General features: G+C 31.3%; 11 protein-coding genes across 16 annotated transcripts; 3 read left to right on the forward strand and 8 right to left on the reverse strand.

Moving 5' to 3' along the window:
- Positions 1–1322: 1322 nt before the first annotated feature.
- On the reverse strand, positions 1323–2633 carry LOC130810121 (abscisic stress-ripening protein 2-like). The gene is made up of 2 exons (XM_057676074.1): positions 2271–2633; positions 1323–1685 (listed from the first exon to the last, which is right to left on the reverse strand). Exons 1-2 carry the CDS (start codon positions 2523–2525, stop codon positions 1503–1505), a joined length of 438 nt encoding a protein of 145 aa, XP_057532057.1. The 5' UTR covers positions 2526–2633; the 3' UTR covers positions 1323–1502.
- A 1823-nt stretch (positions 2634–4456) lies between these two features.
- Positions 4457–5896, reverse strand: LOC130810122 (abscisic stress-ripening protein 2-like). The gene is made up of 2 exons (XM_057676075.1): positions 5568–5896; positions 4457–4746 (listed from the first exon to the last, which is right to left on the reverse strand). Exons 1-2 carry the CDS (start codon positions 5730–5732, stop codon positions 4570–4572), a joined length of 342 nt encoding a protein of 113 aa, XP_057532058.1. The 5' UTR covers positions 5733–5896; the 3' UTR covers positions 4457–4569.
- Positions 5897–14754: 8858 nt separating this feature from the next.
- On the reverse strand, positions 14755–16058 carry LOC130810123 (abscisic stress-ripening protein 1-like). Its single transcript, XM_057676076.1, has 2 exons — positions 15824–16058; positions 14755–15098 (listed from the first exon to the last, which is right to left on the reverse strand). The coding sequence occupies exons 1-2, from the start codon at positions 15941–15943 to the stop codon at positions 14922–14924; spliced, it is 297 nt and encodes a 98-aa protein (XP_057532059.1). The 5' UTR covers positions 15944–16058; the 3' UTR covers positions 14755–14921.
- A 6229-nt stretch (positions 16059–22287) lies between these two features.
- LOC130810124 (abscisic stress-ripening protein 1-like) lies at positions 22288–23421 on the forward strand. The gene is made up of 2 exons (XM_057676077.1): positions 22288–22510; positions 23045–23421. Exons 1-2 carry the CDS (start codon positions 22379–22381, stop codon positions 23210–23212), a joined length of 300 nt encoding a protein of 99 aa, XP_057532060.1. The 5' UTR covers positions 22288–22378; the 3' UTR covers positions 23213–23421.
- Positions 23422–24668: 1247 nt separating this feature from the next.
- Positions 24669–28252, reverse strand: LOC130810126 (abscisic stress-ripening protein 5-like). The gene is made up of 2 exons (XM_057676078.1): positions 27416–28252; positions 24669–25206 (listed from the first exon to the last, which is right to left on the reverse strand). The coding sequence occupies exons 1-2, from the start codon at positions 27899–27901 to the stop codon at positions 25006–25008; spliced, it is 687 nt and encodes a 228-aa protein (XP_057532061.1). The 5' UTR covers positions 27902–28252; the 3' UTR covers positions 24669–25005.
- Positions 28253–43267: 15015 nt separating this feature from the next.
- On the forward strand, positions 43268–48787 carry LOC130810128 (uncharacterized). Its single transcript, XM_057676080.1, has 4 exons — positions 43268–43598; positions 45999–46087; positions 47428–47605; positions 48347–48787. Exons 1-4 carry the CDS (start codon positions 43371–43373, stop codon positions 48410–48412), a joined length of 561 nt encoding a protein of 186 aa, XP_057532063.1. The 5' UTR covers positions 43268–43370; the 3' UTR covers positions 48413–48787.
- Positions 48788–48942: 155 nt separating this feature from the next.
- LOC130810127 (protein PHLOEM UNLOADING MODULATOR) lies at positions 48943–52562 on the reverse strand. Its single transcript, XM_057676079.1, has 4 exons — positions 52198–52562; positions 50224–50618; positions 49885–50078; positions 48943–49623 (listed from the first exon to the last, which is right to left on the reverse strand). The coding sequence occupies exons 1-4, from the start codon at positions 52497–52499 to the stop codon at positions 49225–49227; spliced, it is 1290 nt and encodes a 429-aa protein (XP_057532062.1). The 5' UTR covers positions 52500–52562; the 3' UTR covers positions 48943–49224.
- A 1246-nt stretch (positions 52563–53808) lies between these two features.
- LOC130810129 (sterol 3-beta-glucosyltransferase UGT80B1-like) lies at positions 53809–68157 on the reverse strand. 2 transcript variants are annotated; one of them, XM_057676083.1, is made up of 14 exons: positions 65018–65155; positions 63488–64078; positions 62836–63078; positions 61218–61329; positions 60201–60371; positions 59705–59768; positions 58261–58318; positions 57995–58172; positions 57698–57828; positions 55995–56097; positions 55713–55789; positions 55395–55442; positions 54790–54939; positions 53809–54501 (listed from the first exon to the last, which is right to left on the reverse strand). In XM_057676083.1, the coding sequence occupies exons 3-14, from the start codon at positions 63058–63060 to the stop codon at positions 54289–54291; spliced, it is 1530 nt and encodes a 509-aa protein (XP_057532066.1). In that variant the 5' UTR covers positions 63061–63078; positions 63488–64078; positions 65018–65155; the 3' UTR covers positions 53809–54288. The 2 variants fall into 2 exon arrangements, with proteins under 2 accessions (XP_057532066.1, XP_057532065.1); XM_057676082.1 differs by lacking the exon at positions 63488–64078 and adding an exon at positions 67462–68157 and having other exon boundaries at positions 53817–54501; positions 65018–65172.
- A 1266-nt stretch (positions 68158–69423) lies between these two features.
- Positions 69424–86390, reverse strand: LOC130810130 (sister-chromatid cohesion protein 3). Of its 3 annotated transcripts, none has more exons than XM_057676085.1 (22): positions 86122–86390; positions 85857–86025; positions 83807–83919; positions 83555–83647; positions 83256–83419; positions 82933–83169; positions 79500–79644; positions 79191–79369; positions 78960–79105; positions 78754–78875; positions 78332–78505; positions 78033–78194; positions 77743–77943; positions 75731–75868; positions 75445–75645; positions 75205–75349; positions 74043–74149; positions 73707–73844; positions 72987–73252; positions 72773–72897; positions 71035–71346; positions 69424–69817 (listed from the first exon to the last, which is right to left on the reverse strand). In XM_057676085.1, the coding sequence occupies exons 1-21, from the start codon at positions 86167–86169 to the stop codon at positions 71081–71083; spliced, it is 3339 nt and encodes a 1112-aa protein (XP_057532068.1). In that variant the 5' UTR covers positions 86170–86390; the 3' UTR covers positions 69424–69817; positions 71035–71080. The 3 variants fall into 3 exon arrangements, with proteins under 3 accessions (XP_057532068.1, XP_057532067.1, XP_057532069.1); XM_057676084.1 differs by having other exon boundaries at positions 78754–78878; positions 86122–86371; XM_057676086.1 differs by lacking the exon at positions 75731–75868 and having other exon boundaries at positions 78754–78878; positions 86122–86372.
- A 3863-nt stretch (positions 86391–90253) lies between these two features.
- On the forward strand, positions 90254–111778 carry LOC130810131 (mannosyltransferase APTG1). 3 transcript variants are annotated; one of them, XM_057676087.1, is made up of 15 exons: positions 90254–90595; positions 90710–90802; positions 91432–91502; positions 98887–99117; positions 99210–99327; positions 99443–99547; positions 100159–100445; positions 101193–101474; positions 101564–101765; positions 103777–103928; positions 104018–104180; positions 104257–104286; positions 106777–106848; positions 108928–108957; positions 111154–111778. In XM_057676087.1, exons 4-15 carry the CDS (start codon positions 98891–98893, stop codon positions 111232–111234), a joined length of 1749 nt encoding a protein of 582 aa, XP_057532070.1. In that variant the 5' UTR covers positions 90254–90595; positions 90710–90802; positions 91432–91502; positions 98887–98890; the 3' UTR covers positions 111235–111778. The 3 variants fall into 3 exon arrangements, with proteins under 3 accessions (XP_057532070.1, XP_057532072.1, XP_057532071.1); XM_057676089.1 differs by having other exon boundaries at positions 101660–101765; XM_057676088.1 differs by lacking the exon at positions 111154–111778 and adding an exon at positions 110004–111138.
- An 11232-nt stretch (positions 111779–123010) lies between these two features.
- On the reverse strand, positions 123011–126679 carry LOC130810132 (trihelix transcription factor DF1-like). The gene is made up of 2 exons (XM_057676090.1): positions 126032–126679; positions 123011–125579 (listed from the first exon to the last, which is right to left on the reverse strand). The coding sequence occupies exons 1-2, from the start codon at positions 126322–126324 to the stop codon at positions 123827–123829; spliced, it is 2046 nt and encodes a 681-aa protein (XP_057532073.1). The 5' UTR covers positions 126325–126679; the 3' UTR covers positions 123011–123826.
- Positions 126680–134925: the final 8246 nt, after the last annotated feature.

Genomic DNA, 134925 nt, shown 5'->3' on the forward strand with positions numbered 1-134925 from the left:
TGGGCTTTGTGAAAATGGAATAGGGTCAAACAGGCCGGACTCATTCAACCCCTCCAATTTATGAAAATAATTTTACTAGACAAAACACACAACAAAAGTCATCTATATCAGAAGTCTCAACTAAAGGAATTCGAAATATTCGTATAGGTTCGACTGAATAATCATCTCTATATGTGTCATCTTTATATGCGTACGTAGTCAATTTAGCTGTTTTTTTTGTATTATATGTTAATCAAATGGTTCGAGTCATAACCTAAACAGATATGAGAAGGCTTGTCTTGTGATGGGCTTATGCACATCACCTGTAATTAGTTACAGGCTTGCAGCTAGATGTTGTGTGCTAAAATTGCCATCATATTGAAATATAAAAAATTTAAAAGGGAAGGTTTTTGGAACCTCAAATGGCAATAAAAGATGTAAAATATCGTAGAAAACAAAGAATGAACATGAAGCAATAACAAAATTGAAGTTTTGATGAACACAGCTCACACCAACATATAAACGGTGTCTGAGACACATTCTCCTTAAATGGGTTAATATTTCATTAACTATCAACATTATATCAATTAAATACCACTCACAATATAACACACTATCAAGTTTAAAGCTTGCACCTTTAATAATGGTGCTCACTCTCTAATGCAAGAAAAACCCTCTAGGTTAACCAACCTCTTGTTTCCTTTGTATTGGCCTTCTCTTATCATTCTAAATTGATTTAGAGTCCTTATATAGCCCCTAAAGCAGCAAAATTAATCCTAGCCCAAAGGCCAAACATGCGCACCAAGTTTAAGTCAATACAGAAACTCACAAATGGGCCAGAGTGCTTGAACGAGCAACTGATGCATAATGACATCCTCGTGCACTTGTGTATCATTCAAGGCACCTTGCATGCATTCCATACCTCATTTAAGACATCCTTTGTGCATTTTCTAATTGCCTTATTCAGGGCATCTCTTGCCTTATTTATAATTATTGATTTCTTGGCGTATGATTCTAATTAAGCCAAAAATAAGTAAATTTTTCTCACATGTGCCGTTAAAGTTGATAAAATCGAGGTTCGACTGAATAAATATTGTATTCAATTTGGAGAATGGAGTTGGAACATATTAGATGGATGGAGTTGGAACATTTGATTGAGGGGTTGATTTTTAATGTGAAATAAATCAACTTTATTGCTAGACCTGGTGCATGCTTAGACGTGCACATAAGTGCTCAACCAAGCAAAATATAACGATAAACTTATTTAGTTTCAATTTGAAAGTGATTAAGCACATTTTTGTTTCTGGGAGTAGTACGCTGTTAGAGCGAGCATAAAGAGAGAATTCATGTAAAATGTTAGTTTGATTAAGCACAACTCATGAGTCATGCCTTTACTCACAATTCACATTTTACAAAGCCATTAGGAAAGAAATCAAACACACACACAAAGAGACTTTAATTAAAAGATCATAATGTAGAACATACATAAAACAACTCATAGTTACATATAATAAGTTGCTCATTTAGAAGAGGTGGTGGTGGTGTTTTCCTTCATGGTCTTTAAGATCCTCCTTAGCTTCTTTCTTTTCATGGTGTTCATGCAAAGTATAGCCAGTTGCTCCAACTGCTGCAGCTGCTGCTAAGCCTTCTCCTATTTTGTGACTGTGAGCATGTTCTGGGTCTTTCTTTGCCTTGTGCTTCTCATGCTACATTTTCACATTTACAACATTTTGTTCAACAAGTCACGTATAAAGCCGTTTCACAGTAAGACAAGTTTAAATATAGTCACTTTTTTAAACAATTAAAATGGTGTTTTAATATTTAAAGTGTCAATTTTAATATTCTTAATGACGTGCTAGGCATTAGGCAACTAAAAGTGAGTATTTTTAAAGTACAAAAGTTAATGCTTTAATTAGTAGCGCAATTTAAAAATGACTCATTGTAAGGACATCTTAAATGAGAATCTGTTTATATTATTACTTCAATAATCAATACTATTAAGTGGCTCCCATCTAAGCGGGTATTAATAGTCAGATGTAAATGCAACATTACCCTTGTTAGTAAAAATAAAAAAATTGTTTTCATTTGAACCTTAGCAATACGTAAGTATATAATCAAAGATACAAAACAAATTAAAAGAAATAGAGAAAGTAATAGAAACTAATAGTGAAGTATGAAAGGTCATAAATTTGATTCTCATATAGACTATAATCTACTCTTTTTCTCAGCCTACCTTATAATAAAAAGAAAATAAGAGTACAAAATAAGAAGTCTAAGATAATAGAATATACCAAAGCAAAGGCACCAGCCGCAAGAGCACCAAGCTCACCCATATGCTCCTTATGTTTATGTTCCCTCACTTCCTTCTCATAGTTTTTCTCGGGTTCCTGTGACGCGATCACCGCGGTCGTTGTCTCGGTGTAGCCACCACCATATCCGGTGTCTGAATAGGTGGTGGTTTCCGAGTAGACCACGGCTTCCACGGGCTTTTCTTCATCTTTTTTGTGGTGGAAAAGCCCGTGGTGATGGTGATGATGCTCAGACATTTTGTTTCTAGCTAGGCAAGTAGGTAAAATTACTATAAGAGAGAACTTATAATTGGTGATTATACGTGTATTTTTTGTGAATTTTGATGATGTGATCTAAGTGTTGCATAGGATTCTATTTATAATGAATAAAGATTTAAGAACAAAAAAAAAAAAAAATTAGGTTTCGATCTGTCTAAGTTATAGTTTTAATTTCATCCAATTATTTTAGTTGCAGTTGTAGGAAGTTCACTTTCTGAGGATCTTAACTCGAGTCAAAGGACTCTTTGGTCGCATCTCTTTTATAGATATGGGTTGTCGTCTTCCTTCCCTCCTCAGATTTTGATCATAATTTTCCATGGGTAGGATGCATTGGGTACGATGATGATGGTCTGCCTAGGTTATGGTTTCATATTGCTTTCGAAAATCATATTAATTAACTGTATAACATATAAAATATAAAAATAATTGTCAAGTTAATTTGAAATACACGCAAAAATAAGTGTTCAAATCACCTTATTATACTAATATTGTGGATTTGCCGTAAAAAAATAAAGTGGTTTTTTAAAACAATAAATAAAAAAAGTCGGTAGGAATTGCGCTAATTTCGCATTATGATCATAATCTTTGTCCCACACGGTATGTTCATCCACTCAATTTTTTTTGTTGCTTGTCTAAGATATTTTTGCTTATGCTACAATCTGTGTTCTGAATTCATTTGCAAAGATTATGATATGATATTTCTATTTTATTGTTATCTTCTCATTTTAGAGTATTAAAAATTATTATTTTCATTTTTTATGAGGTCTAAGATATTTTTCAATTTCAGATAATAATGAAAATTATGTGTATTTTTTAATTTATTAAAGTTGTAGAGGATGTTTAATATACTAAACGTCAATTAGAAACAATCTTTTTATTATCGCTAATATATAAGGTTGTGTATACCAATCCCAAACTCATCTTAAGTTGTCACGTGATGATATTGAGTTAATAAAATATTAATTTTATGATATACTTTAGCAACAAAAATTAATAATACTGATATTATGTGCATGTGAGATAAGCATTAAAAAAGGATTAAAATGATTAAAATTTCTTAATTTATACTCATCAATTGCAATAAGAAATCACCCATAAAAGCTAACTCTCTGGAGCTCCTTAAAACTCCAATGGACTTCCATAGTTCCATTCAAAACCAAATATGTCCTTTTCATAAATGTATTAGGCCGTGACAATTCGTCACATAATTTTCACCGTGGCCCACTCGTGTGGACACGAGAGACCCAACCCACTATTTTATTGATGTGGAATCTTGTCTCACATGTGAAGTATTTCCAACAAAATCTCACCTTTCTTGACGACCCATGTTGTTCATTATCCACATTGTGACCTTAGCCTAACCACTAACAACTTGTAGCATATACAAGTTGTTCTTACTTGATGATTCTTCTCTCACTCGTGAGCACCATGCTTCCCCTTATGACCTTCAGAGACATTATAATAGCCTTGAAAAACCACTCTTTCTTTCCAAACCTATCAATTGATAGTGTTCTCTTGATATCATCATATATCTCAATAACAACTTCACCGACACCTTTAACCTTTACCAAAACTAAATCAATACTTACGATTTCAGATTAGACCAAATAAAATTCATGTATTATAAATTTATCTTTAATTTATTTAATCATTTTTAGGGTGTTCAAAATTAATTTGAACTTAAGATCACACATATCACAATTAATGAAATAAGAGTAACAAAATAGTAAATTTTTTATTATTACAAATCCATACAAATAATAATACATGAATTATGTGACTGTATTACATACTATAAAGTACAAATACATACTAGCAAACATTTTCTTAATAAAAGAAGATTCAATACAAATCAAGCATATGAAAGTAGCAATATTCACTAATTACATGGATAAATATACACAAACACACTCTTTTTTCCCAAATAAAATACTACTAGTAAATATTACAACATATATAATTAATAAAACACCAATATTAAATATTAAAGGCATATATCAATTATCATAAAGAGCCAAAATAATTAAAAAAGGTGATGTTTTCCATCATGCTCTTTCTCTTCTTTCTTAGCATCTTTTTTCTCATGATGTTCATGGAAGGCAAATCCACCTGAAGCAACTGCTGCAGCTGCTGCTATTTCCTCCTCTATTTTGTGTTTGTGAGCATGTTCTGGGTCTTTCTTTGCCTTGTGCTTCTCATGCTATTATATCATATATATTCAAATAATAATAAAATTCAATATAATCAAATTGATCGCTGAACAATTAATTAACAAATTATTAAAAGTTTGTTAATCACTCAGTAATACGTTAAAAAAATGATGTTTATAGTCCTTACTACTATTAATAAATAGCTAAATATTTTGGGTTGTTTTCTAACGATTCAACCTTTGTTCTTAGTTCGCCGTGAATAATACAATGTTTGTCTTACTTTATTGGTAGTATATCTTATTATTAATAACAGGGTATGTTATAGGTAAATGCATCAGTTGAATTATCAAAAAATAATTCAAAAATGAGATTTGTTATTCATATCAAACGGGCAAAGGATTGAATTATTAATATCAATTTTACATAAAAATTTAAATTATTATCTTTAAAATAATCCAAAGTTTTTGGTTGCATTTGTTATTTTACATGGTATCAGAAGTCAGCTTGATAGAAAGATTACAGGTTTAAACCTCATGATCCACTAATCATATCAAATGGAGCATCAAGTACCATGTATGAAAAAGACTTATGCCGTTGCATCCACACTTCTAATCCAAAAGGATATATATTGTGTAAGGGGACGTGACAAAAATCATAAAAATGCAACAAATATGTTCGTCAAGTAATACTTTTGATTTTGTTGATTATTTGACATGGTATCAGAGCTTTAATTTAACTGGCAGCTGAAGTTTTTAATTGAGTGGGTTAATCCCTTCACAATATCATAAGTAAGATTTAAAAAATCATAATTAAGATTTAAAAATTGTTATTAGTATATGATTAAGACAAAGAAATATAGAAAGTAGCTTACAAGAGCAAAAGCACCAGCAGCAACAGCACCAAGCTCACCAAGGTGTTCTTTGTGTTTGTGATCCTTCACTTCCTTCTCATAGTCAATTGGTTTATCTTCCTCATCTTTGTGGTTGTGGTGGTGGAAAAGACTATGGTGGTGATTCTTATGTTCTTCCTCAGACATGATCTTATTAATTATTTTTATTATTTGTTATTCTTTGATCTAATTAAGTGCCTGATAAAATTTGATCTTGATAATTTATTGTTAGGATATGGAATGGGGCTAGCTAGGTATCTTACATTTATAATGAGATCATGTTTAAGACTCAAAATACTGAATTTTGGATGTGATAATGGACAAAGTAATGGTGGGTCATGTTGTTCTCATGATATATTAATATTAAATTATCTAAAGGAATAATGTGTATTAAATATAATTAATTATGAAATCATCAAAGGTATTATGTAATAGAAGTACTTCAATAATATCTCCTCAAAATAAACCTCATTCTATAATTTTTTATCATGAGATAATTAACATTAATTAGTACATATTATTTTGTTCTTCATTTCACATTTTTGAGAAAAATAATTCTATTATTCAATAAATTTATATTTTTTATTCACGAATCGATTTTTGTTAAGGAAAAACCTTAACAAAAAGTTTAAGCTTATGGTTGAATCCCCAAAATATATTATATACTCTAATTTTTTTTTTCTAAAATCATACAATTCCTATATTTTTTTAAAAATTAATTAAGATTACAAATCTTACATCAAATGAACTATACCAAAATCAAGTTTTAGGAGCATATATTAATTTTTAGGACGAGTAAATAATGTTGGTATTATTCAGATAATTTCTTTTTATAATTTACTGTTTGAAATTAATACTATCTCTTATTCATTGGTTTAAGGACATTTCCCTTTTGCACCAAAAAATAGGAATGGTGGGGGATCACTTAAAAGTGAATGGAAAACTTATTTTTTTCATTAAGGGCATTGACATTTATGTGTTGTTGTGTTGTCATAAGAGTAAAAAGGTAAAAAAAAAAAACAAATATAGAAATCGGACATAATCAATAAATTAACCCAATAAAAAAATATCCCTAAATCAATGAATAGGAAGACGTATATTCTTATTAAGAAACGTCTCTGAAAGATTTTCGTTAGCAAGACCGTAATTATCAATGGTAAAGAAAAATGAAAAACCTTTGAGTATTTAATGTCAACCTACAGGATTATAAATATATAATACATAAATTGTTGTATGAGGTGGTTCATTATGAGCTGCGTCTCATACATTAGTTAAATAGTCCAACTCATACAAATTAACTTGAAAGTTTAAACATAAAATCTTTATTTTAAAGTTGTCTACTTGAAAAAGCGTTTGTGGCAAGTGTAGATATTTATATATAAAGGGTCCAAAATGACATAGAAAGAAAAATGAAAGAAAACAAACTAGCTATACTCATAATTGTCTCTAGAACATTTATGAACGACGGGTTTGAAAAGGATTGAAAAAAAAATAAACCATATCCATAACTGTCTCTAGAACATTTATAAAAAATCATATGAATTGCATTTACGTTAAACAAGCGTAAGCTTTTTTTTTTTTTTAAAGGATGGGCAAAATAAAAAATCATAATCATAAATCATAAATAAATACTAATAAAAGAAGTGGAAAATAACACATAGCGGTTTCTTAAAGTTTTCTTAAATGAATTTAAAGTTAAATTAGGTAAGCATTTTTATTAAGGCCATAATTATTGATTGCATGAAAATTTATTCTCCTCAATAAATTTATAACTAAATAAGACAAGTATTAAAAGAGTTCATCACATTAATTCTTTATACCAACATAAAAATCTTTAAGAAATTAATTGTTTAAGAAAAAAAAATTACATGTAAGTGAAGAAATACTTTTAAAAAATATACTCCCTCCGTTCCTTTTTGATCTTTCACATTACTATAACGGGTAGTTTCAAAAGTTCTTCCATTTTAGAATACTTTTTATTTTTAGAAAGTTTTTATCTCACTTTTACCCCTTAAAATCCCCCTTTTCTTTTAATGTACCCATTTTCTTTTATTTATAATTATTTTCTCTCTCATACTTCCAATACAATCATTACTTCACACTACTATTTAATTAAAATAATACCCACTACAACCTCATACTTCCAATACAATCATTACTTCCCACTATTATATAATTAAAATAGTACCCACTACCACCAAAGATTCTCTTTTTCTTAATCTTTGTGAAATACCTAAATAGGAAGAACAAATAGGAACGGAGGGAGTATTTATTTAAATTATAAAATGTTGTTTGAATTAGTTCAAAAATAAAACCTTATAAATCAGTTTAAATCGCTCAAAATAAGCTCAATTCATTTATAAATAATTTATTTTATTTAATTGAATTAAAAAAGACCATCAAAAATATCTTTTAGTCAAATTTACGAAATAAATTAGATTAAATATTTTAGCAAGTTATATTGTAATTTAAAGTAATTATTTTATTAAAATATGTAATATTGACATGCTTTTCTTAAACAAAGTTTTTTCTTGCATTATTCATTGAAAATTTTATTTATTTGTATATTTAACTTCTTATATTACATGGGTTTCTAAACTAATTTTATATAAAAAAGTAGCGACACATAAAAAGTGGGTACAACTTTTGTATATTGACCTTGCGTTTAAAGTCAGAATTCATAAAGAAAGATAACACATACTATATCCATAGGAAGAAAGCGTTCGATCAAATAAAACTTTTCATACTCCTCCGGTTACTATGTTCAAGAATATTAAATTACAATATTAAGTAAATTTATATAAACTTTCTAAAAGTAAATGTTAGTATTTCAGTAAGACGATAATGTTATAACTTTTCATTAAATGCAAATTAAAAGTAATGGGGAGATTGATGGAGACGTTACTAATCGTATACAAGTGGGTTGGTTTAAGTGACGAGCAACAATCGGGATGCTTTGTGATACAAAATTCCCGAGGAGATTAAAAGGTAAAATTTACCGCGTTGCAATTAGGCTGGCGTTGTTGTATGGGATAGAATGTTGGTTCGTAAAGAAGGTTTTCGAACAAAGGATGAAAGTAACAGAGATGCGTATACTGAGGTGGATGTGTAGTAATATTATGATGGATAGGATAAGAAACCGGGAGTTCCGGGAGAAGTTACGAGTTGCACCTCTCTCCGCAAATATACGGGAGAACAAGTTGAGAGACGATAGTTTGGGCATGTGCAGAGAAAGACACATGACGCCCCAGTAAGAAGGATCGAATGCATCATAGAGGGGGGCAAGAAAGTTGAGGAAGACATAGGAGAACGTGGGAGGAACAGATAAAAAGTGACATGCATGAACTTTACCTCTTCAAGGACCTGACCAGGAATAGGAGCAGTTGGCGGCGCCTTATCTACGTCTTAGATTACTAAACCCATCCCTTTTACCCATCGTTTGTTATTGTTTATTGCCTTTATTTTCGCTCTGTACCTCCTTCTTTACTTTTATCTTTATTTTTAGTTATTTGTACGTATTCTATTTATTTTATTTGTAAGTTGCATGTTTCTCTCTCTTTGAAGACCTTTCTCGAGCTGAAGGACTCTTTGACCTCACTCTCCTCTATGGGTATGAGCTGTCGTCGTTTTTCCCTCCCTAAATCTTGACCATAATTTTCTATGAGCGGAATACACTGAATATGATGATGATGTCTATTAAGAGCTTGAATAAAAATGGCAAAAAACATACTACTCCACCATAAACTAAGTGCCTATGGAAAAGTTTAAGAGGATTAAGATGCACATGAAATTCACACTAAATTGTCAGCATGAATGTGAAATTTACAAAATGCCACACAATCTATTACCAAAGCACTCCGAATTTGGACAATTATAAGTCTAAACAATGATCTTACACGTTAATACAATGGGATTCAGTAAATTTAATGATAGTAAGTTTGGACTATTATGAAATAATTGTCCAATGAGTTTGATCATTAGTTTCTGAGATAACATAAATATTACTTAACATCAATTAAATTAACGACTCACTAAATACATACTACATAATTACATTAAGAAAAAATTACTTAAAATAATCCAACTTATTTATGATTTTTCTACAATAATCCCACCTATTGATTAACCATAAATAATCCTAACTTTGAGAGTATTTTCCAAAAATAAAACCAATGATCGAATGACTTGTTATAGCAAGTTTTATTTTTTAAAGAAAAAGATAAATTAAAATAAATTGTCAAGAAAAATGTAAAAAAAATGTTAAAAAAAATTTATGATTATTTTATTATTTATAATTTTTTATGTAAATTTTCAAAATTTTTCTCTAATTTTAAATTAATTTTTAATTTACTTTTTTGGTAAATTAGCTACTATAGCAGATTATCGGATTACCCAAACTTACTCTAGACAAATACCCCTAAAGTTGAGATTATTCATGATAAATCAATAGATGGGATTATTGTAAGAAAACCATAAAAAAAATTAGATTATTTTAAGTAAATTTTCCTTACATTAATATAAAACACATAAAATATTTACTTAATTATTAAACATTAGTATGAAAATGGAGTAAATTAAAGTTGATCGAACATTAATGAGAGTTCTTGTTTGTTTGATAAAAAAAACAATATTAGTGGATCCATCCCAATTCCATGCAGCCCCAATACTTGAACTTTGCCAAAACATAATGTACTTTTATAAGATTTCCCCCACAATAATACATCCTCTCTTTAAACTAATAACTATGGTGGACAATTGTTAGTTGAGAACCAAATACATATCCCATTATCTAATCTTTAAATTAGTGGGTTGAAGCCACTTGAGAGCCTTAATTTATATATATATTTTAGTTTATTTTCTAAAATGACACAAAGATACAATTTATTCAAGATATTTAAAGGCAATATCAGAAAATATAGATTAAAATAAAAGTTCACATAATCTTTATAAAAAGTATGTATGTCATGAGAATTTTTCTAATACTGCTTAATAATCTTGATAATTCTAATATATAATTATTTTTCTTTGATTAACTGAAATCAAATATGACTTCAGTTAACTCAAAATAATCCATTTGATTATAAAAATTAAATCAGATTAGTAATATATTTTCATAGACGTAAAAATCGAATCAAACCCAAGAATGTTTGAACCTTCTAAATATAAATGTTAGAGTTATTTAAAACAGTCCTGATGATCCATATTTATCCAATTTTGTAATGAAATCCGATTTGATCTGATCTAAAAAGGATTATATAATTATGTAAAAATCAACATGAACACAAAATCTAACTCTAACTCTGAATTGACTCGAATTATCTGACACGAAATCGACTCGATGACCCGAATAATCTCTTCTGATAGACGTGTATACTTAACGGTTAACAGCTGTTAGAGTATAAAACATATCATGGGGCCTCAACCATTAACTTAAGCTTTTGTTGAGTTGGTTCCTTAACATGGTATCAGAAGCCAACGTGACAAGAAGTCACGGGTATAAATCTCAACCACCCCTCATTTAAGTGGATTATTTAGCACTTGTGCACATCCACACTTCTAGTCCAATGGGCTCTCGTTTGAGAGGACGTGTTAGAATATAATATATATCATAGAGCTTTAACCATTGCTAACTTTTATAATTGTCGTATCTGACACAGATCACAGATGATAACCCGCCTATCACTATCCACCGACGAAATAGCATATGTAGACAAATTCAGGTTCAGGAGACTATTCGTGGAGATGTTATCTTTTAATTTCCTGTATTTCCGTTCAATGCATCATTGATGAACACTTGTCCCAACTAATTTTAAAGTTGTCAACAATAATACCGTTCAAAATTAGTAATTAGAAATAGTATTCATTTATCACTTTTAATTTATGATTAATTTTTTTTATCTATAAACAATCAAGTGAAATCTAATTTGATTCGTTTCATTGCAAATATTATTAATTTTAAATTTTTATAATTTTTTATTATACATAATTAGAGATATTAAAAATTAAATTAGTACATTAGCCTGCGTGAAAATGCTAACGCTTCATGAAACGGAAGAAGTAATACTTTTTCAAAAAGAAAGTCGTATTTAAGAAAAATGTAAATATTTAATACTACCTTCTATTCATTTTACTGGTTCTATCTATTTTTTCATACTTGTTGGAGTAGTATTTTAAACTTTAATATCTTTAACTATGCATAATTAAAAATTATGAAAAATTAATATTAATAATCCTTGTAATAAGATGAATTAAAAGAAGATCTTATATTTTAATTTATAGATTAATAATAAAATATAAATTAAAAGTGATTAGAGAATAGTAATGAAAAGTTTATAGGACAAGTAAATTAAATAGAAGAGAGTAATAAATACTCGTAAATTAAGTAACTGAAATCCTAAGAACTAAAATGAATAAATGCGATTTAACGAAAGTGATGAACTATTGTTTAAAAATAAAAATAACAAATGATGTTAAATAACCGAAGAACAAAATGCTTGATTAAAAAGTAAATCATTCATTATTGCTTTTGAATCAAATGGTCGGTTTACATGCCAACTTTTTTTGTAAACCATAACTTTGTGATTTTGGTGGTTGAAAGCAACTAATATTTGGCCTAAACAAAGAAATATCATGTGACTTGTCTTTCTTTGACACATGGTGAAGAATGATGGTGTTAATAAGACTTTATAATAATAATAATAATAATAATAATAATAATAATATATCTTGAACCCTCTAAAATGAAGATGGTATGGGTTACTCATGGGTGAATATTTTAAAAATAATGTGAATGATAATAAAAAATAATTGTGAATCAACTTATGTAAGAGGGTGTGCATTAACAAGGGAAACATAGAACCTAAAGGATTGGATTGCATATTTTAATTCATAGGAGTATATATTAAGACTTAATTAAATAAGTTTTAAAATCACGTATAAATAATACATAACACGAAAAACAAATGCATAAATAACGCAAAACCAAGACAAAACTCTATTAACCCCTTCAAAATTCAACAAGAGATCATTTTGATTCTTAACTTTTAAATAAATAAAATAAATATATTTTAAAAAATAAGTAGTCGTGATAATATTTAATATTTAATGAGATTAAATATACAACCCTATGTTTCCAATTATAATTCGCTGGATGGTCACAATTGAAACGATATGGTTGTTTTTTTGAAAAAATAAAATATTTTCCTATATAATATAAAGAGATAAAAAGAATTAGTTCTAAAAAATAAAATGATAAATTAAATGAAAAGTTTAACAAACTAACTTTATTTAAAGATAAATAAAGATTAACACAAATTCTTATAAGAGACGGTCTCTTTGAGAGATCATATTTAATTAGACTGATCTATTATATATTTTTTAATTCTATAAGTAGACATTAAAAACGATGTAAGTAGACATTTAAGATACTGAAAGTAGACATTAAGGATACGGGTAATTAAGTATTTAAGATAGTGTAAGTAGGCATTAAGAATACGATAAATAGGCATTAATCTTTAATGGGCTGGACTTGAGATATGTCTCAAAGAGACGGTATCTCAAGAGACTAGTCGTACATAGTTTGCATTGTTTGGGTCAAGGGCCAAACGTAGCAAGAAATCATTTAGGCCTAGTTGTTTGCATTGGGATCATGACGACCCAAGAAAATAATACTACTTTTGCGTTTTGCCTTTGGCAAGATAAATAGATTGTTTAGTTTTTTTTTTTAATTTCTTTCTTTTTCGATTAATAGTTTCATCCAATAGTCATTTATGAAATAAATTTATTTGTCAAACAAATTCATTATGTAATTTCTTGCTGATATTACCATTGCTATAAATTTTCAATTAATAATTTTATTTTATGTACTTTGATTAAGACCGAGAATAAATCGTTTTGAAATGATACGTAATATTATGGTAAATTTGTGAGCATGTGCTAAGCACACAATAAAAATATAAGTTAAAAATATTTATCTAACACATGATAGTATAGTATATATATGTAACTTGTATCTGGATTTTGGAAATCAATTTAAAAAATATCTTTTTCATCTGCCACTCTTCTCTCTCTCTCTCTCCAAATTTCCCCTTTGTATAGACTACGGCACAAGACCCTTAGGCATTCCTTGTCTAATTTTTATGTAGGATAATCCAATCTCACCTTGTTGCATTAGTAGTGTAATTACCTAGAAGTTAGCCTCCACTAGATATATCATGTTCTATTAAAAAGGTGCTTTAACCGTGTTATTAATTAATCTCGATATTTTATCTATGATTTTATGATTTTATGATTTAAAAATAGGCGATTGATTCGAATTGTAGGTAGGATCTTAAATTGGTAGAATCATGCGATCTTACTTAGCTTAAGAATTTAGGTAGTAGGATCATAATACGATTCTACGATCCAACAATCCGACCTACAAGGATATTTCAATCGTAAATATTTTCATATAATCTAGATTTCACACACACTAATATATATATATATATATATATATATATATATATATATATATATATATATATATATATATATATATATATATATATATATTACTTAAACTAATTATATCAATACCACTATAAAATTTAAGTTTTTCTTTATTTGCAGTTAAAAAATAATTGTTCAAGTATTTTTTTAAAAAAATTAATAGATGAAGTCAAATAAATTTTTATTTACACCTTAAAATTTTAGAAAAGAACAAATATAATTGATGATCAGTGATTCAAAACACATAAATACATATTTATAGGATCACACGATCCTACGATCTGATTCAACCAATTTCGATCTCATCCCTTCAATAATCCTAAGTAGAATTCCAATCTTAATATCCATACTAGCTTGATTCTCCTTTTTACTTCAATTGAATGTGAGTTATTTTATTTGACTTGATGGGCAATAAAAGAATTTAAGGCTGAGAAATTCACGATGCTAGTTAAAGATAAATAATAATTGTCATTGACCCAACTAATGTTGGAACCTTGCTAAAATAAAATGTAACATGTACTTAGAGACAAATCCTGGTCAATGTTAATTGCTAAAATTTTACCATAAAATGACTTAAAATCCAAAAATAAATAAATAAACAAAATAATTATACTAGCTAACTTTAGAAGTGACAATACTATATTATGCAATTTTTTTTAAAATAAAACACAATAAAAAATATATACTTTCCACAAACGTGTAATGTAATACTTCATAATATAAATAGTACTCTAAAAAATAAGGATATATATTATACATTATTTATAATTTTATATACTCGCAACAGAAAAAAATAAATCATATATATTTTACAAATAAAAATTGAGTTAAAAAATAAAAAATAAATTAGTGATGATGATGATGTTTTTTGTGTTGTTTGAGTTGATGCTTGGCTTCATTCTTCTTATGATGTTCATGAAATGTGAATCCAGCAGCCCCAACTGCAACTGCCGCTGCTATCCCTTCTTTTACCTTATGTTTGTGGGCATGCTCCGGGTCCTTTTTCACCTCATGCTTCTCATGCTACAAATTTATTATAGTCCGCCCATTAGATCAGTCATAGTGAACTAAAGCTAAATAACTTATTAAATTATCTATTTTTTTTATTTATGTGAAGTTGCATATAAGTATATGACGTTTCCTATTAATTGTCAATCAAAAATAATCTTTTTTTTGATTTTATCATTAACAAGGATAAAATTAGCGTCTAAATCATCCAATTAATTAACTCATAAATAATTAATTACATTGCATGACATATAATATGTATGTCAAAACATATTATATTAACTTATCAATAAACAAATAATTATGTATAAATTTATGTGTGTTGGCAAAATGGTTGATTCTTGAAGTGTTTGGTTAATTATTTTATTGACTTTTGGGTAAAGCAGATCACATTTTTCTAGTACTCCTTGTGAATCAGAGAGTATGGGTATAGAAAATTCGTTACCATTTCTTATCTAAATCCTGCTTTCAAGTGGTATATTGAGTATGATGATAACTAAATCAATTGTTTAGATAGATATTTAGTAAAATTAAACATTGACTATTCATCGTTTATCAAGGAAAAAGCAGACTAACAAGCCAAAAATAAATGAAAATAATTGAAATAGTTTTTTCATTTTGACTTAAAAATAAAAATTCAATTCGACATAAAAAAATAACTTAAAAACCAATTACTAAAACACCCAAACTTAAATTGTATTGAAATAAGAAAATAGTAAAAATAAAAAAAATTAAAATACCAATGCATAAGCAGTAGCAGCAACAGTAGCAGCTTTCCCAAGATGTTGAAGGTGTTTGTGATGCTTCATTTCCTTCTTCAGATCTTTGTGTACTTCGTTGTTGTGATGATGTCCAGTCATAATGTTGCTAATCAATTAACACCAACAATTAGTATATGTATTATCTTTTTTATAAGTTTACTGCTTATAATTAATATATCAAAGATGGAAATGAAGAATATAATAGCCACGTATAAATATATATATATATATAGGAAATTAATACAAATATATTAGTTTCACTTCTTAGCTAAGTTGTTATTTGCGTGTAATTCTAAGGGGTCGTTTGCTTGTCCGCGTTGAATATAATAATAATATTCAGGTGTGTCGCTATCTTATTGTACTGATAATTTGATGAATTCTAGTGTTGGTTTTTTGTGGAAAAAATATTCTGATATATTATTTCATTCCTTAGAAGCATATCATATATATACATGAGCATTTGTCCAAAATGTAGTAACTTCTAAGAACATGGGTAACTGCCTAATATGTAACTACCTAAAACAAATTAACTGTAATGAATAAACAAAGTAACTGTAAATAAACTGCTTTCCAATACTCCCCCTCAAGTTAGGTCGTGGGATCACCGATGCCTAACTTGCATAAAGTGCTATTGAAGATCTGTGATGAGACTGCTTTTGTGAGAATATCAGCTAGTTGGTCTGTAGATCTAACAAATGGAAGGCAGATGACCTTGCTTTCTAGTTTCTCCTTGATAAAGTGTCGATCAATCTCTACGTGTTTCGTTCGGTCATGTTGGACTGAATTTTCGGAAATGCTTATTGCTGCTTTGTTATCACAATATAAAGGGCTTGCCTGTGCCTGGAGGAAGCCCAGCTCTCCTAGGAGTTTCCTAATCCATAGGACCTCTGTAATTCCTTTTGCTATCCCCCTGAATTCTGCTTCAGCACTGGACAAAGCAACCACCTTCTGTTTCTTACTTCTCCAGGTGACTAGATTACCCCTACAAGGGTGAAGTATCCCGAAGTTGACTTCATGTCGTCCCGATCACCAGCCCAATCAGCATCTGTGTAACCAATAAGGTCAAGGTTATCATTCTTTGCGTAGAAGACTCCTTTATTACTAGTTCCCTTTAAGTATCTCAGGATCCTCAGAACTGCTACCATGTGTTCCACTTGAGGTCGATGCATAAACTTGTTTACAATTCCTACTGCGTAGGCAATATCTGGTCTTGTGTGGGATAGGTAGATCAGTTTTCCCACTGTCCGTCTATAGCGATCTTGATCTGTTGCTTCTGCCCCTTCAACAATTCGTAGACCATGATTAGCTACCATAGGAGTATCTGCTGGCTTGCAATCTAACATGCCTGCTTCTGCTAAGAGATCTAAGATGTATTTCCTCTGATTGATGAAAATCCCCTTCCTTGATCTTAGGACTTCTATTCTTAGGAAGTATTTTAGTTGTCCCAAATCCTTTATCTCAAACTCTTGGAATAATTTGCTCCTAAGACGATCAATTTCCTTGGAATCGTTTCCGGTAATCACCATATCATCTACGTAAATCACGAGGCATGTAATTTGTTTTCCACTTCGCCTGAGAAATAGAGTATGATCTGAGTTGCTCTGTTTGTAGCCAAATTTCTTCATTGCTGTAGTGAATCTCCCAAACCATGCTCTAGGGGATTGTTTTAAGCCGTACAGAGCTTTTTTAAGTCGACACCCTTCTCCTTGGCTATACTCATTTGAATACCCTGGTGGTGGCTTCATGTATACCTCTTCTTCAATCTCTCCATGTAAGAAGGCGTTCTTCACATCAAATTGAAACAGAGGCCAATCTTTATTTGCTGCTACTGAGAAGAGGACTCGAATGGTATCAATTTTAGCCACAGGTGAGAATGTTTCCGAGTAGTCTACCCCGTAAGTTTGTGTGTACCCTTTAGCAACAAGCCTAGCTTTATACCGCTCAATGGATCCATCAGCATGATACTTGACTGAAAAAACCCATTTACAATCAACCGTCTTCTTGTCACCTGGTAATCTGCACTTTTCCCACGTTCGATTTTTCTGGAGAGCCATGATCTCTTCATCCATAGCTTGCTTCCACTTTGGTTCTTGGAGGGCTTCTTCAATGCTTTTCGGAATGGCACTGGAGTAGAGAGATGGATTGAAGGCAACAGCTGTTTGTGATAGTTGTTCATCATCCGGTCTACCGATAGGATATCGGGATCTCTAGGATTCATACTCAGGATCATATCTCTTTGGGGGTATTCCTCTTGTACTTCGAGGGGGCAAATTAGATTTCCTGGGAAAAACAACCCTACTTGGCACAATAGAGTCAGTGGATACATCAATGAAAGGAGAAGTAGAACTCGGTGTTACCTCTCGTTCGGCTGGATGCTCGGGGCCAGGATGCTCAGGGACTGGAGTAGTAGTCTGAGGAGATGATTCAGTAACAATGTCAGTAGCAATATCGGTGGTAGTGCCTACTTGCTCCTTGGGATCTCGACTGTCAGCCAAGGGATGAGTCAACCAACTGAGATCCTCACTCATACTCTCCCCCTGAGATCGAGGTTGGGTGTAGTAGGGGGAGTGTTCAAGGAAGTCACAGTCCATGGTGGTATAAAGCTTGTGATGTATAGGATCATAATAGCGATAGCCCTTTTTCGTAGTGCCATACCCAAGAAATACACATCTTACTGCCCGGGGGTCGAACTTAGTGCGGGCGCGTGATGGAAGATGGACATACACAGCACACCCAAAGACGCGAGGAGGAAGGGAGTGAGAAGAGGGAACAGGAGTATACGAATGGAGTGTGGCAAGAGGGGTCTGGAATTGAAGGGTTTTGTGGGGAGCCGGTTGGTAAGATAGGTAGCAGTAGCAATGGCCTCAGGCCAAAAGTGTACAGGCACATGAGTGTCAAACATTAGGGCCCGTGCTACCTCAAGGAGGGTACGGTTTTTGCGTTCAGCCACCCCATTTTGTTGTGGGGTGTCGGGGCAGGAAGTTTGGTGGATAAGGCCATGGTCAAGAAAAAATTGTTTCATTGCCATTGAGATATATTCACCACCATTATCCGAGCGAAGAATTTTTGGTTTTGCATGGAACTGAGTGAGAATCATGTTATAGAATTGGACAAAGACATCAAAAACCTCAGATTTGTGCTTCAAAAAATAAACCCAACACATTCGAGAATAATCATCAATAAATAACACAAAATATGAAAAACCATGATTGTCAGTATGTGGGGCTGGGCCCCATACATCAGAATGTACTACATCAAAGGGTTTGGGAGCACGAGTATTTCTAGGAAAATAGGACTGCTTATGACTCTTCGCTAAGATACAAGTTTCACAATCTAGGGATGCAATACAGTTCTTGAGAGAAGGAAAGAGTTGTTTTAGATAACCTAAGGATGGGTGACCCAAACGCCGATGCCAAGTACGCAATTGGTGAGCAGGAGATCCATGAGCAAGCATTGCACCACCTTTTTGAATTACCTCATCAACATAGTATAGGCCACCTCGTTCAGTACCACGCCCAATGATCGTCCCCGTTCGAGCATCCTGTACAACACAATGATCAGAGGTTAAAAAAACAGTACAGCTTAAGTCCTTTGTTAACTGACTGACCGACAATAATTTATGAGACAAATTGGGAATGAGCAAGCAATTTTTGAGATGAAGGGAGGGAGAGATATTGACAGCTCCAGCCTTGGCAACCGGTACACATGCCCCATTAGCAGTTTGGATGTGGGTTCGGTTAGTAGGATGGGTGTATACAAAATCACTGGGGTCGAATGTCATCGTATCTGTTGCCCCACAATCAAAGATCCATTGAGAGTCATTGTTATGTCCAAGAAGACATTTGGGATTGTTAGTTTGTGGGTTGGAAGTGAAACTGGGCTTGGGTTTTGATTCTGGGCCGGATGTTAAAGAGTTGGAGGGGTGTAAGGGGGGTGTTAGGGTTTGAGGGCTATAAAAGGGAGGTGGAGGGGTATTTTGGCATTTGACCTTCCCTTTCCCTTCCCTTTGGCTGACGGCTCTTCTTTCTCTTTCTTCCCACTTCTGATTCTCACCATTTTTAGATCTATCCTCTGAGATTACTGTTGCTTCTCCTTCCTCTGTGCGCCATTCTCCTAGTTCACCTGAGTTTTGACATGATGTCGGCTGATCTGTGGTACTGAGGTTAGCCTTGCCGCCGGTCCGGCTAGCCGGTGCCTTGGTGGCAGCTCTCCTCTTCTGTAGATCGTCCCACCACTCGGGGTATCCCACAAGTTTGAAGCACCCCTCCTTGGTATGCCTGGAACCGCCACAGTGAGTGCATCGGAGTTTTCTCCGGTCATCATCTTCTCGGGTTCTTTGGAAGGGTTTGTTTCTCGTCGATAAACCCGAGCCAATCTCTGAGGGACTCGTTCCCGGTGATGAGACGCCGGTCATGATTTGCTGGCGTGTGATCTCTCGTCTGATTGATGCGTATGCCGTTTCCACCATCGGTAAAGGTTCACTATTGAGAATGTCCCTTTTTTCTTTGTCAAGACTATCATTAATCCCTGTAAGAAATTGATAGAGCCTCTGTCTTTGGATGTATTTGTTGAATTCTGTTATATCCTGTGGGCAATTCATCGGATTTGGCATTCTTCTATCTATTTCTTTCCATAACATGTTGAGCTTACCGTAGTAAACCTCGATAGTGTCGTTGTTCTGCTTTAAGGTTGTTGCCTTTGAACTCAAATCGAAGATTTGTAGTTCATCCCTACCACATCCTAAGAGGCCTTCGATCCCTTGCCATAGACTGTGTGCTGTTGTGTAGTCCAGGAATTGATTGACGATGTCTCCATCTATGTTCTCGATTATCCACGCGATGTCCATGGCATCTTTTTGTGCCCATTGGTTATAATTGGGGTCTGATAATGGTGGGGGTCTGGCAGTGATGTGACTGAGCCGCCCCCGGCCTCCAATTGCAACGTGCATTAATTTGCACCATTTTGTATAATTGTGGTAAGTGAGTTTTTCTGAGATTTTGAATGATGTTGGGTTTTCGGTTTGGTTGGTTGAGTTGTTCATTTTCTGGAACATCTGAAACATTTGTTCCATTTGTTCCATGGACATTAAGGTTTGCTGTGTTTGTTTTTCTGATGAATCAGCCATTTACAAGGTAAGAACAGGTAAATGATGATGCCTTTCCGGATTTGAACCCTAAGGCTCTGATACCATGATAATTTGATGAATTCTGGTGTTGGTTTTTTGTGGAAAAAATATTCTGATATATTATTTCATTCCTTAGAAGCATACCATATATATACATGAGCATTTGTCCAAAATGTAGTAACTTCTAAGAACATGGGTAACTGCTAATATGTAACTACCTAAAACAAATTAACTGTAATGAATAAACAAAGTAACTGTAAATAAACTGCTTTCCAATATGTACATCGATTCATCTACATATTTTTTCACATTTATGCATGAAATTTCTTTGGACTTTAAACATATACTTGTCTTATGTTGTTAGTGTTATGAAATTTAGATAAACAGAACAATAATAATGCTCCAAATATGTCGTGTGTGAGGAAAATTTTACTCATTATTAAAATGGTAAGTTGTAAACTTGTATATAATATAATGTATCGATTATGTGACGAAAATAATATCAATGCTGCAAACAGTAAGTTGTAAACTTGTATATTTCATGTAGGTAATTTTCCTATATCTTGATACCATATACAAGTGGCCCCACAAAGTAATTATGTGACAAATTATCACGTCCTAACAAATAAAGATCACACATTTATTTAAAGTGGTTCAATATTAACAATGTATGTGTTAGCTAGATGAAAATGTATTTTGTGAAGAATAAAATGATGATTAGAGTAGGAAAAGTATGGTCTATAAATTTTGTTATAAGGGTATTTTTAATCATCTTGTCTAGTATGAGATTGTGTCATCATGAAGCGAACTCAAAATTAGTTTATTTTTCTAATTGATCACTTTAAAATTATAAATGATCACTTTAGCACTTAAATGTGCATGAATCAACCCAATATATCGAGAGCTCTTTCTACTAGAATTGTAAAACGCAATTTATAATATCAACTTTTTTATACATAATGCTAAATATGCCACTTGAGATAATGGCCTTTACGACATGTTGAGTACTTCTAATATCATATAAGTCAAACCAACTCAAAATCATAAGCTTTCCATATGTTAAGTATTCTAACTATTAAGAATAAGAAGTAAAAAAGATATGGTATTTAATTCCTTAATGAATACTTCAATAGAAGTAGATAGGAAATAGGAGTATCATATATTCAACACGCAGAGTACTAAAAAACCATATTGATAATAATAATTATAAATTCCGTGTTTTTATTCCATCACACGGTAATATTTACTTAGCTAAGAAGCTAATAATGAACATCATCACTTGCCTATATATACCTCTTACCATTGATTATTTTTTCTCATAAACGATAAATAATAATCAACAATTATTATAAATACAAAAATATTCAAGCAAGAATAAATTAAATTAATTAAATAGATTAATTAGAAACATGACTGGTCCTCACCATCACAAAGAAAAAGATGAGAAAGCTAAGAAAGATCCAAAGAAGGAAATGAAACACCATAAACACCTTCAACATCTTGGTCAGGCTACTACTATTGCTGCTGGTGTTTATGCTTTGGTAATTACTCTATCTTAATTAATTAGCTATTATTTATATTAAATTGGATTGGACTTATTATCATTGTTGGTCAACATATATATATAATCGTAGAAAGATGAGGTGTCCACATTTCATAAGCCATGCAAGTAGATACCATCAGCTGATGGTTGAGGGCCTTGAGTCTCCATAATATGTTATATACTTTATATATCATGTCCCTTCACACGATAGCCCATTGACCTAAAAGTGTGGATGCAATATATGCTCTCTTCATACATGCAGATGCAGGTACTATAAACTAATTAAACTGCATTCTGCACCATAAAACACTAATTAAACTGCTATTTAATTGAATAATAACATTTTTTAAATTAGCATTTTAGTGTCACTATTTAAACTACTAGACTAAACAAGTCCTATATGAGTGATCACTAGTAATTGATCATTGTATAGAAGTTAATTAATTGTTGATCTTCTTTAGATAATTTGTCAAGTATAAATAAATTAATTACTAAATAAAATAATTTTGATTTGAATTTATATTATTTATAGCATGAAAAGCATAAAGCAAAAAAGGATCCGGAGCATGCCCACAAACACAGGATAAAAGAAGAAATTGCAGCCACTGTTGCAGTTGGGGCTGCTGGATTTGCTTACCATGAACATCACAAGAAGAAGGAAACTAAGAATAATGTAAAGCAACACAAAACCAAGGGTTGATTATTATTTTTACTTAAATTACTTTTGTAATATGATTATTTCTTTGATTATATTTAGGTTACTTTTGTTTTCATATTATTATCCGGTTTATATTTTTGTAATATAATTTTTATGTATTCTTATACTAAAATTAAATAACCGTATTTTTATGTACAATGTAATTTGATCTAGTTCATTTCATGCAACTATGCAAGTATATACTTTTATTATACATGTGAAATAAATAGTTTTTAATACCTTACTCAAAGTTGTTCTCATAATCAGTGCTGACAAAAAATTTTAAAAAATAGAATAGTTTAGATAATTTATATAAATTTAATAAATAAAAAGTCGGAACAATAAATTGAATTAAATTTAATAAAATAAAGTTAATATAATTAAAAAAATATTTAAATAAAATTAGTGAAAACATAAAAAAACAGTAAGTAATATAAAATATTAGAATAAAGTTAATAAAAAATATTTTGAAGCCATTCTGACCATTTAAATATTGTCAGTCCTCCTCTTATCGATAGGATCTCTAGCCTATCTCGAACCAAAGAAAATATAATTCAGTCTTTAATATTCATTATTTTGTGAGAGTTGTTATTGTAGATTTTCTTGTTTAACATGTTTTGTTAGAATAATTTTCTTAGTCCTCCGTTTTAGAAGTGTAGTTTATGTTTTGTTTGAATTTTCAAACACGGTACAAATTAGATATTTAAATAGTAATTTTTTAAATTAACAATCTAACGTATATTTTACAATTCAACACAATCACCCAATTAACATCATACCATTCTATTTTTCATATATCCAACTACATAATTATAACTTGCTTTTAAGTAATTATTTTGTTGGTGTATCGATTATTATTGAATTTACAATTTCGCCCTCTAGTTAAATTTTTTTGCATTAACTATGGTTATTATTATTATTATTATTATTATTATTATTATTATTAGGAAAAATTACCTAAAATAATCCAACTTATTTATGATTATCCTACAATAATCTCACCTATTGATTAACTATAAATAATTTCAATTTTGAGGGCTATTTTCCTAGAGTAAATTTCGGTAACCGGATGACTTGTTATAGTAATTTTTTTTTTTAAAAAAAAGATAAATTAAAATAAAATATCGAAAAAAATATTAGAATAATGTTCTAAAAAATTTTATGATTTTTTAATTATTCAGAATTTTTTATGTAAATTTTCAAAATTTTTCTTTAATTTTAAATTAATTTCAGTTTACTATTTTGTTGAATTTCCTATTATAGCAGGTCATCGGATTACCCAAGTTTACTCTAGGCAAATACTCCTAAAGTAAAGATTATTCATGGTTGATCAATTAGTGGGATTATTATAGGAAAATCACGAAAAGATTGAATTATTCTAGATAATTTTTCATTATTATTATTATTATTATTATTATTATTATTATTATTATTATTATTATACATAAAAGACAATAAATTCTAGTTATAGTGAAACATATATATGTAGAATTTATAAGTAACAACCGAATTAAATTACAATAGTAATTAGTAATTATTATAAGTAACACACTAATAAGTAATAAGTAATTACAACAATGATGCAACCAGATGGAACCGGTTTGCTTAGGTGAAAACAAATACACAACCCAAACACATGAACCTGTCACACTCTCACTTTACATATGACACTCAAATAACATCCAACTTGTATTTAGTTTCCCACAACAAAACATTTTTAAACACCGTAAAGAAAATAATTTTTTTTTTAAAAGTAATATAACAGATCGAATCAGACCAGATCAAATCATAGATTTTTAGCCGAAGAAATGATGCTTCTTCTCGGACTTTCCCTCGGCCTCTTCAGCCTCTTCTCTGTCTTCCTTCACGTCTTTCTTCTGATGATGCTCGTGGAAGGCGAAACCACCGGCGGCAACTGCGCCCACGGCTGCTATTTCTTCAGCTATTTTGTGCTTGTGCGCATTTTCTGGGTCCTTCTTTGCTTGGTGCTTCTCATACTTTATTTTTACATGTCCATTAACAAAAATATGGTATTTAGTCTTTTGAGAATATATTTTTTCTCGTAATAATTAATTCAAATGCAATTATAACCAGATTGAACCAAAAATTTACAATTAAAATTCAAGATGGTTACAACTCATAATACTTTGAAATGAAATTTGTTACTTTTATATGAGATGCTTATTTTGGTGTTGGTATTATAGTTTATTGAGTAATCCCTCTGTTTTTTTTGTTCTTTATATTTATTTTTTGCATAGTTTTCAATGCAAATTTTAAACTTTAATATCTCTAAGAAAAATATAAAAAATACATAATAAAAAAGTATCCATTAAGACGAATCTAACGAGATCTCACATGGATATATTTTATCATCTAAAAATGTGTTAAAAACATTAATTAAATTTCTCTCTCCTTAAGGTAGATTATTCCAAACGGAAAAAACATTAAATAACGGAGGAAGTAATGTACTAATATCTAGTTAAATTTGATATAAATAGATTGTAAGGTGGTCAAACTATTTACTGCAAATGTTTGGTAGATAAGTTGACCGGTGAAAACAATAAATTATTGTGAATAAAGATTTTTATACATGTTGATCCTTGCAGTGTGTTCAAAATAAATAGGTCAAATTAATTGATGAAATCAGTTAGTTAAATCAATTACTCTAATTAGCTATCAGTTATTATTAATCAGTCGTTTACCAAAAAAATCCCTTAATGTCTAAGTTAATTATTTTGGAAAAAAAATATAAAAGGTAATATTGTTAAGATTTTGCTTAATTATTTTAAACCTATGATTTTTTTGAAAAAGACGTTCAACTAATACAAAACTCAAATTTCAATTGTTAGGGACTTGAAATAATAGTTGGATAGAAATTGATCATTAGAGAAGGGCCATTCACGCGGACCAATATAATAATGCATCGTCTACACCAGGACTATTATCGTCTACACTAGGATAATCTAGCTTGGGAGAAAAAGGTTACCATTGACCATACGTGATATAGATATTCTCGTGATAAATTTTTTTCCCCGAGACGATATGAATTGGAAAAAATTATTCTGAATAATTCAATTTTTTTATGATTTTTCTACAATAATTTTATCTAGTGATTAATCATGAATAATTTTAACTTTAGGGGTATTTGCCAGAATAAATTTGGATAACCCATGACCTGCTATAATAAGTAATTCACCAAAATGATAAACTGAAAATTAATTTAAAATTAGAGAAAGATTTTAAAAATAAACATAAAAAATTCTAAATTATAAAAAAATCATATAATATTTTAAAAATTTTTTTAAAACATTTTTTAAACATATTTTTCGACATTTTATTTTAATTTATATTTTTTTAAAAAAATAAAATTGATATAGTAAGTCATACGGTTACCGAATTTACTCTAGAAAACTATCCCTCAAAGTTGAGATTATTCATGGTTAATCAATAGATGGAATTATTTTAGGAAAATCATAAATAATTTGGATTATTTTAGGTAATTTTTCCTATAAATTAAGGAGTTTATGTTCTCATGTATGAAATAGATTATTTTAAGTGTTGATTATTTTAAAAATAAAATTTAATTATATTAAATGTTGATTATTTTAAAAATAAAATTTGAGTCATTATTTGTTTTTGAATTAAAAATTATTAAATTCCAATTAAATATTTGAAAATAGTAAATGAACTCTAACAAATTTTATTTTTGACATAAATTAATAAATATTTAAAGTTATCCTCATCAATTTCACTTTTAAAATTAATATTTTATTAATTTTTTTTGTTAAATTTATTATAATGGTTAGTTTAAAGCCAAAAACATATCCAACGCATAGTACAGGTAGTTGTGTTAGATATGACTTGAGAGTTGTAATTGTGGATAACTGTAGCTTGATTAGTAGTATAATAAGTTGTGTAAATTAATATTGTTCCGTAATAATTTTTAATTTTATTAGATATATTTTGGAATATAATTAGGAAAGAAAACCTTAAAACTTTTACTATTATTCTACGATGAGTTGTAATATTTTGAAAACAACTATATATGCAATACTACCAAACGTTGATCAAATTGCTACTGATATCACCAAAACATTAACATTTCGCTGTTCAAACTGTTACGATGAACACACTACTTTAACTAATCATAAGACTCATCAAATTTAGAAAGAAAATTAAATAAAATATAAAGAATAATTATATTACCAAAGCATAAGCACCCGAAGCAACAGCACCAAGACCACCCAATTGTTCAAGATGCTTATGGTGCTTTTCTTCCTTCTCATAATCCCTTGGTGGTTCTTCACTTTCACTGCTCTTATTATATCCCCCTTCTTCCCCATACTTATTTTCAATCTCCTCACTTTTATTATAACCCGACCCGTATCTCTCACCTTCAGTATCTCCATACCCACCCGAAATTTTCTCCCCGGACCCGTAACTGTCTCCATACCCACCCGTTGTTTTATCCCCAGACCCGTAACTATCACCATACCCACCCGTGGTTTTATCCCCAGACCCGTAACTGTCTCCATACCCACCCGTGGTTTTATCCCCAGACCCGTAACTGTCACCATACCCACCTGAGGGTTTGTTCTCATACCCGCCGTACCCGGTGGTTTCCGAGTAGTTGGAGGGTCGATCTTCATCGTCGTTCTTACGGTGGTGGCTAAAAAGTCCTCTTTCTGCCATTTTTGTGTAACGTTTTAAGGGTTTTGTGTAAGCTAATTTTAGTAAGAAATGAGTGTATTAGATTTGGATGATGGTGTAATATGGTAGAGGAAGTTTCTATTTATAGTAGTTGATGTCATGATATGGTATGTAGAATACTACGGGATGACCACGTATTTTACGTATTTTTGGTATTTTTAATTTAAATAAAATAAATAAAAGAAAAAACAAACATAGACAGCTTTTATTTGTGGATCCTTATATTTGAGATTTTTTGGGAAGCCATACGTGAGATTTGTTTTTAAGTACACTTCTAGATAGTGATATCAATGCTTATTCGTTGGCTCTTATATAATTCACTTCTAACCTATTTTAATATGAGTAATATATATTTGAAAAATATTAATAAAAAATAAGTTACGAAAATAGAGTTTGAAAGTGTTAAGGTTGTAGGGTTCATTTTCCATCGACTTTTAATGTGGCTTCGCCATTAAATTAATTTTATTTTACATATTTTTCTTTATACGTTAGAAAATTAATAAGTGAAAGTTTATTTGATTTATTTATTTTAATGTCTATATTTAAGTATTAATTTTTTATAATTTTTTGTTATGTATGGTGTAGTGTTTTAAATAAAAAGACATATATTTAATAATAAATAAAAAGAGAGAATAAAATATATAGATGAAACTAAAAGATATTGAAAATGAATTGATGAGATACGACTATCAACAAGAATTTGTAGAATATTAATTATAGAGGGTGTGGAGGATCATGAAATAATTTAATTAGTGGTTAAAATTTTTTACTTTTATTTTTGTAATAGATTTCAATACTCCGGATATACATATGGATTACCTGGTATTTAAAAAAAATTTCCTTACTCTAAAATATAAGAAATGTGGCACGGGTTTCCCTTACTTTAGAAACAAGAATTTAGAGCCACATTCTAGTGATGATGAGATATTTTAGAGTAAAGATGAGCATATAACATAATATTCCTATTTTCTACTTATTTTTTTTATTTTCTTATTCTTGTCTTAATGGATTTACTTCAAATTATTTTTAGAAATAACCTTATCACTTTTTAGCTGTATATGTTATCTTATTTCTAAATATTTCATTAATTTAATCTATTATATTCAATTTTTTAATCTTCGTGTCAAAAGTAAATTAGACTAATAACTAGGACAAAAGAGTATAAGTGAACACTCTTTTTGTCCTATTTAATTTGCACTTAATTTTTATTTTGACTAGTTCTATTTACTTTGCATCATTTCATATTTTGGTAATGATCATCACAACGTAAATTTTTTATTTTCATTTACAAATTCATCTACTCTTAATTCATACACTCATTAATCATTACGTATATTAATTATTACAAATTAATATTTATACCTCTTTAAAAGATATACAAATTAAAATTAAATTGAAGGACGGCATTATATCCTATCCCTTTTGGTAAAGACATTACAAATTAAAATTAAATTGAAGGAAGGGATTATATCCAATCCGTTTTGGTAAAGACATTATTGGACGGTGGAATTACTCATCCAATCTCATGACTCATGGAACTTTGGAGTGATTTGTGAAAATGACTGTGTCGGCAAGATCCTTCTAAACTATTCTCGTATAGTTTTTTCACAATTTTCAATGTAAATTTTGAGCTATAATATCTTTAAATACGTATCATAAAAATTTATAATAAATATATTATAAAAAAGTATACATTAATACGAATCTAACGAGATCTCACATAAATATAATTTATTGTCAATAGATATCTTAAAATCTTAGTTAAATTTTTCTCTTAAAAATAAATTCTTCTAATCGAAAAGAACATTAGAAGAGGGAAGCGTCACTAAATAATATCAATACTATCTTGCCACTTGCAATTCTTCTTATTCTTTGTGAATTTTGGATTTACAAATGGATATTCCAATATTTTCAAATCTTTTCACATGATAAGGACAATTTTATCTTGTAATTTTGACTTCTAATTTCTAAAAATATTATATAGCATTAGGTCAAGCATATTATAAAATTATAATTGTGTTTTGTTACAAAAAAATTAATTTTAATTATATATTACTTTTATAAAAATTTGTAATCACCTTAGACTCTCAAATTATTTTTTAATTTTTTAAAGTTTTCTGTAGGTTTTTGAGAGACCATCTCTTTGAAAGACGGCTCCCAAAGCCAATCCAATTTATTAAAACATCTACTACGCTCACGCAATTGACAAAACACATATTACAATTTTTAATAGGTATTTTGTATATTGAAATAGACATATAAACGCCTACAACACATAACATAAACTCCTACACCAATTAACCTAAATACCTATAGCACATGACATAAACTCTTATAACACATAACATAAATACATACAACAAATAACCAAAAACAAATCCTTAGAGCACTTAACCTAAACCCTTACAACACAATACAAATCACCAACAACAAATAACCTAAATACCAACAACATATAACCTAAAGCTTTGCAGCAAATAACCTAAACACCTACAACACTAAACACCTATTTGACAACTTCAGCATGTTTAAAACACCTACTTGACATATTTTGAACCTCTACTTAACGTATCCTAAATGCCTACTTGAGGTATCTTAGAACCTTACTGAGTAAGCGTGCAGTTACATAGCATTTTCCGTTTTAATTCGTATTTTTAAAAAATCTAATAGGTGTGGGCATGCTCATTTGAGACTGACTCTTTAAAAGAGGTTTCTCACAATAATTTGTGTTTTCTAATTATTATTTTTCAAACTAATCTCATATTAGATTTTGATCGCCTTGGGACTATTTGAGTGGGCACTAGCCGTTGATGAAAGACTTATCATTTTGTTGTTGTTTTCGATCATCTAAAAATTCCTAATCAATCACCGTAATTTGTAAATAACCACAAAAAGACAATAAATAATAATAAAGTAAACAAAATAAAAAATGATAAATTAAAATTCTAAAAGCCCTATCCTATTAAATACTTCCACATAAAGGTGATTTGCCAATACTAAAAATCAGCGTTATTGTAACAGACTCAAAATTCTTAATCATAATCTTTCGATTAATTATTCCGAATTTTCAATTCAAATCTCTAATCATTTGGTTATCTATTTCAAACGATCTTTAATTCCTAAATCTTTTCCGATTTTGTAATTTCTTTCAAATACTAAACTTAAAAAAAGTATTATTTGTTTAATATCTTTTTATAAGCACTAAAATATTATTTAATTATTTTATAATACGAAAAGTAAAATTTTATTATTATATTCACGGTTTTGTAAAACGTTACGTTTTAACTTTTTTCCTTAAACTAACATTACGACTTATTATTTTAACCTGATAACTTTGATTTAATTATTTTATATATAAAACTGAGTCGTATTTTTATTATTAACTTTAAGGATAGTTTAAGGAAAAATTTCTAAGTAAACTACATATTTTCATTATCAAATTGACCCATTATTTTACAGTATATTTACTTGTACATACTAGAACAAAAATTTAATGAACCAAAATCCTTTCTATAGTAACCCATGATGTTCATCACTTACACAAATTATCATTGTTTCCTTACACAAGCTAACCTTCTTCTACACTCCAAACTCTTACACATTCACTTACACACTCTAACTCTTACACATTCACTTACACAATCTAAATTACTTACACAAATTTACCTTCTTCGATACTCCTAAAATACTTTTTCATACAATCTAATGAACTACAAAGTTGTCCAAACCCATTATAAATACCCCCTTAGCCATGAGATCACTTACACCACCATCGTCAAATCTTTCTAACATTCTTTCTTATATTTTCACATCATTTAAATCTTACTACCTTAATACCTCTATTATTAGTTGAAGAAATTCGAGAAGATGGAGCTTAGAACACTCTTTATTTAGCTAAATCATCATCATTATGGAGCATTATTGAGTTATTACTTTAAGTACTTAATGTATTATTATTTTTGGAGTTTGGATTTAATTATTTTGGGAGTTTAAAAGATCATCATTATTTTGGGAGTTTGAATTAATTATCTTTGAAGCATTATTATCTATCTTGGAGGGTCTTATTTCTTATTATTTTCCTAATTAGTACTTAGTACTAATCCTTGGTGTTAGTATGGTATAACTTCATATCCTACCCTTTTTGTGGAATTTTACATTATATTTACTTTATAATATGCTAAGTATGAAATATGTTGATATGTTTTAGTAGGAAGTTAATTTAATGAAATTATGATCAAGATTATATTAAGTATGTGTATGCTAAAAGTATTTTTAGTATGTTAATTTAATAATCTTTGAACAAGTTTAGGAAGTTGGGTGCAAAATTATATTCTAGTGATATTAAGTATGATTTATGTTATAAACTAGTGCTAGTATGTTTATAAGTTAAGTGTTACATTACGAATGTTATTATTTTTTTATGTTAGACTTTATTAATATATTTATGTTAGCCTTCAAACTAGTTTACAAAGTAGTAAGTTATTTTATGAACGTATTTTACTAAGTATGATTATATTAAGAGTATTGTTATTATACTTTATTTTGAGATTTAAGTTTATGCTTAAAGTTATAGTAAATTTCTATGTCATTGCGTAAAATTTTAATTTTTGTAAGTGATTATGTTAATTATTTAAATGTAGGATTTAGTATGATAAATTAAATTAAGTCGTTCTTTTTATGTGAAAAGGGCCCCAAACACTCATAGGTCATTCGACCACTGTCATATAATAAAAAAAAAGAGTTTGATTTACTATTTTAAATTATTACAACTATTTTTGTGATAATAATAAGATAACAATTTAAAAAAATATTTTTGAGAAATTTTTGTAAGTTATTAAAAATTGAAGTGTTTTTCTTGAATACATGAGATTTCATAATAAAAGTAACTTTTAATCACTAATCACTATTTAGTACAAAATATTTTATTTGCTAACTATTTGACCAAAATTTATGTAAAATAATGTAAAAGTATTTTTAGTAAACTTACCGCTCAAACTATGTGTGATATATTGATTTTGTGAAATTACAAGTTTTACTTGTTTTATAATTAGAGATATTGACTTTTGTAAAAATTATAAGTTTGACTTGTTTTTTAAACTAGAAATATTGATTTTTGTGAAATTATAAGTTTTATTTGTTTTACAACTAGAATGTTGATTTTTACAAACCTAATAAGTTTACTTATTTTTCTAAACTTGAAATATTGATTTTTGGTGAACTTGTAGAGTTTTAGAAACTTATCCAAATGATGCAATTTTAACTTGAATTTTAATTAGAATATTTGATTTTTTTTAAGAGAATAAAGTTTTATTTATTGTAAAGTTGAAAATGTTGATTTTGGGAACTTATTTAAAGACAGATAGATTTTAGTAGCTACTTGTGGAAAATATTAATTTGGAGATTATTGATAAAATATTAAGTTATTAGTGTGAATTTAGCGAGCTATTAAAAATAAAGTTATAAATAAAATTTAATGTGTAAAAATTTAATAATGAATGTATAAAGACATAAAGGTTAATTTTACGTTATGATTTAGAATTTTATTAAATAAAAGAGGTTATCACCTAAGTTGATCAAAGTCAAAGTCAATGTCAAATTGTAGTAATTAAAATGTGATGTACTCGTGTGAATGAATATTGATTGAATGACCCTGATAGTAAAGTAATGTTGAACCATGGATCGGCATATAAAATCCCGGCGCCCGTGTTGGCCGGCACATAAAATGCGGTGTAAGACAGGGGGTTAGCTACCTATCCTGTAGAGCTCAAGCATAAATTGTATTGGAGGGGTGACGACTCCCACCACAGTTAGGGTTTAGGAATACGGTCCTCACCTAACCAGACCCTTACATATATTAGGTGTCATATTGATGTGCTTGTTAATCTGTGATAAACTTGATTAGTGTTGATGCTATGATGCATGGTGCGGTTATGAGTATTAACCAAATGAACTTTCATAAGTGTTAAGATTACCGAATTGTATAAGTGGCAGTAACGTACTTTTGTCAGGATTGAGAATAGTACTTTAATGACTTAAAAGTATGGAACAGAAAAAGAATATGGTAAAAGTATACGGTGATGTTAATTAATTATAAATTCGTACTTAAATTATTATTTTGTAAATGTAGCGTATAATTTTCGTATTTTGAGCTGGATAGGAAGTTATGCTCAGCGTTAACCGCTGACCGATTCAAGATTTAGTTCCGGTTCCGATCCAGGCCGTAGCAATTACTATTTATCGAGCACTTAGCTGCCTTTTGTATCTTTATTGATGATGATGTATTTTTTTCCATTTTTAGCAAACAATATTTCTTATCAGATGTAATATTTACTTTTGTTTTAAATAGTTTTGGTTTTATGATTTAAAGTTTTTAAAAGTTCGGCATTTTGAGACTTCCGCAATATTCTTGTATTAAACATTATTATTAAATGTTAATTATGTATCGAGATAGCCGCTTCTGTTACAGTTTTTTACCTAGACTAACACTTTTTCTATCAAACCATTTAAAAAATAATCGCAATTTTCGATTACGACACAAACCATAGCATTATGCGACCATTTGGGTGGTCCCAGATCAACCACATTGTTTTAGGATTCAATATTTGAAAAAGGAAAATTCCACATGGTAGCATCGAACTTTCATGAAATGCCAGTGGTAACACATTTATAAGATTTTTCTATATGGTAGCATCCAGTTTAAAACTTATCTAACTGCCGTAGCATTTTCCGTTAAATTCTTGTCAATTTCCGATTAATTCACGATTTTGACGTTTCTACCCTTGTTTAGTGTTTGTTGTTGTCTTTATAATTTGCCCTAAACCATTTTTATGCTCTCAAATGTTTAATTCATCGTTTAATTCATCAACGTTCTCAAATGTTTAGAGCAAATTATAAAGACAACAACAAACACTTAATAAGGATGGAAGCGTCAAAATCTTGAATTAACCGGAAATTGACAAGAATTTAACGGAAAATGCAACGGCAATTAGATAGGTATAAACTAAATGCTATCATATAGAAAAATCTTTATAAATGTGTTACCATGTAGAAAAATCTTACAAGAGTACTGCCACTAGCATTTCATAAAAGTTCGATGCTATCATGTAGGTTTGTCAAACAAATCACAACCTTGACCCGACCTGCAACAGTTCAGGTTGACCTGATTTCGACCCACTTAACCCGTTTATAATTTTTTGTTTTCGTTTTAAGGTTTTTAACGTTGATTAAATCTAATTATTTAGGCTTTGATTTTAACTTTATGTTTTTTTATTGTTTATTTTGCATTTACTATGAAAAATAAGAAAATATTAAATGAACTAAGTTTAGCTTATACTTATTGATTAAACTCGAAATTAACACATTTGATTAAATGGTTTATACAGGTTTTTTTTTCAGGTTTAAAATTTTAACCTGAACCGAATCCATTTAATAAACAGATCAGGTCGGGTCGACCTATTTAATTAATTGGGTCAAAAGTCTCAACCCAAACCCATTTATTTCGGGTTAGATTCAGATCAGATTAAATTACCAGCCCTCCCATCATGTGAAATTTCCCATTAAAAAAAATAATTCCTAAAAGTACCCTAATTAGTGATAATTTGATCAAGAAACTTAATTCACAGAATTGATCATGACTTGAGACACTTGATTTGGGATACTTTTGATTTGTATTATCGTTATTTGTAACCGTTACGTAGTTATACTGGCTATACAGGTGGAAATCAATTAATCCAAGGATGTGGACAATGGACTACGAAATCAATATTAACCCTCTATTTTATACTTATGTGGCATCACATTACAATTTGTCTATGCAAATACTCCACTTGGATGTTTTGATCCTTTTGTGGGCACATTGATTTGCTATTACTATTTATCCAATTTCTTAATTTATGGGTTAATCTAACATATGTATATAATAATCCATTCTTAAAGTTAAAAGTCAACTATAAAGTCATAAATTAAAAATTCTTAAATATATAACTTTTGGTACATTACAAGATAAATTAAGGGAATGAGCTGAGAATTAACTCATGACTCATGACCTTATCTGAAAAAATAATACTTATTCTCAATATAAAACAAGGATTTGATTCTCCTCAATATATATATATATATATATATATATATTAAAAGTGAAGTGGTGCTTCTATAATCATTAAATGAATTATGAAGTATAAATTTGTGAGTTATGAGTATTGAAGGTTAATACAAATGATATTTAGTACTCCCTGTGTTTGTAATATTTTGCGACATTGATTTTTTTACAATATTTATAAGGCATAAGCGATTTTAATTTTTATTTTATTTATAATCTATAAGTTAAAACATAATTTAGTGGAATTTTGTTTACTTTGTTTCAATGTAAGAATTATTAATATCAACTTTATTTTTATTATGAATAATCAAATATATTAACAATTAAATTAGGACATTAAATAGTGTGAAAAAATGAATTAGCTCTGATATCATGGGCAACCCAAATAGAGAGGAGATGAGATAACCCACTTACAACTTATAAGTTATAAAGTGATATATATATATATATATATATATATATATATATATATATATATATATATATATATATATATATATATATATATATATATATATATATATATATATATATATATATATATATATATTTTTTTTCTTATATGAAACAATTCACTTGTAATTATTACTTTAACAAGTGGTGAAGGTAAGGGTTCAAATTTTTAGTTTTGTGATAATATTGGACCAAAGATTTAATCCATGACCTAGCTAAGCTAATTGACTAGGACTATCTCCATTGAACACATAAAAGTATAAAATCACTAATGTTTGTTGGTTAACGTAAACCCACTTAATTAGTCGGGTCGTTATGTCTGGAATGTACCCATGCCCCATGTCTAAATATAAGGCCAAGGTTTAAAGCAACCTTATCTATGACGTGTTTGGTATATGGCTTTTGTCTTTTAATTTGTTGGTGTAAGAAAATAAAAATAGTGCTAGAATATCTTGTAGGAAAATAAAATATATTAGAATATTTTTTCTAATATAAAAGATATTACGGTTATTCTGTTTTCTATTATTTTTGTTTAGGTTAATATTCTATTATTGATATTTCCTTATTTAAGTTTCAAATATTTTTATAAATAGAGGTAGTACTCATTATTATTTAATACAAACCAAATATTCAAAACCCAAATCAATCTTTATTTTTGCATTATGATTTTCTATATGGTACCAGAGCCGTAAGGTTTTTTTGGACGGAAAACTCTATCGGTATATTATCATTGATCATAATTGACTAAAATCGATCAAAAAAAAAACCAAATCCAAACAAAAAAACCAAATCAAAACAAACCGGGTGGCCGCCACCAAGGTGTCGGTGAACCACACCGGCGGCATGGCCAACCCATTTGGGTAGAGTCAAGTAAAAAAGAAGGGGTTTATGAGGAGAGAGAAAAGAAGAAATCAGAAATGGATGGAAAATATGCATTTGTTTCCAAAAATAATCACCCTTTTATGAGGGAAAAAAATTAAAACCTAAACCTAAACCTACCCAATTTCTCTACCCGTATACCCGCATGCCCTATTTTTCCAATCCAGCACGTTTTCGTACAGAAATCCAAAAATAAGACCCATCAAATATCTTTATCCATTTTCTTACCCTTTAAAAATGTAGCTTTTTATCTAAACTCCAAAAATTGAAAATTAGTTATGACAAATTTGGTGAAGAGATTATCAAAATTTCCTTCGTAAAATCAAAATATCAACTAGCGGACTTTCTGTTAAAGGCGATTGGATTCGAAGAATTGAAATTTATTGTGCAAGTTCGGTCTCAGTGATTCCGGAACCTAACTTGAAGGGGAGTGTAGGAAAATAAAGATAGTACTAGAATATCTTGTAGAAAAATAAAATATATTAGAAGATCTTTTCTAATATTTAGGATATTAAGGTTATTATGTTTTTTATTATTTAGGTTTAGGTTAATATTCTATTATTGTTATTTCCTTATTTAAGTTTTAAATACTTGTATAAATAGAGATAGTACCTCTCATTATTATTTAATAGAAACCAAGTATTCAAAACCTAAATCAATCTTTATTTATGATTTTCTACAGTTGGTTGGTCAAACATGCCAAAAAAGCGTTTGGTAAATGGCTTTTAAAACAGCTGAAAAGATGACTTTTAAGGCAAAATGAAAACCTGCTCCAACTAGTTTTTTAAATTGGCTTTTGGCTTGTCGGCCCACTTTTTCTCTAATAAATAACCAACAACCAACGCTCAAATTTACCAAACATCTTTACAAACAATTGGCTTTTTCAGTTAGCTTAAAAGCCAACAAAAATAGCCAACATTTTCAGCTAGTCAAACAAAGTAAAAAAGCCAACCGTGAATAGCTAATTGCCAAATACCTCTATGTCCCCAATAAACTGCAATAAGAGCATATGACACAAAGATTAAAGTTGAATGAGATAATTTTAATTGAGGAAAATTTATAAAAGTAACATGACATTTTCATAAATTAAAATTTATTACAAAGTAAAGAAATTAAATAAAATTTATAAACAGTGTGTCAATTCTAAAGGGATAAATAGAGTAATGAATCATAATGGATTGTTTCCAATAGAGGAGAAGTTATTATTTGTTCTATTTTTTTTTTGTTTAAGGTGAAATGATGAATCGCTAACGGGTAAGAGAGAAAAAAATAATCATTAACATTATATAAATAAATAAACAATTATTTTTTGTTATAATCATGCATTATGGGTGCATATAAATAAGAATGATTATATTTTTCAGAGACAATATTATGAAATATTCTTATCAAAATTGTGGTCATTATTATCCAAGCAAGGTCCATCAACACGAGAGGGCCAACATAAGAAATTTATTCTTACTAATAAAAAATTAAACATAAAAGTCATGAAAAAAAATATCATCAAATGATTCGGATCGAATTTTATTTCAGTTACGGATTAAATATCACATTTTGAAAGATATATTGCATTTAATTTTCAGTTTGTATCTGATCTCTCTTTTTTTTTTCCATCAGCTTATCTCGTAGTCAATAAAAAAATAAAGATTAAACTATATAGACTCGTTATTTTATCTAATTGATTGATGACAAGGTAGCATCAAATCAATATATGTTCCCACAAGTGAATCAAAACTTATGCTATCAAAGTATATTTGTATGGATAGGAGAAGTATTATTATTATGGAGTTGTATAATATGATGCCACTTGTATAATATAAATGATGAATTTTGAGTTGCCTCTCCAATGTCCACATCCTTTCATTAATTCAACAATTGAGGAACATACTAAGGAAGTTCAAACCCGTTTCTGAGATATAAATGAATTAACGATAAACTTAATATGAAACTTCAAAGAAAAAATATAATATTAATATTATTAAAGTGTCTTTCACGTTTCACCTATTTAGAATTTCTTGATAATAAATAAAAATAAATTTTTATAATAGGATATTTAGAGTATGCAAAATGAAAACATATGTTCAACGGCAAAAAGTTGTTTATTGATTGTTATTAAGCTCAAACGCAAAATCCATAATGATTATGCATACATAATATTCGAAATTTGTTATAGTGCACATTGTAATTTATAAAATATACTAATAAAGAAATAACTTGAGACACGTGTCATATTGTTATTAAAAAATTTTTGCCTTTTTCTTATCATTGACAGGAAAACTTTTGATATGACTTGATATTTAAGGAAACACGTAATATTTGTTGATTGACTAAAACTATATGTGATAATCTATTTCCTTATATAAACCAAAAAAAGAACATACATGAAAATTTTTATTTTAACATAAATAAAAAATCATTATCACTTAATAAATAAGCTAACTAATTTGACTATTTTTTCAACTAAATCCCCCCTCCTATCTATCATGGTTGAAGACTTTTAAATTTTATTTGTCTTAATTATCAATAATAACTATGAGTATATATTTTAATATTGTTGTATAATAAATTATTTATTCGCTATTATAATGATAATATCATAACAGATACAAAGATCTAATAATTATGTTAATGTTGTAAATAAATTAAATTTATAAAATAATATCATTATTCATATCAGTAAATATTTATAACATTCGTGTTTTACACAAGAATCTATCTAGTTTGTTTAGAAGGAAAGTGAAGAAATATGAGTGTTTTCACTTTAAATCTTTTCAGTTTAAAAGAGATTCATCATCATCATCATCATCATCATCATCCTACCCAATGTATCCCAATCATAGAAAAACTATGGACAGGGTCTGGGGAGGGAAGGACCAACTCATACCCATAAAGGAGAGCGCGACCAAAGAAATCTCCCGGCTCGAGCCTTATACAAGTGATTTCAGTTTAAAAGAGATTGTACTCATAATAAAAATTGTCCATGTTTTCCTCTAAAGTCCTCCTCTCTAAATCTCTTTCCCTTTTTTTAGTTATCCAAACAAGAGATTTTTCATTTCTCTATATTTCTCTGTATCCAAACATAATATTAAGCTTTTTCATGAATACTCCTATAATGCATACATAAATATACTAAACTTAAGCTTCTTCTTGTTAGAGTGGTCAACTCATCTTATAGAAGACCGTTTTACCATAAGATGAGTCTATATAATTAGTCAATTTCTCTATTTGAGCAATTCAAAACTATTACTAATCATTTTAACACATTAAATGTACATAGACTAAGCAAATAGAGATGGTCGACCATGAGAACGTTTCATTTTAAAATTTGTGTAATACTTGTATAATAATTCTCTTGATTTTTAGGTTGGGCTTATGACGCACGCTATGTGGCCTTACCTAAAATACGACCCTGAAGAAATCATGGATTCATGTTGGAGCAACGTGTTTCCACGTAAATGGGTATGAATTGTGAATTAAGGTGGTTGATCATAATATAAGTTGGTACCGACAAAAAAAAAGTAAAGGCAATGCAGTGTAACCACTCCTTTTCTTAACAAATAACTACCCAACTGTCAATCAATGCATCATTGATCATCCCATACATTTATATCTTTTGACTCGTTTATTTGCTAATACTATTCCAACTTTGTTTCTTTATGAATTCCATTAGGCTTCTTAATAAGTGGTTCAAAAACTTTTACTTTTACTATTTTCTTTTCTTTTCTTGAGTGGTTTAACAACTTTAGGGATGAAATCCATTTCATCTAAAGCATGAATATCAAATTAAATGAAATCAATATAGTAAGAAATTTGGTTTTTATATTAATATGATTTAAATTTGAATTTTGCTTTTTTTTTTTAATTTAGAATCTGGTTATAAAATCAAAATCAAATATTTAGATGAATGAAATATTATGACTGATTCAAAAAAGGTATGGTATGAGGGGATCCTTGTATTAGCAATGGATAAGGGTGTCCATTGTCAACAATACTTGTCTTCAAGGACAGAGACACATATGTCTATTCCACTTTACTTTTTCGACTCTTGAAAATATATGTATATTAGCATTGAAACTTATGCAATACAAGAAATTTTTTAGTATGAAACTATATTTATATGTAAATTTAAAATAAAGATGCTATTACATATTATCATTATTAATTTATAATAAATTAAATAAATGTAATAATAATCAATAAATATAGGAAAATTGACATTAATAATTCAACCTTCTGCTCGTCCACTATGATAATCTCACCTTTAAATTATTTTCTAAAAATCAAACATTTGCTCTTAGTTTATTGTGAATAGTTCAATCTTTATTTTAGTTTGATGGCAGCATACCCTATTATTACCTATTGTTAGTTATATGGTAAGTTGTGTACAAAAATATGGCAAAGGTTAGATTATTAGATAACAATCCAAAAGTGGGACTATTTATAGCAAATGTGTGAAATATTGGATTATTAATGTCAATTTTTCCATAAATGTAATATTAAATCATCATTATTAAACAAGTCTTGTATAATACCGTCCCACCATAAGATGTAAAAAGTGACAACTTTAAACTATAAGTGATTACTTTAAAGTTAAAGTTATAAATAATTACATTAAGACAATAAATGTTAGAGATGATCTCATTATGAGATTATTTCATTTGAGAATTTGTGCTATTATAAACCTTTTCATCAGCTAATATAAGATGAATTGCATTGATAAAATCCTTCATCCTTGAATTCCTTCATGTGTTAAAAGAAGAAATGTTTTGGGCCTCTTTCATTAAAAGGTTGGAGAAGAGGATTTGAAATGGTCCACGGGCCAAAAACACTTGAACATGCCTTCCGACAGAACAATTTAATTGAAACAAGAATCAAAGGAGATGATGAAGCCTCAGCAGAGATCCTTTATGTTGGCCCTTCTCGAAAAAAAAAACCTAAAAATAAGCTTTTTATAAAAAATTTCCAAATGTAAGCCCCGAAATAAAATAATTCTCAAAATAAATGTCATTCATCCGAAATCTTAGTAAAGAATGACACACTGTTACTAAAATTGGACGATTATTAAACTGAGTCGAACTCAGATAAACAATCGTCCGTTGCGCTAGTTAAGCTGATAACCTAGTTTAATAATCATCTGATATTATTAACATTAGACCATTACTGAACTGAGTTAAAAGTCAACTCAATAATCGCACCCTATTGGTAACAACGGGCGATTGTTGAGGTGCCTTTTGAATCAGTGAAGTAATCGTCCGCTGTTGGTAACAGCTCTAATAGGAGACAATGTCTTACCTTATACTCATATAAAAGATGCTTATGGAAATTATTTTATTCCGGCGCTTATTTTAAAAAAAATAATTAAAAAAAGCCTTTTTTTTTTTTTCTTTTGTCCTTCTCCATAGATAACCCACAACCTAATCACTCATGCCCAAGTCACTATTCTACCTTTCTTGTATCACAAATTCTCAAAATAGGTCTTATAATATGATAGACTATCTTATATACATTTGTATAAAGCGTTCATTAATAATATTAAATTAATTACTTACAATTTTAAAATGATCACTTTTTATATTTTTAAATTGATCACTTATAACCTTAAAAATGATTATATATAATCTTAATTAAAGTGATCACTTAAAAAAACAAACTAATTATATGAGTCTGTTTTATACTCTCATGATGAGACAGTTTCGGTTTTCTTTAGGGCTTGGATTAGGGTCTATTATAGATGGTTATTGTTCATACAAGACAAGCAGATTTAATTTTGATTCTCCCTTTAGGTTTGTACTAATAAACTTGTTATTTGGTAATAAAATTTTTAATTTAAAAAAAATAAAAAATTGGGATAGTAGAGAAACAAAATAGAGTTGCGAATGTTAAGAACCGGAAAAATAAACAAAATAGATAAAGAGTAAAGTAGGATAAAACTTGAAAGAAACAGAATTAAACACAATTCTTCGTCTCAGTTTCCAGATAATTCTATATCTTCCTCTTCCTCTTCCTCATCCTGCTCCTACAATGGCAATTTCCTTGCCATCGGCCACCATTTCATCCCTAACCTCCGATAATTCTTGCAGTTTCATCTGTTCAACTACTTCTTCAACTTCAAGAAAGTCTTGTCCAGTCCCTAAATCTTGTTCTTCCTTGTCTTCTCTTCAACAGCATTTTCCATGGAAGCTTCGTCGTCAGATTCGTATTGGAAATGCTCGCTCGTCTTCTCAACAACGTGATCGAATTCTTCCTCTGGTAATTTTCTTTTATCTGTTTGCCTGTTTTCAATTTTTTTAATCGTTTTGTCTAATTATTGTTGTTTTTTAATCTTAATATCGATTTAATATCTCAATCTGTAAGTTAGGGTTTGAATAGCTAAAGTTGTTATTAATTTATGGTATTTGAAATCGCCGATATATTATTGAAGATTGGAAGTTATATGCTGTTTGAAATTATGATATAAAATTTGTAGTTTAGTCCGAATAAAGTTACTGTTAATTGCAAAGAAAGAAGAGACTCCTGAAAGATTCTGGATGTTGTTCTACACTTCCGATTCTTTGTTACTAAAACCTGCTATGATATTAGTATGTGTTAGGAGTGAATGGGCATAAGCGGAAACGTAGGTTATCGAGAAATTTTGAAGGGCAAGATAAGTATTATAAGAAACACGCAATGTATAAATTTACTATATACTATTAAATAATGAGAGTATTACAAGTATCCCAGGTGATAGGGTTGATAAGAATAACAAACTCTCTATATTAAATTTACAAAGAGGAATACAAAATGGTGGATTGAAATACAAGGTAAAATGTGTGTAAATCATGGCAAATAAAGGATACTTGAGGATATAGGAATGCAGGAAGGATTTATGGCTTCTGTATGACTTTATATTTCTTGTATATGCCGAAGTGAAGCTTCGTACCCTATCTAAAGGTGTTGATGACGGCAATACTTGCTGATATTACTATGTCGGTGTAAACTTGCTCATTGAAACGTATGCTCTTTCTAGTAACATCATTAATTGATATCTTCATGATTATTCTAGAATCATGGAGTAAGTTTCATTAATTATTAGTTACTTTGGGCCATAAAGTTGGGTCACACCCAACAGAATGATTCTTGGACACTTCATTTTGGCCCAACATTAGAACTTTCATTATGTTGATTTTGAAGAAGTTGAGTGCAAGGTTTTGCCAAGGTTTTATGTGAAATTCAATTGTGCACAACATGGTAAAGTAATGTTGTTGTGTTATAGTTGTTGTCATGCGTGAAAATAGAGAGCGATGAGTAGAGAGTAGTGAGTTTACTTTCCTTGCTAGCTTCATGCAAGGTAATGCTTGTGACTTGCGAGAAACAAAAATTAGAATGAACAAAGAAACCCTTGGCTTTTGAATTTTGCTGACCTTTTTAGGGAAACTGTTTTAAGTTTATGGGTTTAAGTTCCCTTTTTTCATATTATTTTGTGCCTATGGGTTGCCTTTTAGGTTTATGTCCCTTTTGATATGGGTTATTCTTATAGGACTTTGTAGGTATTTTTCTATGAAATTCTTTTTAGTAGTTTTCAATCTTGTTTAGCAGACTAACCAATACTTCTTTTCAAGGCTGTTAAAACTGAGATTATATTTTAAATTGGCAAGGGCTTTCAGAGTCTGATTATAAGTCCGAATTATGATTCTATGAACATGTATAATTAAATATCAGTCATATTATAAGTTATAAATAATTGTTAATAAAAGAATAGGAGTGTAGCTATTAAATAAGCAATAATTGAACATATATGTCCCTTTTTGCTTTGTTAAGGTTTTGTAAGATTCTGATTTTCACTAGTTCTGATAAATTTATATAATCTTGAATTGTGATTTAAATCTTATGATCATATTTTGAATTGTAGTATCATAAGATTTTGCAATTTAAATAAGATTTAGCAACTTTGCGAGTTGTTTGTTAACATTTCCATTTAAACTTCTAATTGCTTTTAACTTGTTCCAAATGGTGAGCAATTTCATTCAGAGAGCTTGTAGGCCTGAAAAACTTCGTGTTTTAGCTGTTAACCATCTAGTTTTGGATAGTAGATATGTATCACTGATTGCCGGTGAAATTTAGTTGAAAATACAATTCTTGAGTATGGCTTTTGTTGAAGCTGCAGGCTTTCTGTAGAATTGTAAATGCATGTTCTTTTCTATCTTTTTTTGCTAAAGCACTTGATTTGGGTTGAGATGGTTTCCATATGGGAAGAATTTTCATATCCTTGATTTCATTAATTTTATGTACATGAAACATAGTCCAAAATGTTCATATTTAGAATTATTTTTTAGTCGTAAAAAACTTCTTCATCCTTGTGTTGCTGATCCTGTTCACTGCCTGTAATTTTATATCTGTAACCATTTTCTAGAGATGTCTAAAATTCTTCTTGAACGCCACTGCTGATGATCATTGGTAATCATGAACTCTCCTTATTATTGAGAACCTATTTATTTTTGTAAGAGGAGGGTGCTATGGCAAGGCTCCTTAGTATGATGCATATTGCATATTGGATTAGTTCTTGTGTTAGGATTTAGGAAATTGATTATTGATTCTATGTCTCCTTTTTTTTCAACAAATAATAATATATATTTTTAATTTTCTCAAGAAATGTAATTGTTCAAATTTCAGGTTCAAGCAAAGAAGCAGACATTTTCCTCATTTGATGAATTGATTACCAATGCTGACAAACCAGTTCTAGTTGACTTTTATGCAACATGGTAGCTCCTTCGCTTTCTATAACTATTATTTGACTCAGTTTTGTTGAAACTTTGATTGTATATCGAACTTAACATTAACTAATTTCATGTCCAACCTGTATTTGCTCTTTGTAAGAAGAATATGTTCTTGTTGAGAGAAAAATCAACCATTTACCAAATCCCAAACATTTTGGTCTATGTTAGTTTTTTTGTACTTTTAGGATGAATTTTGAATAACCACCTTATGTTACATTTTTATTATGAACCATCACCTTAAATCACATTTTTTTTTTTTACAAATCACCACTAGAATGGGTCTATATCATTTATTTGCTGACGCCACCTAGTATTGTTTAATTTTCTTCTAACTTAATGGATAATACGAGCTTTTTAGTTGAATTGTGTTGGTTTGCAACTTTGCATATGAAACATGATAAAAGATGCTTATGTAAAATAATTATATGATGTGAGGCATTACAAATTTGGCTACATATAATATGAATATTTGTAATTTATCCTTATTTTTAATTATGTTACCTCTTTGTTTTGTAATTTCACAATACTGTAGCAGACAACAATGTTGGTTATGTTAAGCATGATGTTACCCTTACATCACATGTGTGTAAATGGTTAATTAGAGGAGAGAAATGGTTAATTTAGTTTAAAGCATAGCAAGATGTGGTGTAATTGAGAAGAGCGGAACCCAAAAGTGAAAAAATAAGGTTATGATGGTGAAATTCTGGACCAAAATAGAAAGATTCCGAAGTGGACAAACAGAATACATGGTTTTAAACAAACCAAAAAGAACATAGGTATTACAAAATAATCTCATACGTCCTATTTTCCTTATATTTTGCTACACTACTCTAAAAATTTCACTTTGATTTGCAACATGTTGCAAAATGAAAGGGATATAGGGAGTATCACTTAAAAACATGAAATTCCTATGAATTGAAAATTCAGCTAAAATTTGGTGCGGTTTTGTTTGAACTGCTTCATTCTCAGTAGACTTTTCATTTCGGACTTTTTTGTATTGCATTTGGTATTGTTTTATCTATTCAAGATAATTATCTAATTGAGAAATTGATCCTTTAATTTCTTGTACAATAGAATAATAGTGTTAATCAAGAAATACCTTGATGCATAATATCAACACCAATGGAAGCTTGAAATATCACTCATGTATTGTCACTGTGTTTTACCAGTCTTAAGTGAACCATTAAAGTTAATTATCCAGATATATATATACATCTGTTTTGTGACTTTGCTTAGGAAATTTTAATTTATATTGTAACCATGTAGAAAAGTTATAATTTTTTCTTGGCAGCTTATAGTAAGTTGATGTGGTGGTTCTAATGCAGGTGTGGTCCTTGTCAGTTTATGGTTCCTATTCTTGAACAAGTGTTAACCTCTTTGAAGGACAAGATTCAGGTGGTTAAAATTGATACAGAGAAATATCCAGAAATCGCTGGCAAGTACAAGATTGAGGCATTGCCTACATTCATCTTATTCAAGGATGGGAAGCCTTTTGACCGCTTTGTAAGTTCACTCTGGTTCTTATTTTTGCATAACAAGGCTTAAGAAGCTCACTCTTCAACGGTAATCAAATAGATGTAATATATGTATCATTTCTTGGACACCCAACCTTGTTTGCTGTCACTATGTTGTCGTGAGTCGTGAGTCTCGAGTAGTCAGCAACTGTTGGTGCCCCTCTCAGCTTGAGATGCACTGTGGTGCTGTTGACCAAAATTTTAGACCTTCTTTGCACCATTGTGACCAACCTGAAATTGACCGACCAAAAGTCACCCAACTCGCAACCGGATCTACCGACTGTTTTGACTGGTCTAGTAGTAGTCAATGAGAATTTACTATTCCCAACTTAGGTTATGTGGTAGTTTTACTGTCATATTGCTTGGTTGTAAAATTTACAGATATAAGTTGTTTCTTGCATCTTGGTAACCTGCTATAGTGCTATGCACCTTTCTGGTTGTAGTTTCTGGATTTTGGAATATTGTAACTGATGTGAGTTCTTTCTATGTTCTGTCCCATTTTATTTGTCAAATTATATAATTTTTCAATTGTTATTCCTTTGATCTTTTTTTCATTCTCAAAAACATGACAATTTCTCTAAAATAGGAGTATTACCTTTTTTTTTAACATTTTATGTCCTTTGGGCCTATGTTTCAATTTTTTTATATTGAAAGCTTCAGTTCCTAATTTTCATTCCATTTCTCGTATGCTTGAAGATAACACTCCGCATTTGTTCTGTTGACAAACCAGGAAGGTGCGCTGCCTGCAGATAAGCTAATTCAACGCATTGAGTCTTCTTTGGCTGTGAAATCATAACATTGACATTTGCCTGATGGCCATCATATGGAAGCTTTTGTATGTTCATTGAAATGTTACCTTTGATTTGGATAAGCAATCACACAGGAATACTGCATTTGACATCCGAAGATAAAGATTGTTCTATTTTTTGGTCATGTAAAGGGATACCATGAAAGCTGGTGAAATGCTTTACCTGATCATTAGAATGAGTTGAAATCTTTGTGGTTGCTAATATAATAACCTTATTACTAATGGCTCGTATGGTTTTTCCTAGATAAATAGTTTCATTTGGAAAGGACAAAATTGAAAACTTGTTATGGGAGTGTTTATGTCTATGTGTACAAAGTCGGTTTGGGCTTTTTCAAGCTAATTCAAAACAGCTTATTTTCTGTCTATTTCTGTCGAGAAAATATCATCGAATAATTGATTACAACCAACTTTAGACTATAAAATCAAGTTAATATCATCGAAATATTAAGGAGTTGGGCACTCATGCTGCTGGTTCGAGAATAGTTGCCCTTTATTTGTTGATTCGACAATAGACCAAATTCGAAGCAAGAAAGTCGCCCTATTTGAATCTTAGAACCACAAAATATTTCACCATTCTCAGGATACAACTTACAAGATTTTACAACTGGAACTCGCAAATCTATCTCCACCAATGAAAAGAGTCATAACACCATATGAAGCACAACTATGAGCTCATATGTTTAAATACTACGTCTAAAATGCATCCTACTCTTGCAAATGTAGAGTGGATTGCAAAATACAAAATGTTACAATGTACGAACAAAGACAGTTACAAAGGCGACCACGGGTGCCAGAGAAAGTCATCCATCACTAGTATGCGTGAAGGCTAGAGCAATAATTATGAAGGTCGAGATAACAATCAACAAAGGGAATAACATAACCTTTCGACTTACTTTATCTCCCGGATTATCTTGACTTGCTAGCTCAACTTCATTAAGAAGTTTTCGAATCTCTTCTATGTCAGAATCTTTGGAAGCCTGCATTAGCTTACCTTGTATCTTTTCTAGCTTAGTAAGCCTTTTGATCCTCGAGACATTCTTGGACGACCATATGAATCCCGTCATCTTCCATAAGAGGATACCAACATAGATAGCTACAACACAATCCACAGTGTAATGATGGCGCTCCCGGATTTCTCTTTGAGCACTGTGAATAACTAGGAGCCATACGAGAGCTGAACTAAAACCACCATACGCTTCCTGCAATTGTTTCCGAAAAGTAAAGAACACATTTATATAGTACATACGGCATAGATGCAAACGACAAAATAGCCAGTACCACCCGATACACTGTGATAGACTGATGATTAAGTACACAGAGACGGGAAAAGCCGAAAAGTAGTCCTTCAAATCTAAGGATTGACCCTGAGTCTATGTTTCCTACATCATGTATGTGTGCTCACTTCCCAGAGAGCACCGAACATTAGATTACAAGAAAAGATAAAGAAAGTGGGATCATACCGTCCAAGCCATGGCCGTCAGTACAGCAACAAGCATGTGGCCACTGTAAAGTAGGTCATTGCAGCCGCCTCCAGCTTTCTTCAGCAGATGGAGCCATGAAGAGCCCTCGGGAGGAAGTGGACGCAGAAAATCAATGAGAAAGCTCATTGAACCCCAATCAGGACGGTAGTCACCTTGTAATGTACCAGGATCAGCTGCAAGACATTGAATTGGATTGGACAGTCAGCAGCAACTCCCTGTAAATGTCAATGACAAGATATGCATCGACTGTCGCCCATGAATCAGAAGATTGAAAGAAGTCAAATTACAGACGCTCATCATAACCAAATGAACACTCACCATAAGCAAAATCCTTATTTATTAACTGACGAATAGCATTTGGATCCGAAGCATAAGGGGTGTAATACTTCTGAGCCCAATGATGAGGATATTCTGGAACATGAAAGCGAGCTGTGGCACACCAAGGACGAGGAGATGGCAGGATTGTTGATACAAAACTTATGGCCCGTAAAAGGCGGCCAATTGCCATTGTGAACAAGTACCTTGCTCCTAGTCCAAAGCCAGGGGCCTTTACAGAGTCAAATAGCACAGAGAAACCGAGCATTATAAAAAGCATCAAGAAGTGATGTAACCCAACTATGTGGGCTCTTAAGAGATCAACCACAGTCTGGGGGAGCTTCTCATTCAGAGCAAGAAGTAGCCACTGGCCAGTGTCAGGAAGAGGATCTGTATTTCTGCCATGAGCCGAGAAAAACTGTCACTTTATCCATGAACATATTCAATTACCCAACGCCACTAAGGGGCTCCAACCTAAGAGAGGTTTGGAGGGCAAATGTACACAAGCTTACCCTTGCAACAACACAAACGTTTATGATTGACCCTTAAATTGCCCCAAAGGATATATGTGTGCACTAATATAAAAGCGATACATAATTGCATATCAACCACTTTAGCTTGAAATTTTCGGTAATAAAAATTTTTAAGTGATTAGGAGAAAATGTATTTTCAAACAAGAATACCCATATGAAGGTTATAGTAATGGATCTACATATACTACTCCGGAGTTCAGTAATGATAAGACTAAAAAATCGATTGAGGCTACTCTTTTCAGCACTTTCAATAAAAGATATTCTTGAACAGTATACTTCCTATGTCCTGTAATACTATTGAGGTTGGCACACATTAAAAAATGTTAACTTGCTCTAAATCCTCACTTCTAATCGAAATTTCCATTAAAAGACGATGAAGGAGAAGAATTCTGAGAAAATAAACTCAGAAACACTGGCAAAAAGATACTTCAATAGCACACAGAGAAAAAACAGTATACTCTATAGTCATGATACAGCTGCATTCAGCCACTTTAATTTCCTAAAACTTTAGGACATCCTTGATAACCTTTCCTCAGCCCTTCAAGGCTTCAATAATTGGCTAATTCTGTGAAATACTTAATTTTTTATTCCATTACACAAATGTCATTAGATAGCTTCACCTAAGTAGGATTTGAGACAGGGAGATGTATGCAACCTTAAACTAAAACAAGAGGTTCTTTCCAATTAACCCTTGGTATTAAATATCATGGGTAACTTCACCCAAATAAGAAGTACACATGATTGTAATGAGCCATTGAGGTCATCCACTACTAGTTCTAAAAACAAGGCCGCATTGCATCGGTCGCGTTGTAAAAGTTTTCAAAATAAACAAAACGTGTATAAAGAAAAGCGTTTTGGGCCGCATCAAGAGATATCTTATGGTTTCAGCCGATATTTAGGCGATATGATAACCACATCTGCGTTACATTACCGCGATTGCGACCGTAAGGGCATTTTTACACTATAATAGCTGCTGAAATCTTCTACTTTCCTTTCATAGTTACATGAAATCTCTGTCACTCATAAAAAGCCAGGGATGTTGCTTAAAATGAAACAAACAGAAAACCCCAATACTAACCAGACTTAATCAACCACAATACAACATTACACTCTCCATTACACAATTATAAATCTGAGTAGAACCCTAAATTACTAACTAACAGCAAAACACACAAGAAGAAATCTAAGAAATGAAAAGCAAAATAGATTAACAGCAACAGGATGGGATGAATTTCAACTGATTAAAAGCAAACAAAAGTAAAAGAACACAAATTTAAGAAAACAAAAAAGGAAGAAAACCCACTTGAAGAAAACCAAAAGGAAGCAAACCCAGTTTAGATCACACAAAGAAACTCATACAAATCAAGCAAAACACGATTTGTACCACGAAAATCAAGTCCGATTAAAGCATAGTTAATCTCAGCTAAAAAAGTGAAAAGAATACCTGTGCCAATCAAGACCCAGAACAGCAGTAACAGAGCGAACAGAAAGAGCTTCAAAGAGGAGAGCAGAGAGAAGGAAAAGAATGGAAGCAAGGAAAGGAATAAAAGCACGAAACTCAGCAGACCAATGGTTGTAAGAGAAGATACGGGAGAGGACAATGATGAAAAGAATAGCCCAGAGAGAAGGTTGAAGACGGGAGTGCCATAATGGGGATATCTCTCTTAGATAATCGATAGTTATGTACGCCATTGCTGCTATTCCTAGGCCGGCGCCGCCGCATCTCATCCGTGGCGACCACCGCATTTTGGGTGTTGACTTGTTGGTCTTCCACAAGCTAGAGGGTAATTTGGTAGAATGTTTTTTTGGAGTCGATTTAAAAGCGAATTAGTAAAATAATACTCACTTCGAACCAATTTAGTTGTCCATTTTCTTATTTGGCAAAGTTTTTTTAGTTGTTCCATTTCTATCAACCTTTTTTTACCTAAATATCCTTAGTTCACACAAGTAATTACGAATATACCCCCATATACCTTACTAACCCAACTACTCTTCACTACTTACCTTTACTACTTACCCTTTACTACTTACCTTTTTTAATGGTACCACACCATCCTTAATAACCGTGCCCAAGCAAATGGGACATCTAAATTGGTTCGGAGGGAGTATTACTTTTAAAAACATTTATTTATCTAATATTTTTGAAGGGATGTTTTTGAATTTAAGTTCTAATAGAGAAGTAGAATATGCTTCAAGTCTATATAACAAGAGATAAATTTTCTTTTTTTTCAATTTAAAATTCCGATCAAAAATTGATTTCAGCAGCAATTTAGTCGGAAATTTCCTACTATTACGAATTAGTTGGTGGGTTTTAGTCGGTAAGTTGTCTTTTTTTTGTAGTGTGACATCACCTTTGATAAATAGAGGGAAAACATCTCTTGAGAAGTTGACAAGTCAGACTTTTTGAGTTTGTTTATGTCATCTGTATTTTACTTTAATATAATGTATGGATATCTCAACCTTTTATAGATTTTCATACACAAAAATAGAATATGTTTCAATTAAATTAGTAAGAATAATATTATATTTAAAAGGGTAAGTTAGAAAAAATTTTATATATATATATATATATATATATATATATATATATATATATATATATATATTTTAATATGTGACTTGGTAATAAATTCCAAATATGCTATACTAAGTAATATATAATGATTAATACGTATATAATGAAAAGTTTAAAATATATTGAAAAAATTACCGTCAATAATACAACTTTTTATTAATTTTTCTACAATAATACCAACTATTGATTAACCATGAATAATACCAACTTAGGGGCGTATTTTCCTAAAATAATACCAACTTTAGTTTATTAACTAATTTACCAATTTTTTTTGTCTTATAATCACTTATCGTTTGATTTTTACATGTTACGGATTTTCAACGAAAACACCCCTTTAAGTTGGTATTATTATTATAATAGGGAAATCAACAAAAAATTATATTATTCACGGTAATTTTTCTAAATATATTTTAGTCCTTATTATAGGAAAATCAACAAAAAATTCTACAATCTACCTACAAATTTATTTTGTCCTTATTCTTATCTGTATATTTCTATCTACATATAGCTTTCTTGATGGCAAAAGTGCTAGGAAGTATCAAGGGAAAAAATGCTGTGAAGTATCTTGGTGTATTATCTTTTTTCTTAAAAAAAATTAAATTTTTTTTATATAAGAAATTTTAGTTATTGATGCAAAAAGGTCAAAGAACGTAGGAAGAATATAAAAATAATTTGTACTATAATTTTTCATCTTTTTCTAACAAAAGCATGAAATATTTGGCCCAAAAAAATGAAAACTTGCAAACATTTTCATGTGTACAAGGGCATGAGTTAATGAATGACAAGCATATTTTCAATATAATTGTTCCCATCTTATTCTCACAATAAGGTATAATTTTCCATCTTTTATCTCTCTCCAAACCTGTGAGTGAGGAGTCTACTTAGCTAAAGAATTGTGAAAAAAATAATCTTTAGAAATTTTTAACTGTACAGAAACTCAATCACCAAAAAGACAAAAGTCTATGAACAAACACGGCAACAAAACTTCCCGATCAGTGAAAAAAACCATTGTATAGGGTTTGAATATTCATCGTTCTCCGATTCTTTCTGTTCCGGTGATGCGGGAGGTATTGGCCTTTCATGAGGTAAATGTCTATGGAATGCATCAACGGCAGAGGCAACACCGTCTTCGTTCTCTATCAACTTAGCAAGTTCCATCACCCGAGATTTTACCTGAAAACAATACAGTTTGATTGAACTTAGAACAATTAGCATACTTCGATATCAAAGCAATGTATTTTCATCTCGCATTTCAATATTCATAATTCACTTTTCTGTTTGGAACAATAGCTCTAATAATGTATTAACGCCACAAAATATGGATGAAGAGCATGACATTGTTGGAAAATAACCCAGATGTGATCTCACATAGAATATACACGTTCAAACGGAAGGGAATCAGAAAATTATAGCCCAGCAAAACAAAGCAGTTGATGCATATAGTCGAAAGATCACAAATACCTCTGGTTGGAGCATAAATCTTATAGCACTCGAAAGAGCGTCAACACTGAGCTGAGCAATTGGAATGGGTTCAGGTCCCAACCCTTTTTGGTGAATTCTGTCACCCCAGAAGAACTGGTCACCAAAAAATGGCACTATTGTTGTTGGACACTGCAATTGGTAACATAAAGAGTCAAAGTACTTCGTCTCATAGCATATAAGAATCTTGTTTCTTCTATTTGCTAAAATATATAGAGTCAGATTCATCAACCCAGTATCCCGTACAAAGTCAGGATCCAGGGAAAATGCGCGTGTGCACGTACTTGCTGAGATATACATTTCAGAAATCCTTGCACTAAAAGTGCATTTCATATCCAAAGGTTAATACTAAAAAACTGGCTTAAAGGCCTAACAGCAGTAGGAAAATTATAAACTCGTCAAATATTATGTGAATAAAGGTAAACGTAAAAGTTACAGAAACTGCTAAATACAAGATTAAACATTCGTGCATGCTATATATATATATATATATATATATATATATATATATATTATATATATATATATATATATATTCAATATTGTTAGAAAACGGCTCTTAAACAAGTTTGTCTTTAAAAACTTACTCCAGCTCTTAGTCCAGTAGCCGTAGTTCCTGCACCACCGTGATGAACCTGCATAATTGTGGAGCTTAGCTGAATCAGAAAAAATTTCCATAAACTAATTTCAGCTACTATTAGTGCTATAGCGGTAGATCCATTTATAATAATGACTCAGTAATTGTTCAACCATAGTAACTGCAAGTCATATTCGATCAAATTGATAAATATGAATAGACTCATGAGAAGAAGCTTTATGTTATTACTGTGAGTGATTAATAAAAATACACCTCAAGAGAGATAAGGTGTGAATTAGCTATTCGAATAAAAAGTCGTCTGACTCACCACGGCAGAACATTGAGGGAAAAGCCAATCATGGGGGCAGTTCTCAAGAAGGAAAATATGATCTGGGACTTCAGATACTGCACGAAGCAAACTAGCAAGACAGTAAAGAAACGATACAAACAAAAAATGGATAGAAGTAGTCAAAACTCGGAATCCAGTAGATTGTACAGAAATTCAAAGCCAAAGTTAGTGGAAAAAAAGAAACAATATAAAAAGAGAGTAATTAACTTCATTAGGAGTGTACAAGGGGTTTATAAAGCAAGACAGGAAATAAGTACTTACAAACACCCAGGTCTCCCCAGCCACGATCGAGTATTCCACGTTGTCCAGTATCTTTTAATGCTTCCATTATGATTTTGGTAGTTTTGCAGGGATCTTCAAGAGGCTACAGAAGAAAAAAACTTTACAATATGGTCGTGATACGATAATGCAGCCTTCTTTTACACTATGGTCCTAGCCACTTCTTCCAAGTAAAGTCTTTTCCTTTTCCAAATTAACTTAATTTATCTTTTTGTATCCGGAATTATGTTTGTGCCAAGTGCGTGTTTGTTAGGATCTCACACTAGATGTCATATTGGGCATTCATTACAAAATAATGTCTCTTAATCACTAAAAATGGGTTGCTATATGAACCAAAAAAATCAACATGAGAAATCGTTACTGAAAAAGATTATATTTTTTTCGGACATAACAAGTATTATATCTACAAGAACAAACAAAAGAACACCGACAACCGTCCACATATTTCTCTCATGTAATCCAAGTCGTCTTCGGCCTACCACTTCTTTTCTAGAATCTACAAATTCAACTATTCACTTTTGTAATTGGTGCATTATTCAATATTCTTTGCACATGACCAAACCAATGCAAGCAATATTCTTTCAATATCTTTAATTCTAAGAAAAATCCTTGTTGTCCTCATTTTGAAATAAATCCTATAGAATTTGGTCACTCATCTATTTTAGCATATGCATCTCGACACCCTATCTTCTCTATTACGATCTTCCCTAAAAGTTTGACTGTATAGAACACTTTGATTGCATAATATTTCAAATTTTCAACCACACCTCTCCATTTAAGTTATTAATATCTTGGTCAAAATCGTCATTCCTTATTGAAACACTAAACTGCAAGGAGCTTTTATGTCAAACAACATTCTATTTACAATGTCTTAAATCCAAAATCTATCTCTACAACTGTAACTTAGCATTGACTCCATAACTAGTTTCATCCACTAAAATAATATCTTGATTAACAATGCACCATGGCACTTTATCTTATCTATGACAGTTGCAAAAGAAAATGGCTCAAAGCGGAATTTGGTGTTGGCCAATCATGATCAAAAATTTTCAATTGCTCCACCCCATGGCATAACATATGTTTGCACTTTCTCGTACATATCTAAATCTAAATGATATTCTTATGCAACATACATTTCTTTATTATATCTACAAAAGTGAATTCCCTAGTTACTTTATCATACATCTTCTCAATTCCATTTCATTATCTCATTAAGTGGCTCCCACCTAGACAAAAATGAAAATAGAGAAAGCCAAGTCATAAACTCTAAGTACACAAATTATTTGGATTATGGCAGCTCGTATCAAAGGACAATTGACATCAACTGTTCAAAGAGACTATTGTGATTCTCATTGCACGCCCAAAGATGAGAAAAACTTTGTAATTTGGGACCATGGAGTTCAAGTACCAGCTTTCTAGGGTGCAATAAGAGACAAACTGTAAAAATAAGTAAGATTAATTATTCATAACGAAGACTTGCAAAACAAGACCCTTAAACGTGTTGTAGAAAGTATGTTGGCACACTTGCAGTGAAGATAAAACCACCAGAATTTCGAGGCGATGGTGGCGCAAGAAATTTCAAAGTGAGCAAGTTACGAGGTTTTACAAGAGAGGGAAATATTATCAATTATTTATATGAATAAAAACCAAAGAAAAAACTCAGATAAGGATACAAGTGATCTTACCATGCTCCCAAATCCAATATATATGGGCTTATCTCCATTCTTTATCCATTCAGCGAATTCTCCCTTTGGACAATAATTTGAGCCAAGATTTAAGAAACAATAGCCAACAACATCTACTAAGGGACCCCAATCTGCAAAACAATGTCCACTTCATCAGAACTTTAAATCATGTTGTCACTAACCAACCCTGATATTACAAAAAAATATTTTATGTTCGATGCACATAATTTTTCATAGCACAATGGCGTTTGCTCTGATAGTTTATCCCTTGTCCGGTTGTTGAATAATACTTCATACCTTTTGGTTTTGGAACAACATTAGGACTCCACATGTATCCCGTTGGTAAATGAGAAAGAGATCCATGGTACATGCTAAAGTATGCAATAGGAGGAAGATTCAGCTTCCTTTTCCTGAAATCATTGATGTAACTCCTTATGCTCCACCAAATAAGCAAGTCAACTATTATATATGATAGCTGTAGCAGTAGCACAAGCAAAAAGAAATATTAGAAAATATTTAGAAACGAGTGAGGGCTAGGGAATGGACAAGATAAAGGAGCATACCCAGTTACCATAACTTTGTGGTACACGAGCTAGCGGATGAGGGAACTCATATGTTGGCCTGCCTATTAGAAATAAGCGTAAGATAAAAGTATAACAATTTGTTCTTCAAATGAGCATTCATGCTCACTACTTTATAATGTATGAGCTTTGGGCTATTCAAATAAATGTGCTGAAATAAAGTAATTCTCAAAATAATCCAGGAATGTTGCATAATGCATATCCACAATAAAGAACCCTACAAAAGATCTTTCAGCACATTCAAGGTGTGCCAAAAAGGTCAAGATTTTGGTGGTCTTAGTGGCCAAAGGAAGTTGAGCACGATGGAGAACCTTCAACTAAGGAGACTTTTATATGGCATTAAATCCTCATTGGTGTGTTTATGTTTCGATAATGGAGAAGATAATGATCATTCATTCTTTCATTGCAAGATGTCGAGAGAACTATAGCAAATTTTGATCAAGATTAAGGGCGGAGAATGGGTTGCTCCGAGAAGGATTGGACACTTTCTTTTGATTAACCATTGTGGTATGGGTAGGAATAGTAATCTTAAAAAGTTGCAAGTGATTTGGTCTTTTGTCATTTAATGATCTGTATGGTTAGAGGGGAATAGGGAGAACTTTTAACAGTTGATTTCTACCGGTGGAGGTATTATAGGAGAAGGTGGTTTTATCATTAGTCACTTTGGGCTAAGGTGCATGGACTATTACATCATTCCTCTCTAAATGATTTATGCAAAAATAATTGGAATGTGATGTTGTTATTTCTATTTGTGTTTGGGAATTAGGATACTTCATCCCAAAAATATATGACTTTGTTTCTTCATTGATAAACAAATTTCCTTTTTCAGAAAAAAAAGGTGTTGCCAAAAAAAATTATTGTGCTATTAGCCAACCTAATTCAACAACTCGTGAAGAAAACATTCTTATGTATCTCTCAAAAGCAACAAAATGAATTTACTAGAAAATTCATAGTGGCTGACTGGCTACTAGAAAATCTAGGCTTGGACCTTACGCCTAAGGACACGATAGGTCCAGAACTCAGACCCTTAACCTCAATAACCTATGAGTCTCCAACAAGATCCAAAAACAAAAGCAGCACCTTTTGTTGAAGTCAGTTAGACTGCACACATACACGAGTGAAGAGAACACAACCTAAGTCATCTTTGTACAAGCTAAAGCCTCAACCACGTGTTTGGACTATTAATGTTACTGAAACCACCAAAAGCTACAACTTACAAAATTTTATTTATATTCAACACTTCACTACACTCACCAAGTAAAAGATCACTATCATGTTCTCTTTATAAGAACATGAGCTTAAATTAAATAGAATTTTTAGAAGTTTAGATATGACTATTATGGTGAAATGACAAAATTGATAGTCTTGATTGAAGTTCAGGTAATTCACATTTGATAATTAGTTGAGGTTAAGCGTGACAACTTACGTCCATGGCATTGTGAAGAATATGTGCAGAGGTACACCAAGTGCTTCTGCAACATGCACATGTCCTGCATGAAGATACGTTCCAACCCATTAGTAAGGTTCATAAGGAAGAGAAAGTAGAAAATGATAACCAGTAAAATTTTCTATTTCCATTTTAATCAGTAAAAATATTTGGTTTTGTAAAAGAAATTTAAGAAAACAAGGCCTTGATTCCACAAAATTAATTCGGAGAAAACAAAGCATAAGCCGCCAAGAGTAAGAAGAAACAGGACTAATAAGTCCATCCTAAAGAACACCATTCCCTTATTGATCAGGATGCTAACACAATGAAATCTTACGCCTTCAAAGAATGTTGTTTTTGGGGATGAGGGAGTCATCACAGAAAATTGGAGATAGTTATGATAAAAGATACAAATAAATTTCAGTAGTATTTTCAAATTTGAAAAGGCCAAAAGTAAGAATGTAAGACTTATTCCTCTTGAGTATCATGAACATACCGTACGCAGGAGGATTAGCAATAATTGCTTGAGCCCTGAAAGACACACCGGTTTCTATATCTGGTTTTGTACATGCAGGAAGAAGTGATTCGATAATAGCGTTCAATTGCTTCCGTTGGATTGATATTTCTCCTGGGGACGAAGGAATAAGCCCTTTATTTCGCGCCATATCTGATTTCAAGACATAATGGAAAATACTTCACCTCTGGGGTAACAGATCTTCATGCAGCAACAAAATGCTAATATGCAAGAAAAGGATGTGAAAATGAAGAGGCATTATGATTGCTACAACATACTTTTCACTTTTCAGTACTCTTAGACAGGATAAATCACTTCAAAATGATAATATTAACTATAGTATGAATCTTCATCAAAATGTTGGCATCAAATGATTTTATTTTATTTTTTGAAAAAATCAAGATAATTAGTGTTGACAATTTTGTAAAGAAATATTAAGAGTCAAGATTGTCCAAAAGCAGTACTTCTCTAGTACCCGTCATGGAAAAATTCAGACACAATTCGAACTCCATGATATACAATTAAACAAATAATAAATAACCACAAAAAATGCAAACCATATTGTTCAATCAACCAGAAAACTAACATAAATGGGATCCTTTTAAGATTAAAAAACAATATAAACATTAGACACGCTAGATGTATTCAATAACGTAATTTTATACAAGCAATAAAGGAAAAGGACAAGGTTAGAAAACCATTTAGATTTTCCATCTTTAAAAGAAACTTCCTGGGTAGTATACAGTTAAAACAAGGTCAATTATAGGGTTTCTCTAGGACAATCATTTTAAATGAGTCACAAAAATGCACTTTTGACGGCTGATGGAATTGCTAACGATATATAAGCCAACCACCAGAGAAAAATTTGAAGTAATTCATCCACTCAATAAACTCACGAATTGCATGTATCCAATAGGACATATAATAAAGCAAATGTAGTGAAAGAAAGTACTGGAAAACAAATTATGTCAAACTCATTTAAGATCCGAGACTTCTTACATCCTGCCAGAACTCGAGGGTCACCGCCCAAAGGATAGAATTCAACACCAGCAGATTTGACGAACCCACTAAAGTTACTGTGAGTAGCCAACCGAACATGATGCCCAAATTCCTACATGCAGGGTAGACAGAGATTAAGAAACAAATAGGCCATGAAAAATTGGCAGATAAGAAAAACAGTATACTTTTGTTTTTTTTCCCTTCACCAGCAAAGCAAAGCCATTAGCATTTACATTTTACAAGCAAAATCAACAAGTTTATTACGCAGAAATTACAAACATGAAAACAACTACATGTAGGAAGGACTGTAAAAAAACCATAAACAGCATATTTTCCGTAACTCGCGTGATGAAAAACATCATTGTTCTCGAGCAATTGCACGTAGAGATACAGTTCTCATGTAACAAACACCTCTTAACTTGGTAACTTACATTTGACAGAAACTTTACAAATCGGAAAGCGCGAACATATAATTCGATCATCAGTAAGCGACACAATAAAGAAGTTGGATATTAATCAAGAAATCAGTTAAAACAATATCATATTGAACACTTGGCTTATTTCCAACATATCTAAGAATACCAACTTATTATTCTTCTTTTTAAAATCCAAGACCGATTCAATTATCCATTTATTTCTGGCTTTCCCTTCTCTTCCCCAGAAAACTCCCATTATTCAATTTTCATTCTTTTTTTTTTTAAGTTTCCCAACTCATACTTTTCCTTTTATTTAACTTTTTTACTTCCCTTGGATAGCCCAAATGCGGAATAAAAACCTAAATAAATAACTACTTCAGTACCAATTGAGAATCAAATTAGAAATTCCTCGACATAGCACATTCCAAAAAAGTATCTATAATCAAGAACCCTACGATAACTTTGAACAATTGTATATTACTTCACACTTTTATAGATGCAAGCGAACAATAAAAGCTTTCTTAAGTATTGAATGATGTTTAAAAAGGATAAGAGCCAAAAAAATCCTAACAAGCTAAATATAAGTAGTAGCTCATCTCAAAAGATAGCTAAATCCACAACTTAATCTACAAATTGTTAATTAATTGAGTAATAGCATGATTTTGTGAAACATCGTTGATTGTCAAGTCCGCCATAAAAGTTGCCAAAGTTGTTGGATCTAACTTCAAAAATTATTGATTATATTTTCTAGATTTCATAGATAAGCTAAGTTTCAAGACACTAATTCTAGGTCAATGAAGAATATATGTACCCTAGGCCCTAGAAGAGATGCTGAGAACTTAAACAGGTTATGAGTTTCTGTTTCTTTTTTTTATTTATTTGAAGTAACAGGTTATGAGTTTCTTAATTTAATGTCACGCAGGTGATGGGCAGTTTGTTAAAAACGGCAATTATAACATTATTGTTTGAGCCGTGACACCAACTGGATTAGCCATGCCAACAACGACAAAGACGACAATGCCACACGGAAGAATTTAGTGAAAAATGTAGCAAGAAAAACCCAAAAGTCACTTCTAGAACTAACACTAAAGGAAGAATAGAATATAGTAGTACATACATAGACCACTATGTGACAAGGGACTTTCACTTTTTAAGCAGATGTATCAAAATATACAGTTAGTGAACAACAATTACAAACATACCTGAAGTCTCTTAGCAATAGCTAGGAGAGGTTGCACATCTCCTCTGGTCCCAACTACAAGCAGAACAATATTCAATCTTGGAACAGTTTTATTGTGATTAGGAACAATGTCATCAATCTGAAGAGAAGCACTTTCGGCCGAATGAAGCTCTAAAAGCTCAGAAGCTACAGGATTGTTTTTTGCTAAATCCACCTCTACTGTCCCATCATTTTGAATTTTGACCATGTTCACAATAAGCTTCTCCTGGAAATTACAAGAACAAAAAACTTCATCAATGATATGACAGCTCCACACATAGATATATTCTACTGTGTACACAACGACAACAATGCCAAAGCCTTAATCCCAAAAGATTGGGGTCGGCTACATGAACTAATATATCGGTTCCAATGATCGTCCACATGGAATCTTCTTCTCCATAGTTATAGTGTACACGACACTACTAATAGAGGAAAGTTGACAATTTAGTAAACTAGAAACATACATTTCAAGTTACTAGCAGATTTACCAACAAAGAGTGTACTATATTTGGGCCTTATCATTAAACTATTCTACAACTAAAAGCATCGATTCAGATGATTATCCACGTATACTCTCCCCCTCCCTTCATTCTTATCCATTATCGTATGCTTCAAAAAAATTATATTATTACCTATCATTCTTCACTTCTATTATCCACGTCATCTTCACCTGTCGCTTCTTCTTCTAAGCTCCCCAAATATTCAAACTTTAAGTTTTGTAACCGGTGCATTTTTTTCATCTTCAATCCACACACCACGCCAACTTAAACAATATTCTCATTTTATCTTCAATATTTGTGACTGCAACACCCTCTTCATTTTTGAACCTAATCCTTGGAGTATATTTACTTGGCCATCTTAACATGCACATCTTAGCCATAGTCTACTTTCATCTTCCAACAATTGTCTCTTATGAAATCCCAAGAACCATAATCTATACACGAGTGTTGGTATAATGGCACTGGGGTAGATTTTACCTTTGATCTTAGTCACACCATAATTGCTTTACATTCCAGTCGCAGTTCTCCATTTGATCACTCGCACTAAATTCTATGCCTTACATCTTTATTGATATCCCATTCTAGTGAGAATTTTAGCCAAGATACTCAAAACACTAACTTAGAGGAAGATTTCTTGTTTCTAACTTTACCACACCTCAGCTATGATCCTTCAAGTCAAAATGACATGTCATATACTTTGCCTTACTTTGACTTAGATCAAACCTGATTTGGAAACAAAAATTTAAAATTTTGCTCCATTTAGGACACAATTACTGCATAATAACAATACAAAAATTTTCCAATTAAACTAAAATGTAGCTCGTAGGTACAGGAAAAGTAGTCAATACTAAGATTACACTAGTTTCCCATGCAATAAGTTGAGAGAATAGTAATATTAGATCAACAAAGAATATGTAAGTATCATTTTTCCATATAACTGGGAAAATCCAATATAGGTCATGTTAGTCAAGGAGCTCATAGGTTGTAAAGACATCCCAGCCCAATGTTTTTCCATACAGTGAATTGTGATGACGAGTGATCACTGGCAATAAGCAGATTACGCCATAATACCTGGGTTTATTCTGCTATGTTTCAGGTGTGAGAGATGATATGCCAAATTTAGGGAAGGTTTGATGATAAGTTTTTCCTGTCAAGTTGGTTAGTAATGGTGTAATTATGCAGGGTTTCAAGTAATGATTCTCCAAACTTTTTTCATTTTATTCCAGGAGAGTCTGTCATCTTATTGATCAATCAACCAAGATCATAAGGTATCATTTTAAAGATATCAACCTAGAGCTTCTGTTACTTCATGTTACATGATAAAGGAAAGTCCTATGCTAAGAGTTACTCCCTTCGTCCAACAGTTGTATATTGCACAAAGATTAAGAAATAGTGGGACCATTGGGATTGTATGGATGATAATAAAGGAGAACTGGAATGTGTGGATAAGAATAAAAGAAAGTGGTGGGGGCAATTCCATAAAAGGAAATTGTAGTAATGTAAAAGGGACAGATTAAAAAGGAAATTGTTACAATCTCTTAGGGATGGAAAAAGTACCTCAAATGGCCTTACATTACAAACTATCTCATGACTTCCAAAATCACATTAATCAGGGTAAAAGTCACAAATATTAGAAAATAAAAAATTTAAAACTAATATTACCTTGTCACGCCGTGACAGACTATTAAATTGCAGATCATATCGTCTACTGTCCCTCTCACTCTTAGACCTACTCATAACATTTTCAAGATTACCAACCAAGAAATTGCTCTGAATATTAATACTACCAACAGGTTCTGTACAACAAGGATCAGACCCTGCCAAAAAAGCTTAAATATCAGTAAGCAATACACAGTGCAAAAGAAAATGAAAAACACAAGCATATACATAAATATCATGAATATTTGTGCATATAAAATTGCAATACGTCAATCAAGTAAAAAGATTTATGACATGACATGAGTGAAATCGTATTCCCCACCATCTGAGCACGAAAACAAAAATCTATATGAGTCTAGGCAGAAGTTGAGGTTAGCATTCACAAATACTTCAAATCATACTACAATCTATATGATGGATAGAAAAAAAAATATGCAAAAAATAAAACTATAGAAAGTGTGTTTCAAAAAGAAACTCAAAATTCTTCTAGCAGGTCATAGATTGGATTAAGAGAGCAAAGAGTTATGTCATGCAACCATTGTGCTGTATATCTTTATCAGATGCTTTTCAAGGCTTAAGTTGGATGTTGACTTATGTTAAGAAAAAATTGACGAATTGTGATTCGGCAAGAAATAGGTAGGAGACGTTGCTGCCCCATTTTCATTTGTTCTCTTTTCTACCCGTGACTTACAAAAGTTCAAGAAAGCTCCAGCTATCCTTCAAAATTTTGAGTTCATATCAGGTCTTAGAAGTAGACTAAAGTATCTTATATTTTGATTGGTTTCTTTTGTTTGGTTACTTGGGAGATATCCAGTCTTCGAAAAACTGAACTCAAGCTTCCATAATAAGACAACCCTTAAAAAAAATATTTTAGGAACTGTCACTGAGAAAGTCGCGCTCATACATAAACTAAAAATTGGAAAAAGCTTACTTCACCTAAAAGGATGTTAAGTTTATCCATATTCATTCATAGTATCCCTCTTTCTTCATTGAAATTCAATGTCTATCTATGAAAGTCACTTTTTGCAAGTAGAATCGAGCACAATCTTCAACACACAATAGGATTCACTAGAACTCATAAATTCAATACAAGTATATGGAATTTTATGTTGAAAGTTAGAGTATTTTAGGAGATTTTCCAAAAGTCACTAATGTGTTCTAAGTTCTTAAAAATTAAATTAGTAAAACGAGGAAGAACAAATCCCCTAGTCATTCCTTGGAAAGCATCAACTTGTCTATAAGTCAATGCAAATCTGCCAAAAATGGATATAAAGGCGCCGAGACGGGCCTTGGAGTGCCTGGCAGATGCTCATGAAAGGAATCCGTCCAAATAATCAAGTTCCATAATGTTGGTTCAATGAAGACGAGTAGTGGAAGCAAGTTATAACACATACTTGGGAAATTATGTTGAAGCACAAAGTGTTTAAAGATCACGAGGTGTTCCAAATAAAAAGAAAATTAAAATGTGATATTATTCTTTCTTTGTTTCACCATTATAATTCAGAACTCTCTTTGATTCATTATTCGAATAATTAAATCATTCCTTAAAGAAAAAACCAATCAAGTCCATTTTTCGTACTCTAATTTTCCAAGGGTTCGTAACTACACGGATCCCATATGGAGTTGATTTGTTTTTCAGTCTCAACTGCTAGCAGGCAAGAAACCTAGTCAGGTGGATTGAACTCAACTTCTGTACTGTAGTTAAAGTGGATACACAGACACATGATGTCCATTTTCGAGGATATAATAAAGCAAAACTTGATTTTATAAAATCATAGTACAAATTGTTAACAGATAGTGGAGAATCATGGGTAGCCTAGTGGTTGAAGTCTTTCCCTTTCACCTTTTGACAGGCGTTTTCAACACCTACATGAAGGATTAGTTCCCCCTCCCCTTACCTATAAGCAGGGAGGTTCTGAGCATGTTTTCAACATGTTCGATAGCACAGGGCAAAAGGTTGGGGGCTTTAATATTAAATTACGTAGTACATGTTAGTGTTTAAAAATACAAAATTATTAAAAAAACATTACATTTTATAAAAATTGCACAGGTCCTTCAATTAATTTGTCAATTTTTTCTCCACCCCTTCCTATAAAGGTGCCTATCCCCAAATCAAAAAAAACAAATAGTAGAATAAGCTGTAAGGCATCTCAAGTTCTCACTACACAATAAGTCATTATTGGACTTTCAATTCACAATTCACAATTCACATCATGTAACTATGTCAGATTCTACATTCCAGCATGGTTATGAACACTTGAACTACATCTAGAATCAAAATCAATTATGGTTAAGTTCCATGAAAAGGCCAAGTTTGAGTAACGTAATATGATTAAAGCAAGATATTCAACAAAAATTCACATTTAACTCCTTGAAAAAGATGGGTTCCATTCCTATTGAGTTTTGACATAATAAAATGAACCATAAAAGCAATAAGAAGAAAGTACCTCTTCTGAAAAGATTGGAATCAATCTCAGGAGAAGAAGACTGCCTCAAGAATTGCATACGTCCAACTTCGCTATCCGAAGAATCTCCATCCGCATTCACAGCAGCAGCAGCAGCATTAATGTATTCCTGATTACTTGCTCCTTCTCCATAACTATATCTTTCTTCTAAACTACTTGACATATTACAACACTTTAAGTTTTAACCAATTTATATGATGAAACCCAACAAAGTTATTGCAACAGATGAATTCCACTAATACTAAATCACCCCAGAATTGTGTAAACAAATCAGAAAAACCCAACTATATACATCAAAAAAATGATGAATTCAACCCAATTGCACCCAATTCAAACGAAGGAAGGTAGACACATAGTTCCCCAAAAGAGTACGAAAATGAGGTGGGTTTTCAGAACGTTACAGAAATTAAACGAAAAAAGAGCAAGAAACTTGACTAGTTGGTCAAAAATGAATTCAAGGAGCGAAGACTATTAGGTACAGCATCTTTTCTGAATTTCCGAAACCTTACTGGTATCAAGTATGAACAAATATGGAATTTGATGAAGTAATAGTAGAAAATTGAGAGTTTTTACGAAGCCAATGATTGAACAGTTAAAAAGTGGTCGTGGCCTCGTAGGAGGACATGAATGATGAATTAATGACTATGGAGTCATACCGACACAGTTCAATTGCATAGACCCATGTCCATCCAACTCATCTCAATTGCTTGTAGTATAGATTGCTAAAAAAAATAAGTATATTGGCTTAAAATACTTGGGAGTAAAATATTTAAAAATAATAGAAAATATAGAGATTATAAATAATAAGACAAATTCATCAGCACGAATTATTAAAAAATAGAATAAATTAGATGAAATGGATAAATAGTAATTTTAAAGGATTTTATACTAGTAGCAATTTTTAATGCGTTACACTAATACAATTTTGACTTGTAAACTCTCTTTAAGTGCTACGCCAAAGTCCAATCCCAATTGTTTCATACTTTTTGCCTTTTGGAGCTTTGAGATTCTTACATTTTTTATAAATCTTTTAAAAGTTTTTTAAATGCAAAATACGCTTAGGCAGTGTTAAGACTATCGTTCAAAATATATAAATGATGTATTTTAATTGCAGTCTAAACCAAATAAACAGTGTGATAAGATCATAGCTAAACACATTATTTGTGTATTATAGACTATCAACCTAACGTGTCGATTATTAAAACATCATTTATGCATTTGAGTTGTGGCCGTTTTTACATCTATAAATAAGGATCATGGTCCCCATAAACAACGCATTTTTTATGGTTTTTCTTTTATTTTTATTAACTTAGAAGTATATAATTTTGTCATTTATTATTGTGATTTAGTTATGCTTGAATAATTGAGTAAATATTTAAAGTTATAGAGGAAAAGGTTAAGATTTAATTCATATTAATCAAATTTGATTTTGTAAAAGAATACATATCATGTAAATTAATATCCTGAACTAAACACATCATAAAACTTCTAATCATGTCCTGCGGCATATAATTTAGACGATTATAAATCACTACATATATTTTCTTCAAACAATAAAAAGGAAATTGTATGAAAAGGGGACCATTTAATGTTGCGAGAGAGCTCTTGTCAAGTCGTTCTCCATGAACAATCCAAAAAATGCTTCCAACACCACCAACCAAAACAAAACTTTTCTCTGAAGTTACCTAGACCCTTTGTATCCATGTCCGACTTGAACGCGTATCCAAGCGTCCAACTTTACGATTTAGTGAAAAAAAAAACACATAATATTTGAACCTAAATTAAAGTGTTGAAGGGTCGTAATACCCATATCCAAGTGTTAAGCGTCAGACACAGGAAATTGCGGTAAAGAGAAGAATCAGTTCGACAACCCCTTTAAGACACCCAATAATTGTCAGAATGTTCATGTCATTGGTCAAAAGCACAGCATCATGCAAAACCATGTAATAAGGAAAAGGACCAAAACATTCAGACTTCTGATGAAATAATTGATCATCGAAAACAAGTGTGTACACAAAATGTGTATGTACGAGTACGATAAACACTTCGACACAACATAATCCTGTAATATATACACCATAAAATACTACTAATTTCTACTTGAAATTATATTTTTACAGAAAGCATGGAAGAAAATAATTAAAGCATAAGAAACACCCTCTACCCTATACAGCCATACATGGCATAATACAGCACCTATCTTCGTACGACAAACCCAGGCTAGCTTTTGCATATACAAAATCATGTACGTGTAGGAGAAAGACAACCTGCACATATGCATGCCCATGATTTGTCTTAAACATCAAAAGCAATTTGCTTCATTTATAGTTCAATGCCCCTGCAAATGAAAGAGCTAATTATGATAAGGACAAGATTGAACTTGCTAACTAAACCGATCATCTTTGTTATTTGAACTATGGACATTCCACAAGTGACAAGACTGTGAAAGCAACATTAGTTCTGTTGATGCAGTGTCCTTTGAGCATTAACCTATGTGTTACGGTTCAGACTGAAAATCCAACAAAGAAATTCTACTAGACAAACTCAATATGGTGTAAAGCAGTGCTTTATTGAGGCGGTGGAAACTGCCTATCACAACATTTGAGAAAAAATATCACTGTATAAGCTGACAAAAGTCATCCTTTACAAAACAGAGAAAACTACGTCAAATAACATGAATTGCATGGACATATCACATACACGCACTTGCTTCACAACCATTAATTTCCTAGGAGCAGCACAGAAATCTAAACGAAGTATTAACGTTATGAGTAATACTAATACTCTAATCATGATTCAGTTCAGAGGCCAAGGTTGTTCACCAAAATCAACTGGATTAAAGCTACCAACCAAAGACAGGAGAATGACGGGTGGTGACTGGTGAATCCCAAATGGGTTAAGGATTTAAAAGTTGAACCCGTTAACAAAGATGAGTTTGAAATAAAAAGGTAAACCAAAGTATAATTGGATGACATGAGTGAAAAGGGATATGAAGACCTTGGATTTGGAAAGTTGTGTGGCAGTCAACAGAAATGAATGGAAGGAAAATTAATTATAGACGATGAACGGGGTTGAAATATCTGTTCACGCATAGGACCCTATCGGTTTGGGATTAAAGCTTTTGCTATTTTGTACAATTTTGAGTATGGATCAACAATTTCAAGGAGAATTATTAAGGTGAACTATTTTTAAAGAATAAGACTACACAATTTTAGACATTGCATAGGATCCCTAATGAAGAAACCTGCTCAAAACTGGCAGTTGAGAGGATTATCAAAGATAAAAAGGTCGAATTCACAGTATACAAAATTCAAATATACTAGTAGAATATAATCTAATAAAAAAAGCCTCATGCATCCATGCTTCATTAAATACAAGATCCTTCCATCTAAAAAAACTGCAAGTAGTTCATTCCAAAGTAATTCCTGGTTTGTCAAACTAACACACTAGTAGGGTCAAAAGCTATAGGCAGTCATTTCCTTTTTGAGATTGTGAAAGAATACGTTCCAATTTATCTAAGAGAAACCAAAGAGAAATCAAAGAGCTCATCCATACCTGTTGTTCTAGAAGCTGTAAGATTTTCTATTGCTTGCCTGGAATCTCAAACAGGATTTTGGCCCCTGTTCTCGGGTCTGGACAGTTTTTTGGACCGCAGTTTTGATGATGACTTGATTACATCAATCAAAGTAGTATTTTCTTCATCCTGCTCATCTTCGTCATCAGGGGCTTCCTGGTCAGATGAGCTAATTGCATCATCTTCCCCACTAGAGCTTTTCTCATCAAACAATTTTTTCCCACGTAGATTACGCTGTTTAGGTGGTCGGCGGCCTCGGCGTTTCATAGCTGTTGCTTCTTTATCTTCAGCACCTGAAACCACATTCAACACCATCAAAATACCTTGGAACTTCAAAAGATGCTTCTTCAATTTATAAAAAGAACATTCTTATGCTAAAGATTAAGCTGGAAGCTCACTTGAGAAGTTGAGATGAGTTTAAACTTAAATTTCATTCACATAAAAAGAATAAAAAAGAAAAAAGAAAAAAAAAGAAAATAGAGCAAAGAAACATGGCTAGCAGAGTACAGTACGCAAGAAACATAATATTTTAGGTGCAAAACACCAAGATTCTCTTACAACAGCAATTCAACAATGTCAAAGCCTTAAAACATTCTTTAGATAAGAAATTTTTATGAGTAGGATAACGGCAAAAATAGCAAAAACACACACACGCGCTTCCATAACATTTCTATCCCATTAGCCTAAATTAAGAAATAAAAGAGCATCATTCTACAACCAAAGAATCCAAGCATAGCCATAAAATGCACAGCTCCAATGCTGCTAGGGATATTTAGCAAAAGGTCGATGATTAAGTAGCATTGCTCTAAATAAACAGTGACAACGGTAAGACATACTTTCCATGAACATAAAGAAAAAAAAATAGCAAGGGAATTAACAAATGCATAGCTTATGCATCTAGTAAAGTATGGAACTACAACTGATACATGTTAGAATGTTACACTCTAGTGATAAAAAGGTTTCTCAGTTAGGTAAGGGCATAGCCTGTGCAGGGCTGCAGATGTTTAGCCTCCAAGAGCCTCCAAAAGAAGCAACGCCTAGTCTTGTTGGAGCTGATTAACTCTCAGTCAAGGAAGCTCCATATGGGTTGTTGAAAGTGAAATCTCAGTGGTAGAAAAATACTAGCAATTGACAATACAACTTACATTTTCTATGTACAGGGCTAAAAAGATCACTCCAGTTCACCAACAAAATACAAAATAACACACAGAGATTCAAAGAAAAATTTAGGGATACACATAGAAGACGGACCATAGGAGCTTAACCACAGACATGACAAAAGAAGAACAAATCATGAATCAGAGAAATGAAGAAATTAACATAGAAGCTCCATAGAAATGTGCGTAAGTAGAGGAGGACAAATTCGGGATTGATAGAAAAAGAAATCTGGCTAATTCTATTTTGCAACCAGAAAAAGGAAACCAAGACAAATCTGAGCCAAACTAAAGAGTCAAGATGAGGCTGACTTCAACCTCTCAAGCCTCAATGAGTTTCAAGTCAACATTGGGGCTCAATTTATTTAGTTTAACCAAAAAATTAGTGCATTGGTTCATTGATTATCAAAGAGAGAGGAAGGAAATGACAACAACTCATAATAGTTAAATATACATCAATACCCAATACGCAAAACAATATTACCAGAAAAGAACCGTTCAACGTATAATCTATTTTGAATGGAAAGATAAGCATATCGGTGTATAATTACAAGTATATCATTACCTGCAAAACCTTCCATCTTCACACATTTTTCTTGCAGGGTCTCAACAAACTGATGATAGGGTCGCCAACCACTAGGATCCTCGTCTGTATTTGTATTCTCCGTTCGTCCTTGGATGTCTTTTAAGCTACATGTTCAAGCCAACAACAGGTTCCATGTCATCAAGAATTTAACAAGTATATTAATGGATAATAAGCTCAAATGACTCCAGCTTACAGGTCAGGAATATCTGTAGATGGAAGTTTCTCAACAAAAGGGACAACAGCACCAACCAAAAATGACAGTCGCTGTGGTGCGTCTATAAAAGCATAATCTATAGCCGCCTTCACCATTTTTAGAATGTCCAATCTATGCTTACTTCTAGCAGCACCCACGATAGTTCCTGATAGCTGAACAGCGAGTTGCTTGCAATCAAGAAAGGAATTGTCCACGGACAATTTATCAGTGTCATTAGAACGTTGAAGCATATGCCGATGGTATGCCTGTCAACATAATATAATATTATATAACAACAAGACAAAGTATAAGATTACAATAGGAATCTCGTAAAGTAGGATAAATTCATTAAAAAAATAAATCAGAAAGTTTTTATCGACTTCAGTTAAACATCTGTCAAATGAAAAAACAAATTTCAGCCCAAGGTTTTCATCCTCAACTAAATTTTAAAAAGATTCTCTAAGTTCCAATTTACCTATACCTCACTCCCCTGTTCTAATGTCTGACCTGTACATGAATTTAAGCAAAGATCTACTTTTTCCCAAAAATACTTGCCAACATGACTACTTGAAATGGGAGTCCAAAAATATATGGTATATCATTCTAGAAAGTCATAAAACTACCCCCATCAATCTATTCAAAATAACAACACATCATTTTAAATTTTAAGTACATAAGAACAATTTCAATACATTCTAAACCAGTAAATTGATGTCTTACTCTTTTAAGTGCTTCAAGATACAATAAAAAAACATTCTCATCTTTTTTCCTCAGAACAGCAATTAGCTGCTTGATCACCTCAGCTATGTTGTTTCCGTGCAGTGTAAGATGAGAGATGATCTCTGGACCTAGATATTCCTGCATCAAAATTTAAAGGCAATCCACATCAAACAACTAGTTTCAAGCAAAAGATAGCAAGTAAATCAAAAAATTTAAAACATGGAGCACAAACATCTAAGCTTAAACTACAAAAACAGTAGCAGTACAATTTTAACAATTGACGAAAAGTCCTAGAATAAATGGAAAGCCATCAAGTCAAATCCTTGAAGTCTTTACCAAGGGAACAACATTGCTCGTAATCAACTTCCCAGCAGCAATGATAACAACATCTCGAGTCGTCTCTTCTACATACTCTCTGTTAAGATCTTCATCTTCAGTTTCACCTACAAGATATATCAGAAAAGATATAAGATATTTCATATTTGATTTTCATGTCAAAAAAAGTATTTTTAATAGAAGACACTTAATTCGAAAAGCATGTAACTACTTCACAACAGATAATAAACAATAGACATTTAGGCAAGTCATATAAAATCCTTTCATAAGATCAAGATAGTGTGTCGCAAGATTATTAGGATTGAAATCCAAGTTTGAAAAGTTTCAGTTGTAGCATTCTCTATCTTAATTGCAAAGGAATGTAATCATAGCTTAATTATATTAGCTTCTATACAGAAATCATAATCACTTTGGTTATAGGCCTACACTGTCACCATTATTCTATGAAGAGCTGATTTCTATAAGTAATAGTGAACACATTATGTTATATCCGAATCAAAGATATCCAAATTGCTATTTTCCTATAACTCTACATGTGTCTGTTGAATATAAAAGAATAGCTAAAGTTGAGCCGTTGGACAAAGGTAGTAATGATAATTTTGAGAAGCAATTCAAAAAAAAGTCTCCTTTATCATATGAATATATTATTGGCTTTAATTATTATTTATTAGCTACAATTCTTGCTTTTTAGTAATATGTCCATTGATACTACTACCACCTTTTTTTCCCACGTTACAAAAAACAGAGAGAATTCTTTACAACATTGCATTACCCAAACCACATAGTGGCTCCCGCATAGGGAAGATTGGGGGAATCGAACTTTAAGTGGCATATGTTAATTATCATTTATTGAGTGGTGAGAGTATACTTTTGAATAATTTGTAAGAGAAATGTAGACAAATCAAATCCCACCAAAAGCCATTTGCTAAACACCCCTTTATCTTGATATTTATTCTTGAATCAAACAAAGACATAAATGTCCATTTACATGGGGACATAAATTTATATTTCTTTGGTATGTATCTCAATCACCTCATTGGCTCTCCCCCACTCCACCCCCAAGAAAATACACTTACAAACAAAACAATGTACTCAAGTTATTTTCCCATTTTTCGTGAAATCAAAAATGTCAGGGACTGATTTAGGAGTCAAAAAGACTTACTAGAGACATCAAGCTGCTGTTCACAAAGTTTCCAAAATTTCTCAAGAGTAGCTTGTGGTGGGTATAAACCCAGAACGTCCAGTGCAGTAGAAGAGTATTTCAATTTTCTAAACAAGCACCAGAGCTCAGCAAGTATTACACAGACCTAGTGCACAAGATGAGATATAGTGAGACAATAGATCAAGCCAGCATCATACCACAAAACAAAACTATAACACATAGAAGTCAGCAGAATCATACTCTACAAGCAAGTTGATTTCCCAGTTTCATCTCCACTCCAACTTGAGAAGGCAGAAGAATATAATCTAGTTTCTTGAACAATGTATCCCGTTTAGAGAGCAAATATGAGACAGTCGCATCATTTACGGTTTCAGAGCTCACAACAGAATGGAGACACCACTTTATGTGAAGAAACATGTTGAGCAGCAGAAAACAGTTCACCTGTGTATGAAGAAGCATCATGATACAATCAAAAGTAGAAATCAAAGGGAATCAACAGAATGCTAATATAAAATTTGCTACACACCTCATCATCTACATTTCTGAAATTCTCAAGCATGGAGGAAAAATCATCAAATAAGTTATCAATAGGTACAGATCTCCACAATTGAAGCTCATATAGTCTTTTTAAGTTCACGAGAATAGGGTATTCATCATCACCATCCTAGTAAGCGGAGAAGAATGAAAATAGAAAGCAAAGAAATAGTGATTGCAGTCAGTCTATCGTACACACAGACATACATATATGTACATATTGAAAAAAAAAAACAGAACCGTGAGAACCAATCTGCCCGACAAAAATTTACTTTAAGAAAAAAAAATTGAAAAAAATCAAAAAAAAGGTGTTACTTTTGACATAAAAAGATGTTACTTTTCGAAAAAAACCTATTACTTTGTAATTTGTTTTTTTGATAAATATTTTTTTTTCCTAAAAGTAACACATTTTTTTTGTTAAAAAGTACCAACTTTTTTTTAAAACAAAAGTAACATTTTTTTGGCCAAAAGTGACACATTTTCTGTAAAAAAAAGTAACATGTTTTTATTAGGCAGATTGGTTCTTACGGTTCTCATATAAGCTTGGTTCTCAATGGAACTTGACCCTATATATATATATATATACACACACACAAATATATAATTAAATAAACAAATAAACTATATATATATATATATATATATATATAGGGTCAAGTTTCAGTGAGAACCAAGCTTATATGAGAACCGTAAGAACCAAAATCTCCGATAAAAATGTGTTACCTTTTTACAGAAAAGGTGTTACTTTTGCACAAAAAAAATATTACTTTTGTTTTTAAAAAAATCTGGTACTTTTTACCAAAAAAGTGTTACTTTCAGAAAAAAAATATAAATACAAAGTAACATGTTTTTCTGGAAAAGTAACACCTTTTTATGTGTTTTTTTTAGAATTTTTTTCTTAAAGTAACATTTATTTGCCTAAAAGTATCATCTTTTTTTTAAAAAAAAAATAACACTTATTTGCCTAAAGAAACACCTTTGTAGTAAAAAGTAACACTTTTTTGTCAGTCAGATTGGTTCTCACGGTTCTCATATAAGGATGGTTTTCACTTGAACTTCTTCCTCTCTCTATATATATATATATATATATATAATCAAATAAGAAAGACAACTTAAAATAAGAAGGATAAAAATGATTTTTTTGTTACTACGTATAAAAAAAGGTTAATATGTTATAAAACGCTAAAATAGGAACATTCCTCAAAAATTCCCTTATTTATAAATAACCCTAACCATTTATGCTTTTCGTGCTCCAAATTGATCTTAGATTTCTTCATCTTACTGAAATCAAGGGAGTATAATCCTTCTTATTTTAAGCACCCTTCTTAATAGATCTCACCTATATATATATACACAAACACGCACGCACACACACAAACAATGAGATGAAGTTATATTCTCATCAGTGGCATTCTTGTAAATATTAGTAGATTTAGATTGAACAGTGGTTCAATCAAAAGCACTCCTATAATACCCATGTATACCCCTTAATACTCATATGTATCCCAACAAAAAGGATTTAATGCTCCTCAGTTTAATTTTGGTTTTCAGCTTAATTTTTATTTCTACCAGATCCTCTCCCCCTATATATGTCTGTAATTATGTCTCTCAGTATGTCTCTCTCCCTGCCCCCTACCCCATAACCCCTACCCTCCCTCTCGCTTACAATATATAGAGAGAAGATCATGTGAAAACCAAAAAATGATGAAATCATGAAAACGAAGGGATACACAATGAAGGGGGTACACATTCTCATTAATTGCAATTCTGTAAATAATGTCAAACTTATGTCATAACAGTGGTTAGTTATGAAAATTCATATTTAAAACCCGTACGTACCCTTTTAATACCCATATGTTCACCTTATGAAAATTCATATTCAAAACCCGTGCGTACCCTTTTAATACCCATATGTTCACTCTTTAATACCCAAATGTTTCCATCAATGGTGAAAATTATTGTATATATAGTCAACTTATGTTATAACAAGTTAGATGAACGTACCATTGCTTCTTTTACAGCTGCCTTTAGCTTCTCCATAAGTTCATCCTCGACTTCCTTTAGTTTATTGTTTGCAAATTCTTGCAGCTCTCCCTTGCACTCCACACAACAGAAGTGCATAGCCTGAATACAAGACCTAAGAGTTTCCTTATCTCCATGCTTAAAAAAAGCCTCCTTCATCAGTTGGAGTACAGTCTTAAAATTCTAGACATAAAACAAAGAACATCAGGGGAAGATAAGTACAGATATCTTTTCAAAAACTAAACTTCTTAAATGAGAACATCTCCACTAACCTGTTCCTGTCTCTTTAAAGAATAAAGCTCAAGATTCATATACTGAACAATTTGAACTAATGATGGTGCTTTGGCATTGTCTGCCACGTATTTTCGCAGAAGCTGGGGGTAGTTTTTCATCATCACCACGGTAATTTCCTGCTTGTTTGTTTCAAAAACTTCCTAATACATACAGAAAATGAACTGATAAAGAAAATATAGAGGTAGTTGTTTAGAAACATGGATCAAGTCTCGCTATTTTCCGTCTCTCTCAAACTAGCTGAAAAGGCAAACTGAAAGTTTACAACACAATAGACGACCTTTTGAGCCTTAGTATAGTATTGTTTCCGATTATCAGTAACAGGTACAATCCTCTCCCCAACAGCCTTCTTGACAGATGCACAAAGGAGTCTGATCAAATTAGTCGCATCAATTTCAGTCAGCTCGATAGAAGGATTTTCGTCCAGAAGTACAGAAATTATGCACTTCCAATCCTATAAAAGACACATCACAAAGAAATAGAAAAAAAGATTATATTAGCCTTTTTCACATTGGCTACAACATCTTCCACCGTCCCACTAAGATTGTTGCACTACCCCTCCAAAGCTATCACTAAGAACTGTAATGCACCAATATCCATGGGACATGAAGTAACAATACCAATAACCGGAAAAGCAATGACTTCCGGAAATTTCTATTCACAAAGGCAGACAAACTGCAGACAGCATATTTCAGCACTTACTTTCATGGCCTTCATGTACTCCCAAACATCATCAATGACGTAAGTTATTAGGAGAGGATCGCGTGAGAATTCCTTCAGTATTTGTAACATTCTACCGAGGGTAACCAGAGAAGAGTCGCTATCTGCTGTGAAAATATAACGAATAAAAAAAAGAAATGTCTCTACAGAGAGCAAAAACAAACAGAATAATGTGAGTTAGAGCAAACCTGCAGATTGGGGCTGTGAAGTATTAAATTTCTGCTCAATCAAGTGATCATAGACCAGCTCCCCTATTGCTCGTCTAATTTCTGGGGCCTCAACAACAAGAAGATCATACAAAGGACCCAAGTGATCATCCAGTAAAAGCTGATGCCTGGAAGGTTATCAGTTATGTTATCAGCAGAAAGCATTATAAGTTGGAAAATAAATATTCCTCTTCTTATTAAAGGAAATAATACCTTAACAATTGCTTCAATAACCCAATGGCACTCACAGCCACAGAAATATCAATGTCATCAGCAAGTTCAATCATTCTGTTGGAAAACCTTTGTGTGAAAAGATCAAGTGATGGGACATTATCATCAACTTCATACAGGCTTTGCAATGCAACAACCGAAGCTTTTCTGACACCAGCATTCTTCATTCATCAAAGTCAGAAAAAGGAAAGAAGAAAACAAGAATACAGTAAGGCATTTAGACTGAACACATAAAAAGCAATTGACTTCATTAGCCGCTGGAAAAAATATCAAAAAAAAAACGAAACAAACCTTGTCATTCAATGTCCACCCAAGATATTTAAGATATCTATCCTGCAGGAACAATGATGGATACGACAAGATCCAGACACCTAATGACTGTATGCTGGAAACTCTAATATTGGGATCGATGTCTCGATAACGATGCATAAATAGCCTACATGGAAGAGTCAGCTTGTCAATAAATTAAAATCATAATATTGATGCAGTCTATTATCTGTAGATAGACTCACCAAAAAAAACCAGTTTTGATAATCTCTAATGAATCCTGAAAAACCAGGATATCTCAGAATGCATTATCAGCTCAATTCTCTAACTCACAGACACAATCAATATGTGGATATCACAGGATTGAATCTCCAAATGTAACAAACACAATTTAAGAACCTTATAAAAATTAGCACACAAATATACTAAATCCCATATCATCTTTCAAATTAAAAAACCACTCATAACCCCTAATAGACGACCATTATTTAATATAACGATTCTTGTTCAAAGTTTGGATTACACTGTAAATGTTCATATAATGGGATGCCATAAGAAAAGGAAAGAAGAGAAGATCAAAAACAAGGCATAAAGTTTAATATTTATGCAAAGAGCAGATCAGATATACATCAATGCATTCTCCGACTCACATAAAACTTAAAACGAAACTTTGTTATCTAGCAATCACCTCTAGTAAATGCAAACTCAAATGAATAAGTCGATTTTTCTGGGTTTTTTTTTTTTTGCCAAATGAATAAGTCAGTTTTTCTGTTGTTTTCTTTTAAAAAAAAGAAAAAAGAAAAAAGAAAAAAAAACACAACCGTTTGATGAATCAAAAATTAATCCAAATCTTTACAAGATTTATTTTCTCTGAAAAATGTCAAAGACTATGATGTTATCTTCTAAGAATATTTCATTAGCTCAATGTCATCAAGTGGCTCCCACTAAAGTGAACCTTACCCTTGTGATAACAAAAATGTTGCTTGTGATGAACCCTTCATTGCAAACATTATCTACAACTTCGCATGAATGAGACTGCACATGAATTTTATATCAAAAATAATTGACGAAATATGGAAGAAAAAAAAAACTTAAGCGCCTTCCCTTTTCTCACATCCAACCAATTGTATCCACCAAACCATAAACTCTCTCTCTCCATCTTTCTCCCCAAACACAGCCAATACCACCAAGGTACCAAACTCTCCTTGCTCTATTTGCTGCATTCTTCTTTTTTACCACTAAGGCAAAACCCTAAAATTGAAACTTATCCTCATGTGCCTTCCCTTTCCCTCCTCTGCACCGCCCCTAACTCTTGTGGCTTCTCTGTTTTCCAAAAAAATTGCAATGTTCTCTTTAAGGCCACCCTAAGCCCTCCTATCCTAAACCTTATCTCCAAGTACATATCTCCTTCAACTTGGCTACACACACCAACCAATTTTACAGTCACCTCTGTACAATTGTGATCTCCCATCAAAATTTCACTGGCGTCTATGCTTCTGCCACTAGCTACTGCTATGAGTGGTGCAATAGTGAGTTCTAACTTCTAAATGACTATTTTAGAGAGTTGTTATGGTATTATAATATTAAAAGTAATAGTTGAGGGCGTGATAGAAAGACGTAAGCGAGGATGAAATGAGGTTTGAGTTTAAATAGAAGAGGGCACTACCACAGGAGTGGGGAGGAAAGAGAGAGAGACAGTAATATAAAAGAAGCAGTTATAGAAGGTGGTTAAAGTGGTCACAGGATAAGGAAAAGAAAAAAATAATAATTAAAAAGAGGGGGTTTGATACTCATGATAGTAGGGATGCTTCTAAAAAGAATGCGGACAAAGGTTTTGGTGGAGCTGTGAAAAAGTTAGGTGTGTCAGGAGGAAGCGAAACATAAGCCTTGATTGCCAATTGGCCTTTGCTCAGCTTTTTTTGGCTTTTGGTTTATTAATATGGTCAAACAGCCTATGTTAAAGAAAAACATATTAAAGTAAGCTTCGATACAAATCATAGATCCAACTGCAATAACATCTAATTACAAAAAAAAAAAAAAAAAAAAAAAAAAAAAGAACCTTCAAGTTGCTTTTACATAAATCAATAATAGCAAGTTCCCAAATAAACAAATCACCTTAATCCATAGGGTTACTAAATATTTAACCTTATCCCAAACATCTAATCCAAGGAACGATCATTGAAAATGCACAAAGATGCACTAGTGTGACAAAGTCTTAAGCTTTCTCTTCTTTCTGAAGCCACAATATCTAATCTGAAAGAGATCTCAATACTTACTGAGTCAATCAAAGACTCACCAATAATAATAAGCAAACTAACCCATATCCCACTTGCAAAAATACAATGTAGAAAAAGATGATTATTATCCTCCTAATCTCAAAAACACATGATACATCGTTATGGGCAAAGAGAATGATAGGGAGTATATTTGGAGATTTTCCATAGCATTAAGTTTACCCAAAACCAAAAGCCAAGAGAAAGCTCCCTTGCTAGGAGTTTTAGCCTTCCAAATAAGCTTGGCCAATGGAAAAGCGAGTGGATAAGAAGGAGGATCAACAAGAAGGGAATAAAATGAGACACATGAAAAGGATTTTGAAGAAGTGCAGGGAGTTTTAGCCTTCCAAACAATCTACGTTTAACAAAACTCTTCACCAAATGAAACTAGTTTAGAAGGAACTTCTTTCCACCAGGTTTTGCTTAGCTATTTCGCATATACAACATCAAAAAGATAATTTAATCAAACACCTTAATAGATAGCTAATACTACTAGGCGCCGAAAATAGCCCATACAAACAATCAAATTGCCAATAAGTGATTCCCAAACAAAATATAAAGTGAACTGAATGAGTAACTTTTAATTTCAAATTCTATTATATTTTTTGATTTATAAAACCAATTTTGTAAAACATTTGCACCTTATATTATATTGTCTTTTTCTACAAACAACTAACATATAATTGAGTCATGCACAAATCAAATCGAAACTCAGGTCATTATCTTGTTCTCGAGGGATATGACAACCAAATTTGCTGGAATGTCAGAACATGTTAATTATTAGATTCTGGATCATCAAAAGAAAATTGATTTTCAACTAAAAAATAAACAAAAATCTTACAAGGAAAAAAGATACGAAACCCTCACTCTCCAATACAACTTTAATCCCAAATAGAAGAAAAAGTAAAAAATAGATATTTCATGAAGTTGTAGGCTAAATTGCCGAAATTTGGAAATATATATCAAAAGTAGTGATATACGTTCACCCTCATTTAAGCCAGCCAAACAAATCCACATTTATAATTTTCAGCAAAGATATTCTTTAACGGATATCCAACTTTTCTATCTCTTTTGACTAAAAATTATTTATTAAAAACTTTAATTATTGTAATTGTCCGTGTTAATCTAGTTGTGCTCATTGCAAAAAACGACTAGAAAAGTATTCAAAAATCAAGAACACATACCCTTTAAATATCTTGTCCATCATCTCTTCTATTATTGTTATCTTTTCATGAGTAGACATCAATCTTTTATTGAGAGACTGCGCTCGAGGACCCTCTGCTCGTTTCTTGTTTTCAGCATTTAACTGCCTCTGCGTAGTTTCACGCTGTGAACCAAGCATTTTTGCCACTGTAATGAATGATGTGACAAGTTGAAGCCCAACCAAAGAAGCAACTTGGCGATAAATTCGTGGCGGGGTGCTATAACAAAAAAAAAAGGGCAGTTAGCTGAGATAAAGTGGCTAAACTTTGGAAAACAAACACATGACATATTTTGAATAACCAACCATGATAGAGCAATCACATAGTCTGTGCATTTATCAAAAAGCATCCCATCAAACAATGGCCCTATCTGGCACTCGGTGACCAAATTATCCCAAAAGTAAACTAGGTTATCTTTCATGTTGTTGAAGTCCTTTCTTTTTGAGCTTTGGTAATCTTCAACTTCACCCTGTAAAAATTAAGACAAAACTTTATTCAGAAAGCATGAAATCTTAAAGCAAATTGAGCTAATTACTAACTAAATGTTTCTGAAAAGCAATACCGCAAATCTTAATCAACTAAAACTGTTAAAAGTTGAAAATACCTTTGTTGCAAGATTGACCAAAGCAATCACTACATTATCAACATCTATCTCCTCAAAGGGATCACCCTCCATGTCATATTTTGCACCACATGACTGCAGTTGTAACCCTATTAGGCTAATCTTTGCAGCAATATAAACATAATTTATCATACATTTTTCTAATCATAAATTGACATAAATTGCCTTTACTATATATCACCCAAAAAGGGTACTACTACTACTTCACTGTACAAAGTAAAAAATTTCAATCACCTCAAATAACATAGACAAAAGGTCAAGCATTGCTTGTTTTTTATCCTTCTCATAAAGCTCAACCCAAACCTTGACTATTGGAGGTATATTTTTCCTGCTCCCTTTAATAGCCTCTGCACAAGATAACATTAGCAAATTACACTAGAGAAAGCATTATTGTGAGGATATGTGCAGCTAACAATGGAAAACATGAATTCCTTTTAGCTATATGGTTCATTGTGGCCAAATTACCATATGACAGAAAAATAGCAATCAAAAAATAGAGGTGCATGTAGCACACTTTGCCCCTTTTTAAGCAAAAGAAGGTAAAGGGAAAAATCAGCGTCGTATGAGAAGGGGAAAAGATGGAGGTGCGAGAGGGGGGACTGTGCAATACACCCTTATATGTATATTTCCAAGATATTTCCAATGGGATAAAGAGTTCAGACTTCAAATGACTAAAGAACTTATAAATTAAGCTTTTGCAGCAATATTTTCTAAAATACAAAAAAATATGTAGATATATTGACGTATCTATCTACAAATAGAGACTGCAAAATCCCTGCTAAAAATCCTTAGGTGGACAAACGCAAGTACCATATTTTCCTAACCTGTTAAAAGTCTAGACAATTGTTTGAAGGAAAACTTTAGACAAATAAGCACCCACAATCTCACAAAAGCTACACATCATATTGCAATTTGCAACAATGCTAATGAATTTCAAGAACTATGAAATGCTCTCATAGAATATTCAACAGAATAAAAAGATTTACCGCCATGAATATTGGTTTTTAGGTGTAGAACTATCTTATTCCCCTTATAAAATCTTCTTTATTGAGTATATTATGTATCCTCCCGTAAAGAAAATATAAATAAGCTAAAGATTTAACCCGATGAGAAATAAATCACCCTTCAATTACATGAGGTCAAATATATTTATCGATTGACTCCTCAAGGCCTTATATGATGATATCAAGTGACAATTGCATTGGAATGAAAGAAACAATAGTGCAAAAATATGGTGTCGTTGGCAGTCACGAAAAGATTTGTGGATGATTTTGCGATTATCATGACCTATATTTTAGTCCTGTGCTCAAAAACTTCTACAACAGGGTTGCGATAGAGTGACGTGAACGATATTTTACACAATGAAAGAAACAATATATCATCAACCCAAAAGACCCAAGTAAAACATAGTCCTTAAAAATCCCACCCCATCAAGTCGTGGATTCTATTTTAGCGGGAAGCAAACCAAAATATCGATACCTTATATTCCCACCCCATGAATGTAAGCCACCAATGAGGCACCCACGGACAAAGAGAAAGGCAAGGAAAGTAACCACGGTGGAAAGAAGAAGAGCAGTAAAGAAAACATGAGGAATGAGGCCAAAGTAAACTAGCAGCTTTAGGGATTAGATGTACTAATTTTATTTTCTAATAATTCAATTATTTAACCAACTGACAAAAGATTCAACAACAACACCAATGCTAGAGCCTTAATCCCAAAAGATTGATTAGTGACAACCGGTAAAACTTAGTCACATCTAAGATTCATAAACCAAAAACCAATTAACAAATGATAAAAAAAATAAATTTCCTTAATCATCTAATAGCATGATCTATGGAGATCAAGATATACTTAAACTATGCAAGAAGTATTTTTTCTATACATTGATCAAATTCACATGGATGCAAATATATAGCAACTTAAACATAAAATAAAATGCTTTTGGACGGTATCTATATAGGCATGTCCACAAAGGTAATCACTAGGGCACAACTTTACACTTCTAACCATCTTCGTTGAGGTGATAAATTTCTACCCAGGACACCTTCGAACAAACCATACAAAAGGTCATGATCCTTTCAAAAAACAATGGAATACGTGACAGTGAAATCAAAATAAGAGAGAGAGAGAGAGAGAGAGAGAGAACAATACAAAACTTATAAACTAAATCTAGATTGAATAATCAACTAATTTTTCAACCCTTTCGTGTTACAGTAACAAATAACTAAAATAGAGAGTAAAAACGAAAAAAAAAATTCAAAACCCTAATTGAATTAAATTTACCAATCAAGCTAATCTGGTCGAAATTCACATTATTAGCAGGCTCCACAGCACGATTCCGCTTAGCTTTAGGACGAACTTCCTCAACATCGTCAAAAGAATCATCCCTACCAGGATCATTAGGGCTTTGGTCGCTAACTTCGCGATATAATTTCCCGGTTCTGTTACGTTTCTGAACAGCTCCAAAATTTTAAGACATAAATCGACAGAAACGAAGAGAATGATAGTAATAAACAGATTCAGGAAGGGAATGAGAGTAACAACTTACAGAACGGCGAACTGATGCTTCTGAAGTGGCGGCAACAGCATCTTCCATGATTACTTGAAGCTTTTTTGCAAGTAATGAATGGAAGAAAATAAAGGTAGAGATAGAAAACCAGAGAGAAAGTGAATCGTGCACTACAAGAGAGAACAGAAATGCGAAAGTTGAATTCCTTGTATTTTTGTGTAGTGACTAGTGAGTTGTGACGTTGTTGTGTTACTTTCATTGAGCTCCCGCCATTTCCCAAAGTGTAACCTACAGTCCGCGATTTTGCATTTTCGAAATTTTTTCCTAAATGAATAGGGTAAATAAAAATGATTCATTTTTGAATAATCTCAATTTTTAATTGACTCGTTAATTTATTTTTTTTAATTACAATTGACTCATTATTATTATTATTATTTAAAGATATGATTATTATTATTGTACGTGTGTACGTACATGTGTGTATTTTATTATAATGCATTTTGTTTTTGCTTGCCTATCATAATTTATGATAAAATGTGTGAGTTTTTTTGTGTTAAATATTATATGTTTTATTTCCTAAATAAATATTATTTATGTCAAGAATCGGCCCTACATATTTTGATGCCTTGGGCAAAATAGCACATTAAGGCTCTTTTCCTTTGCAATTTATCGTCTATATGAATCCTTTTACAATCATTAATTTTGCTTTTTTGACATGGGGTTTTGGGCGACAGCCCCTCTTGCCCACCCCTATGATTGGCCCTTTATTATGTGATATTGTCAAAACACATAGACAAATTGTAATTAATTCAATTTAAGTAATTAATTCGTATATACTGCAAATAAAAATTCATCATCATTATGCCTAATATCCCACTTGAAAGAAGGATCTGGGTTAAAAATAAAAATTAGATTATTTTAATATAATTTGTTATTGAGTAAGTTTTGTATAGTTTATCTTTGCAAATGTATGTATAACTATTCATTTTGTGTAATTCGGATGGTGAACGCTAATTGGTGAGTATGTGGGGGGGAATAAGATGCTCTTTTCATAGAGGAGAGGTGATGAAAAATGTTTTTGAAATTTTTTTATGTATCAAACTTATTCAAGTAAAAAAAGTCAAGATATTATATGTTACGATTTAAACTTCATATCATCATCTGTAACTTCTTTATGTGAAACCTTAATCAAGCTTTCAATCCCCCATCTCTTCCAACAAGCACATTTCCATATTAACAATGCACGACTACACTTCCTTAATCTTCCAATTGCCACTCAAATTCGAGTTTTAATCCTCTATCGGCACCTATAGGGCTGCACCCAATTTCCTCAAATCAGTCACACCAAATGACTTGTTTTCTAAACTCACTTTTGCCAAAAACAACCTATATTGATATGTAGATAGAGTTGGGCTAGAATTGCCTGTTGGGGAGAAGATGTGCATAGGTCGTTTATTGGATAATGGGTTGAAACTTGAAATTTGGATAAGTGATGGCTAAATGAGTTGGGGAGGTGTTATTTATTTTCCTAAAATTCAAAATATATAAAATAATGAAAACATATTTAAAAAGTAAGGTATTTTTTTGTCTTTTTAATAAATTTAACAATATTCAACTAGTTTTACTATAGTCTTTAAATACTTAAAACCTTATTGCAACTATGTAGAAAAAACTTCAAAAAATACTACTACTCGTATTTTCCTAACAATTTAACATCATCATCGTATCCAGTGTTTTCCTAACAATTTACGTTACCATGTAAATTTTCTTTTGAGGTTTATAGAAGGCCAAATTAATTCAGAGGCATGTTTGACAAATTAGGGTGAAAATGAGAATATGAAAAGAAATTTTGAAACTTTAAAATCAGACTTGATGAAATTTTTGATTACAAATAGGTATATTTAGTAAATAATCAGTGATCGGAGTAATTAGATAAAGTTGTTGACCAATTTGACTCTCTTAAAGTATTGAAACTTATAAATCACATCAATTATTATTTATTGATTGTTTATTCTACTCAGTAATATATTTGTTTTCACTAAAAACAAGTTTTCAGTAAGTTAAAAAAAGTTTATCAAATATTTTTTGACTATTTAATTAGCTAATAAGAAAAAAAAAATTAATGAAATTTTCATTTACCAAAGACTCTTTAACTTTTAAGTTTTAAAGTAACATAAACATAATTATACTTTATTGATTCAAAAATAGATGCAACATTATCACCGTTAATGAAGTAAAAAGTATATTGGAAAAAAGTAATGCAACATTCGTTCTCTAATGAAATTTCCATAAGGAATATTCACAAAAATTAAGAAAAATAAAATAATAAAATATTTTAAACAGTATATATATTATTTTGAAGGTTCAAGCTTGGGCTATACGATGCAAATCTATGGGAGTCAGCTTCAGCCTCAATCGGCCCAAGCCGTTGCAGAAACTGCTCCTATTCTTTTTCGAGTCGAGGAAATATTTGGCCGTGCTAGATCTCCTTCATGGTTATGAGTTGCCACCGTCATTCCCTCCCCATACCCTAACCATAGTTTTTTATGGGCGGGATACACGGGGTATGGTGATGATGATATATTATTTTATTGAATAATAAATTTGATGGAATAAAAGTGGAGACCATAAACATTGAAAAATATTGAAAGAAAATTAGTGGAAAAGATAGTGAGACCATAATTGATGAAAAATATTTTTATAAAGTTTGTGGAAAATATGTGGAGACCATACAGAATATAAAAATATTAAAAAAATGTTATTTATAAAGTTTGTGGAAGATATATGGCAAGTATAAATATTATTAATAATTTTAAATGAGGATGGATAAAATTATTTTTGTCCAAAATTTATGTCCTATAAATAAAAAGATTCTTTTTCGGAACAATCATATATACTAAAGCAATAAAAGACTTCAACACATGTCACTGTAACAATAAATGTTTTTCCTCCCATTCCTACTACTTAAATTTCATTTTAGGTAATTTTTTATCTTTAATTTTATTAATTCATCATTTATCTATCTATATGTAAATCATACTATATACTAAAGTAATTTGGATACATGTCACTACAACAAGAAAAGTTTTCTCCCCCAATCATACTATTTAGTTAATTTTAATTTCAGATTAGATATTCATATTCTAATGGCCATGGAACACTTACAAGATCAAATATTTTTGTTAAATAAATAAGTTTCATTGATAATTTTGTTATTTATTTTATCTATTTATTTTGATTATGATGTTTTTTTTATTTTTTATATATTACCATATAATAACTTAATTACATATATAAGATTAATAATTTTTTATTTAAATAATTAATAAATTGTACTTGACACGAGAACCTATCTAGTAACAAATAATGCATTCCAAAATGACAATTGAGAATTTGTTTAAGAAGGAGAGAGTACCACTTTTGTGTCCTAAGTTTCCCCATTCGAATTCTCATTTTCATCCCTTATTAATCTGATATGGTGTTGTGACTTTAAGTCAATTCGTAATTCAGTCTTAATTTGTATTTTTTTTTCTTAATATATAAGTTAAAATATAGTCAAATAGATCTTGTTTGATACTCTGATTGTACATAACTATTCTGATGAGTCGTATCAATTAGAAATAACGGGTTGATTTTGAATAGCGTTATACCGGCATTTTAGTGAATTGTGTGAATTGGGAATGAGAATACAATTCAACTATGTGGTTGTATCGATTCTTGGAGTTAGTGTATTATGCAGATGCAAAATGAAGTTTATGAATTGGATTTTGGATTCGCGTTGCTTTTACGAGGAGAATTAAAGTTAGATTGTGATATTAGAATTGGGATTTAAAATTATGATTATGACTATAAACAAGATTAAAAATAATTGAATACGAATCGAGCATTACTAACTTGTTTTACTTGTGTATTTATCATTTGACTTGAAATTAATAATATGAGTTAGATCTTCAATTTGATAAAGTAAATTGATTTAAAGTGTAATATTTAATAAATTAATAATTAATAATTTATAAAATTAGGAAAACGTAAAATAAAATATTAAGAATAAAAATTTATTTGGGTCAAAGTTAGAAGAAAATACAGAATAGACAATTAGGCCTTAGTAATTTTGTGATTCAATTCATAGAAAAGAGAAAAAAAAAAAAAAAAAAAAACAAAAAAAAAAAAATCAGATTTTCTATGCCATTGCTCTTCACCATCATCCTCATTGTTCTCTCTCCCCCAAAACCCTTATTTTGCAAAATAGAAAACCATTGTTCAAGACCCGAACAACAACCGCATTTGTTTTCTTCCTGAAATTGAATTTGTTCAAGACAATACTTCCTTCTTCCCATGCCTTCCATCGAATGCGGCCATGGCAACAAGTCTTTGAACCCTTCGAATCCAATAATCCGAAACACAGCAGCATTAATGGTTGCCTCTTCAATGTTCACCTTCTCCCTCTGATTTTCGAAAGAAGACCAGCATTGGTCCTCCCATCTTTTCCTCTGAGTTTCGACAGCCATTGCAAGTGAGTCCTCATTATTTTGGTTTCTGATTATTGAAAGTTTAATAGTTTTATTATTTTTACTAATTTCTCCTAATATGTTCATCCACTTCTTTCTGGGGTCTCTTTCATTCGAAGGCAAATTAAGAATCAACAATAAGAGGATCCTTTTCTTTTTACCTACCATTTGTGGCTTTTGATTCATTATTTCACCCAGGATCTTCAAGGAAGGTAATACTACATAGATTTACTTTTCTTATTAAGTCATATTATAATACACCTTCAATTTTATTAATGTGATCTATTTTCTTTAACTTTAAAGAATCTCTAACCATGAGATAAATTTTTTCTATTTCAAGACTTGCGAAGTATATTATTTTAATTAGATAATTGGAAAATGTGACGATTGACACCAATTTATGAGATTATAATGTTAGTAAGAGATTATTCTAATGATAAAGGATTGAGTAATTTGGGTATTCTTGGATGTTTCTTTTTGGATATTGTTGATTGGGTAGTAAAATGTTAAAATTGACGGATCATATGATAATTAGTATCAATTTGTGGGATGTAGAAGTCATGAGTTTATTGGAAAATACTTGTCATTGATGAATATGAAATAATGTAATATTCTTGAAGGAATTGCTAGGTTATTTGGAGGAATTATTGATTCTTGTGTTAGTTGATGATATACATTTCAATAATTATTGAATTAAATTGGACCATTTATAGTTATAATGGTTTGAAATATTAGGATAAAGTCTTGACTAAGTTAGGATTTTTAGGAGGAGATACAATAAGTTATATAGATCTAGATTATAGTATCGAACATCGTGACGTTGTGATTTGTTATGATACAGGAGGCGATATCATAGAGGAACCTTTCTAATGATCGCGGAGAACCAGACTTAGCTCCTTGAAGCGCCTTTTGGTGAGTAGTAGCAGTCCCTTAAAGGGCCTGACCAAACTACATTTTTGAAAATTATTTTATTAAAGCTGTGAATTTTATAATGTTGAGATAAATTTGTTATGAATGATTATGCTGATATTGATATGGTCAATGGATCGGGCTCACGAGCTGGTCATTAATGGAGTTGAGGGACTTTGTCCCCTACTCCCTGTTTTTGAGGCGAGTTGTCATTCAAATATTGACTAGTTTCACCCGAGAGCGACATAGCCATAGAGCTATGGGGCACCTCTCAAACTATACTCCCTGTGCGCACAAAGATCCAGGAAACTGATGTTGCTTTTAAATCTTTTATTTTGATTTCATGTTTGTTTTGTTTTGGATTGCTTCTGTTCATTCAGTTTCATTTGACTCCCTGTTGTTTCCATCTTTTAAATTGTTTATAGATCGGTACCGGCTGGGAACAATGGGATAGCGAAGGTGATTAGTGTATTCTTGGAAGGCATGTTGTATTTGAGTATGTATAGAGGTTGTAGAGTCTGTATCGGGTTTTAGTAATTATGTCTTAGTTGGTTATGTTGACTATTTTGGATTCCTATGGTTAGTTTATAATTACTTTGGGACCTTGGTTCAGATATTTTGGATTTAAGATTAAATGTTACAGTTATATTTTAGACCTCGTGACCCTTCCCACGAGTTATGGTTTGAGATTTGAGTTCTTTGGGTTAGTAAACCTCGTGATGACTTATCGTATTTAGTCAACCGATAAGTCGGGTTGTTACACAAAGTGGCTATATAAGTTGATTTAGTTGCTAAGTATCATTTTGGACTTAAAGGAAATGTAAGCTTAGTGTTGATTGAATTGATTTGTTATGAATGGATGTACATAATTCGTTTGTCTAAATTGGCTAAAATGTATATGGAATTAGTATGCTGAACTTGTTTATAAACTTAGTAGAATGATGGCGATTTTGTTATGAAATATATTTGGGAGTGAGTTGGAATGTGAAATTAGCATTTGATATGGTAATTGTAAACTGGAGATTAATTAAAGGAGTATGAATTAATTATTATAAACTTAATATACTTTTAAAATTGGTTGTTTAGCTTGAAATTGGAAATACAAATGTGAATTTTAATAGAAGATAGATATAGATGAATTAAGTTATGATTATGATAATGAGCTTGGGATTTTGGTTAGTTGGATGATGACGTATTTTGTTGGATTGGATTATAAGTTGACCTTGTTGGGTATGGAATATGAATTGTACTGGTTTGGGATAATGAGTTAAACTTGTTTAAATTTGGGTGGTTAGTTGAATCTTTAATTAACTCATGACTTGCTTTTGTTAGTTGGGATTGTGATCGAGTTCATTGTATTAGTTTGGAATTGTCAGCCGAGTTTGTTAGTGAGAAATGTTGAATATAAATGTGGATTTATATTATAGATTAAATTGTGGAATTACAATACGGATTTAATTACATATTCAGACCATGAGGTTGATTGTGATGAGTATTACTTAGCGTTAGAGTTATTTAAGTGAATTTTGGTTAATGATTAAATGAATAAATCTATGATTACTTGTTAATGAGATAACGTACCTTTTTGATATACTATTTATAAATTAAGTTGAATTTAATAATATTAGACTATTGAAATGATAAGTAACGTATATTGAGTGACTAAATTAAATAAAGGTTATGCACACATTGTTTATCAGTATTGAAATGATTATTCTGATTTTATTGAGTGACTATATTTAGATTATTATTGGTTGTATGTATAATATAAGAAAGATTAAAAGATGCATTGATGTAAGAATTAAGAATTATTAATACTTGAGATGAAGCCATGAAGGGTATTAAGTAAGTCGAATGTGTGAGGAAATCATTTGAATACTAGATTTGGTTATAAAGAATTTATAATCAAGTATGAAGCAATGTTATAAAATTAAAATTTAAGTTATGAATAAAGAACTGAAGAAAGCGAATAGTTTTCTTGAGTAAGGATTAAAAGATATAAACAAATGTAGAGAATTACAAGGAAACAATGTATTTCGCAAAAGACAATAGTCCAAGGTCGGTGTCGTAAGGGACATACTAACTGTTATGGTGTGACTCATAATCTCTTTGCTTAGCTTGATGTTGAGGAGTGTTTGTGCTTGGAATAAGTGGGTATATGAAGGAACATGTGTTTGGGTACAAAAACAGTAGCTGATTACAAGCCGTTTGACCCACTCGAGCAGCTGGCTCGACTCCCTGCTGCTGGCTCGACCTAGTCGAGCAGATTAGCTCGACCCATGCCCTCAGTCGAGCGACTTCCAGCCCTTGGCGTGCATTACATTTTGTTTTGAAGAGTTATTTGCATTGTTGTTCTTTACTGCCCAAGCCTTATATATACTCCTTGGTACATCATTATACATGTGTGTGAATTACATTGTAATCAAGAGAGGGAAATACAAGTGAGATTGATCTAGATAGAGAGAGCCACAAATTAGGGTTCTTGAGTAAATTAGGGATTTTCAATTTACTCTTGTAATCTCTATAGTTTTTCATCTGCATTGTTAGAATTGATTAGTGTGTGTAATCAAGAACTAATCAATATAATTGTCTTCATCCATTGGGTGAGTTTTATAGTCTAATATCAATTTGATATTAGGATTTTCCCACCTTTCAATTCTTGGTGTGTTTAATTGTTTCTTTACATTTTGCAATCCTTTTCATTCTTTGTAATTAGAATCTTCATTGGAAGAGCCTTTGCCCTAACAATTGGTATCAGAGCTTGAGTTGAAATCCTTGGGAAAGTTAGTATTCAATTGATTTGGGGTTTGTTTGGAGATTCTTGATTTTTTTGGTTCTTAGTAGCCATGGGTGTTACAAAGTTTGAGATAGAGTTGTTTGATAGAAATGTTCATTTTGGGATATGAAACTTAAGATGAAAGCTATCTTGGTGCAAAATGGGTATGAGAAAGCTTTGTTGGGGAAGTCCAAGAAACCTCTAAGAATGTGTATGGAAGATTTTTAAGAGATGGATTTGAAGGCACTTTCCATGATACATTTTTGTCTTTCTAATAGTGTACTTAGAGAGGTTGCAAAGGAGGAGACAACGACAGGTCTTTGGTTGAAGCTAGAGTCATTGTACATGACAAAATCGATGGCAAATCGCTTATTATTGAGGATTGAGCTTCATGATCTTCATCTTGAGGAAGGTAGTTCTCTTAAATCACATATAGATGAATTTGATTCAATTGTGATGGAAATGTATAACCTTGATGTGAATCTTGATGATGAGGACCTTACGATAAAATTGTTGTGCTCTCTACCTAAGGAGTACAAGAATCTTAGGGAGACAATTTTGTATGGGAAAGATGTGTTGACTCTTGAGGATGTGAAGGGGCTTTACTACAAAGGGAGTTGATTGAGAATCAATTGACTAAGAGTGACAAATACTCACATGATGGTGAGGGCCTTGTAGTAAAGGGTAGATCTAATGAGAAGGGTAGTTCTAAGTCTTGGGGCAAGAATGCCATATGCTACAATTGTCAAAAGAAGGGCCATGTGAAGAGGGATTGCCCGGTGAAGGGTAAGAACAAAGGTAAGGAGAGTTTTTCTTTTTATGAGGATTCGACGGCTATTGTTCATAGTGATTGTTATGATGATTTCGTTCTTGTTGTTGAGTCAAGTGAAAGGTCTTATGATAGATGGATTCTTGATTCGGGTAGTTCTTTTCATGTCACAGCTCATAGATATTGGTTCTCCACATATGTTAGGGTTCAAGGTAGAGTGGTACACATGGGCAACAATACGGTGTGCAATGTTGTGGGTGTTGGGTCAGTGAGGGTAAGGATGTTTGATGGCGTGGTTTATACTTTGTTGAATGTTCATCATGTTCCGGATATGAAAAAGAACTTGATATCACTATGTCCCTTGGTTGGTAATGGTAGTAGATGCATTCTTGACAAGGATGTATTGGTGATCACTAAGGGGTCTCAAGTAGTGATGAAGGGCAAGAAAAAGGGTCACTTTATGAGCTAGTTGGGTCGATGGATGATAGGTTGGCAAGATCAAAGGGTTCTTTGTTGCCCGATGAGCATCATATTTCTTTGTGGCATTTTGAGACATGTGCATGAGTGAGAGAGACTTGGTGGTTCTATCCAAGAATGGTCTATTTGGTGAGAGATGTATGGGTTCTATTGGTTCTTGTGAGCTTGGTGTTCTTTACGAGCAAAGATGGGTTAGCTTCAAGATGGTTGTGAATAGAACATGTTCTCTCGGTTATAGTCACTCGGTCATGTGGAGTCTTTTCTTGGTTCCATCACATGGTATATACCGATGTTCGCTTAGTTTGAAGAAAGTGTGGGTTTACTTCTTGGAGCATAATGATGAGATCTTTGGGATGTTCAAGGGTTGGATGATTATAGGAAAGAAGGAAACCGGGAAGCAAAGTCGTTTTGGTGGATGTATGAGATATGGGTGGTTCATAAAAATGGTTATGGCTCTACACGGTTTGGCTCATTATTCGTTGTGGTTACAAGTGGGATTATGCGAGATGTTGGATGCCAAAGTGGTGAAGTTGGCATTTCAAGAATACTCTGGAGTATGGTTCTTTGGCAACATGGCTTATGCTTGTATGGGAAACGGTTTTGAGTTACGAGTTAAGAAGGGTGTTTTCTTGGAAAACTCGAGGAGGATCAAGAGGTACATGTTGTGGGATCCTTGCACATCAACATTCATGTTTTTTGGTTACCTTTGTAGAGTTTGCTAATCTCCAGGCTTGTGGTTCTTCTAGCGCCAAGAAGAAGGTGGAGGTCGATAGCAATGTTACTCTAGCTAAGGAGGATGAGATTGATGATGTGTGTGCACCTATGTTAGGTGGAGACATTCCTTTGTGTATCTTGAAGGAATGGGTATCATATTCATGGAATGATATGATAGTTGATGATGGCATGACAATGATGGGTAGCAATGCGATAGATCGAAGATGTGTCAACTTGTTTGATAGGCGAGCATTGGTGGAATGTGTTCTTATGTGTAGTCATGAGATGGTTTGCATTGATAGGAGGTTGTGGCATTTTCAAGACTATGTAGCTTGGGGCTCGGTTGTCTTGGGTAAAGTGCTTGCTCTTATGGTTCCAATGGGCTTATGGTTGGAGTTGTGGTTGTCTTTGATCGGGGTTGTGTTTGAGTTTGGCTCAAAATCATTTGCTTAGTTTCATGTGTCATGGGTTTACTCCCTTTGAGGGAGGGGCACCTCTTTTAGGTGGTTTTCATCTTATGATGAGTTGTTTTTGGAATATGATTAATTGAGATGTGTTTGACGGGATTGAGATTATTTCATCAAGGTGGAGATTTGTTATGGTGTGACTCATAATCTCTTGGCTTAGCTTGATGTTGAGGAGTGTTTGTGTTGGAATAAGTGGGTATATGAAGGAACATGTGTTTGGGTACAAAAACAGTAGCTGATTGCAAGTCGTTCGACCCACTTGAGCAACTGGCTCGACCCATGCCCTCAGTCAAGCGACTTCCAGCCCCTGGCGGGCATTACATTCTGTTTTGAAGAGTTATTTGCATTGTTTTTCTTTACTACCCAAGCCTTATATATACTCCTTGGTACATCATTATACATGTGTGTGAATTACATTGTAATCAAGAGAGGGAAACACAAGTGAGATTGATCTAGAGAGAGAGCCACAAATTAGGGTTCTTGAGTAAACTGGGGATTTTCAATTTACTCTTGTAATCTCTATAGTTTTTCATCTACATTGTTAGAATTGATTAGTGTGTGTAATCAAGAACTAATCAATACAATTGTCTTCATCCATTAGGTGGGTTTTATAGTCTAATATCAATTTGATATTAGGATTTTCCCACCTTTCAATTCTTGGTGTGTTTAATTTTTTCTTCACATTTTGCAATCTTTTTCATTCTTTGTAATTAGAATCTTAATTGGAAGAGCATTTACTCTAACACTAACTTTATTATGAATCATGGTTATCTGAGCTTTCCCGGTAGGATTGAATGTGCTGGGTCCAACCTAAGTGGGGCAAAATGCGTGCAACAAGAAAAGTTCCCCTTCTAGAGTGGTGGCATTCTTTATGACCCTGGGTGAGAGTGTGCGTTATAGTCATTTTTTCGAGGCGGCATGCGGATATGGCGAGACTGTCTTGGCACATTTATAAGCTTTAAACTTCTGGGGTGACGACCTCAGACCTCTACAACTGACTAAACGATTGTGAGAGGAATTAAAATGTTGATAAAACACTATTTATTTTCTTAGGATTTACAATTAAAACTATGAATTCATAAGAGGTAATTATAAAAATTAAACTATATAAATGTGTACTCAACATAAGCTGATTATGTGGATTTGTTCTGTGAACCTGTCTTGGTGGGGGACAGATTTTGAGATTGATGAAGTGAATGTCAGTTGAAAGCATAGAGATCAGTAATCAACAAGCAATTACATTCATACATATAATAGAATGTACGTAAAGCAAGTTCTTTATTTAAAATTATTTTAGCACTATATTGATTAATTGAGAAAAGATTCACCCTACGAGGTGATGTGATTTTGAAACGATTGGTGCTTGTGACACTGGCTCGTTGATATACGATTGGCACCAGTGACACTGACTGGTTGATATTTTGAAATTATTGTTTATAGTTGCAAAGTGACTTTTAGGTCAAAAAGAAATATTTTGGATTATTCGCTTTACAAATGGAGCTCTGCCGGATTTTCTGCAGAACTTTATTATATTTTAAATCATTTCAAATGTTTATGTAATTCCTTAACATATTTTAAATGTTGTAAACTCTGATATTTAAAATTTTGGTTAGATGTTTAGAGGATAATATAGTTAGTTGATTAGTTGATTATATTGTCGACGTAATAGACCGATGTAAGTATTAAGCTTCCACATTAGTTATAATTAATCGTGTTTAAGCAAGTGTTTAGTCACGGGTTGTTACAAATCTAGGTGTGTTCAGCGGTCGTATGTACCAACCATAGCGTAAAAATGCGGTAGCGCTCATGGTAACAGAACAGTTTTGTGTTTTTTTACACTATTATAACGTGGAAAATATCAATTTGTTTGTTTTGAAAAACTTTTACGACACGACCAATGCGATGCGATGCCGCCTTAGCATAGTACAAAAATATTCATTTTGGTCACGGTTGCGGTAACGATCACGAAACCATGAAACATATATCACGTTCAATACAAATAATTTCATGATCAATGTAGCCTATATATCGGTCCTGATAAACTCAAAAACCTTTACAATACAATTTTGACACTATGCTCCTCAGTGTTAACAAAAAGTTGTTTATGACTTATTTTTGAGTTTCTTTGTTAGAAATCTAAAGACATGGTAATTGTTTGAGTGATGTCATTTTGACTTGTTGCAGAACAATGAGAAAGAGACATAATGCTAGTGCCTTAACTGACAAAAAGAAAATAGATGTTCCAACCCCTTTTGATGGTGGCACAAAGAACAATTCTGATTCTGAGGCATCATGGAAGAGAGCTTTTTATTTTTGTTTAGCAGCACGTATCGTCAATTCTTTGGTGGTGCAGACATATTTTAACCCTGATGAACACTGGCAGTCTCTTGAAGTTGCGCATCGCCTGGTATTTGGGTATAAAAATTGATCAAGATTCTTTGCTTTACACTTATTTTATTTCTCTTCCTCTTATCATATAGTTTCTCTACTTGACCTTCTAATTGCAGATATGGACATCTTACATGGGAATGGAAAAGGGGAATTCGTAGCTACTTGCATCCTCTCTTGTTTGCTGTCCTTTATAAATTTCTCGCTTTTCTTCACCTTGATACCCCTTGGTTTATGGTGATTTCTTGGTGCCTGTTTGCTTTTGCAAATCACGATTTCTTTTTTGATTGTGTGTGGGTTGAATAGGCTATAGAAGGGCAATGGTTTGCTGATTATTCTTATAATTGTTCAGGTGAAGGCACCACGTTTGCTGCAGTCTATTTTTGCTGCCATATGTGATCTATACTTGTTCAAACTATCTGACATTATTTTCGGGAAGCAAGTTGCAAAGTGGACAGTATCCTTTTTATAAAAAAAATCTTATTTGCAAGCTCATTGTGTTGCTTGAAATGCTTCATTGTTGACGTTAATACCATGGAAAAAATTGCTTTTAAATTGCTGTAATTCCAATAGCCCCTTTGTTGCATATGCAGCATTTTCTTGTTATGTTCAGTGAAGAGTATTGGAAAATTCCCCTTTTAACATTGTGATTCAAGAGTTTTGAAACATATACTATGTAAGTATCGTTTTAGAAAATTAGATTACATTTGAAATTATAGTTTTGAATACCCACTGTTAATTTGTTGTTTGGTATTTATATAAGAGCATCTAGTATTTATGGTTACTAAAATGTGAATCTCAAATTTCTCTTAAATATACTCTAATGTAATTGGTGGCATAGCAGCTTTAATTACTGATTATAGCGGTTGATGTGAGTCATGTGATAAGTCATGGTTTATTAAAATTGTTTCTTTGTAAATATTAGAATTCTTGTGACATCTGTTTTTTGATTGCGAAGCAGAAAATCTGTATAGAATGGTGTTGGGTTATTTATTTTAATATGAGGACATTGATTTGACGTTTGACTAAACTTTTATGTTCTGAGTTGTACTTAACTCTCAGTTACAGCTTTTCTCTCACCTTACAAACTGGTTTGTGTTTTTCTGTTGTACAAGAACTTTATCAAACAGCCTAGAGACTGCTCTCACTGTAGTCAGTTTGTATTATTGGCCATGCATCAGAGGTAGCTGTGGTAAATTTCCTTCAAATTCAAGAAGGTGGGCGTTGGCTATTGCTGCCTTCGCGTGTGCTGTTCGTCCAACAAGTGCCATAATATGGCTGTATGTCGGTCTAATTGAGTTGCTCACGTCTTCTGATAGATTGAAATTTGTATTTCTTGAGGCTGCTCCTATTGGGTTGGTACTACTGCTAATGTTCTTTTACACCTCATCTCATTATCTGGGTATCAGTAAAGACTTTGTGAAGGATGGAGTAAGGGTATCTTTAGTATGAAGGTCATGGTGCACGTGTCATACAAATATTTATTCTTGTTGCCCATCTGAGTTTTGTTAAATCAACTCCTATATGTCGAAATGATAATTGGCTTTGATTGGCGTGTTTGCAACCACCTGAAACACTGCCTTTTTCGAACAAGGTGATTTAATTTGAAAAGCTCGATATACTGCTTTTTTCAAATACGGTGAATTAAAACTTTTACTTAAAACCTTTTCTTGAATTTTAGCTACCTTAATTTGATCTGTTGCACCACATAGCTTCATTATTAGTTTCATCAACACTAATCTGGTCTTGCAGATTATGGTCAACTTTGTATGAGGTTGTCATGTTTTGAATTTTTGAATAGCTTAACTTGTGTTCTTTCTAATTTTGAGTGATAACGTTCATGTGAGTTACTCGCGAAGTTTTTAATCGTGTATCTTTTCATGTGTAACTTTAGTCTTGAGAACTTCGTATTTTGTGAGAATCAAGGGTAAGCGTAGTGGTTGTGGTCTTTCCCTTTCACCTTTGTTACTGAGGTATAATTCTCACCACCTACAAGAAGGATTAATTCCCTCTCCCCCTTTTCTGTAGGATTTTCTCTAGCCTATTTCTGGAAAAAAGAAATTTGTATTTTGTGTTCTTAGTTATTTTCACTTGTCTTTCAGGGCAGTGGTGCTTGCAATCACTTCTTTGTTGGATCGTATCATATATGGTTCCTGGATCATTGTGCCTTTTAATTTTCTGAAATTCAACTTTCTTTCCTCTGGCGGAGACTATTATGGAACTCATCCGTGGCACTGGTACTTGATTCAAGGTTTTCCTGTGATGCTGTTCACTTTCTTGCCATTTTCTATAGCAGGCATCATTTACTCTAAGCAATGGAAGCTTTCTGGCTTGATTGGTTGGGTTATAGGCATTTACAGTGTGCTGGGTCATAAAGAATTCAGGTGCTTACTAATTTCATGTTTGCCTAATTATTCTCATCCAACTATGCTTTTGGTACTTATTTCTTACAGGCTTATGCTTATGTGAACAGATTTGTCTTGCCTGTCCTTCCAATAGCATTGATGTTTTCAGGGTACTCATTAACAGTTCTTGAAATGCCTGACTTATCAATGGGTGTAAAAAACAGGGCTTCTTCCTCTCATACTAAATGGCCTTCAAAATTGCGATTAGCTGTTGTCTTTTTGGTTGCTACCAACATTCCAATGGCCCTTTACATGAGTTTGGTTCACCAGGTATGGTATTCTGCACCGTCAACACTATGGATTTTCATGGGTTTAAGTTTGTCAATGGATTTTTTATGGAATAAATTGAACGCATGTGTTTTATAGATACCATCTAATAATTTTTTTGGAGTAAAACTGGTATCTTGCCCACATATTGCAAAAATGCGGTAAATGGACACGGTGAAGTGGTTGTCGTACCGCCAAATATTGGCCTTAACCATGAAATGTCATTTGGAACGACCTAAAACGTGGGTTTTTTGCCCCTTTATGATGCGGATAATACCAGTTTGGTAAATTTAAGAACCTTTACGATACGGCGATACGATATGATGCGGCCTTATTTTTGCACTATGGTTACCCATGCTTATTCTGGGATTTTTTTTTTTACTTTTTATGAATTATTAGGCTAGTTCATCCTTTTTATCTTGACCTGATTTAGAAGTGTAGGAAGCCAAGTTTTAAGTTTCTTTTAGTTTTTGGCCTCGTTTTCACTTGCATTGACCTACTTTATGGATACTCTTTTCTTTCGTATGCAAAAGAAACAATTTCTTTTAGGTTCTTTTTTTACTTCTTCCGACGTAGCCACTCCTATGCTATCCTTTATGCAACCATATTTTGTTGGAGAATTTTATTTGATCTTCTTGTTAGAATTTTCTATTATAGTTATTTTGGACTTTGGTAGAACTCACCTTAATCCTATCCATTCCAATGCTAGGGAGTTTAGATAGAATTTTTTCTGCCAAAGTCAAGCTCATCTTTGATGCGTAAGTTTGATGCTCAAGTGAGTATCGTATTTTTCCACCATTTGATGTCAAATAAAAAAAGGAAAATCTTGGAACTAATTTGGGATCGAACGAGTAAATGAAATAAACGAGTCTTGTTGGTATATATTGTTAACTTTGATGATGCAAAAATTGAATTATAATTTATATTGAATTCATATTGCAGAAGTGACAAGTAGTTTTAAATGTGGTAAACATTACTATTGCTCTTTTTGTTTGGTCCAAACTTCAACAATAAAATCCAACTTAGCTGATACCAGCGTGATGTCACACTAATGCGGGAAGGGTATTAATGGGGTGTTTGGTATGAACTTTTTAATATCAAGTAAGGGATTCAATTACCATTGATCCATATTTTTTGTTTGATACAATATTAGGTTAACCCAATCCCTACCCTTATTTTGTTACCACTCATTTTTATCAAGTAACAAATTCCCTTTCTTTAGCTAGTTGTTGTCTTTAGTGTTTCTCTTATATTGTTATACCAAACAACATATAACTATAACCCTTATCTTTACATCTACTCTTCTTTATCATTTCCCTTTCCATTACATTTTATGTTCACATACCAAACAACCTCTAAGAGGAGAGAAAATATTTGGTTCACAATGCAATAAAGGTAGGGTAGCTAGAGACGAGTGAGACCAGAAAGTGAAAAAGTGAAAGGTAGTATAGGAAACTTCATGGACAAAAAAATATTTCAAATTGGACAATCAAAAAAATATGGACGAAAATGGAAAACTCAACAAACACGAAAAGAATGGAGGTGCTTGTGGTTTATTATCCTTCAATTATGGTTTCAGTTGAAAACTAAACACTCTTGGAAAAGGATTTGTGAGCTCTAAGCATGTAGATATGTTGATATTATCCTTCAAACTTGGTCTCTATTGAAAACTTTACTCTTGTAATCTTTTGGTTTCTTTGAACAGCTAGCTTGTCCTTGGTGTGCTACCCTTTCTCTTGTCTTGTGAAAATTGAATGAGAGGGCGCACTTTCTATATTCAGTATTTGGATCCAATGGGCGAATGTATTATTGGTGGAATACTTCTCCTTAAATCCCTGAAATTGAAGTCCCTTGTAGTATCAAGATTTGTTCACTGTTTCTTGTCTCACCTCAGTCGGGGATAAATATGTCCCTAAACTTGATGCTTGCGTAGGATATTGAATTCGGCTAGGCTAGTCACTTGTAGTCTAAAGCTGCACTGGAGTAAAATTTTTTTATCGTCATCCTTGGACAGAGGGGATCTGAAGATGTGATGCACTATCTTGCAATGGAAGCAACCAAGGGTGAGGTCAAAAGCGTACTGTTCCTAACACCTTGTCACGCCACACCCTATTACTCCACTCTTCACCAAAATCTACCCATGCGTTTCTTAGACTGTACACCAAGGTTTGAACTCCCAATTAGTTTCCTGAAATCCCTTTCGCTGCACCTTTTTTTTCGCAAGTCTTACATCTTCGAACATTTTTTGTCTTCAGTGAAGAACGAGGAACTCTTGATGAATCAGACCGTTTCATGCTGGATCCACATGGCTTTGCATCTGCATTTGCTAAAAACTGGTCTTTACCTAGCCACATTGTTTTATTTGATTCTGAAGAGAAAAAGTTGAAAGATTTTCTGTTGTCACATTCGTTCAGAGAGGTGAAGCTTCATATCTTAGCACAGTACTCATATTTTCATTCATGAATCATGACTCTAATCTACATCAGTTTTACAGGTAAAAAGATTCTTCCATGCTCACTTCAAGGTAGATCGCGATCTTCAATCGTCAATTGTGGTATATATGTACACTGACTGGTAACAGACATGTCATGTTGATTGTTGCCTACAATCTTATTGTTACGACAGTCTCTGCTTATTACCGACTGTTTGGCTAAAAGAATTCGCGGAATATCTTTCTTGTCGTACACCACTGTATCGTGCATTGATTCGTCTTCATAAGATCTAGTTTCTTCCTTAATTCATAGAGCTGTAGAGAATCGCCACGATTCTAAATCTAGTTCAATATTCCTGTAAGTCTAACCCAATTCGGCTTTAGTCGATAAATTCAGATTGATTTTGTGAACTGTTACTCATGGTCTTTTATAAACAATTTCCTTGTTTTTGTCCAAAACTGTGTCATGTTCATGTATTGATCTATTGGTTTAACATGAAAAGAGAAATGATTTAAGATCGCTTGTGAGACCAAAGTGCATGCTTACTTTTGCGTGGCGGTGCTATGATGTGAGCACAATGTACATTTTCTTTGGTGAACAAACAGAAAGTTATTGCACTTGGTTTAGCAATACACGATCTCAGTGTATTACACATAAGCTGCAGGGGTATATAGGCTCTTGTAAATATCCAAAGCCAAGATATATTTGAGCAGGAAAAAAGATTGATCTAATTTATGCCAAGTTTAACAAAACAATTGAGAAGAAAAACTAAATTTTACCAACAAAAATTGATTGGATATTTGTACATGATAGTCTATCAAAAATTTGATTTCACCTAAGTTTGGAGTTATAATTTAGTATTATAGTGATAATTATAACTAATAATAATAATAATAATAATAATAATAATAATAATAATAATAATAAAGAAATTTAAATTCACAAACGCTTTAATTGTGCAATTTTGGCCGGAGCAAAAGGCACCTTGTGTGCGTGTGCATTTTGTACCCAAGAAAATACAAACATGTAGTAAGTATGTTTTCGATAATACAAAGAGGATAGCAATTTCGAGACATCACGGTTTCCCTTATTGACAAACTAATCCAACGCTGTCTCATCGTCTTCTTTAATTGTTTCCTTCCCAGTTTCCCCTTCACTTTCAAACCTTCCATAATTCTAATCCCTAACTTCCAAAATTTCAGCCAGAAATCCCTAGGATTGCTTCATCTAAGGTGATGCCTCCTACCTCTAATTCTACAAATTCGGATCTCAAGTCTCTTTCTTCTCACAATTATCACAATCATCATCTCAATCATCCTTCTCCTGCTTCCCAAATGATTTCTGATTTTACTACTACTACTTCCGATCTTCAAGAACGCATGAATGTCGAAAGAATTATGCGCGATTCCACTTCTATTAATCATACCAACAACCCTGTTTCGGGTTCCGTAACCAATACTGCCTATTTTCTCGATACTGAAATTTCCCTAATTGATGCAGCGGGTGCTCTTTCTGCGATTGAGACGGAGGAGTATATAACTCGACGGCAGAAGACGGTTGAGGATGTTTGGAGTGAAATTGTTGCGGGGAAGAATGATAGGAAAGATTGTAAAATTGAACCTACTGATGTGTTGATGACTCTAGAGGAATTTTTAGATAATGCAAGGGCTGGAAATGAAGGAGAAGTATATAATCAAGATGTCAAGGTTGATGTATCAGAGGAGATTAAGATGAGTGGTGGTGTTGGATTTCATCAGCATCCCTTGGCTCAGTATCCTTACCCGCCGCAACAGCAACCGGGTCCTATATCCATGGGTGATTTGATGGGGTATGGTAGTTGTGGTAGTGGATCAGGAGGGATGGAGGTTTTGGGTAGTGTGAGAGGGAAGAGAAGAGGTGCGCCCATTTTGGAACCGTTGGATAAGGCTGCTCAACAGAGGCAAAGGAGGATGATTAAGAATCGCGAATCTGCTGCTAGGTCTAGGGAGCGTAAACAAGTATGTTGTGCTTTGGAGTTTTTTTATTCAAGATTATGATTAGAATAGGATGAAGTTGATTATTGATAGGATATTTTTGATATAAGGAAACGGGTATAAGAGGAATATTGTTTAATTGCTGTTTGCATATTCGACAACAAAAATGACAAAGCCCTAATAGATTGGGGTTGGCTACCTGAATCATATATATCAATTCGGAGGCTGTCCACATGATTTTGTTTGAATTTTTGCTAAAAATAAAAATAGAATTTAGGATTCTGATTTGTAAATTTATACTAATAATGCATGAATAGTGTTAAAGGTAGTGTATGCATATATTCAACTAGTTTAAGTTGTTAGCAGTGTATTCATGTCTATTGTTTTAAATTTGTATTAATATGTTATTAACATAGGCTTCCTGGTGATGTTTATACCCAAAAACTTACTTTGACATATTTGAAGTACTAGTAATGTAGTATATATTCATTGTATAGGACTAATAGGAGGAGAGCATGTGAAATGATTCATTGTTATTGTGTTTGCGGATTTTTCTTTGTGGTTAACTTCTATCTTTTAGTTATGCTATTTCTTTCATATGGAATGCAGGCATATCAGGTTGAATTGGAGGCATTGGCTTTGAAACTGGAGGAGGAGAATGAACAACTTCAGAGAGAAAAGGTGAGAATTTTGAAATCATTTGGAGTAATTGGGATAAGGGGGGGTAAATGGACATTTTTCTTTTGTTGTTTTGGAAATCTTTTATTTGAGTTCCTATTATTGTTTGAAAATGGTATGGTTCCATCTGAATCCTGCACTTTAAGGTGTCAAGTTTTTTTATAGTATATTCAGTCCTCGTAGTTGTCAATTATTTGCTTTATTAGATGTCCTTGTAACCCTGTTCAGTTTATAGTACTACTTCTGTGTTATAATATATATTTCACATTTGATTTCAATTACAGTGAAAATAATTATGTTGTAACTTGTAATGTTACAAATAACTATGTCCTTGCATATATATATATATATATATATATATATATATATATATATATATATATATATATATATATATATATATATATATATATAGAGCATGGGCTAATTAGTTTTCCTTTACTTCAAGTTCTATTATAGAAAATCTTACTAGGGAAAATTCAAGGAGACGGAGGTAGTACACAGTAACCTGACATATATATCGTGAACTAATATCTCCAGTGCTGATACATGTAATTTTGATTTTGTCTTATAGTTGTATGACCAATCTATAATAAGGCACAAGGTTCACTAATGCAATAGGCTTGCGGGCTATTCCAATGGTCATATTTATGTGTAAAACTGGCTGCTGTTCACTACAGCCACTGTGCTTTTTTGTGCGCTGTGCCTTGATGGATCTGTTTGTATGACTGCACCTTTATAGAAAAATGCCTGGGTTGAGGCATTTGGCCTGCTGCCTCCCTGCACCTTGATTGCCTTTTTATACACTGTATTGTGGATTCAGCACAATTATCTGGCACCGGGGCTGTAATTGTGATTTTTCTTAAGAATAATCTGCTGCATTATACATAACACATACTTGCATGCCCTACGCTATTTCCCATGGCTTTTTTAGACACACCTGTGACCTGCCTTATCATCTTTGTTTGTCTCAAGTGTAAAAGAAAAAAGATACTGTACTATCAACTATGCTCTTTGAGCTTGTCTTGTGACTCCTTGGTTGTGGAGATTACCCTTGTTTTGTTATGGCATAAGTTTATTTTATGTTAGTGTTAATTATCTTGCTTCACTTTCATGAGAAAGGCAAGCATAATTTTTTTAATTTACCCATTTTTAATGGTGTGTTGGATAGTGATGACAAATTGAAAAAGATACGAATGAAAAAAAGGAGAGGATAAAGGAGACACAAATTTGTTTTTTCCCCTCCAAATCTATCCGACTGTGATGGATTAATCTATTACAGGGAAAGAAATTAAATCTCTTCATGTCCCTTCTCTTTCCCAATGTACATCACAGTGATGAAGAGTTTAGTTCATCATGCTCCCTTCTCATTCCATTCATTTCATATTAGCAGACCCAAAGTCTAAACACATTTTGTAAGTGTGAAGTGAGTTACTATTTATGTCTTTAGCTATCTGTTTTCTCTAATTAATTGCATGCTTGTCTTTGTTGGTCGTACCAAGCATAATGGGTTGATGTGGTTGTCATATGGCCCAAACACTCTTCATGTCCACATTTGTCCCATTGCCAAATATTTCTGAAACCGGTGTAAAATGTGGTTTATTTACACCTTTAGGATTCGGGTAGTATCGGTTTGGAAGATATGAAAACCTTTACATCTTGGCTGGTACTATGCAGATGCTGGAATGCAGCCTTGTTTTCACACTTTGGTTCCAAGTGAAAAGTTTAGTCATCAATTAATTTTCTTTCATTTTTTTCTTTCCAATACGCGTTCTACATAAGTTTATTTATTTCTTCAATCGTTTATTTTAATATCATTTTTCTCTTCAAACTTGCACTTTATCTAGGGTGCAAAAATAATGTGAATGAATGGAGTAGTTATACATAAGTCAACATTTGTTGTGTAATAAGGTTAATGTTAGTCATTGTACAGTTAGTAGTTTGAATTAGTTACCTTTAGTTTATCACCATTTCAACAGAGCTAACATCCTTCGGATGCAAATTAAGATAGTGATAAGAACTCTCTATGTGTCATGTACCATCTTTTGCAGCTAATACAAACTTTGTACCATTTTCGTGCAGGCAGAGCGAACTAAGCAAAGGTTCAAGCAGGTAATAATATACTACCGTACTGATGCATGCTTTTATGTATGAATGAAAATTTTCATTAATGAACGATTTCATTGGATTGAAATACCCCTGTAAAAAATTATAATCAATATGTGCTATTTTATTGTTATTGAAATATTAAATTTAATGCTTTTTTCATAGATAAGTTTTATGACCACTTTTGCTCGAGAATAGCAATGACCATACAGCCAAAAGATTGGATGATGATAACTTCCTGACTACTTGTTTAGGCTAGGAACTAATTTGCACTTTGCCTGACTTGTCTGTTGGATTGTCAAGATTGACTATTTGTTGATTCGCAACAATAAACTCTATGTCGGTTAAGTATAGATGCAGAAAGATTAAAGCTGTCAACATCTCCAGTCCGTATAATATGCATGATTAGTTGATGTCAGCTTTTACTGTTTGGTGACAGACTTAAGAGTCAATTTTGGTTCTTTGCTCATGCTCTGTTATTGGTGTTAAGCATTCCTTGTGATTTGTTTTTTACATAGAATTCTTAATGAAATATTTGAAGTTTTCTAGGGATGTTGTGGATTGACTAAGGCACTCAGCTATTATCTCTGATAAATTGGATTTTTTTGAAAGGGGGTGGGGGATTTTGGAGAGTGATTCCTTCTCCTGTAAGGATTTTCAGGGTGACAACTTTATTGCTTTTGAGGTTATTTGGGGACTTCATCAACAGTAAGCAATTGATTAGGTGTAGCTGGCATTAAAGCTTCACTAGATTATAAAACTTGCTGATTATATCTGTAGTTTGGAGAATGAGTTGAGTTGCATATGCATTATTAATTAATTATTGGAGTAACAGTTTACCAAAGCATGTTAGTATTTGAACAACTTGAGGAGCAATATTGACACGAGAGTTGATGTTGTATTGTAATGAGCAATTTCTTAACTGGCTATAATCAAGACATCACCAAATAGGACTAGCCTTCTGATTTATCTGAATTGGGTTTCGAACATAGTGCAAAATTTCGGTTCCAGTTCCGCTAACGGTCATGAAACCACTTTTGCGGCTGTCGCAGCTTATATGAAAGTCGCAGTAACTTCAAAAACCTTCAACATGAGGTCACATTGCCGTGATAAAGCTGATCTTTTGCACTTTGGTTTGAAGACTGATCAAAAAGAAGAAATGATGAAGAGATGGAGAAAAGACATAAAGAGGTTATCATCGTACCAAATGTAGAATATTCATGTAGCTTAGCGTTATTTATTTAGCTTTTAACCCTGGAAATCTAAAGGAAGCTATTACCTGTTTTCTTATAGATTTTTTTATCGAACTATTTTGGTTGCCTGCCGGTTCAGAGTTATAAATCCTTACCAGTAAGATGTGATTTAAGAAAGTTCCCAATAGTAATTCACTGAGTGTGATTGCAAGTTCCCATTTAAGCTAAACAGAAGGATCCTTGCATACTTTTTCCCAATATGGCAAAATATTAATGTTACTGTTTAGGAATTCATGATACTGCTGCTGCATTCAACTACATTCTATCACCCAATGCCATTAACGGCCCGTTTGGTTGGTGGTATTAAACGATGGTAATGGGAATGAAAACTAGTGTAAATTTGGTTGAATAATCTCTTGCTACCTTGATGGCCATGTTTGTCCAACTTCAATCATCTCATTTTCTTCATAAATTTCCTATGCATTACTATCAGGAGAGGTAGTATTAGGTGGTAATGGAAATTTGTAACCAAAAAAAACTTTTTTGTAATCAAAGTTTCATTACCATGGGATGACATAAAACTTTTGATGAAATTTTACACTATAAATCATTCCCATTACCACCATTTAGTACTACTAACCAAACGGGCCGTAAGTGGCACCACTGAAGCTCCCACCTAGACTGAATTTGGGGGAGTTGGAAGTACACAACCTTATGATCAATGGGGTTAGATATTTTTTTCTGCATACACCATTACACCATAAATTTATAGTTCTGTTTTCTACTTTTAAGGGTTAGATTCATGGAGTGTACTCGATGGCTATCTTGTTCAGTATTCTATTGGGTTCCTGATTGGTCGGCTACATTATGGATCTATTTGCATATGTTTTGGCGTTTGCTATGCTGTGTTTACCTTAGATCTGGATTGACCAAGTTTTTGCATGTGTTTTGGCTGTTGCTATGCTGTGTTAACCTAGACATCTAAATATGATGTTGCATTTCTCTGCAGCTTATGGAAAAGGTAGTCCCAGTTGTGGAGAAAAGAAGGCCACCACGTGTTCTGAGGAGAGTTCGTTCGTCAGAGTGGTAGAGGCTTTAGTACCTGAATGTTGCTTTCAACTGAAGCAACCTCATTAAGGAACTCTTGTTTGCAAATGAGAACATATCTAGTGAAACTTACACCAACTTCGGTGAGTATTGAATGTTGATCGATAGTTCTCATAGCTAGTTCTCACAATACAAACACCCCCGTTTCTTGTGCAAGGGGACACAGATGACCGGACTGTTAGTAGTATTAGGCTACTTAATAATAGAATATAAAGATGAGCAAGTATAGAAATAGAATGTCACTTGTCTTTGACTGCCCTTAGCTGAATCATCTTGGTGTAGTTTGGGTGGTACCTATGTGCACATAAACTAATGATTTTATGTATTGGAAATTTGTGAGTGGATGTTATGCCCTCCAAGTTCACATTCTGAGCAAAACAATTGGATTAATTATTAGAAATAGGTTAACATGATATGATGAACCAAAGAGTGGCCCGCTTGGTTTTTGATATTAAATAGTTTGTATGATATTTAAAATATAATGTAATTTAATTTTAATATGAAAATCACCCGACAAAGTTTATGTTGTTGCCTTGTCTTTTTTCATAGAATACATTATACATATAAACTCGGCCCAGTTTTGAAGATGAGACACATACATAAGGTGAACTAACCCTTAAAAGCACAACAAAATCAACTATTTTTTATAAATTTTTATTGATTTAAATTCAAATTAATATCTGTTTATGCCAAAATTGCCATCATAAGCTCCAGTAAAATTCTTATGGAGTACTAAGCTAGTAAGCTTGATCAAACATCCAAGAACTCGCAATATGTATTTGGGTCGAACTAATGACTAATGCTAGATATCAAATTATGACCCAGCAATACGACTAATCAAATCATTATGGCCCAAATGCCTCATAATCCTTGCTTTTTAGTTGCTGTATCGGCAATTATATGGGCTGCACATATTAACAATTCATTTATCAACGGCTACACAACAACATTGATGACTCGGTGGCAATGTCATCTTCAGCGCAGCTTGTCGGAAAGATGGAAAGTAACAATAGAGTGCAGTCAGGCGGTGGAGGAGGGCGACATTGGTGGTAACGCATTTGACATAAATAATAGAGGTGTGTTTGGTAAATGATTTTTTAGTTGACTATTTGCTATGCTCTTTACGTTTGGAATTACGTTGCTCGGGTGAGCAATCATGGAACTCCGACAAGGAGCATGGAAGGATGAGCTTATGGAAGCCGAATCAAGCTGAAGAGTAGTGTGCTGGATCAGACGAGCAATTGTGGCAAAATGTTACTAAATGTTAAACGTGTCTCTGCTCTAGCAAGAAGCTGATGCAGAAAAGAAAATTAAAAACTGTACACAATCATGTTTTATGAGCATATGGACCGTTCAGACGAACATCAACCATGGTCGAGCGGGCATCTTCAAGCTCGAAAGAGCATATAGTCCACGCCAGTCAAAAACTTATTGGTCATACATACTTTATTGGATGAACAATGTATTGTTTTAACCATTTAATCACTATTTAATATAGTTTGTAGATATAAACTTCATTATAAATTGTTTTAACTTATAAGAATTAACTGAACATTAGATTAGATTATAACTTATCACTTGTTTTATTGGATTTTTTGGATTGATTATTAGGAAAATCAAAAACACTGTAATTAGTACAATGTGAATTTTTAATTGGAAAATTTTCCTAGTTTTCTCACTAAATAGCAGCCAAAATATAAGGATTTTCCACATAATTTTCTCTGATTTTTAATGTTTTCAAAGTGCTCTTGTCTTGTCTATCCAATTTTACATACATATAAAGATGAGTGTTTAAACTATCTCATGACCAGGGGCAAATTCAAAAAACAATCAAGTGATATACTATAAAAAATTAAATTTAAATTTTTTGAAATTAAAGCAACTGAGAGGCTCAAACCCGAGTCTCCCATGTGAACTAGTGAAAGTCAAATCATTTTACTCACCCAACTCTCTTATATTCAATAGATGTTTTACAATATTTAATTGTTTTCTCGGACAACCAAGACAAGTAGCTAATTTCGCCCGTGCTATGACCTATACTATTATCCTGGATTCGCCTATGTAAACGGTAATTCTTCCAGTTCACTTAGATCTTTAACTTTTTTTGAATTTTAGGGTGTAGATTGAGATAAGAATAAGGCTAGATGAAAATCGAATCAAAGATTTTATTCGAAAAATATAGTGCTTGCTTTAACACTTGCTCCAACCAAAACATGAAACCAATTAATTATTATTGTTTATCTATGTTGTAAATTAATAATAATAATTAATTACATATTAAAAAATATTTATATTAATTATTATTAATATTTTTATTATTTAATACCGACAATTTAACTGTTTTTCAAAAGAAGGAAAAGAAGAGGCTGAGAGCTTAGTTTACGTGTGCATGATAGCAACACAAGAGTGGATATGTTGTTTTACTGTTAACAAATTTAAAAGTGTACAAAACTATCTATTTTTATCCTTTTCATCTTCACCGTTCATCAAGTGGACCTCTTTGCTGGAAGCCTGTAAGTGGTAAGTACATTTTTTCTTTTTCTTTGGAGCCTTGTCTTGTACGAGACCGTTTAATTATAAGACAAATTCATATAATTAACTTATTTTTGTAAATGATTACTTTAAAATTGTAAAATATCACCTTAACGCTCTAAATATACATAGGTCAGCCTTATAGAAATTGGCTCATTATAAAATCATTTTATTTAACAATTTAGTGTTTTTTTTTATTCTTTTTTCTTCAGCTTTGTGGGCTGTAATTTTATGTATAACTGCTGCAGGAAGACAGGTATGTCTGATCAAACTAAAGATAAGAACACTGAAAAATACAAACCACTACTCCCTTTAGCTAAGATTCTAATTCAATAAAATTTATTTATGTCCAAAAACATAAAATAACAAAAATCTAAGTGAATGATCATAACTAATTAATTATTTTATATAGTCAATTATTATTATTATTATTATTATTATTATTATTATTATTATTATTATTATTGCTCAAATACATAATAGCAAAAATCATATAAGTAGTTGGAAATCATTATACTACAAATAATAGTACCATAGAAAATTATCTGTTGTTGGATTTAGAGTCTAATATTGAATTTTAAAATTGTAAGGTTAGGAGCATAACTTAATTGACAAGGGGTGTGTTTAATAATGAATTTTAGATTAAATTTTTACTTGTTAGTTAAGCGGTTTTGATAAATGCTTTTTATAATGTTAAGATAAATTAAACTTATTTGAATTGATAGAACATAAATAAATTAAGAAGAACAAATTCAAAGTCATACATTCCATTCCATTCCATCACCCAATGCTATTGGTTTCCACTTGGGAACACTACCCACGCTAATGATAAAACTAACAAAGAGGTTATTTTCGATTGACTTTTGGTAGCAAACATCAGCTGCAACTTCACATAAATAAGAAGTACTCATGATTTAATGAGTTATTTTACTTTAGTCATTCATTATTATCCGAAACCAAAGAACTATAAATCTTTAACCCATTAATATATGGACATAAACTCTAAGTCATACATTTACCACAAACCATTAGAACAACGTTGTTGTATCCTAAAAAAAAAAAAAAAAAAAAAAATTTTGTTGTAGAAGTACAAGGAACAAGCTCATATATCATGTTTGCAAGCATATTTTACTTTTTGTCTTTTGATAAGCTTATAAAGACATTCCTTAGGTAAAAGTTATTGTACAAAATAAAGGGTTTAATTTGAATTGTGTTAAATGGTTGTTCAATCAATTCCTATATTGTGAAAGTATCCCAACAAGTTGAAGGCTTAAGGGTATATTCTTTATGTTTGACACCCAAGAAAAGAGAGACAAATTGTGGCTAAAAATAATTCCTTTAACATTATTTACTTGCTTTGTCAAGTGTTTTCACAACTTGTTTTAAGGTTTTATGAGTACATTCATTGTTTTTAATAGTCTTTAAAAAGGTTTTATGGGAAAAATCTATGTATATTTCATATAAGATATATGAAGAGCATTAAGCCATTAATATAAATCATGAGGGCAAATGGTTCTAGGCATTTAGACATTAATTTCATCCTATCTTTTTTCAATACCTTTAGCCAAAACAATTTGAAAAAAAGTGAGATTCTTCTATAATAATTATTATTATTGTTGTTATTATTTGTTTTCAATTTCCTTTTCCTTTTTTCATAAAAACAAAACCCAATAATAGAAGTATATCTTAAGAGCTACTTTCCCGCTATATTTATTAATACTGTAAAATGAACTCGAAACTTCTTTTGATATTTGATTTTAAAAATTTCTATAACGTAAATTAATTGTAAATAAATTATTTATTACTCCATCTTCTTCAGGTTAGTGTCCCATTTTATTTTGATATTATTTATCGATCACTCTTATTACTTTGTAGTTCATTCTAATCTATAAGTTGAAATATTGAGTAAGGTTTAATTAATTAATTCGTTTCAATAAACTTTTTCAATATCAATTCTATTATGAATTTATACTAAATAAAACAACTTTGGTTAAGTACAAATTAGGTATATCATTAACAATAATAAATTTACGTATATCCTACTATCTAAAATTCCACCTCAATATAACTCACTTAGTAGCATTGGAATAATAAAATTTAATAAAATGTAGTTCAAATTGCTTTTTTCAGGTAAGATGTTGGGTTCAGTTTTTACATAACCTCTCATTTTCTTAGTTTATCCCTATAATAAAAAAAATAAAATGTTGTTATAATTCTTTTAATTTTTCATGAAAGTGAAAAAAGAATTTGTACAACAATATATTCATTATTAATTTATAGTACATGTATTTGTTAAGGTAGATGGATTTGGTTTAAAACGTTTTTAGGTTATAATCAAATTTGATCCAAAGTACTAGTGTAAATAATAAACAAATTCTCACATCAAATAGTGCTTAATTAATTTAATAATAATTATTAAATTTAATATTAGTGCACAACATAACATGAAGGAAAATTCCTTAAGAGATGCCTAGGACAAAGTTTAAAAGTCTAAACTCAAACACACATGTCAAGGAATATTTAGAGGGGTAGACTATTTAGGAACTCAATGCATGTATTAGTGATGATTTATGTAGGAAAGTGTATTATGTGGTAGTAATAGTATACTCCTACTCTATTATTATTTACAAACAAATTAATTAATCATTATTTATTATGTATACATATTAATTGATCAAGCCTGGGATCTATCACCACATTGGGTCCATAAAGTCAACATGTGAGGTGTCTTTTTTTTAGACTTTATTTTCATACAATTAATAATACGTACGTATTACTCCTTCAAAACTCTTAATTTAATTATTGACGTTTACTATAATCACCAAATTCACCTCAATATATATTTCAACAATAAATATGAATGAAAATAAAAATTATTTTTTAAAAAAATTATTATTAATTCTGTGATTGGTTTTTCTTTATTTTAATCTGAGGTTTAACCCTGATCACATATAAATACATAAATAAATGATTATTTTTTCTTTTCGCCCTCTTCTCTATAAGTTTTTTAGAGCATACCCCGAATCGAAGAAAATAATTAAAGAGATTCTTTCAATTATTTTATATAAAGTATATTGAGAAATTATTTGTTAGGTATGTATCATATTTTAACCTTCATAAGGCACTTGGATATAACTTCTGCCAAGTATAATGAGAATTATCAATTGATTAGTGATTGAAGACCTTTTCTTTCAATTCCATCATAAAAGTTTGATTTTTAAGCCTAGGATTATATAAAAAGGGCAACTCCGTCTCATGTTATTCAATGCTTAATTTAAAATTAATTATTACAAAAATGTATTATCATCGATCATCAATCTAATATTCCGCTCGAAACAGTTTCTGTGTGTCGTATAATCCATATACCTGTAACACTTTTAAAGAGAGAGTTAAAAGTATTTGATCAATATTACCCCATCTTTAAAAATGTGTATAATAAAGATTTATAAAAATTTAATTCAATGAAAAAAATAATTTTATGAATTTCTTTTCATAATTATAACCATTTTTTATTTATAATTTTTTAGTATTAAAGAAAAAAAGGAGGAGATTTGAAAAAGAGAATCGTAGGAGGAGGCTCCATTGATGGGACAGAAGAAAAGGAGGGATGGAAGGGAGGCGCGGATTAATCCTGATCTCATGTGATGTTTGGCATGGCATGTTGATGTTGTTTGGAACAAGCTAAGTGCCCACTTCCCACTCCTTTTTTTTTCAAGTTTAACTACATTTATCCACTCCTAAAATTGGTGATAATTAATAATTATAGTTTGATAAATAATTAAATAATATATTTTTAATAGTTAGTTGGTAAATAATAAATATGTATGTATAATTTTTATGTGATACTTAATACTCCCTCCGTTCTTTTAAGTTCTTTCACTCTGGGTTTTTCACACATATTAAGGAAGATAAAATCTTTGGTTTGTAGTGGGTATTATTTTAATTAAATAGTAGTGTGAACTAATGATTGTATTGGAAGTATGGGAGAGAAATAATTATAAATAAAAGAAAAGGGGTACATTAAAAGAAAAAGGGAGTTTTAAGGGGTAAAGTGGGATAAAAACTTTCTAAAACTAAAAAGTATTCTAAAGTGGAAAAACTTATAAAATTACCCGTTATAATAAGGTGAAAGAACTAAAAAAAGGTGGGAGTACTTTTTAAATGAGTAATTTATCGGGTGAATAAATAAAGTTTGTTTCCTACTAATTAGTGTCCCCACTTATCTTTTAGACCCCCACCTTCTTCACTACACCTACTAATTAATCCTCTTAAATTAATCAATTCTTTTTTCATCTCTTTTACATTCATTCTTTCACTTGTACATAATCATTGCTATTAGGTTGAATATTATATAACTTGTATATATATTATTTGTCATAATATTAGAAAAAGTATAATAGTTTGAAATTTGAATAGAATGTTTTAGGAGAGTTATGAAATCATTGCTATTTAAAAAGTATATAGATAGATATGTATTTTAAAAATACTGTTCAATTTAAAAGAAGCTGAAATATATATATATATATATATATATATATATATATATATATATATATATATATATATATATATATATATATATATATATATATATGCATCGCTCAAGATTTTAAAAAGACCGAGACTGCCTTGCCCTACATAGTCTTTTCCTAAATGTATTTTGTCACCCGTTTCTGGTCACAAGAAGAGAGAATCAATTAATCCTTTCTATAAGTAGTGAAAATTAAACTCTTATTACATAGATAAACTGGCTTTAAAAAATTTACAACCAGTAAATCAATTCATAATTCTTAACTATGCGCCAAAATTTTATATTTAATGTATAAATACTCTTAAAAAAAAATTGGGTTCCTTATACTCCACTAGCTATGTTGTATGCACTAACATTACATAATATTTAAACACACGCAGTATTCTTGATAGAGAACACCTCTTGATGAGACGACCATATGACAAGCAACCCAGGTTCAGATTTTCTTATAATTAAATCTATATTATCTGGTCTATTCAGCTCCTGTATAAGGTGCACCTTACAGTGTATGAGACGGTTATATACAACAATTTGCAAAAACAAATGACTATGAAGGAGAAAACATATAAATTAATACACAATAAAATGTAGTTTTATTCAATAAAATCTAATAATAATTAGGATGATTAAGATTATGGAATCAATTAAATCATATTCAGTTCCCTAATATTTTTTGCATTCACTAGTGGATTTATGCAGTTTACACCAAGATGAAAAACATACAAAGAAAAAAATAAAAATAGTTTTATTAAAGTGGGTAGAAAAAATAAAAATTAGAAAATAAAACCTTCATTTCTCTGTCCAATTTCAAATTTATACTAAAATAATATGTAACTTCAAGTTAATAAAATACCAAAACTTTATTTATTATTTTTCTCCATCCAAAATCTCTATTAGCCATTTTCATAGCTAACTTTTAGCTAGAGTAAAAATTATTATGTGTTTACAAAAGCAAAATTAAAAAATTATATTGATCAACAAAAAAAATGAGAATTGTAAAGTAGAGAGAAGAAATTGATTTGCATTTTAATACTACTACTAGTGCGACAATTAATTTTATGATAAAAATAGATTAAAATTAAAAGAGGGTTGTAGAAAATTTTGAAACAAAACCCTAAAACAAAATTAAAAAATTTGGATTTAAACTTTGTTACTATGATTGATTTAAAAATTCCAACTAATAAAATATTTACTCCTTCATTACATACATGTACAAATTGTAAAAAGTTAATATTTTAAAACTTTATTTTGAGGTGAATCTATAAGATTTCATTTAACTACTCCAAAATTGATTTTGAGATTGAATCAAAAATTACACTAATTCGTTTTTAGATTCGTTTTCAGATGAATCTAAAATTAAGTTGATTTCTTACAAGTTAACAAGAAAATTTAAGATAATATATTAACCTATGAACATAATCTACCTTTTAGTGTTCTTAACCTCTTACTTTCATCATTTCCTTTTTATTAGTTTTTTGTTTTCTTTTGTAGTGGTTTTACTTTTTATAGGTCTTTAAGTTATCTTCCACGTGTAATTACGTCTCTTTATCTTCCTCAAGCCGGGGGACTCCTTTAGCTGCGCTCTCCTTTATGGGTATGAGTCGCCGCCGTCTTTTCCTTCCCAGACCCTGACCTTAGTTTTTCTATGAGCGGATATATTGGGTAGGATGATGATGATAATGATATTAACCCATGAATAATGTAAAAACAAAAGTCAAACTTATATAACAAATGTAATTAGAGATGCAAATGAAGTTATTGAATAATTGTGATAGATTATAGAATGAGAGTAAATTAAAAAAAAAATAAATAAGATTTCATTCATTTGGGGTAAAGAATTCTTCTATTCTCCCATAGAGTAAATTTATACCCCAAAGTAAGGGAACTAGTTGTTATTTTCTCCATTTTTCATTACATTCCATTTAATTCTTTCGCCAATCTAACAATTAAATTCTTTTAATCATCTATCTAACTAATATTGTTTTTCTAATTCAACTTTTATTTACTCTTAAATATTTACACTCAATCCAAGCTACCCTTAATTTAATTTATTGGGGAGAAAATATTAATAGAAGCATTTACTTATTTATTATTTACCTATTACCTAGGGAGCAATGGCATAGGGATTTGTATGACAAAATGATCAGAAACATATGCAGATCATGAAGCAAGAAATTAGCAAATAATAAAAATAATTAGTTGTCCTTTAAATTAAAAAAATATTTTATAAAAATCAGCAATAAAAGTAATAAGATTCTTATGCAGTTAGCACTTAGCAACAAGTTTGCAGAATTTGTACTCTACCCAATTTATTACTGAACATTAAAAGCAGTAAAAATAAGTTCTTTTTTTTTTTTTAAATACCATATAGTGTAAATCAGTTCTTGAATCACATGATTGATAAATACATAAAAATTTTCATATGAGACACTTATAATTTGGACAAAATATAGTCCAACTCCATTAATTAAAACTTTTACTTTATTTAAATATTATTTAAATACTTTTTTCGTCAATCTCATTTAGCATCGTTTTTCATTGTGAGTTGTATCTATCATTTTGCTTCATTTCGTTTTTCGAATAATAATCCATCACTTTTTTTTAATCTTATCCATACATTTGAGTATTCTTTCAATTTTATTTATTACAAAAATTATATCTACATTTTTCTTATAAAAAAACCTCACTTTCTCTTCGCTATACTATTCTAGAGGGACATAAGAATATTAATTAAGGAAAATTAACATTAGTAATCCAATACATTGTTGATCCACTATGAATAATTCTAGCTTTAGATTATATTTTAATAATCTAACATTTGTCCTTATTTTGCTGACCACCATAAATAAGCTAATATTTGTCTTATTTTGCTAGCAACATATCTTATTACTATTATTAGCTATATGATATGTTGTAAACAATTATACGACAACGGTTAGACTATTAGAAAATAATTCAAATATGAAAATTTTCATAATAAATAGGTAAAAAAATTACATTACATGTTAATTTTTCTTTATTAAATGTTTTTTGTATAGACAAGTCCCACAGTAAGACAATTTTATTCAAATTTGTTTATCCTACTTATCGTATTTTTAATGCCTACTTACATTATCTTTAATGTTTACTTACAGTATCCTTAATGTCTACTTTCAATATCTTATATGTCTACTTACATTGTTTTTAATGCCTACTTATAATATTTTAAAAATATATAATAAGTCGATTCAATTAGAGATGATCATTAAAAAAGATGGGTGTGTATAAATAAAACCCAATTAGAAAGAAATGAGGCATCAAAAGGATTATTCATTCATAAAAAATGATCAAAAATGGAATCAGTATATGTAAATTATATCGTTAAAATGCAGATTTTGAAGCAGACTTTCAGAATTTATGATTAAATAACAGACGGCCCAAACTTCCAAGCTAGAAGTAAGAGTGAGAGTAGGTCGCAGCCATGAAATCAAACCGAGCAGTTTCTTCACAAAGTCAGCTCCTACTCGCTCTCTTTCTTTTTATTCTTCTCTTTTTATTCTATTTTTATTTCAAATTGGGTAATCATTACTATTTACTTCTATTTTTTTTAGTACGTAGACTAAATTCAATTACTTACTCATTTAACATTATTTCATACATGTTTTCTTTAAAGTACATATTTTGATTTGTCTCACTAAAATTTGTATTATTTTTATTTTGAATAATGTTTTACCAATTTTTTAATCTATTCATATAATTTTATCATCTTTAAATTTCATCCACAAATTTTTTCTCTCTTTATTTATTGTCAATTATCCACTTTTTTCATAAAAAAACAACTAATTTTTCTTTAATTCAATTAACTCAATGAAAAAAAATAGTATACAATAATTTTAACCATAAGATTAAGCTGGCAAATTCTTAACTCAAATTGAATGTTTAAAAATTAATTGCTAGTTGTTGACTTTTTATCCATTATTATAAAAAGGAGTGCACATGGTTTAATTTGATCTGGTCTGGCACTCTAATCAAACAAGACCGTTTAACACACTAGATCAGACTGTTCTACAATAGTCTGATCTATTCTGATCAACAATTTTTACTTTTTAAATTTTTTTCTAAGATAATATATTTGTTTATATAATTATTTCGCATATTCAACTAAATCTACGTAAATTGTAATTACCATTTGAAATATAATATTTCATAATTACATCAAATTTAACACATACAATGTAATTTAATCAATTGTAATGGACAAAAGTATAAATTATTACCCATTTAATTTTAACTTAAAAGCTAGGCAGTTATCTTACTAAGAAAATATTTTCTAAAACATAGTAATGTGAGAGATTACTTAAAATAGTAGTGCCAACTATCATTCTTCAAATGTATTTACACCTATTTACTTTTATTTTGTAGGTAAAAAGAATTAATACTGAAATTAAATCGATATTAATAACAAAATGATAGAATATATATAACATAATACTACTATTAACCATCAACTCAAGCTAATAAATTATTGACACAAAGTCTTATCTTGTGAATATATAAAAAGACTATCTCACATGAAATGAATTAATTAATTTATTTTTCTAAATAATTAATTTAAATTATAAATAATTACTTTACTAGATTAAATGTAAATAAATTAGTTTAATAGAGATAGCCTTACTGATGAGACTGTCTCATTAAAAAATTTATGAATAACATACAAACCAAACATATATATATATATATATATATATAGTAATGTGAGAAATTCTCAATAACATAATAGATTATAATAAAAAGAAAATTACTAAAATAAATGTTATATAAATGGAAAAATTTGAATTGTAACAAAGTGAATTAATAAAAAGATTGAAAACTAGTGTATAACAAGCTCATGTGACAATAACAAAAGCAGAAATGAACAAAGTACAGATTTTTACACCCCCCAATTAATCAACAAAAATAAATAAAAACAAGAGTACTCTCTAAATAGTCTCTTTATTCCATTAATTAATGTTTACCCATATACCCATTTTTTTTTTTATCCCCACAAACAATTTATCACTCTATTTTCCCTCTCCCTCTCCATTTTATTTATTTAGCAAAACAATAAATAAGTTATCAAAATTTAAACAAATAACAAAAAAAAAAAAAAAAAAATTACTGTCCTCCAAAAATAATAGCTTACACTTTTTTTCCCAATTCTTGTCCTCTTTGACAAATTGCTGAAACCCGACCCCTTTAGATCTGGCCCGACTTGACCCGCATTTTTTCTTCTCTTCTCTTCTTTTTTTCATCATCTCTGACCCACTTTGGATATCAAGTGTCACTAACACCCATAAACATATAAGTATATTTTTTTTCTTTCTCTCATTTTAGATCCAAATCCCAACCCAGAAAAAGAAATTTTCAAAAATTAAAATAAAAATTTATCCCCATTTTTTCATGCTTCCCAACAACCAATCCATTTTTTTTAAAAAGAAAAAATTTAAATTATTTTTTCTTTTGGTATCACAATTCTGTTGTGATTTGTGTCTCACTCAGCAGTTGCAGTTCTTGAGGCGGTAGTTGGGGTGTTCATTGAACCTGCATTAACAATGTTATTAGCCACAATTTCATACCCATTTCCTTGATCATCATCTTCTTCATCATCACCATCATCTTCTGTATCACTTCCTGGTTCCTCCATTGTTTGATCTCCATGATGGATTGGCGGCCATTGTTGTTCAGGTTCCGCCATTATTGGAGCTTCATTATTCTTCATTTGTTGTTGCCCATAACTTATTGCCATTGGAACTGCTGGGTTCGGTGAATTCATTTCCATCTTGTTTCTCTCCCTGTAAAGTGCATCTAATTGATGGAAATACGGGCAAGTTTTGGAATCTTCTGGACGTTTCTTGTTGCTTTCCTTAACTTTCTTGAAATATTTGTTAATGTTCTCCCATTTTTCTTTGCATCTCTTCGCATTCCGATTGTAACCCAGTTTTTTCATGGAAGATGAGATCTCTTCCCACAACGGGCCTTTCGGCCCGTTTTCTTGATACTTTTGATCTAGACTTGTTCTCAGATTTATCAGTGCTTGTACCTCTGCTTTTGGCCATCTTGATGAACTTGCTTGAAGATTATCTTTATCTCCATTGTTCCCCTTTTGAAGCTCTACATTGTCCCCATTATTATTCATCTTCTCCACCACCACTATAGCTTGCTGCTGTAACTGATTCATTGATTGTGGCTGTGTTGGTGATGGTAATGTCACCGGAATTTCTTGCGCCTGAATTTTATGCTGCGGTTGCGGTTGCGGTCGTGGCGGCGGCGGCTGAGGCATTAACTGTTGCAATGGTTGCGGTGATATCGATACTGATTGTGGTTGAGTCGTGGTGATTGGCGGCGCTACTGCCGGCACCGCCAATCGAATCTGGGCTTGTGATTGTGCTTGTGATTCGGGTTGGGTATGGGTTTGAGTTTGGGTATGGGTTTGGGCTTGGATCGGAACAGGAAGAGGAATCTGTTGTTGATCGGAAAGTTTTTGAAGAAAAGCAATAAGAGCAGCATCTTTAGCAGCAGCCATGGAACGTTCTTGAACAAGAATATCATGTTCACGATTCAATCTAGCCATTTCTTGCATTTTCCAACCTTCTTCTCTAGCAGCTCTATCATGTTCTCTTTTCTCAACAGCTTCTAGAAACTTCTTCTGTAATTCCTCTTGTTTATCAATCACTTCCTTCATCAACCTCTCAAAAAAATCCTTCCATTTCCTCTTCCTTTTCCTCCTCCCCAACAATTCCTCATCCGACGATGTCGACGACGACGACGACTGCGTTGCCGACGGAGACGACGCGTTCTCCATCTGAATCGAACTATGCGTCGGAATCGCCATTGCCGGATTATGCTGCTGTTGTACCAAATTCATCTGTTGTTGTGATGGGTTTATAGAACTAACACTTATAGGAATATTATGATGTGGGCTTGATGGAACAGTAACAGTAATATTAGCTGGATTCGTTCCAGCTGGTATTACCATTGTTACAGGCACCGCAGCTTGTGGTGGTGCCTGCGACATCTGCGCCGCCGCTCGTGGTGTCACGTGCGGCCCAGATTGTTGGGGTAAAGGTGTTGGTAAAGATAAATGGTGTTGTTCAAGTGCTTCTAATTGATCAAAAAATCGATACGTCTTACCATCAGATTTCCCAACTCTTCCATCTTTAGTTCTTTTGTGGTATTTATACACATTTTCAAATTTTTCCTTGCATTTTTTTGCACTTCGATGATATCCAAGCTCCCCCATTTTTCTGTATAAATTGCACCAAAATTAAATTATATTATTAATTTGAAAATTAAAATTAAATACGATCCTATAAGATTTTAGTTGAGTGATTTATTTACGGGTATTATTATTATTATTATTATTATTATTATTATTAGTATTATTATTGTAATTAATTGAAGTGGTACATTATAAAATAGTAGAGTACATAAAATTAGGACTTGATTGAGTGATCTAAATTTCAGTGAAGTATAGATTTGCATAAAGTTCAAAAAATGAAAGAATCCCAAAACATATTCCATTATTCAGTACAAGTTTGTACTTATGAAGCTATTCTAGAAATATGAAACAATTAATTAAATTCTCAAGAAAAACAATTAATCCCAAATTCTAATCTAATTATTATTAATCCAACTGTTGAGTAACGAGTAATTTTTCCGAAATTAAAAAAAAAAAAAAAAAAAAAAAAAATCGAACCTGGAAACTTCTTCCCACAAAGGACCTTTAAGAGAAGAATCACGGAAAACACCATCCATATCAGACCTTATCTTAAGCAAAGCAAGAGTTTCTTGTCTAGGCCACCGGTTACCGCCTGTACTTCGGTCACCTTCAAATAAATCAGCTCCACTTATTCCTTTATCTTCATCTCCCATGGCAGTCATAATTGTAGGACCCACACCAGAAACTTCACCTTTACCACCACCACCACCGCTACCACCACCGCTGTCGTCTCCGGAACTTCCTAATAAAGTATTAGAAGTACCCAGCATGTATAAATTAATTTTTTTTTTCTTTTTAATTTTATGTGTATAATTAAGATGAGATGAGATGAAAAAAATGGTATATATTATGAGATGAAAGATGAAAAGAGGTGGTGGGGAGAAGAGAGAGAAAGGAAGTAGAGAGAGAAAGGAAGAAATGAGTTATTATTTTTATTTTTTAATTTTTGGTTTGGGGTAGAGAATGGAGGGCAAGTGCTAGGTATAGTTTGTTGCTTATGTTAAGCTGAATTACAGCTTGCTGCCTCTCCCCACCAAAATAAAAATAAATAGAATTATTATAAGATTAAAACTAGATAGGTAGATAGAGAGAGAAATGTATTAGAAATGGAGAGAGAAAGAGGAGAAGCTAGGGTGATGGTGAATTTGAGGGTTTTATAAACTTTCTCTTCTTTAATTATTTTTCTTTTTCTTAGTTTGTGGGGATCTTGCTGTCTTTTTTTTTTTAAATTTTTTTTATTTTACTTTTTTTGTCAATTAGATTTTACTTCACCGTATATTAAAGTTAATCTATAAAATAAATGAGGGTGTAAAAATATATGGATGAGATAAAGAGTAGATGATATTAAACGAGAAAATATATAACCGTAGTCAGAATCACAAAACATATCAAAATCAAAGTCACGTTTTAAGATAAATAAGATTTTAAAATTAAATACACAGTTGTATTTTAAAGCTATACATTTTTTAATTAATTTTTAAAGTATATACTATTTTTATTTATAAGAAAATCTTCAAAATTTTGGAGATCTGCTTTCTTTTGTTTTATTATTTTCAGTTTTATATCATTAGCGAATTGAATGTCTCACTGATCGTCATTTTTTTACATACACTTAATTTGATAAGCATGTTGTCAATATAATAATTTATTCAAGTACTTTTGTGGGAGACCGTTTCTTAAATAGAAGACCTTAAAACCAAAAATCAACAATCTTATTTTTTCTTTAATTTTTATTGATTGAGCTATTTAGCCCATACAATTTGTATAATTTATTTATGACCATGATATGCTGAATATGATAATGATTTATAATTTTAGATACCAATGATATATAAAAAATTAATTATGTTTTTTCCGGAAGTAATGTTCTTGACATTTGATAAACTTTACTTTAACTAAATATTTATTTGAAACTTTAAAATATAATTAATAATATTCAAATAATAAAATGTAAGATATGTATTTCTTACTTTGTTTGGAATCTTTTTTCTCCCTCTCTTTCTAACTTTCTCTCTCATGTCACATTTTCTCTCTCCTATTCTCTCCACTCTTTTCTGCACTTAAATTATTCACCTCGCAATACAGTCTACTTTTGAGATGTGAATGAAAAAATGCGGCTTTATTATATTATTAATTGATTTGCTTTCTTTTTCTTTGAGATAAAAGATTTTTTCAATAATAAGGCTTAAAGCATCAGTAATTGTCTTTTTATTTTTTATAAACAAAAATTTACCTTAATATTTTACTAATTATATTTAATTTTAAGTTTCATATTATTCCGTCAATTTAAATTAACAACCTTTTAATAAATAAGGTATTTTTAAGTTAAAAAATGCATATTTGATGATAAATAAAAAAAAATAACATTATATTTATGGAATTAAAAGAGAAATATAACAGGTGAATAAAATTAAAAGAAAGTAGTGAGTCAATTTTTAAATAAGAAAATGATGCATAATAAGTTAAGCAATTCAAAATAAAAAATAATACAAATTTTGAGACAGAAAAAATATTGTTTTTCTATTTTTGAGAGTTAGCAGACTGTAAAATAGTTAAATACTCTGTCGTAAATTTTATATATATGCAGTAAAAATTCTAATTGCCGATCAATAGACTAATGGAAAAAGAGGACCATGTTTGATATAATTTTGTAAAATTCTATTTTTATTTTACAAGCCTTGTGATGATTTAACACCCAAAATGGTATTTTATTTATATTTAAAAAATTAATTTTATTTTAGCCAACAGTTAAATTTTGTATTTAATTTAATTTAATCTAATTTGTTGATAAGTACAAATTACTATTACCAATAAAGTTGTTTAATCATCATGAAGCTTGAAGACAATAATTGTCAAACACAAACTAAGAGTCATAAGTCTACTACTCATCAACTAGTTAAGTCGAGACTTTTTGACTAAACTTTTTACAAATTTATATATGAAATTGGCATTCATTTTACATTACTTTTACAAATCAGCAAATTATAAGTATCATCTTATTTTTATTATCTATATATTTTGAAAAGATTATACAACTAAAATCATTTAGTAATTATAATTAGAAAAGAATTTAATTCACTTTTAAAATTATCATATATAAAAGACCATCTGATCAGTTGAAAATTTACTATATGTTGATTATATATTGATAAATATTTTTTATAATATATATATATATATATATATATATATATATATATATATATATATATATATATATATATATATATATATATATATATATATATATAATTCTTGAGAATTTTTAAGATTTACTATTTTACTAAATTAAATTGAGTATTTCACTCGACTAATTTATAATATCAATTTGACTTCATCTTAAACATTTTTAATATTTTTACTGATTTTATAATAGATACGTACATATATATTTTTTAAATTTAACACGTTTTGATGTGACCTAGATAGCGTGAATAAATATGAAACTAATCTTTAAGTGGCTAAGATATTTTTGTTGAGATTGATCTTGAACACATTTTAGGCCTTATTTAGTCATTTAATTTTTAATAATTCGACTGATTTTAACTGGCTAAAATTAATTTTATTTTACTGATTATAACTGATTAATTTGATTTTTACAAAATATAATTGATTTTTACTGATTATAACCATTTTTTAGTTATAAACTGTAACTGAATTTTATTGATTAAAACTAAGTTTTACATATTGTAATTAATTTTTACCGATTAAAATTTATTTTACAAATTAATATTTATTTTTACTAATTAGTTTTTTTAAGGTGAACTAAAGAAAATGTTAGTTAAAAAAAAAAAAAAAAAAAAAGGGGGAAATGATAAGGTTTGAAAATGGGAAAAATAATAATGAAAAAAGAGAAGCAACAGCTGCAGATAGCGACGATGGGGATAATAAGTTGGTTTTTGTCTGTCCAGCTAAATATAGTTATAAGCCTGGGCCATGTAGGTCATCTTTGCTTTTGAGGTATTTTTGGATTTCAGTGAAATTTCTCTAATTAACTTTCTAATTATTTGTTTTATTTTAATTTACAATTTAACCCCTAACATGAGACTCATTCACCTTAATCATTGATCCCTATAATATTTATACACCTAAATAAGAGATCAGATCAACACTTAATTATAATTTTAATTAATACGATCAGGTGAAGTTGATCAGTGAACAGGTGTTTTCTTATTCTTATAAATACCAACTTTCTTTTATTTTTTATTTTTACTCATTTTGTCCCTTCACCAAATTTATCCTCCCTCCAATTCTTTTAAGTTGTCCCATTTAATTTTTAATACTATTTATCAATTACTTTTAATTTGTATTTTATTCTTAATTTAGACGTTAAAATATAGTTAAGTAGGATCTTATTTGATTCGTCTCAAAATTAATATCAAATTTTTATAATTTTTAATTATGCACAATTAGATATATTTAGAATTAAACTAGTGTATTAAATAATGTGCCAAAACTAACTAGGACAACTTAAAAGAATTGAAGGGAGTATCATTTTCGTTTTAATTTCTCTCATTAAATTTAACATATTTCTTTTTTAGGAATGGCACACTCTTTTTCTTTAATATTCACCAACCCACATTTTTCGCATTTCTCAATATTATGGTAGTAATTTATCTATTTATCTTGATTTCTCGGTTAAATTTCTCATTACAACATAATATACTTTTAGTAAAATATAATTAATGGCATTTAATTTATATGTCACTACTTTATAATTCTAATGGTATATAAAGTGGTTTTAGTGACATTTATTAATTCAACTCTTTGGCAGCATAAAAAAAATCATACTAAAGTTTTTAAACGACATAGGATTTAGTGATATTTCTCATAAATGTCATTATAGATATTAGTAACAATTACATATGTCACTAAAAGCTAAATAAAATATCACTAGATCACTTTATAGTAGAATTTAAAATAAAAACGAATAATTATTACACTAAATAAGTTATATTTTTGAATGTTGGTAAATTTTATATACAAAAAGTTAATTTTATAATAATTATTACATCGAGAATCTTTTGGCTGTAATGGCCTTGGTGAATACTAGATAATTTTCCAGCCATGTTGGGTAAACACTATGGCGCTCGTGCATCCACGCAGACTCTTCTTGGGGCCTGCTCTATAATTTTACATTACTTGTCACATGTAAAGTATCCACTTGTGTGGTATTTTGTCCGGTTAAATTAGAATTAAAGAGAAATAAGGTATATTTAAGAAAAAAGTGTTATAGCAATAAATAAATACATATTATAGAAAAAGTAAATTGTATCTATCAGATTAAAAGTAAGCGTAAAGTTATTATAAAAATAAATAAAATAATAAAATGGATTAAAATTATTAACAAATAATACTAAATGAGTTAAACAGAGGAGTAAGTAGGAGTGGAGTTGAAAAAAAATTAAAAGAGTCAAAAACATAAATATAAATATGATAATACTGTGTATTTTCACCAACTTTTTGGATAATTTTCTTTCTCCTAATAGAAATTTAATATCTAGATTGACTCGAGGGAGTTGCACTTCATCCTGACTAAAGATTTTTTGAGTATATGTATTTCTCTTTGTCCTTTTTTCTTGAGGGGTATAGTATATATCAATATATGGTATGTCCGTTACCTTTTTCCTCCAAATTCCGACCTGTACGGGATAATAGATTGATGACTATGAATATGACTCATATTTTTTATATCTCTTTTCGATAGCAATATTAATTAAATATTTACGATTGTATAGCTGATTTTGTTACAATTTTATTATAAAAGTGGATTGTATTATATTTTCTAATCTTATTCACAAATAAAACAATTTAATTTCATTCATCGTCTTTAATTATTTTTTTCTTAATAATTTACTAGCTACCAACTAAGTTTCCTCGTTATGGATCTATAATAATGGGAGTAAATTATTTACACATAATTATATCATAATCGTAAAAATAAATATTTACAATTTATGTTTCCTATTACACCCTGTAGTTGAAAGGGAAGTTAGCCGAATGTTATGACTTGGCAGGAAGGCTGTAAATAATGGAATAGACAAATCCGTCGTGAAGATGTTGGCAATACAGGATAATGAACATGGAACATGAAAAAAATATAGAGTTACTTTTGTAAGAGACCGGGTCGTTTTCAATAAACTTTTAGTTTTAGGTGAAATTAAAAAAGATTCTTAAGTAAAGTTTTAGGTTTTTTTTTTCAACTGACAACTATATATCATATAATTCTCTTTTTTCCATCACATTAATGTCAAATAAATATACGAATTTAAGATCATATAATGATAAGGTATAAAAATATAATTGAAGAACTGATTTTTAATAATAAGGATTAACTCAATATGACCCCTTCATGAGGTGGATCCTAGGCGATTGCGCCTCAAAACTACCATATGAACAGCCCTGGTGAGAGACTATCTTTAAAAGTGACGGATTCAAAATAAAAAAACTCATACTTAATAATGTATATTAACTAAGCTATTCTTTAAGAAATGTATCTTACGATTAAACTGTCTCATATAAGAATTTGTAAAACTCATATATGATCAAAGGGTCCCGTTTTTGGAACAAAGAGATTATCCACCTCAACATATACATTTAATGCGTTAATGATAAACCGAAGAACCCATCGGTATATGCAACCAATACAAAGGTTGGAGAAGAAGAAAAATGAAGGCCACAATGCAGAATAACTTTAACATACTGAATTATCCGCTTTGGAGCATAGAAGTGTTGTTCTCGAGGGTCATGTATAAACAAACAAATTTGATGAACAACATAACAGATGTGTGGACTACTAATTGTGAGTTACTATAGAGCACATGCGAGCTTTTAGTGCATAAGGATGGTCATGGGCAAGGTTTGGGTCTTGTCCAAATAGACCGGACTCAAACCCATTGAATCATAGGGTTAAAATTTTTAAAACTCGAATTTAGACACATCAAATTTGATGAATTTTAGGTCTTAATAAAAGTCAAAATTGATTCCAAATAATGAAAAAACAGGATCAGAATAAATTGAAATTGATTTTGGGTTATGTACTTAGATTAGATTTGGTGGGTTTAGATCTTAAATAAGTCTAAAGAGAAAGTTTGGGTCGAGTCTAATTAAATATATTTAGTTCTTAAATTTTACTAATTAAACTCATTTTAATAATTTTGAAATATACTAAATAGGAGTATAAAATAAATTTTACTAAATAAGATTTACTCTTTCACGCAACAACGTCAACAACAACAATAATAATAACAATAATATTAATAACAACAACAATAAGGATAACAACATCAAGCTAGAGCAACAACAAGAATATAAATAGTACTAGTAATATTATCAAAAATAATTTTAATAGTATTATTACAAAAAAATAACAATAATTATAGTGTAATAAATTATATAATATTTAAATAAAAATAATATTATCAATTTTATTATTTTTATATTTTTATCTGACATTACATTAACTCGTCTGTAATTTCATCCACTAATACAATGCAATCCATCACTTATACTTTTTTTCCTCTTTCTCAAAAAGTATATTTAAATGTTAATAAATCCTAATTTGATTCGTTCCTTGTAGCGTAATGCATATAATTAAGTTTTCATGTGCAACTTAAATGTCACAATTAGTGACTTTTGAATCACAACCATCACTATTAATCCTTTACAACCACTTTAGCTAATAAATTCAACTTAAAACCTGCAATGTTCACAGGTCAATACACTAATTACGTGCAGTAAGAAATAAAGTTACCTCCATGACCAATTTTTCATTTTAAGTATAAACTCCTCTTAATTTTTGAGCTAATAGGCAGTTTATCATCGTTTTTAAAAAAATTTTCTAAAATTAAAAATAAAAAATAGAAAACATGAAAAACAATAGGAAATTCTACTTGGTAACTCTGAACTTTCAGTTTTTTCACGTGGTGGACATGCCTTTTTTTAATACACATGGTGATCATGACCTTCCAACTTTACGCTATTTTTACTCAACGTAATGACATTTTTTCAAAAACCAAATGTCGTGATCACTCTAATCGACCACACACTATCTGAAAAAAACGTATTTACTGCGTATCATTTGCTGCGGTTTTTCTATATACGCAGCAATAATTAGGAAAAAGAATTAGAAAAAAAAAGTCTACAAATGCTGCGGTTTCCCTGATGCCCGCAGCAAATAATGCTTATTTGCTGCGGTTTTGATATGCCCGCAGTAAATAAGTGCATATTAAACTAAAAAAAAAATAAATAAAATATAAGCATTATTTGCTGCGGTTATTGAATGACCGCAGCAAATAAGTATTAAAAAAAATTATTTATTTTTCGTTTGATAAGCAGTTATTTGCTGCGGGCTTCTTAAACCTGCAGCAAATAATGCTTATTTGCTGCGGTTTATGAAGAAGCCCGCAGCAAATAGTTAGTTCAAAAAATATAAGAAACGCGTTTTGACGTTCAATTGCTTAAAACCCTAAAATAACTTTCTTCAAAAACCCACGACGACGACTGTCTTCTTCTTCAAGCTCTTCAATTTCAGAAAATTTCTTCAAAAACCCATGAAAAATCTCTTCAAGTTCTTCAAGTTTTTCAAATCATACGACTCTACTCTGTTTTTTTTATTTCGTTCATCATCTTCCAAACCCAACGACTTTTTTTAAGTTCTTCAAGTTTCTGTGTTGTTGAAATTTGTTGCTTCAATAACCACCCATTGCACGAATTTCCTTCTCCATCTTTGTTTAAGTTCTTCAACCCACCATTGTTGCTTTTCTTTCAAAAGCCACTAAATTAGGGCTAGTCTTGTTCTTTTTCAAGTTATTGTGTTTTAATAAGGATTTAGTCTTTTTTTATACTGATTTTGATTTTGTTTTTCATTGTAGGTTACATAATCTTATTGTAGAAACAAAATTATCATATCTCATTATCAAGGTATGTATTTTATATTTGAATGTGAATAATTTACTTATGTATGTACTTGAATATTTGAATGTGAATAATTTTAATTAATTAGGATTTTTAGGGTAGATTGAATGTGAATAATTTACTTATGTATATATGTGGTTGTATATTTGAATGTGAATAATTACTTATGTATGTGGTGTCAATGGTTCAATGGGTAGTTGTTCTTGTAAACGACATCATGTAAGATTATAATTATGTAATTTAATTATCAATCTTTATTTGGTGATGATAATTTTTGCTGGTGTTAAACCTGCTTTGCTTAATTATCTGTGTGAAGTAGAAATTTGGAAGTAGGATAGTGGCTTTTGCTTATCGAAAATCGGCTAAGAAACTGAAGAGATTTAAAGAACCTCAGAATGAAATGAGTTTTATATACATTACTTATAAAATACAAGAAGATATCTTTTAGCTAATGA

The sequence above is a fragment of the Amaranthus tricolor genome, chromosome 4, assembly GCF_026212465.1.
Source record: "Amaranthus tricolor cultivar Red isolate AtriRed21 chromosome 4, ASM2621246v1, whole genome shotgun sequence".
Taxonomy (NCBI): domain Eukaryota; kingdom Viridiplantae; phylum Streptophyta; class Magnoliopsida; order Caryophyllales; family Amaranthaceae; genus Amaranthus; species Amaranthus tricolor.

Excerpts from the sequence above, each read along its gene's own strand:
- LOC130810128 (XM_057676080.1), top strand. The coding sequence starts at position 43,371 with ATGGCAATTTCCTTGCCATCGGCCACCATTTCATCCCTAACCTCCGAT. Across the intron at positions 46,088-47,427 it reads GTTGACTTTTATGCAACATG|GTGTGGTCCTTGTCAGTTTA; the intron begins GTAGCTCCTTCG and ends GTTCTAATGCAG. Across the intron at positions 47,606-48,346 it reads GGAAGCCTTTTGACCGCTTT|GAAGGTGCGCTGCCTGCAGA; the intron begins GTAAGTTCACTC and ends TTGACAAACCAG.
- LOC130810121 (XM_057676074.1), bottom strand. The coding sequence starts at position 2,525 with ATGTCTGAGCATCATCACCATCACCACGGGCTTTTCCACCACAAAAAA. Across the intron at positions 1,686-2,270 it reads CGGCTGGTGCCTTTGCTTTG|CATGAGAAGCACAAGGCAAA; the intron begins GTATATTCTATT and ends GTGAAAATGTAG.
- LOC130810127 (XM_057676079.1), bottom strand. The coding sequence starts at position 52,499 with ATGCGGTGGTCGCCACGGATGAGATGCGGCGGCGCCGGCCTAGGAATA. Across the intron at positions 50,619-52,197 it reads CTGGGTCTTGATTGGCACAG|AAATACAGATCCTCTTCCTG; the intron begins GTATTCTTTTCA and ends GGCTCATGGCAG. Across the intron at positions 50,079-50,223 it reads AAATAAGGATTTTGCTTATG|CTGATCCTGGTACATTACAA; the intron begins GTGAGTGTTCAT and ends AATGTCTTGCAG.
- LOC130810122 (XM_057676075.1), bottom strand. The coding sequence starts at position 5,732 with ATGTCTGAGGAAGAACATAAGAATCACCACCATAGTCTTTTCCACCAC. Across the intron at positions 4,747-5,567 it reads CTGCTGGTGCTTTTGCTCTT|CATGAGAAGCACAAGGCAAA; the intron begins GTAAGCTACTTT and ends ATGATATAATAG.
- LOC130810126 (XM_057676078.1), bottom strand. The coding sequence starts at position 27,901 with ATGGCAGAAAGAGGACTTTTTAGCCACCACCGTAAGAACGACGATGAA. Across the intron at positions 25,207-27,415 it reads CTTCGGGTGCTTATGCTTTG|TATGAGAAGCACCAAGCAAA; the intron begins GTAATATAATTA and ends GTAAAAATAAAG.
- LOC130810129 (XM_057676082.1), bottom strand. The coding sequence starts at position 67,642 with ATGTCAAGTAGTTTAGAAGAAAGATATAGTTATGGAGAAGGAGCAAGT. Across the intron at positions 65,173-67,461 it reads TTCCAATCTTTTCAGAAGAG|GGTCTGATCCTTGTTGTACA; the intron begins GTACTTTCTTCT and ends CTTTTTTGGCAG. Across the intron at positions 54,940-55,394 it reads CTACTGGACTAAGAGCTGGA|TGTCCAACAACAATAGTGCC; the intron begins GTAAGTTTTTAA and ends TACCAATTGCAG.
- LOC130810130 (XM_057676084.1), bottom strand. The coding sequence starts at position 86,169 with ATGGAAGATGCTGTTGCCGCCACTTCAGAAGCATCAGTTCGCCGTTCT. Across the intron at positions 78,506-78,753 it reads AGTACATGAAGGCCATGAAA|GATTGGAAGTGCATAATTTC; the intron begins GTAAGTGCTGAA and ends TGTCTTTTATAG. Across the intron at positions 71,347-72,772 it reads GAAGATGGAAGGTTTTGCAG|GTGCTGAAGATAAAGAAGCA; the intron begins GTAATGATATAC and ends ATGTGGTTTCAG.
- LOC130810123 (XM_057676076.1), bottom strand. The coding sequence starts at position 15,943 with ATGACTGGACATCATCACAACAACGAAGTACACAAAGATCTGAAGAAG. Across the intron at positions 15,099-15,823 it reads CTGCTACTGCTTATGCATTG|CATGAGAAGCATGAGGTGAA; the intron begins GTATTTTAATTT and ends ATAAATTTGTAG.
- LOC130810131 (XM_057676087.1), top strand. The coding sequence starts at position 98,891 with ATGAGAAAGAGACATAATGCTAGTGCCTTAACTGACAAAAAGAAAATA. Across the intron at positions 100,446-101,192 it reads CTTGAGGCTGCTCCTATTGG|GGCAGTGGTGCTTGCAATCA; the intron begins GTTGGTACTACT and ends CTTGTCTTTCAG. Across the intron at positions 101,766-103,776 it reads ACATGAGTTTGGTTCACCAG|AGGGGATCTGAAGATGTGAT; the intron begins GTATGGTATTCT and ends ATCCTTGGACAG.
- LOC130810124 (XM_057676077.1), top strand. The coding sequence starts at position 22,379 with ATGACTGGTCCTCACCATCACAAAGAAAAAGATGAGAAAGCTAAGAAA. Across the intron at positions 22,511-23,044 it reads CTGCTGGTGTTTATGCTTTG|CATGAAAAGCATAAAGCAAA; the intron begins GTAATTACTCTA and ends TATTATTTATAG.
- LOC130810132 (XM_057676090.1), bottom strand. The coding sequence starts at position 126,324 with ATGCTGGGTACTTCTAATACTTTATTAGGAAGTTCCGGAGACGACAGC. Across the intron at positions 125,580-126,031 it reads TTGTGGGAAGAAGTTTCCAG|AAAAATGGGGGAGCTTGGAT; the intron begins GTTCGATTTTTT and ends CAATTTATACAG.